This window comes from Kogia breviceps, chromosome 10 (assembly GCF_026419965.1).
Source record: "Kogia breviceps isolate mKogBre1 chromosome 10, mKogBre1 haplotype 1, whole genome shotgun sequence".
NCBI classification, from domain to species: domain Eukaryota; kingdom Metazoa; phylum Chordata; class Mammalia; order Artiodactyla; family Physeteridae; genus Kogia; species Kogia breviceps.
This window is the reverse complement of record NC_081319.1, coordinates 71,323,872-71,468,050: the sequence shown is the minus strand read 5'-3', so window position 1 is coordinate 71,468,050 and position 144,179 is coordinate 71,323,872. Positions and strand designations below refer to the sequence as shown.

Below are 144,179 nucleotides of genomic sequence, written 5' to 3'. Positions count from 1 at the left end.
GGGAACTAGAATCAGCTGGGGTTCTGGATGGACACAGCTCCTCCCAGCCAACCTCTCTGCACTGCATGGTCTCCTCTTGGCCAGTAACTGCTTCTCTCTGCTCTGCACCCCGCTCTCTGACAGATTCCTCCGCCTACTCGTGACTTCCCTCCCCAAAACTTTAGCTTCTCCAGCCCCTTCTGTTTCAGTGCAAAGCCCTACTGTAGCTAAAGCTAAGGGGTGGGATCATGGGTCCAGACAGCACAAAGGCAGCAGGGGCTGAGGGTGGGGACAGTATCCCTTTCAAGGGTCCATGCAGAGGTCAGGTGAGGGCACCTGAAGCTGGGGCAAAGTAATGGGATAGAATTTACCCAGATGTGGGCAAATGCATAATGAAATAGGGTGTATTCATGCATTTGGAAGAGGGTAATTTAGTGCAAAATTGACATAAAAACTCTCCGGAGTTTTATAGGCTGACAGCTTGGGACCAGTGTCTCTCTGTCCTGCCTTCTACACACCTCTGGGACAGACTCAAACCATGGCTACCTAGTATGAAGGGCATTCTGGGGGATGCAGTGGGTGCTATTGGTGCACCCAGATTGTTTTTATCAGGCCAGTGCATCCAGCCCCAGCTGCTAAGGGCACACAGCTGTCCCCTCCCCTTTTCAGGAGAATTACTCTCAGCCAATAGATCCACCTGGCCCAGATATCTGATGTTTACTCCCCGCCCCACCCTGGGCTGCCAATGACTGCCTGCTTGGGGGCAGGGAGGAGGTGATAAAAAGCTGATCCCGGGACTGCCCTGGTGGTTCCGTGGTTGAGACTCCGTGCTTCTAGTGTAGGGGGTGCAGGTTTGACTCCTCATGGGGAACTAGGATCCCACATGCCACATGGCACAGCCAGAAAATAATAGTAATAATAAAATAAAAATCTGATCCCTTGCCCAGGGGCCAGCTCCGCGGTGCTGTTCGTGCTCCAGAGTCTCCTGTGGGTTAGACCTCATCCTGACCTGGCTTTTTCTCCTGACCTTGGCTTCACCTGCTCTCCTACTCCCACAGTAAGTCACCCACAAAGAATTCCTATCTTAGGCTCCACTTGCAGGGAGACATTAGACAAGACATCTAAGGCCCATCCACTCTGAGATTCAGGGGCCAGGAGTTCTCCATCGCAGAGAGCTCCCCAGGGGTGAGAAAAGTGAGCAGGAACCCTGTCTCGTCCATCTTCCTCCTTCTCCAGTCGCCGCGCAGAGATTCTCGGAGCACCCTGCCTGTGCTATACATGCTGCTGGGCTCTGCAAGAAGAGGCACAAGACAGGGCCTCTGATTTCAAAGGGTTTAAATTCTAATCACCGAGGCAGGAAATGCCTGTTAAAAGGGAAATGGTCATAGTGAACAGCATACGCCAAAGCCCAACGGTTGGCCTCAGCAGACAAGAGTCCAGCAGGTGTGCAGAGAAGAGAGATCAAGCTGCAGTCAGGGAGGGCTCCCTGGAGAAGACGCCAGTCTGATTAAAACTTCCAGAAGCAGGAAGGAGGCCGGAGGAATGAGCTAGGGCTCAGGTGATCCGAGGCATAGGCCATCTGGCAAAGTGGAAGTCTCTGCAGTGAAACAAGAGAGGTAAGATGGGAGGGGCAGTTTGCTGCGCCGGGGGTGGGGGGGTGGGGGGGGTGGGGGGTGGGGGGGGTGGGCTGTAAGAGGGATAGGATGGAGGATGTGGCCAAGGTTCAGAGCTGGAGGGATTGGGAGGAGGAGGCTTAAATAAGGAAGTCCCCTTGTCTTGGTCATTGTCATCCCCACTTCCTCCCCCATAATGCTTAGCACAGTGCTGGGCACAGAGCCAGTGGGCTGTAAGTGTTCACTGAGCTGGGTCCTACACATGGAGGCCCCTCCTCCTCACCCTCTTCCTGGGATCCATGCTTCTCGGAGCAGGAGCGAGGGCTGTGGGATGGGAGAGGGGAATGCTGGTAGCGGGTGGAGACTTCTAGGTCAGTATAACCTGGTCCCCAGAGAATCGGGGAGAGGGAAAGCCCCCCCCCCTTCCATCCCAGCAGGAAGTTAATTAGGAGAGCTAATTAGTGGACCGGGAGTGAGAGATGGAGGCACTGGCGCCTGTGTGTGCGCTGAGGATTAACTTCACGCTGGTCTTCAGAGGGGAAGAGGCTGCTGTGTTCAGACAAGAGCCAGGGCTCCTGCGCTGGACTGGCTCCATCCCCCTCCACCAGTGACAGGCCCCACGGTTGTGCGCGTGCACACACACACACTAATGCACACACATTCACACCAGCGTCACATACTTACACACCCACGCACATACACTCACATACATATTCACACACACATACACGCATGCATGCACAGGTGCAGGAGGTGCAGTTCTGACCTCCATGGCTCCACACCCAACTCTTAACTGTGCTAGAATGTCCTCAGCTGTGCTCCAGGGCCATTGGCAGAGCTGGCACCCTGCACCAAACACACTCCAGCCCTCTGCCCTCATACCCAGGCCCTCCACAAGCTCCTCCCCCTCTGCTTGGCTTTTTGAAAGGAAAAGAAACTTCTCAAAGCAGATGCCACAGCCTCCCTTGCTTCCACATCCTGCACGTCCCAGTGTGAGGAACTTCTTCCTCCTAGCTAGCATCAATCCTCTGCAAAATCAGGCAGGCCAGTTCCCATGGACCAAGAATGTTCCCATCTGACGGTACAGCTCAGGTCGCAGGAGGGCCCTAGCCACACTCCAGAGCCATATTACACAAATGGCTCTGAGGGTCTGGGCTGTGAGGGTTCTAACCCAGCTGTGAGTGATCTTGGGTAAATTACTAAACCTCTCCAAGCCTCAGTCTCGTTGTCTATAAATGATGGCAACTATGGTTCTAGGTTGTGTGCGAAATGAGTGAAATTATATGTGTAACATGCTTAGCAGAGAGTATGGCACATAGTATGTGCTCAATAAATTTAACACTTATCATTGGGGCCCAACCCAGCACTCCTGGCTTCCCGCTCCCCAAAAAGGATTTACTTTTGCCCTCTGAGCCTGGCTTCTTCTTGTTTTCTTTCTCTGTCTCAGAATAAGCAGACAGGTTATTAGTACAAATTTGATCAAAATGACACATGGATTAGCATGTATGCTGCAAAGTCTAATTCTGTTTACTGTTCTAGGAGAGCATGCAATTATTACAGGAGCTAGGACAGAGTGTTTTTAATAACATTTCTTGTTAAGATTTAATTACAGGAAATTGTATTTTCTTAATCACTGAAAACTCAACTGGCTAGGAAAAGAATCGTGATAATTTTGTTTGCAGTTTATTAAATCCTTAGGATATTCTCTCTCTTACATTTGCTTTTATTATGTGCTGCTGCTAAGTGCTTTTTAACCCTTGGAGCTGTGAGGAGGGAGGCCCACAGGAGGTCATCCCCTGCACCTCTCATCCCCAGGCCCTCCACTCCTGGCAAATTTGGATGCCAAGAACCCCATAAACTAAAGCAACTTAGGGAGCTGAGGTGTTCAGTTTCCCACCGGGTAAAAAGAACAGGTACATTCTCCTCCCTGTCTGAAGTTGGTGGGCTGAGAAATCATCCTCAGGATATCTGGCCCTCACACCAGCCTCCCCTGGAAACCCAGCTCTGGGGTATCTCCTTACCAAGAACCCCTGAGGAAGATTACAGAAGTGATAGTATCACCCATTCTTCACTCACAAGGTATTCCTGACCACCTCAGGAGGTCCAGGGCCTGGAGAAGTGCCCTGAGGGTCAGCTGGCTGCTAGAAAACTCTGGGGGAAATTTCAGTCCTATAACTGGCCTTGAGTGAGTTTCCAGCCAAAGTTGAGCTAAGAACAGAAGATACAGAAATGAATGTGACAGAGCTCAGCTGAAGGTGTGCACAGGGCCCTCCTGCTTCCCTTTCTGCAATTTCTGTGTGTGCGTGAGGGGGAACAGGGAGGCAAGGGGCGGTGGAGGAAACAGGGCATGTGAAAACCAGAGGCGCAAAGGAGCCGCAGTCTACCAGTTCCTCCAGGAAACCACGCTCAAGGGAAAAGATGCAATATTACCAACAACATGAGGAGTGATGTTCATAAAACCAATGTGAGACACTGGCCCCACAGGGATTTGTGCTGCTGTGATTAAGTCATAATTCCTCACCCAAAGGAAAGCACCTCCTCCTGCAAAATCCTGTGACCCCAGAAGTGTGGGGTGGGGGTGAGGCCCTCTTGGCCTCGGTCACAGCTCCATCTCCACCTGACTCCATGACTCACCAAGCCTGGACCGTCTCCATTCAGCCTTGCCTCCAGAGAGCTCCATCCACCCTTTCAGTAGCAAGTACCACCTATGTCTAGCCTAGGTCTCTCCTACTGTAAATCAAACCCATGTCCTTTTGATCTTTTGGGAGGTAGGAGAGAGTGATAGAGAGACAATGAACAGAATTCCCAGCAGAACAGCCTCATCCGATGCATATCCACTTCTTTCCACTCCCCTCTAAACTCTGAGCCCCCGGCTCTCTTAACCACCTCCCAGTGGCCTCTCTGTTCCCTCCACGTCCCCTTGTTCTCTGGGGCTGGAGAAAACAGGTCTGACAATGTTAACCCCTGATGGTGGAACGCATGACATCAAAGAGGTGGCAAGAGAGGTGATGGATAATAGATGGCTGGAAGCATGAATGATGCATATGCAGATAAATGATGGATAATGGGGCCCACATCATGTATAGGCAGACGCCCAAGTAATAGATGTGTAGACACATATAGATTGACGGAGAGAGACAGTTTCAGAGACAACACAGGGGAGGATGGAAGGATCCAGGGTCTGTGATAGATGCCTTGACCCTAGATAGGCAGGGAAATAAGAGGAAGGATCGGTACCTAGTGAGACAAGGCAGACGGATAGACACAGGGAAGGGCTTCCTGAACAGAGGGGACTAAAGAAAAGACAATGGGCAGAGCCTTACACCCGCAGATGCTGTTGCTGCCCAGGTATCCATGGTGGATCACAGGATACAGGGGGTGGGCTGAAGGAGCCTGGACACATGGACGGGTGATGAATGTGCCAAGAGATGAACAAATGGGCAGGCCCATAGGTCAAGACGCTCATCGCTTCTCCCCTTGGCCTCCCTTGGCCCGGAGCTGGGCTCCCAGGCCCCTGGGTGCAGCCCCCGCGTGGCAAGGTGTTGAACCGCTGGTGGCCGCGCTGGGGCGCCCACAGCCGTGGTGATCGCGAGAAGGGGAGGGGAGGGGCTGCAGGCGGCAGTGGGTCCGGCACCGAGGAGTTCTTTTTCCATGACGGCTCGGCCCACGGGACCCACCTTCCCCGTCTCCTTGCCTTCATAGATGCTGTCCCTGGTTGAAAACTTCTCCCCAAGGAAGGGCAAGAGGCCAATTTCTCCAGAATGGGAGCAAGTCTTTGAAGGTCAGGGTCTCTGCCTTGCGGAGCTGCCCAAGTTTCCAGCTCCTCTCTGGAGCCAGCTGGTACAGAGTGGAAAGAGAGAGTGAGAAAAGCTATTGTTTTGGAAAGGGCAAGGCAAACTCCTAGGAGAACGGGGGGCCTGAGGGGTGGCTGAAGCAGATAAGACCCTCTATCAGCTGACGCTGGAATGAAACCTAGCTGGGGTAGGGGCCTGTCACAGCCTGAGTAGGCAGCCCCTCCCTGGCCCTGCCCTCCCAGACACACAGACGGGGAGCTGATGCATCCAGGATGGACAGCTGTGGAAGGCCCTCCCTCAGCCCTGGCTCAGATCTGTCTGCAGCTTGGATGGTAGAAAACTGCAGAGGAGGAGATAGCAGGAGCATAAGCCGAGATAGCAGTGCCTTCAGGGAGGGTTAGGGTCCTGGAGGTGGAGCTGTCACTGCTGGAACCAAAGACCTCTTGCCTAAACCTCTGGTTCGTTGTGTCCACTGGAAGCTGGAAGCCGGAAGCACAGCCTCACGCCCTCCAGAGGAGGGAGACTCTGCGGCCTCCAACACGTGCCTTCACGGTTCTTTTCAGCGACTGCCTATTACCCTACCCCAGGGTCCCTGGAAACAGAGAACCATGGAGAACCTTCTGCAGAGAGGCCAACTTGGGAGGCACAGAGAGGTTAAGTGACTGGCTCAGTGCAGTACAGCCTGGAAGCTGCAGGGTTGTAGCCACCATCAAACCCAGGGAATTCTCAGTCCTGAAACGTTACAGAAAGCATCAGGGAAGGAAAAATGCAGAGGAAGTGGTCAAAATGTGGGATATTTTTCTTGTACTGGTTCCCCCCTCCTACCTCCTGACCAAGTCTTCCTCCCTGCTTCACATACCCGCATCCAGTTCATTGCCATCGAGATTTTTTTTAAATCTGGCTAATCTGCCTCTACCTGAGGTGACACCAAAACAGTCTTTAACAAGCAGGGGGCGTTGTCCAGCATTGGCCAGATTCGGGGGGCAGGGAGGGGGGTGGGCAGAGAGGGAATTGCAGGCAGAAGGGACAGCATAGCAAAGGCAGAAAGGCATGGAGGGTGGAGGGAGTAGAGGCAACTCTGTATTCCTGGGGTGAAGTTTCGGCAGGAGCAGAAAGAGATTTGAGGAGAAAGAGGCAGGGTTCAGATCATAGAGGTCTTGTTCTCCATCTAGGAGGCTCACAGTAGGGAACCACTGAAGGGTTTTGAGCCAAGGAAGTAACAAGTGTCGGTTTGTAATGTGGAGTGGATTGGAGGCAGGGGGTATGGATAGAGACCAAGAGGCCAGTTAGGAGGCTACCGCGGCAGTCCAGGGGAAACGATGGGGAGCCTCGTCAGGGTCATAAGAACTGTATTGGGGAGAAGGGAGAGTCAAGAAATATTTTGGAGGTCAAAGCATCAGGACCTATGAGAATGACTACAGAGCGAACAAAATTGAAGTCAAGGCTGATTCCTGGGTGTCTGGCCTGGGTGTGGGTGTACAGTCTGGCCACCCTCTGAAGGGTGAGGTGGGAGAAAGAACAGGCTTAGGGGAAGATGCCCAGTTTGGAACATGTTGAGTTTGAGTTACCTGAGGGTACCTAGACTGACTATCTGGGGGTAGTTGGATATTCTGGCCTGAGCCCCATGGACAAAGGCTAGACCAGCAATGTTTTTGGTGGCTGAAATCCCAAGGGGGAGTAGAGGCGACTGCCCAGGAGAGAGAGCAGAGCAAGGGTGAAGGTCAGAAGGGGCCAAGAAGGAACTGTCAGAGAGAAGGAAGTTGATAGAGTGCTGTGTTGGTGAAGGAGGGGAGGAGAGGGGAGCTGGGGAGGGAGGGAGGGAATGGTGCCAGGTCAGGTGCAGCAGAGAGGCCCAGTGAGAAAAACACTGAGTGTTCCCTGTGGACTTGGCACTGGGCATCTTATTCATTTTTAAAATTTTTAATTGAAGTATAGTTGATTTACAGTGTTGTGTTAATTTCTGCTGTACAGCAAAGTGATTCAGTCATACATATATATATTCTTTTTCAGATTCTTTTCCATTATGGTTTATCACAGGATATTGAATATAGTTCCCTGTGCTATACAGTAGGACCTTGTTGTTTATCCATCCTATATATACTAGTTTGCATCTGCTAATCCCAAACTCTCAATCCTTCCCTCCCCTGCCCGCCCCAAGTCTGTTCTGCATATGTGTGAGTCTGTTTCTGTTTCATAGATATGTTCATTTGTGTCATATTTTAGATTCCACATATAAGTGATATCGTATGGTATTTATATTTCTCTTTCTGACTTACTTCGCTTAGTATGATAATCTCCAGGTCCATCCATGTTGCGACAAATGGCATTATTTCATTCTTTTTTATGGCTGAGTAGTATTCCATTGTGTGTGTGTGTGTGTGTGTGTATAAATATGTATATATGTGTGTATGTGTGTGTATATAAAACACATCTTCTTTATCCATTCGTCTGTCGATGGACATTCACGTTGTTTCCACGTCTTGGCTATTGTAAATAGTGCTGCTATGAACATAGGGGTGCATGTATCTTTTCGAATTATAGTTTTGTCTGAATATATGGGCATCTTATTCATAATCAGAGTCTAGCTGGAAACTGAGAGGACTTTCCAACTGAGTAATTCAGAGAGAGTTTTAAAAAGGTGTGGGCAAGGTACAAAGATGTGGGGAGGGTCTAGGAAAGTGAGCAGGGGTTGCTGAGGCTCCAGGGCTGGTAACGTGACCAGCTGGATATGAGTGGTATCCATTGCACGGGTCAGACACTGAGCTCGGGGCTGGGACCCAGTGAAGGTGTCGGGATAGAAGTAAGAGAGTTGCAGAGCAGAGGAAACCAACACATCTGATCAGGTCACTCCTTCTCTTAACTCCCTTCAGTGGCCCCCACCGCCTTCAGAAAAAGGTCCAGACTCCTTAGCAGGGCTGGCAAGACCTTCCCACCCTGTCCCCCTCTTCCTCCCCCATCTACTCCCCTCTAGCCATTCCTCTGCCTCAGACTCAATGCTCGGTGCTGTGTCCTCCACCTGGAACACCCTCCCCGCTGCTCTCTCTCTCCACCTGCCCGACTCCCAGCCAGCCTTCAGGCAGGACTTAGTTCCAGCCTCCTTCCATGGGGGAAGCTTTGGCTGAGCCTGGCGCCCTCCTCAATGAAACTGGCCACTCCCACCCCTGTGGGCCTCACAGCACAGGTGCCCAGGAACACTTCACTGCCCTCGGCTGCTTGGGAGCCCGTCTCCTGGACGGAGTCCTTGAGAGCAGGTCTGAGCTAGTCAGAATTCCCAGGTGAATGACCCACCCGTGGTCATGGAGCTGATTAGAGGTTGAGATCTTGGTCCAGAGGGGCTATTCCAGCTCTTCCTCTCCAACACCATCTCAGGGTAATCGGAGCTGAACCCCAGTTTGTAGGGAGAAGAGACTGGAAACCAGAGTCTGGGAGGTTAGCCTAAGAAATCCTTCCAGCCTTTCGTTTTGTGGCATCTGTGAAAACAAGCTGGGTCACCAGCAGCTCTACTGGAGAAACTTTGGCCAAAGTTCTCACTGTTGCCACAACTGCACAAACCAGCATAGTCTGATCTGGAAATACAGCCTCAATATGTGCCAGGGTTTCCGGCTGTATGCAAAGGAGGCAGGCATCATTAAGCTGGACGAAGTGATCCATTCAGTTCTTCATACATAAAATTGTTAAAACGTTAAAAACATTTTTTTTTTGAGGACGTGAATACAGGTCAGAAATCAGAAGAAAGGGCAGGTCATGGTTTGGCAGTAGGGGTCGGGGCTCCCAGCTGGGAGGGCTGTGACCTCAGGGGTGTGCTGAGGTAATTGAGGCAGGGACCTGGTGAGGAGGTCGGGGAGGGAAAATGCTGCCCACCAGCCGTCAGGTGTGGATAACTCAGGGCAGAGTCCCGGGTGGGCCAGCATGAAAGTCTGCCTAATCCTAGGAAAGTGAATCTGCCACAGACAGATTTTTTTTTTTTTTTTTATCCAATTTGCCTTCATCTCCTCCAGGACTGCATGTGTTACCAGGGCAAAGGCCAAGAAAAAAAGCCTGTCCCCCCAGGAGGTAACCTCTCTGAGACTCTTGCTGTGCTTCTGTTTCAAGGAAGACGTGGGCATCGGTGCCACAGCATCCCCTTGGGAGGACCTGGGGATGGGAAGTGGGGCACAGAGATGAAAAGTCAGGCAGAGGTGGGGAGAGGTCAGGAGAAGCAAGGCAGGGGCTAAGTGAGCCTGGGGAAGAAGGAAGTATCGCAGAAGATGGTGAAAATTCATGAGGCTCCCAGCCCACTATCACTGGTAGGCAGCAGGAGGAGGGTCCATGGAGGGCCTGCCCCTGAAAGATGGAAAGCTGGGAGAGAGAGGATTTGGAGGCCAAGGCTAACTGCTGCAATGGCTGTGTTGGTTCCTCTCTCCCTGAGCACTATGTGGAGAAGGGAGGTTTCTGAAATCCAGCGTGGTTTGGGTCTCCATAAACCAGTTCCCAGAGGACCACACAACTAAGCAAGAGCCCTAGATGGCCAGACCACCCCATCAGCATCTACTGAGGCGGGGACTGCACTTTGGTACCTGGAAAGAAGGTCCCACTCTGCCCTGCGCCTGACAGCCAAGACAGCTGCCTTCAGCCCCATGTTGGACAGCAAGGCAAGCAGGCCCAAAGTGGGAGGCGGAAAGAGGGTCAGGGGGCCTGAATGGAACTGCCTGGCCTAGAGGGCTGTGGCAGCCTCACTTCCAGGCAGAAAGATTAACAGGAATAGAGAGAAGCCAGGGGGTGGGGTGAGTAGAGGAAAAAAGAAGAGGCAATGGAAGCTGCTGTAACAGGCGAGCACCCACATCTCAGTGGCCTGACCTATAAAAGTTCACTTCTCCCTCAGTCACAGTCTAATGCAAGTGTTGCTGTTGGGGTGGCCTGCTGCGTGACCAGCTGGGGCCCAGCCTCTGTCCCTCTTGTGGCTCTGCCTTCCTTTAAGATCTCTGACTCCTCCCTGATCAGCCAACAGACAGGATAGACACTCAGGAAGGTGCACCCAGTCTTTGATCTCTGCCTGGAAGGGGCCCTGCACATGTTCCACTGGCGAGAACTAGAAACACTGCCCGCCCGAACACAAAAGGCGTCTGAAAAATGGGGTAACTGGCTGGGTAGCTGCTCCTCAGCCAAAAACCCCACACCATGGAAAGGGGGTCCTGAATTGTGCAGGATTGCAGGTCAGCTCTTCCTCCAGTACTAGTATTTCTTGGACAACTGTTTTGGGCCAGGCCTTTTATAAAATGTGATTTATTCTGTTCTTTATAACAACCCTTGAAAAGTAAAGACTGTTAGACCCGTTGTAAGCCAGGAGAGATGGAAGCTCATAGAAGTTAAAAGGCTTAGCCCAAGGGGGTGAGATCTGGATTTTAACCCAGGTACTTGCAGGTCAGGGTCCACGCAAGACATTTCCTTTTGCTGCTCACCAAGCCAGTTCTCTAGAAAATGACAGAGATGGAGACAGACAAAAAGGAAGTTGGTGGGGGGGTGGGGTGAAGACTAAAGGGAGGGAGGACAAGAAAGAGGGAGGTACAGATAAAAGGAGAAAACTGAGATTCCCACAGAGGAGGCGGAAGTAGGGAAGGTGGAGATGAGAAAGAACTGGAAGGAGATCCAGGAAGGCCAGGCCCCTCCCCTCTTCATACCTCATCTGGCTTCCGGACCACTCAAGGCCACCTGCTCTGTGAGCTTTCTCTGCAAGGGTCTGCCGTCCCCCACGGACCCGCATTCGAATCCTGCCTCTGAGTGTTCTGGCACTAGATCTTGAATGGTTGAGCGCTCAGTGAAGATGCAGTGCATGAAAGTGCTTTATAAACACTGACAGAAATGGTCCGGGGGGCGGGGGGGCATTTTGCCCGAAGGAGCAACAGGGTTGGGAGAGGCCTGGGTACTGAGCAGCAGCACAGAGCCCAGCTGGAAGGGAAGGGAGGGTGGAAATAAGACATCTAAGGGCCGCAGTGTCTCCCTGTTGCCCTGTCAGGAGCAGCTTTCCCGACAGGGAGGGTGACTCTTGAAATGAAAAGTGAATGGATTGCTAAACTGCTTTACTTCCCTGGCTGTGTCATCGTGGTTGGCATGGGGCTCTAATGAGGGACCATGCATCACTTGACCCTCTCACCCCAGCAGATGATAGAGGGTGACTGCTCCCCACTTGCAGGCCCTGGAACAACCCGCTGCTGCACGCCGCACAGCTTGTAAATTGTTATGGCCCATTGAAGAGCTCGCCCTTAAATGTCACTTACCCAGGAATTAAGGTGAAGACAGGCAGAGAAGGACCTGCCATTGGCACAGCCCGAGGTGGGGGCTGATGTGGGGTGGGGGGTCAGCCTTTTCGGGAAGGACAGTTGGACACAAGGTCTGGGGTTAATAAAAAAATGCCCCCATCCGCCAGGGGATCATTATCTCTAATAATTATCCCTGTTCCTGGGGCAGGGAGCAGGGACAGACTTGGAAGGCTATATCATCTGAGTGGACTGGCTAAGAATACAGACCTGAACTGAGTTCCCGGGGTCCCCATCCCCACCTGCCTCCTCTCTCTGTCTCTCTCTCCTCCCTCTCCCTCCTCCCTTTCCCCATCCCTCCCTCTCCTCCACCTCTTTCTTCCAATTAGCTCCCTCACTCCAAGTGTCTGCACGGCTCAGGGGTTTCTCTTTGTCCCCCTGGACCCTGAAGGCAGAATTGAGGAGGATCTTAATGAGTCTGACCCAGGCCAGAAGGCCCTGGTTGAGGACACCACTCCAGAGGGATGGGCCAGCTTCACTTTCTAGCTTCACTTTCTAACTTTGGGGGCAAGGAGAGGTCAGCTTCCTGCTTCTCCCTGGAGGCCCTTCTCTGGAAGAAGGTAGACCATGAGACCTGAGACCGTGGTACCTCCCAGTGATGACCCTTCACACCTCTTCTCTCTCCTGTCATCATTTTCTTTTCATTACAAAACAAATCCACATCCAGAAAAGGTCATGAGACAAATGTTCCATTTAACCAATTATTTTAAAGCAAACTCAAGGTAGCCATGGCCTCAGCCAAGGGCCAGAATATGGCCAGCACCCAGCGACCCCATGGACCCTTCCCCATCCACCTTCCCCTTCCCTCTTGTCCCCCCGGCAATCATTTCCTGTTTCTCTTTATAGTGTGTGAGCTCCTTCAACAATACGGTGTAGTTAGGCGCGTTTCTGAACTTTACATAAATAGAATCATATGTTATGTATTCTCTGCGTCTGGCTTCTCCCAGCCGACCTGGTGGTGTTGGTGCGTCTCTTCCGCGTGGTTGGTGTGGTCACAGTTCATTCATTCTCACTGTCATGGAGAGATTGTCGTTGGCTGTGTGCCCCAGCCCAGGTCTCCCCAGCTGCAGCACCTTATTGCTTTGGGGACAAGGTTCTGACAATCCTCACAGCAGCCTGAGGCCTGGTCACAGAGGGTCCTCTGCAGACAGATTGCATAGTGAGGAGTGCTGGGGCTGAACTGAACCCTAGCCTCCGGGCCACGCACCCAAGCTCTCACAACCTGCTGGGGGTGCTGCGTGCTAACAGGGAGCTTAGGGAGACTTTGGCCCCCACAGAGAGAAGTTCTAATGGCATCCCAGGCATTGGCACCAGTAGCTGGCGAGAGAACTTGAAATAGCGTTTGGTGCCCAATTGTTGCCTGGTAGATATTTGCTGAGTGAGTGAATGGCCACCCTCCTGGGATCCCTCAAACCAGGCTGTTAGGTGGCCAGCCCTTTTTGCCTTCCTCTCAGCTGCCAAGCAGCCAGCTCTTGGCACTTGAATCTCTTTCTGAGACTCTGCAGGCCAGCAGACCCCTCCCAGACTCATAACCTCCCTCCTGCCTTCCCTCTGGGTGAGATTAACTGCTCTACACTTACTAACTGCCTGCTCCCAGAGCCAGGAAGGAACTATATGGATGCCACCTGTCACCTGTTGCTGTCTCCCACCCCCTCCTGCCTGCAAGTTCCCCTTAGGTCTAATCTCCATCCCCACACCCGACTTTGCTGCTTTGCTGGCTCTGATGAAGTTGAGGGAGAGGAGAGGTACAGCAAAAATAACACAGCAGTTGAGTTTGCAAGGCAGTTTTCAAGGTAAAAAGCATTTCCCAAGACACTAATTGAGTGTGGATGGCTATTATCATCCTGTTCTAAGTATTTTATATTTTTAACTCATTTGACCCTCAGAACCACCCCTGCATTAGGTACTGTTATTGTCCCCACATTATAGAGATGGGAGCTGAGAAGTTAAGGAGCTTGTCCAAGGTAGAGACGCCAGATAAAATACAGAATAAGCAGTTAAATTTGAATTTCAGATAAATAAGGAATGTTTAAAAGTATAAATATGTCCTGAATGTTGCATATTAAATTCAAATGGGCATCTTGTATTTTTGACTTGCTAAATCTGGCACCCCTAGTCCAAGGTCACTGAGCAAGTGACGGTGGAGTCAGGATTCAAACCCCAGCTTGCCATTGCCCTCTGCTCCGATGGGATCTGCACTAAGGCCTGGCAGCTGGCAAGAGAAGCAGGTGGATTTGAGGCTATTTAGTAAATCAAACCAGCAGGGCTAGGAAACAGATTTGCTATGGAGGCTTAAAAAAGCCTAGTTTCTGGCTTCTGTAGAGTCAGAGAGGAGGCTTCTTGCCGGGGAATCACTCCAGCAACAGGAGGCAGAGCCTCCAGAGGCCAAGGCCAGGGTCCATGGGGGGGTCCAGGTCACCTGGCGGGGTGCCGATGGTCACACCTTCTAATCCCTGTTCTCCACCTAATCACCAAGGGGGTGGCCCAGCCTGGCTCACACCCAGGCACCTCAGTCCTCCCAGCTCTCCAGTGGCCCCCATTTCCAGCCTTAAAACCGATATACAAACCACTTCATCTGACTGCCAGGATGTCACCAGGGCCTGCCCTCGGCCCTCTGCCTTCCATCCTGCCCTCCCCCTCCCCCAGGGCTAATCGCCTCATTTAGATGTAACGTAGCCCCAAGACTCCCCAACTGTAAAAATTGCAAAAATGAATGTGATGGTGTCTGAGGCTGCAGATGCGGATATAGGCTTTTATTTTGCACCAAATAACACATTTAATTACTTCTTGGAGGGGAAACCTGTTTGGCAGATAGTGAAGGCAATGCTAATAATAGCACTTTGCACGGAGGGCCTCAAACACAGAGGAAGAGCCATGAAAGAGTCCCGTTTCTGTTCCAGACAACTTGAAAGCTCCACGAACACTCATGCCTCCTCAAGAGCAGAGGGAATTGTGAAGAAAATGCTGTGGGTTTTTGCTTTTAACTCACTGTTTTTTTGATCCTTTCCAGCCATCAGAACGTAGGAGCCCTGGAGAGACTGGGGTGGGAGTCGTCGTCTGGTGGAAAGAGAGGGGAGGTGGGGGCACACTCCCTCTTCTCCGTCCTTCTACCCCATCTCAAAGGGCAGGGCCAGAGGGAGTCCCCCAAGATAATGCCTACCCTGGCTGGGGCACAATTTTGTGCGAAGAGCATAGAATAGTGAATCAGGAAAATCTGTTTTGCCAGTTTGGGCAAATTGCGCTCCATGTCCAGGCTTCGGTCCTGCTGTGGGGTGTTGGGCCTCGTGTTCCTCACCTGTTAAATGGGACCTTATGATGCCTACAGTACAGGGATGTTGTGAAGGTTAAGTCTAGGGTCCCATCTACCATTAAAAATCTCCATGATTTGGGCGGCAGGATGCTCCCCTGAGCACCTGGGGCGCCACCACCCACAGGGCACGTTCCTGGTGTGCCCGGCTTCTCAGCTGCTCAGGGCTATTCCCCGGGCAGGCTGCAGTCAGTCCTGGCCTGTCTGAGGTGTGCTGGGCCACCGTGCCTGCAGGCCTCACTGCAGCCAACAGGCCCAAGTGGGGTTGCCTCCCTCCCTGGCAAGGGGGTCAGCTGGAGCTTGAGAAGATGCTGGTCCCCAGGAAAATGCCCATTAGCATCCTGGAGAGCTGGCTGACAGCCCGCTACCTCCTGCCCAGACTGAATACTGGGGCCCCAGGGACTGTGTTTCCAGCCCAATTCTATGAGTATTTGCCTAGCCAGTGGGGGAACGGGCTGAGCAGAGGGTCAAGGGTGTCTCAGATTCTGTGCAAAAACTTACTAAACATGCACTGGCAGAATAATCACACACACACACACACACACACACACACATACACGCATACACACACACAATCTCTATGATTTAGATCTAGCTTCTACCACTCAAACATAGAACTAGAAGTTGTCTTAGGGCCCATCAGATTTGACTAACTCTCTAACCCATTGTATAGATGAGGAAACTGAGGCCCAGAGAAGGGGAGTGCCTTGTGAGTTGTATCAGTGCTGGGACCCAAATTGGGCTGTCTGTCACCCATGCAGGGCACTTTCTCACATGTCTCCTGGCTTGCTACTGTGTGCTCTTGGGGAAGTCGCTACACCTCTCCAGGCTCCGTTTTTGCCTTCGCTATAGAATGAAGGCCTGGGATTAGATGCCAAAACACTGTAGGGGAATGAGCCAGAGAGGCCTGGACATAAATCCTGTCTGTGTGACCTGGGAGAGTAATGTCAGCCCCCCAGCCTCAAACACCGTCACCCTCACCAGCACTGTCACCCCAGCTAGGGCTTGCTGTGTGGAGATCCTATTTATTCTAAGTTGCTTTTCTTGGACAAACTCATTTATTCCTGACAACAACCCGGGGAAGTGAGTCCTATTATTATCACCAATTTATAGATGAGGCAACCGAGGCCCACAGGGGTTAAGTAAGTTGCCCAAGGTCATGCACCTCTTAGGGGTGTCACTGGCAAGGATTCGACGTCCATTGTGTACACAGTGGCCGACACATAGTGGGCCAGGCACACGGTAAGCATCAGTGCCCCAACCCCACCTCCAATCTAGTCAGTACCTTCTAGGAGTCTGTCATTACAGCCAAGACTCAGAAGAGTCAGGAGACCTTTTACACACCATATGGCTATGGAATTAATAAAGTGTGTAATCAAAGATTGGAAAAGAGATTAGGGTACTCAGCTCCTGGAGTGGAACTATTAAAAAAGAAAGAAGCCCCTCAGCTCTGCATTGGAGGAGTGGGAATGGGGCCCAGGCCTCCTCTTAGATGCTGGGCAAACACCAGGCAAGGGAGCATCCCTAACCAGCTCAGCGTGTCTGCTATCTGCCGTAAAGACGCAGATTATTGGCGCTGTGGTGATGGGAGAACTGAGGAGTAACAAAAGGACCTCTTTGGGGTGGGGGGAAGGAGGCAGGTTTATTACCCTCAGCAAAGAGGGATACTTGGAGCCGGAATACCCACCCTGAAGACAGATGACAGAGCCCATCTTACCAGGCCTCAGGGCTGTGACCCTCCACCAACCTTTGGTCACAGGTGGGAGGATGAATTAGACTCAGCAGGGCCTTTGCTCCTCATCCTTGTCCTCCTGAGGACACGTCTACCACCCCCGTCACAACAGCAGAGGTCGGAATGGACTTCCTGACCTGCATCCTCACCTATCCAGGCAGAACTGTTCCCACCTTCCTCTGTCTTTCCTGATGCAAGAGTTGACTACCTGGGTTCAAATCCCATTTCTGCCTCTTGCTGGCTATGTGATCTTAGGCAAGTTACTTCACCTCTCTGGGCTTCAATGTCATCATCTGTGAAATGGGTATAATGACAGAAACCACCTCATGGGATTGGTGTGGGGATTATACGAGGCTTGTAAAGTGCTTAGTCCAGTGTGTGACACTGAGTAAGACCTCAATAAATGTTGCTTTTTATTATTATTAAGACCAGTTTGGTTCTTACCATATTATAATTTGATCATGAGTCTGTCTTCCCAACTAGACCTTGGGCTCTGGACCTCTCATGTCCTCCTAACAACCTCATAACATAGTTATTATTGTCACCATTTCAAAGATGATGACACAAGCTCGGAGATATTAACCAATCACACAACTGGTACCAGCCAGCGGGCAGATCTCAAAGTGGACTTTATGGCCCTTACACTTTGCTCCCAGGGCCTCAGCCTGGTGACCTCCAGGGGCTCCCAGTTCTGCTGTCTTAGCCTGTGGCTTTGTGCTGGCCTGCTAGGCAATAAATAATTAAAGATGCCACCCCGGACTTTAGGCAGGAAATAGTTAAAGGAAAGTAACCTCAGCTCCGGAGGGCACAGAGGCCAGAAGCTGGGTTTACTGGGCTCTGGGATGTGGGGTGCCAGGAAGCTGAGATGATCTGACTTGTGGAGGGCAGCTGCCACCACTCAGACAGGAACACCAGCCCAAGGCCCTTCATCACCAGAAACATGCTGCTGCTGAGAGAGCTTGTGCACACACGGATCCAGAGACACACACAGACACACAGGCACACAGACACACAGAGTGATACACACACAGACACATGGGCACACACACACACTCTCACACATGCCCACTGACTCCCATAAAGCTGTGTCAGAGGGAACCACTGTGTCTACTTTCTAAGGAGAGAGACTCAGTATTGTGATGGAGATGCCTGGGGGCTCCTTGTCATATAGGAGGGATTTAGGTGATCATGGAAAATACACCTCGAAGACTGGCGCTACAGTGAGGGGAGGTGGGGTCCCTAGAATTTTCCTCAGCAGGAGCACAATGTGAAAGGGTGAGGGGTCAGAGAATCTTAGGGTTAGCAGATCTGATCTCCCCTGACCGACGTCCATCCAAACAAGTCTATGTCCCCACCCTTCCCCTCCACCTGCAGAGGCTTCAGGTTTTAGTGGACATCAGATCCACCTGGAGGATTAACTTTAAAATTCAGATTCCTGGGCCACCCCACCAGAGATGATCATCCCCACTTAGCAGGTGTGGCAACTGAGGCCCAGAGAAGCTAGATAACTTGCCCAGGACCATGCAGCAGAGCCAGAACTGATCCAGGAGCCAAGCTATGAACCACCATGCTAGGCTCTGTCTCAGGTACCTGTAGACCCAGGTGTGGGCATCGTCTAATCCCTGCAATGAATCCCTTGCGGGAGCAAGATGGGGAACAAGGGGCCAAGCTGAGCAAAAAGGGTCAGGACCCCAGGCTCAGAGGCAGGAGTTCCAGGCAGGGCTCTGTTTCCACTGGGGGCTGCAGACTCAGAGAAGAAAGTGAGGCGCAGGTGCAGCTGTGTGGGCTGACTCGACCAGGCTGCAAGACAAGTACCTGGTAGTCGAGGACACTGGCTCTGCCGTTCGCAGGGACTGTGTGACATTGGGCAAGCGACTTGGCCTCTCTGAACCTATAGAAAAACTGGGATAACGGCGATCCCCACCACACAGGGCTGATATGAGGATTAAGTGAGCCAATGCACATATCCCAGCACCAGGGAGGGCTTGTTTCAATGGCAGTTTAGCCTCCTACAGACTCAGCCACGGGTGACCCCTCTGGCAGGGGCTGGGTGCACAGCCTAGAAGCTGCCTCCTGGCCCACCCTGGGTCACCTTGAAGCCAGCATGACTCACCTTCCTCTCCAGGAGGAGAGAAGAAAGGAGGCCAACCCTGGCTCCAGATGCAGCCAATCCAGAGCTGCTAATAGAGCTTCTTGCCCCCGCCCTGGGCTGCCATCTGTGCAGGGCTGGATGGACCTGCCAGTCTCAGAGGGTGGTTAATTTATAACCCTCCCTGCTCCTCCTCTACACCAAGCCAGAGGGGCCTCAAGCCCCAAACCTCAGCCTCTCAGCAGGAGAACCAGGGGAAACAGAATCTAAAGAAGTTCCAGTTTGAATTCCTTCCTTCCCAGGGACAGTTGGCCAAAGGGACATGGAGGTGAGGCCTGCTTCCTTTGACTCCATCTACCAAAGCCTTGGCCTCACATCTATACCTCATTAATCCACACATGCCAGGAGACAGAAGGGCAAGCCAGCAAGGGCAGGGGCAGCCTGGGTCCAACCTCTGGTGCTTACAAGCTATGCAACCTTGGACAACTTGCTTACCCTCTCTGTGCCTCTGTTTCCTCATCTATAAACTGGAGATAATAGAAACCACCTCCAATGCTGTTGTAAGCATTAAATAATAATAGACAAAGATTTCAAACAATCCCAGGCACATGGTAAATGTCAATTGTCATTATCAGCTGCTGGTCCTTCTGGTGTCCTTGTGGGCCCTGGAGGGTCTAGATATAAATAGTGAGGCAGAGGACCACACAGTGGTGAAGGGGGAGGGGCAGAGGGTGTCTGGAAGGAGCTGCGACAGAAGTGGTGGGAGGTGGGTATTCCTTTAAGGTCTCTGTCTCCTGGATGGGTTGGCCTAGGACTTCATCGGGAAGGGGTGGTCGCCGCTGTTGGGGAAACTGGAGTGTGGAGTGGCAACCAGAAGGTTCTGTTGACTTCAGGAGTAGCCGGCAGGAGCCCCGATCAGAGGGCGTCTCGTCCTAACTCTACATGGCGGGGAGGCTCCTTCACAAGTGGTGGGTGTCTCCCCACTCAAACTTCCAGCTCTCTGAAGAAATGGTCACTCTTCTCTCCCCTCATTCGGGGGTTCCCTGAGGCCGAGGCTGTGTCTCCCCTCAGTCTCCTTCGCGGGTGTCACCTCACTTATCTCCTGGAACAAGACTTTGGCCTCATGGCTGTTCTAGGGAGGGCATGATGGTGTTCCATTTACTCAAAACTTGCTTTCATCCTGTCTGGGTAGGTGGGCAGCAAGCAGCAAGATAGAGAATTAAAGTCCTGGCAGGAAGTGGAGAGACCTAGTGAGAGCCACAGAGTCTGTGTTTCGGTGGTGAGGGCTGATGGAGGTCATGTCCAGGCCATACCCTCTTTTCTGGTCCTGCCCCAGGCTCAGCCAGCAGCTTTCACAGACCTGTCCCTGGCTTCAGGAGCAAGGAGGAGTGTAGATGGCTCCCCTACTCCCAGCCCAATCCCAAGTCCCAGAGGGAAGCTCCTGTGCCGTGGGGGCCAGAAGGTCCATCTCTGCACGTGAACTACACTGCTTGCTTGAGTTTGAGTTTCTGCCCAGCTAGTGTTTGTTGAATGAATAATCGCAAACATGCCGGCCAGTTATTCCCCAGCCTAGATGGCTCACCTCTACTGGCCTCCATCTTTCCATGTCCTCCAAAGTCAGCCCACATTCCCAACCTGCTCAGCCGCAAATTCTCTCTACCTTCTCTGACCCCCTGTGGCACACAAGCGTGGCCCTTGAGCCCAGTCCCCAACCTTGGCACTTGTTAGACTCACTAGAGGAGTTTTCTAAAACACTACTGCCTGGGGTCCACCACCAGGGATTCTAATTTAGTTGGCTGGGGGTGGGGCGGCAGGACATTGATTCTGTTTAATTCCCCAGGTGGTTCTGATGTGCTGCCATTGTTGAGAACCAAAGGACAAGGCTGTGTTCGCCATGGTTGAGAACAAAGGGACCAGGCTGTGGTCTCCTCCATAGAAAGGAGGAGCTGATTTTAACACTAAATCTCAGTGCCTAGCACTGCGCCTGGCTCATAGTAGGTGCTCTATAAATGTTTGTTAATAAACGATTTCGTGACAGGTGAGCCAGTTCCCTTTCTGGAGGTGTCTGAAGGTTAACAGGACTGGAGTCGGTCTTCCTCTCCAGAAGGTGAGGCAGTGATTAAGAGTTTATCTCTGTTGATTGATAGACTGAAAATTCTATCAGTCAACACAGGTGGCCAAATTCTGCCACCTCAGTTTCCTCATCTGTAACTGGGGCTAATAACACCCTCTACCTCACAGAGCTCTTTTGAGGAGGACGGAGAGCATATCTGTAAAGGCTAAGCTCAGGCTCTTTGTGCTCATCGGGGTCCTGGCAGGAAACAGATGGTTTATTCAAACCACTGAGGAGAGTTTACCAAAGCAGGTGTTTGCAGAGATATGCATAGCATTGAGGAAGGCAGCAAGGGGGTGGTGCGGAACCCCAGGGCTGGCAACACTAGGGCAGTGTTAGCACCCCTAGGCCTAGACGGGTACAGAGAGGAAGCAGGAACCCAGAGACAGAGCTACACTATAGGAGAGGGGCCAAGACAGGTGCCATGAGCACTGAAGGAGTGGCCCCTGCATCCTGAAATACCTACCTCAACCCCACTCTCTCCCCACTTCATCTCCCAGTGGTGCCTCCCACTGGGCAATGCCAATAAGAGGAGTTCACTTCACAGGAATCCTGGGGGATGCAATCTACAGAGGTAGCCTCCCAGGGCACAGGGCAGGGTGGCAGAGGGCAGAGAGTGGATTTGGAGGAGCAGACAAGATATCCAGCACCCTGACATATGGGAAACGCTGATGAAATCTTATTACTATTGTTACTGTTCACATGGCTCACGTGGACTATGGCATCCAGCCTTGCTATTTAACAGTATTGAAGGTATGTGTCGGGTCTCCTGAGCATAGCAGATGGTCCAGGGGCCAGGCCCAGCCCCATCTGCACACAGCAGGTGCCCTGTACACACTGGAGGGAGGAAGGACCGAAGGAAGGAGTGACAGCACATCTCCATGTTCAGCCATGGGCTTCAGCTTGTTTGACAAGCCATAAAAATGGTTTTGCGATAGCAAGCTTCATTAAAATGGAATCACGGCGCTCTAGTATGCAGATGGGGCCACTTTATTACTCTTTAATCTGTTTACAGAAAGCCCATATTTGGTGTACACCATTTTGCAAATAGTTACAAATGGGCGTGTTTGCTGCCTCCAAAGCTGTGGAGTCCCTGGGTAAATAGGCTGAAACCGTGTCTGAACACTGCACTTGTTTACTCTTAATAGAATCTGACATGCTCCTCAAAATGTGTGGGAGGCTTGGAGGGAGGACCCAAAGTGTGATGTGTGTGTGTCTTTGGGTGACTCATACCCTCTCTGGACTCAGTTTCTTGATCTACACAATAAGTGACCTGGGCCAGATGGTCTCCACAGCATTTGCAGGTTTATGCCTATGCCACGGCTTTGTGATTTCTCTACCACCCTAGAAACTACAAACCTCTCTGAACCACCAGCTTTCCAATTAATTCCCAAGGGAAGCCCTCTTCACTAAATGAAATAAAACCTACGAATTACCAAATGCATTTTGAAAATGGGTCAAATCGAATGAAGAATACTTAATGGAGTGTAACTATTCCAGTGACAGTTCAAATAACTACACTGTAGCCCCCCAAAGCAGCAATATTGATAAACCCATCAGGACTCTCAAATCCCCATTTCACCTGTTATTAGCTGTGAGATATTGGGAAAGTTACTTAACCTCTGTGTCTCAATTTCCTCATCTGTAAAGAGGGGATAACAATACCCTCCTCGTGGGGCTGTTGAAGGGATGAGATGATTCTTGCAAACCATTCAGGACAGGATGTTGCACCAGCAACCAGGGAATCGAACCCGGCCCACAGCAGTGAAAGCGCCAAGTCCTAACCATTAGGCCTCCAGGGAATTCCTGCCAGCTCACCCATTGTTAACTACTGTCATTCTTATTATGCACGGTAGTGTATTTCTATTAAAGAGAAAGAATTTAGGACAATCTCTGTTACACAAAGCGGCCCATGCAGCAGAATCTGTCCTGTCCTGAGGAAGTGACCTAGGCCCCAAGTCACTCTCCATCACGTCCACCTGGCTTACTTATCTCACAGCACTCATCACAACCTAAACGTCCCTTCTCTCTCTCTCTCTCTCTCTTTTTTTTTTTTTTTGGCCACACCACGCGGCATGCGGGATCTTAGTTGCCCCAGCAGGGATGGAACGTGTGCCCCCTGCACTGGAAGCACAGAGTCTTAACCACCAGGTGGCTAGATGGCCAGGGAAGCCCCAAACTGCCCTTCTTATTTATCTCTCTGTTTATTATCTGTCTCTCCCCACCTAGGTGTGGGGTCCATGAGGGCACAGACCTTGTCAGTCTTTTCCATGGTTGTCTCCCCAATGCCTAGAACAGCATCTGACTGATTCTCCATAAATTCTTCTTCAATGAATGAACAACTACATCGGCAAAGCATGTGGTGTTGGCCAGATGTGAGGGTGAACTCTGGAAACCTTGGTCAAGGTCGGGTCCCAGGGCAATGCCACATACATGCATCACGTGTTTTAACACACATATCCAACCTCTAAAGTCTCAGTTCATGGAACTGTCCATTAACTGGATTTTTATTTTGACTTTAGGATAAAGCAAGATCAGAAAAGAACACAAAAAAGGAACAAAACAACATCCTGTTCCTTGGGGTAAAGTCCCAGGCCCAGCACCCTTTAGGCCATCTCCTGGGCCTCCCCTGGAAGGCCTGGGGTGGAGTGACTTCTTGCCTTGGAAATGGGCTCCCAGGGAGCAGAATCTCTCTGGTGAAGATGAGGCACCCTTTGGGGGGCCCAGGGCTTTAGAGTTTACAAAGTTCTCTTGGAGCCCTCATCCCACCTGATCTCTCCTTGTGAGAAGGGAAAGCCCCAACTCCCGCCAGGTCTCATCCTTCCCCCTGCCGCACCCCATTTTACAGATGCAGAAGCCAGGGGTGGAGGCAGGACAGATCTTGCCAGCCTCCCCACAGCCTAGCCGGGGCTCTTTCCAATAATACCTCAAGGCCTCCACAGAAAGGAATATTAATCACCTTGCTGACTAAAGCAAGGAAACGGGTTTGTGCATTTCAAATAAATTTTCAACTACAAAGGGAATGAAACTAAAAGGAATGGACTAACTCTCTGTTAACCAGACTATTCTATTAACCAGGAACACACATCCCACCCCCAACACTCTAGCTGGAAGCATAGATGGATGACCTTAAAGATCATCCTGTTCGGGCCTTCTCAGGATTTTAGAAGTTATGTTTCTAATTGTTCATCTAGCAAAGATTCAGGACCCAGCATGATAAAAACAAAGAGCCCACATTTCCTAAGAAGTGTTTAAAGGCATTCTGTTATTACAGTAATAATACCCAACATCTATCAGGTATGCATTTATTGTGCTCCAGACACTGTTCTAAGCCCTTCAGATCACAAACTTATGATATATCATGTTCTCCACTTTATAGATGAGACACAGAGAGGTTAAGGAACACATTGAAGGTCACACAGCTGGCAAGTGGCAGTCAAGATTCACAGCCAAGTTGTCAGGCTCCTGAGCTCACACTCTTCACCGTTACATCTTACTGTCTCTCCAAGGGGAAAAACATCTTAGTAAATGTTAAAGTAAAAAAGATACAACAATATTGGTAGGAATCAATTTTATTGACAAAGTTTTAAATCACAAAGATAATAGTGAAAAATCATGATTATCCCATTGGGTGTAAAACTTTCCTTTTACGTGATCTGTGTGACACTGCAGCAAACAGCACATCACTTTGGCTGGTGGACATGGCAGAAAGTGTGTTTGGGTCACTGTGTGATCCACTGTGATTACTTCTGCATCCCAGGAATGCCACATTCATCTTGCCAATGTTTTCCTTTTATATATTAAAAAAAAAAAAAAGAAGAAGAAGAAGTCCAGAAAGGTTAGGTGACTTGCCAGAGGTCACACAGCAAACTCGCAGGAGAACCTAAACTATTCAGTTCAATGAACATTTGTATAACATCTGCCACATGATTGAGTTACGTTCTTTGTACCAGAAGCCAGAGAGGAAGCCCAAGGCCAGATCATGGTGGGTCGACTTGTTAGCCAGTCGAGGGCTAGAACCAGCTCCTTCCATCACTCCAGCCACAGCCGGAGTCTATTTTCTGCCTAAGTGCAGCTGCCACTGTGGGGTAGTCACTCAAGGGTTTTAGCCCTTGGTTCTCCTCAGGAGAGGAAAAAGGAAAGGGCAGATGCCTACTGATCCTTTAATTTGGGGCCAATGAATCCCTTTCACTTCTCAGAAACTTCCAAATAGCCCTCTCCCTTCCAGTAGTTCTAGGAGAATGAAAATTGACTTCCACCTGCTTCTCCTACCACCATTCAAGCAAATCACTCAGGCAGAGACCAGGGATAGCTTCTTTGTGTGCCTGTGGCCTCCTCCTCCTCACAGGCCCCGGGGATATTGATAATCCCCATTTTGGTGACGTAGATGTCCCAGGACTGGGTGGGGAGGAGGCCAACTGTCCTGCAGGGGATCTTGAAGACGAGGTCTCCAGATAGGTGGCCAGGAAGTGAAGAGAACAGAGGAAGGGGGCCAGGAGCCCCTCTGAGGGTCTGCGGTGGAGTCTTTCGAGTGAGGCAGTAGCAGTTATTACAGCTAATTTCCTTCCCCTTGCTAGAACTGCAAATCCACAGGGTTTTCACAGCATATTTGTGTATCTGGAGCTCTCAGCTTGCCTCCCCTCGGGGACCATAAGAGACGCCAAGGAAAAAAACAACATGATCCTCCGTAATCTCAAAGCCAGTTCCAGAGTTAATAATAAATTAAGAGCTGCAGGCGGGTGGAGGAGGAGTCTATAGGGAGGACCCACTCCGTGCTGGGGCAGAACAGCCCCTCCAGGAACATCTAGGAATCAAGAGAAATAATGGAACACTGTGGTCTCAGATGCTGAGGCGGCTTCTCCAAGGCCACAGGCCCACTGACCCTAGTTCTTTGTGGCACCAAAGCCAGTGGGTCCCCATCCCCCGATGATGGCTGGGTGGGGGAGGAGAGAATTGAAGAGCATTCTCTCCCACGGCTCCGGCTCCTTTTTCCCTCTCCGTGGAGGATGGGGGCACTGAAACAGACCCTCTTGGAGAAAGGCAGGCGGCTGTTTTACTTATTTTTAAATTTATTTATTTATTTCTGCATCTGGTCTTTGTTGCTGCGCTCAGGCTTCTCATTGTGGTGGCCTCTCCCACAGCGGGGCACAGGCTCCAGGCACGCAGCCCTCAGTAAGCCGCGGCACGTTGGCTCAGTAGTTGTGGTGCACGGACTTAGCTGCTCCACGGCATGTGGGATCCTCCCGGACCAGGGCTCGAACCCGCGTCCCCTGCATTGGCAGGCAGACTCTCAACCACTGCGCCACCAGGGAAGCCCTGAGACAGCTGTTTTAGAATTGGAAAATTCCTCTCTCTGGCCGACTTGACGTACTCACCTCTGAGAAAGTTTCTAGGCCAGCAGCCATGCCAGTTGGAAATCCAACCATCCCAAATACCTGTGCCATTTTATTATTCATTGTTTGGGTCATAGGAAGACTATCTCCCAGATTGGAAGCTCCCTGAAGACCAGGGGCTCTGCCATCAGACTGGAAGCGTAATCAGTTCTTGTCAGAGCTAAGATCGTAAGGGGACTCGGAAGCAGCAGTGTGAAGAGGCCAGGCGGGTTTAGCCCCAAGAACATAGGGTGGAAAAAAAAAAAAAAAAAAAAAAAAAAAAAAGAACATAGGGTGGGGTATGGACAAGATGACTGCCCTGAAGTATCAGAAGGGCTGTCCTGTGAATCCTGTAGAATCCACTCGTTGTATGTGCTGTTCCCAAGAAGAAGAGCTAGAATTAAGGGGAGATGATTAGGGGACTGGACTTTGGTTCCAGAAGAGGATGGACTTTCTAAGAGAGTGGATTGGTGAGAGATAGTGAGCCTCCTACTAGGAAAAGTAAAGCTTCTGAGGAGGGGCCCGGAGCACCAGGTGGCCGCTGGACCAGGCAGCCTTTAAGATCCTTTCCAAACCCAAGAGGCAGTCAGTGATGGTGGATGTTCTAGTCTCCCCCACCTCCACAGTAGGGCTGCTCCTCCTGATAACCCCAGGGAAGGACCAGAGGCCAATGAGCCGGAGGACACAGGGACCCAGCTCCAGCCAGGGAGGCCACTAAATCAATCAGTCAGGCAAACAGCTGCCACAGAGAAGGGTGAGCACAGTAATGGCTGCTGCAGGCCTGCAAGACAGCCCCGATGCCTGCAGCTGAACAGACAAATAAGTAGAGAAGTAAGTCTTCCTTGCTGACCAGGGTAGTGTTCTGTCCTCACTGCAGCAGGGGCTCGAGGCCTCAGCTCACCCAGCGCACAGCAGGGGACCCAGCCACTCTTCACAGGGGAACCTGGCTCGGGACAGGGAGCGTGACTCGCTCACAGTCACACGGCTAGTGAGGTGCAGGGCCCGGCAGAGCCCTAGGGCTCCTCGCTGGCAAGCCAGCGCTCTCCCTCCCGCTCCTGGCGGGCCTCACAGCACCATTTCCTCCTGCAGCGGCTAGGATTCCCTTTAAAAACATGTTCATCTTAGGCAGGTCCCAAAGTGGACAGAGGTGATGTGTATGTTCTCTGCTGGCCCAGGAAGAGCAGGCAGAATATGAGCACCTGGCATTTCTGGGATCTATCCCAGTCTTCATGTTTCCTCTCACAGCCACATCCTCTCCCAAGCAATTGGGGAAGTATGGGCATCTGTCATCCTTCGCCTCTCTGTGCCCCTGTGCTTCCTTCCAGGAGCCCCTCCACACCGAGTTCCTCTAGCTGCACGGGAAGGACTGATAAGCTCCTCTGCTAGAAGACAGTGGATATTCAAAGTATTGCCCCTTCCAGGAGAATCTGCATTTTAAGTCAGGCTCTGCAAGAGTGGAGAGGTGGGGCTTAATCTGGAATCTAGACATGGACATTAAGGACTTTCAGGATGCTGGGGAGAGATGTGGGGCTTGGAGATGCCTTTCCAGGGCTCCTCAGCTACTCTTTGATGGGAAAGGAAGCTGGAAGTGAGAGGTTACGATCCAGGAGGGGAAGCAGATAACAAGGACCCTAGGCACACTTCACAGGGTTGGGGGCAGCCCCCTCCAACAGGTATGTCCTGAACCAGGCATGTCCTGCAGGGGATGATTACCTCTCCCTGTTTGTTAGTAAATCCTAGAGAACAGGATCTGGACAGATCAACCACCATGACCCACTGCAGACTATCCTCCACCCCACAAAACAGACACCCCCCAGCTCACCAGTTTTGGTCTCCTTCTCCGGTTCATTAACCAAACACTGTCCGGATTCCAGAGACTGGATGCACTGACCTCTGGGGGTCCCTACAGAAGGTTTCTGGCTCCACCAATCCCAAGAAGCTGGAAAGGCAGAGCAGATTCTCTGCAGGGGACTCCTACAGACACCAACAAACCAGAGCTCATTCACAGGCTCCTGAGCAGGACGGTGAGCGGGGCTCCCAGCTCCTGTCCCCTCCCCGCCAACACACACACCCCTGGCCCAGGTCAATTTCCCCAGAAGTGCACTCACGCTGCACCCTGTCAGCCTCGGCGCCAATTGACTGGATTTCAATCAGAAATCCATCTCCCTTAAGGATCGCTTTGGATAAAAGCAGAAGTAACCTGCAATCTAGATGCTGATGCCAAGCCATAACAGGGGAGCCGGAAGGAGGCCAGCTGCCCGAGCCCGCCCCCGGCCCCCAGCGAGGATGAAAGTGGGCCTCGGCTGCAGCAGACTCCGTTTCCAGGGACCTAGGGAAGGGGCGTAACCTGATCTCCCTCCCTCCCCAACACTGGCCGAGGATTAACGGACTGCTGCAGTTATCCAGCCTCCCAGAGCCAGCTGTGCGCTCTGGACGCGCCCTCCGTGCGGTTCCCAGGACGCACCCGACAAGGGCTCCTAGGATGGCTAAGAGGGACCATGGGTGTCCTTCGGAGCAGGAGGAGCCGCGGGCTCAGCACTTCTCCCCACCCACCCCCAACCTCATCGCCAGCTGCCATTTCTGTCACTATACTGCGGTCAGAAAATCGTCATTCGGAGAGAGGGTGGCTGCTCCATTCCTCTCCCCACCCGAGACCCTGCACCGTGCGAGCGGGGGCGGGGCTGCAGGGACAGGAAAGACCCCGTGGAGCGCTGGCAGCCTCCCTGGTAAATAATGCACGCCTCCCAGTACCGATTGCAGCAGGTAGTGTATCGAAGTAATACCGCGCCGCGAATTGCAGTGTAATCGCCGTAATTTAGGGCCCCGTGGGTGAGCCCGTTTCGGAAAGGCTGCGCGCCCGGACGGGCAAGGTGACTGGAGCGTCTGCGCCGGCTTTGACCTCTGGATTTCCTCCAAGCTAAGTGAGGCCATAAAAAATTCAGAAGCCCAGGCTGTCTCCTAGCAAATGGGGTGTAGGCAGAGAGATTGTATTATCTATCTAGACCCAGCGAGACGGATGCACCAGCCGGGAATAAAGCGATGTCGCCGTTCGCGCCTAGGTAGGCCGGCTGGGTGTCCGCGCGCAGCGCCCATCCTCTCCCAGGTGGCCGAGCGAGGACCGGGCAGTGTGTTGGAGGCGCCCGGCCCAGAGCGAGGAGACGTTTTCATTAGGACTTGGGCGGCTCCTGCCGCGAGCCCGCGGATCCGTCCCTGCCCTGGCTGCTCAGCAACCAGATCCTCCCAGGACCAGATGAGCCGCCGTCGCTCCTCCCCGCTGAGCTAGGAAGTTGTTCGGGCATTAATATTCCTGCCCAGGTCCTGCTGAGGGGCCTGCTGCCCGCCTCCCCTCCCCCAGTCCCGCCAGGGAAAGTCGTTCTGGGGTGGAGAGATGATAACAGGAAATGCATTTGCAGGCTCCCTTCTAACTTCTTGATGGGAGCCAGCTGGAAGCGCGAGAGTTGTGCTGTCTCTGCGCTCCGCTCCCGGTGACCTGGGAGGTGATAATCATGAGCTTCTCTCAGGAAAGACAAAGAAATGGAAAAACCTATCGGGCCCTGAAGCCCTGTCACATTGCATTAGCAGAGAGCCTTGTGTCTGTGTCCCCAACTCGGTGCCAGAGGGGCTGTTTTCTGTATCTTCAGAAGCTCTCCATCCCACGCCTTATTCTTGGGACCCTAGAGTTTTGTTTCCTCCTCACCCTTCTCCGAATCATTTGCATCTCTTAGTGAAGAGATGTGACTCTTGCCGGGGCAGTGAACTTGGGAGCCAGTAGGGCCCTAGAAACCAGCAGTTCTGGTTAAACAAGCCATGGTGCATCCTGACAGCAGAACATTCTACAGCTGGCAAGAAGATTTGTGTGTGTGGAAAGATGTCCAGGATATATGGTTAAACAAAAAAAGCAAGTTGCAGAATAACATGTAGAGAAAGATCTCATTTGTGTTACATTTTAAATAAAGGCTATATATATTCACATGCTTGCATATGCAGAGAAAATGTCTGAGAAGATAAAAAAGAGACTGTTAATGGTTATCCCACGGGATAAGGAGGAGAAAGGGACTTTAACCTCCCACTCTTAAATTTTGTTCTGTTAAATTTTTTTTTCAAAAACAATTGCATTACTTTCATAATTTCAACATAAATCTTTTCCCAAAAAAAGAAGAAAAGAGAGAAAAGAAAAAGAAAAAGAGATCTCCAGTCTAATCACTTCATTTGAAACAGGGCCCAGTGAGGGAAAGGGACTTTCCCAGGTTGCACCATGCTCACAGCCTGGCCTCAGGCCCTGTCCTACATGTCCCTATACCAGGGTCCTTCCCAGGCACACAGCCCTGCCAGCCAGGCTTAACAGGCCCACAAGGGAATCATGGACCCCCTTCTCAGAGCAAGAAGGACCTCTGACAGGAGTGTGACCTGATCTGAGGGAGCAGTCTTTGATTCCAAAGACAGGAGTTGGAGGCAGATTTGGACACCTGGCTGGGTAGCACTTGTCCATGACCCTGCCCTCCTCCACGCCCCACAGGCCCAGTCTTCTGATACAGGTAGCTTCTCTTGGTCAGGCCTTAGGAGGGGTGGGGATTGAAGGGCCATGCCTGGGATGACCAACCATTGTGATTTGTCCAGAACTGAGAAGAGTTCCCAGGATATGGCACTTTCCATGCTAAAATTAGGACAACCCCAGGCAAATTGGGACACGGTCACCCTTGCTGTGCCAGCCATGTCTGCAGCAACCAACGGACAGTTTGGCAAGGACACTCAAGGGTGAAGATTCTAGAAGGTTGTTTCAGGCAAGGACAGCTAGTCCCTGCTCTGACTTTTCTGAAAAGTATGAAGCTGCAAGCTTGTCAGTTATGATTCCCCCTCAGTCCAAGCACGCACACACGCACACACACCACACACCTCCTTAACTCTCTTAGTCTGTCTAAAGGCACGTCAGCCAGGGCCCAGCAATACCCCCCTGTGTCTCTTTGAGCAACATAATCTTCAAGAAATTCTAGAGCCTTTAATTACACACAGGGCTCATCGCAATTTCTCATTTCTCCCTCCCCACCTCAGGAGACAAAAAGGAAATTTCACACCCTAGTGAGCCCAGCTCATCTTTTCCTCTTTGATGCCAGCCTGGGGTTAAAAGTCAGGGACAAGCGACACACGTCTCCTCTGAGTTCTGATTCCTTCGCTGATTTTGAGATTCCAAGCATGCATCTTAAAGATCTAATCTGATTCTGCCATGCCCGCCTTACCAGCCGATTAATGGCCCTGTGGCTTCCGCACTGCAGCACCCAGTATTCTGCAGAATGCCACCTTCCACACCCCTCCCACCTGCCTCTGCCCCTCCCCCCGACACTGGTAGCCCAAAGGAGAAAGGGCTAAGGTTGAGAAGATGGGGGTTGGGGGGAGTGTCAGAGAAGGAACAAGAGATCCGAATTCAAGTTTTTGTTCTGTCACTAGCTAGCTGTGTGACTTTGGACAGATTGCTTCTCCTCTCTGGTTTCCTTATCCATAAAATGAAGGCATTGACCTAAGTGGTCTCTAAGGTCCCTTTAGACCTAATAAACCAGACTTCCTCAGCTTAAATCCTGGCTCCCCCTTCTAGCTGGGTGAACCTAGGCAAGTTACTTAACATTTCCATGCCCTGGTATCTTCACCTACCTCGCTGAGTTGTAGTAAAGGATTAAATGAGTTAATATTTGTAAAGTGCTTAAAATAGTGCCAAGCATGTGCTAAACCACTTGTGACAGCGTCATTGGTGCCCCTGCCACATGCCCTCAGTACTCACTAGTCCCTTGCGAAGCACTTGGACTTGCTCCAGCTCCAAGCACGGGTGTTTCTCTGCCTGACAGCTTTCTCCACCCACACACCCACTCCCAGCCTGCTTGCCCTGAGCTCCAGGCAGGCTGGAAGTGCAAATTGTTTAAGTACCCAGAGCAGCCTTCAACCGGTGATGGTAGGGAGTTGGCATATAAATACCCCAGCAAGCTTGTCCCTGTTGGACTTCTGGGAGACTGTGTAGAATAACTGAGGCTTCTTCTACACAGTCTCCCAGAGGTCCAGCAGGACTGAGCCTGGGACCCAGGGTGGTAACTGCTCTTCAACACACCCATTATTGGATTTCCTCCTTCCCTGTCTCCCTTGCCCAGTGCTTCCCAAGATCACCCTCCAAATAAACTACTTGCACTCAAATCCTGGCCTTAGTTATGACTCTGTGCTAGTGCACCTCAAAGACGTTACCTTCACTCCTAGCAGCAACCTTGTGAAGTGAGTGTGATCATTCCACGTCACAGATATGGAAACTGAGGCCCACGGAGGCCAAGTGCCCTGTCCATGATCGCACAGTAGGCAAATGGCCCAGCTGGGATTTGAACCCAAGTGTTTAACTCAGGTTGACTCCATGGGCTCTACATCTCCATCCGCCTCCCACTTCTCCCTCTGAGAGGCTGAATCCTGCTTCAGGATGGACACCTCATTTGTTCAGAGCTACAGGCGCAACTCCTTTGCTGCAGGCAGGGAAAAGGGGTGCAGAACCAGTCCGTCTGTGAAATTGCCTCCCTGGCAGACCTGAGAGGCCACCCAAGGACTCCTCTTCCAATCACATGGGCACCCACTGAGCCCTTGGGTGGCGTGGTCCTGGGCAGAGCAATCAGGCTCTTGGTACCACAGCCTCAGTTTAAAAGCAAACATATGGGGACCCTTGGGGGAAAGTGGTCTCCCCAAGGTGCTGGGGATGTACCGAGACGTTGCCTGCCCTGAGGGGGCATCATGCTCTGGGTCCCCAGCTGAGGCCCACCTCTAGGCCTCCAGACGTGTGCGGTGCCAGCAAGAGCAAGGGGCCATATGCCTGAGACAGGGGGAGCTAAGCCTCACAGTCACCCCCAGAGGAGGATCTCACTTCAGACTTGGGCTCATTACGGTTCCTGATGTTTTAAGTTAGGTTTTATACTTATCAATAGCTTTTATAGGCACATGGTTCCACATTCACAAAAGCCTTCCTCCCTTCTCTGCACCATTCATCCCCTCCCTGGAGAGAACAGCCACTGTCACTGATTTACTGTGGATCCTTCCAGAGATATTCTACGGATAGACATGCACACAAATATAGCCGTTACAGCACACTATTCTTTTTTTTCTCCAGAGCAATGTGTCTTGGAGATCCTTCTATAGGAGTATGTAAAAAACTTCCTGGTTCCTTTTTACAGCTGTCTCGTATTCCAGTGCATTTATGTCCTATAATTGATTTAACCAATTCCCACTGGATGGCTATTTTGAGTTATCCACAATCTTTTGCTAATACAAACCTTGTACATGTGTTATTTTGCACACTTGGAAGTATATCTATAGGAAAAAATAGCTAGATATGGAATTGCTGGGACAAGGGGTATGTGCACTTATAATTTTGAAAATGCTGCCCAACTGACCTCCAAAGATAGTGAATCACTTAAACTTCCACCAGTTGTGTGCCCTGCAGAGAGCTAACTGTGCCAGGCATGTACATACATTGCTGACTTTGACCTCCTGACAGCCTGGGGAGAGTCTTGCTTGATGAGAAAATTGAGAAAGATTCAATTTTGCTCAAGATGACCCAATAGACCTTTTATTGAACATTAATTACTTACCAGGCTCTGTGCTAAGTGCTTTACATTTGTTATCTTATTTAACCCTCCCAATAACACTATGGGGTGGTTACTCTTACCATGATCATTCATTTTACAGACAAACCGAGTGTTGGAGCTCAGAGAGGCTGAGAAGTTTTCCCAGCATCACACAGCCAGTAGATGGCAGAGCCAGATTCGAAATTTCTCAGTGTGGCTCCAGAGCCTGGGCTGTGGCTGCTCCTGGGAGGCTCTCATGGATTCCCTGTTTACTGCCTTATCAAGTGCCCCCAACTCCTCTAGTCGCTGTGGGGACGGAGCACAAGCAGAGTCCTCTCGAGGCATTAGACCCATCATGGAGGAGCCAGAGACTGATAGAAGGTCAGAGCTCGAAAGGACTACAAAAATGTTTTTCAAAAGGGGGTCTCTGCGCTGGGGCAGGAAGGGAGAGGTTGGAAATGTGAGGGGTGGTTCTGGTTGCTTCGATGCTCAGGGGCGGAGGCAGGCACTACTGGGATGCTAAACTGTCCCTCCCTGAGTGGGAGGGTCTCACAAAGAATAGACCCCCCTGAAAATGCCCACAGCGCCTTCATTGAAAAACTCTGGGACCTTTCATTCTTCAGATGAGGAAATAAAGGGAAGATCCGCTTGGGGCAGAAAAAGAAGTAAGGTCAGTCTGCTCGGAGGCAAAGTCAGGACTAGAAACTGCTCTTCTGACCCCCAGGCCAGGGCTCGGCACTCTGAATGCTGCATGGCGCTTCCCCCTGCACACACTTAAACAAAGAGAAGCTGATCAAGCAATTTAGTGTGGGGGTGGGAGGGAGGGGTGGCCTCATTTATTAAGCACATGCTGCATACACATAATCATTAAGTTCTATGATAACCCTGTCATCTTGCAGTCCCCAGCTGGAGGGGAGTGCTGGGAGTTGGAGAGCATGAGGGTGAGTGGAGGCAGATTTGGGAGAAGCATGGACCGCAGTGAGCTAACAGGGCTGACGATCAGATTTGAACCAGGACATAACTTGACCAAATTTGTGTTTTAGGATACTAACTCTGGTGGCAGTGCTTTGCACATGCTGTTCCCCTTGCTGGAATGTCTTTCCCAGGCTTGCAAACTCTCTGTGATGCATTCCCTGACCCCTGGGAGTTTGACCAGGTGCATCCACACTCCTTTGTTGGATGGGACATGCCCAAAGGCAGTGGCTGAATCTTTTTTTTTTTTTAATTAATTTACGTATTTATTTATTTTTGGCTGCGTTGGGTCTTCGTTGCTGTGCGCGGGCTTTTCTCTAGTTGCAGTGCGCGGGCTTCTCACTGCGGTGGCTTCTCTTCTTGTGGAGCACAGGCTCTAGGCGCGCGGGCTTCACTAGTTGTGGCGCACGGGCTTAGTTGCTCCGCAGCAGGCGGGATCTTCCCGGACCAGGGATCAAACCTGTGTCCCCTGCACTGGCAGGAAGATTCTTAACCACTGCGCCACAGGGAAGCCCCCAGTGGCTGGGTCTTATCTTTGCATCCCCAGGCTCTGGTCCAGTGTCAGGTACATAGTGGGAGCTCCATAAATGCTTATGGAATGAATGAATGAATGAATGAATGAATGGAGTGATGAAGGCCTGACTGAGATAGTGACAGCAGGCAGAAAAAGGAAATATGAAGGCAAATTGAAGGAAGACAGACAGGGCCTCTTGACTGGTTAGATATAAGAACAGCTTACATTTATATAGCACTTACTGTACAACAGGCACCATAAGGGAGGCACTATCTTTTATCCCCATTTGACAGATGAAGAAACTAAGGCTCAGTGAGATTATGCAGCCAGTAAATGCTTGAGGTCACAGCTAGTTAGTGGAGGAGCCGACCTTTAAACTCAGACAGTCTGGCGGAGGGTGCATACTCTTAACTTCTCGTCTGTTGATATTTTATACGACTTACAAAGGCTGAAACAAGTGAGTAAAGTCGAAACCATCCTTCCTGGTAAGCTAGGATAATGATGCTCAGAGACCCCAGGTCTTCTGACCTGTAATCAGTGGCATTATCCCCGCCTGTTCACCTCCCTCCCATGCATCACCTCAAACATTCCAATAGGACCCAAGCTTCAGTCCCTACAAAAGGTACAGCCTGCATGCACCTGAAACTATCACAACATTGTTAATTGGCTATACTCCAACATACAATTAAAAAAAATGCCTGGACAAAAGGGACAGAGTCCTCACCTTTTCAAGACCCAGTGTGCAGAAATGGGGGCTGGGGAGACTGCTGGAGTGCCAGCAGGAGTCAGAGCCCCCCTCTCAGCGGCTTTTTGCTGCCCCAGCAGGCTCTGGGCGGACAGCCAGTCCAGCCCGTGGTGCCGTCTCTCTGCGGCGCCTCCTTCTTCACCCAAGACACACTCCACACGCTCAGGTTCCTTTGTGGTGGGGGTTTTGATTAATTTTATTCTAATTAATTCAGTAATCTCAAGCTGTTTGCAAAATCTGCACCGAGCACTGCTCTGTGATGGATCTGCAGAAGGGGCTGCAGACAAACACGATTCATTGCTCCATTGGTGCTGTATATATCTTATGTCTGGGAGAGGGTGGGCTGGGGAAAGGAGCAGGAACGCTGCCTGCCTGCCTGCTCTCAATGTCACTTCCCAAATGCCCTCTCTCTCCCGGGCTGGGCTTGCTGACTATGGTCCCACTTCGGCCTCTTCTTTTTTTGTCAGGCCTCAGGTGGTTTGCTTAACCTCACCAACTTCAGCACCCTCACCTCAAAAATGGAGATGAAACACCTGCTCTGACTACCTCATAGGCGCTCAGAACCAGCTAGAGTATGGGGACAGGCTTGAGAAACTGTACAGAAAACTGAAGGACTGCTGACGTCATTACTGGAGAGGAGAGGGTGACAGTTAAGGTTCAAACTAGATTTCCTGCCTCGACCTCTTTCTAGCTGCATACCTTGGAGAGGTTACATCACCTCTCTGTACCTCAGTTTCCCAATCTGTAAAATGGGTGTGAAAATAGCACCCACCTCATAAGGTTCTTGTAAGGAGTAAATGAATATGGGTTTTTAGAACAGTGCTTGGCATGGAGTCAAGCACTAAACAGAATATTATTACGGTTATCGTTGTCATCTTCGTCCCTTTAAAATCTTCCCCATGCAACACAAGTGCTCAGTTATGCAAGAAGCCTTTTCTGATTAACTTGTACCCCAGTCCCAAAGAATGCATCCTTCCCTCATTTCTCTGAATGTGTTGAAGTCTTCACCTGTAATCTCTGTGTCTTCTTTAGGTGGCCCATTTTCCTTCTTGCTCAATGTAACACCCCAGGTTACAGGACCCATCTTACCCTAAGTCTATAGCTCTTACCATGGGGGGATTAAAGGGGCTTGGTCATTGGCTGTTTCAGAAGCCCCTTCCAAAGGGACTTAGATGCAGCAAGATGATTAGAAGGGAACTCACCCTAAAGCTGGGTTTGCCAAGTATACACAATGATTTTACTTTAAATCTAAATAAATATAGAAAGTTTTTTTAATTGAGGCAATGTCAATTTTCTATGTGAACGATGATTGTCTTTTATACAGAGGGACATATGGAAATGGTGGAGGAGGATCCCTCCCCATGCACCCTTGGAATCTGTACTAGTCCTGTGAAGAAGAAAACCAACCAGCAAACCAACCAACCAAAAAGGTGAGGGAATGAGAAGGGAGGTGATGCTTTAGACGGGTGGTCAGAGAAAGCCTCTCTGAAAGGATGTCATCTGAGCCAAACCCTGAGAAATGAGAGAGAGCCCATTGTGTGACCATCTGGGAAACCAGCACTCAAGATAGAGGGCACAGCTGTGTAAAATCCTTGAGGCAAGAATGAGCTTGGGGTGTTTGGAAGAATGGGATAGTGGCTGAGGGAGACAGGAAGATAAATTAGAGAGGTGAGGCCACAGGTCCAGATCAAAAGGCCTCATAGGCCAGGATAAAGGGCTAGATTTCATTCTAATGCGTTGGCAGCCCCGGGAAGGTTTTAAGCAAGAAAGTGACACAACCGTATTTATATTTTTAAAGGTCACATTAGCTGCCTTTCTAGAATTCATCTATCCATCCTTCCACCCATTCGTTAACAAGACTTACTGCACATCTACCGTGTGCCAGTCTGTGCCAGGCACTGGTGGTTCAGAGTTAAGCAGGACATTACCCTCCCCTCATGGAGCTCAGCTGATGAGAAAATGAACACAAACATGCTTTAAAGGCAGGGTGGCAAGTGCCACAGTAGAGCTGTGTACAGGGCTTGTCCCTGGAGGAATGCACTGGGGTTCTGGGATTGGGAACAGGAAAAGCTATTGGTTAGAGAAGTGGTTCTCCAAGTTACATCAGAATCCCCTCCAGGGCTTGTTGAAAACGGATTGCTACTGCATGCACCCTCCCGCCACAGATTCTGATGCATTAAGTCTGGGGTGGAGCCTGGGAATGTCCATTGCCAGCTGGTTTCCAGGTGGTGATGGTGCTGCTGGTCCAGGGACTGCACTTTGAGAACCACTGGGTAGGAGCCTTTTAGCTCCTGTGACCAAAAAATTCTATTTCCAGGAATCTGTTTCAGCACTTGGGACCTGGACAGCTCCCAGCATCTCCCTTCAGTGTGTTTATCTTCCACCCATGCCTGAGACAGGGGAACCCACTGAGAACAGCCATTTCCCCACCATCTCCCTCCACCTGCTGTCCCTTGGATTCCACTCACAACCCCTCTTTTCCCCCTCTACCTCCTTGGGAGGCACATCTTCAAAGTTTGTCCTGAAACTGAAGGAGGAATTTCACTCTCAGTTGCCTTCATTGATTCCTTTCAGGTTACAGAAGCCCTGTTACCACTGAACCCAGCTTCCAGCCAACAGCCCTCATCTCCCTCCTTCTCAAATCAGTGCCCTGGGCTGGGCAAGTCCCCCAGCCTTCATCTGCTTGTCACAGTTATTCACCTCACACCCTGGTGGTCAGAGTCTCCCCACCCCCCTTCCTCTCTTCCTGCCCCCTGCCTTTCTCTGTGCCCTGAATGTCCCCTTCTCTCCCTCACCAGCCTCCACCTGTCCTCACCCATTTGCCCATCCCCTCTGTGCTAAATTTGGTAAGCTCTCCCATGAAAACCTAAATAACCAGATTCCTATTAACCTTAGCCTTTAGTCTGTCAAATCGACAGGACTGAGGCTTCTAATATCAATCAGAGCCCCTAATTTCAAAATTTACAAAAATTCCCCAATTGGAGGTTTTCCCAACTATCCTTCAAGACCAGGACTCTCCTTGGATTTTCAGCAGTCAGCTGATCCTGCTCCCTTCTCCTGCACCAGATTGTAAACTCCCCAAGAGCGAGGAGCTTGGCTTGAATACTCAACTCTGAGAAAATGTGCTCAGCACAGTGCCCAGCACCTACTAAATGTTCAGTAAATGACCCCGTTATTATTACTATTATCATGATTGCATTGTGGTTTTTTTTAACATCTTTATTGGAGTATAGTTGCTTTACAATGGTGTGTTAGTTTCTGCTTTACAACAAAGTGAATCAGTTATACATATACATATGTTCCCATATCTCTTCCCTCTTGTGTCTCCCTCCTTCCCACCCTCCCTATCCCACCCCTCTAGGTGGTCACAAAGCACAGAGGTGATCTCCCTGTGCTATGCGGCTGCTTCCCTCTAGCTATCTATTTTACTGTTGTTGTTATTGTCACCTACTCTCCTTGTGCCTTGCTCAATGCCCGGCACACAGGGTCTCAAAGTCTTCCAGGTAAACACAACAGAATGCAGTTGTCATTCTCACCTCGCCGGTCTCACCTCCTAGTGCCTCATTTGCCTGTAACAGCTCCTCCCTCATTTGCCTTTTTTATTTTTCTTACTGCCTCTGTGTTCTGAGCCAGAATATTTGAATGATTTTTGTGCCATAACTCACCACCCCTAATGCCCAGATCTTGGAGGCCTGGAAAATTAGTGTCAGGAGATTTGGTGGGTAATGGGTCTGGGCAGTAGAAAATGGCCCCCTTTACGGAGATACAATTATACAGGTTACACTTCCTTGGCTTCAGACATAGCCATAGACCTCGGGGAACCTGGCATCAGCATGGATGGTGCATAGGGCCACATTATATAGAATATTCTCCACTTGCTGTAAACAAGCTGTTGACAAATATATAAGAAATGAGATGGTTTTCTTTTCCTTCTTTTTTTTCCCCCACTTTAGCCAAACACTGCAGGCCCTCGTGAGTCACAAAAGTTTTGAGATATTACTCAGGAATGTAGGAGGAAAACCCCATATTTTCCCCTGTCAAAGGTTTGGTTTTCTTTTTTATTTACTAGCGTGCCACTGGGTAAATTGAACCCTGAAAAACATTAAAAGGAAATAAACATATCTCTCAGCTGCTCAGGGACCTAGCACTCGCCAGGGAGCTGGATTATCAACAAGCCTCCCCAGCCAGGGATAAACTTGCAGACTGGAGGTGGGGGTGGGGTTCTGGGGGCCTGCAAAGCAGGGAACATTCAGGTCCTCCCTCCAGGCATGTTGGAGCTCCCTTCCCATCCACTGGCCTGCAAGACCCATGAAAAACACTTGCATTCAGTGTCCATAGTAGCTCCTGGGAAGACAGAACGATTCCCTTTTATCCCCACCTTTCTAGTCCCTGTGTTTCTCACCAACCCACTACACACACACACACACACACACACACACACACACACACACACACCAGCAATGACAAACAAACCAGAACCACAGGAGGAATGTCATCTCAGAGTCATATCTGCATGGTTGAAATCAGAGTGTGGGTTGCCTGAGAGCATTCTTATGGCCTGTTTACAGTCACTAAGAATCAATACTTACTTTTGGGAAAGAAAAAAAACATATATATATATATATACACATACACACATATATATATCTGTGGTGGATGGAAGGATCTCTCTCACTCTGAAAACCATGACAGATGAGTTTTGTTCGGCCCTTTATGCATTTTAAAGGTGCATTTAAACTCATTAAATTAGAATCTGGATCAGTGGTGGCACCCATCTAGCCCTGGCTTGGATGCCTTTCTTTCTCAGCAGGGGGGCAGCCAACCAGGGAGGGCCTTGTTCAGAATTCAACCTTTCTTGAGTGGTGTGACTGCTTCTTTCTCTCTCTGCTCAGTTTCCATGATGAGAAAAACTGGGTCCTCTCCCCAGGGGAGCAACCTGAGTGAGGTGGGTTTATAGGGGTGAAGGCAGAGGCTCCACTGCCCTGTGGTCTTCAGAGGCCACAGCCCCACCAAAGTTGTGACTCAAGGCTGATTGGGATCATGGCAAGCAGCCCACACAGGCTCCAGGAATACAAAATATATTCTGACACTCATTTTCCGGCTCAAGAACATGCAGTGGCTCCCATTTACCCACAACAACTAAGTAAGCAGGGACTGCTTGGAGCTTTGGGTTGAAAAGGACTCTAAGGCCCCTGTGTGGCTCAGCAGGGAGAGTGAAGTGATTGACTAGTGATGTCTGCCATGAGTAGAGGAAGGAGATTGGAGGCATCCATGCTGAAGAGCTATCTTCCCTGGCTTACAGAATTAAGTTCAAATACCGCTGCTGCTCTTCCAGACCTCTTCATCACTGTCAGGCTTCTCAGTTCCTCTGCAGGGTCATTGCCTACTCCTCTCCAACAAGGCCACTCTAGTCAAACCAGGCCTCACATTGTACTTGGCATGTGCCACCTCAGTCCAGCCTCTGTGCCTCAAGCTTGTACCCCTACCCTCCTGCCATCTCTCCATCCTTTGTGTATGAGTTTAATTCCTACTACTTCTTAAGGTCCAGCTCAAATCCTCTTCTCCCATTGAGCTTTCTTAACTGCTTTGGTCCATACTGGCTCTCAAGGGCATTACCATATACTGAAATGTTTGAGTGTTAGATGTGTTTCCTCTTTTCAAGAGTTCATCTCCCCAACCCAATTGGAACCACCCTTACCCCAACCACCATTGCCTTCAAATAAGAATCACATCTTAATTTCTTTTGCATTCCTCACAGCACTTCATGCGATGCTTGCCAGGACTCAGCCTGGCCACAAGCACTTGCTGATTACGAGGCCTTCCACAATTTTAACTAGGTGATTTGAGATCTCTGGGATCCTAGAAACCAAACCTATGGGGCCAATGATGGAGTCAAATGGGCCTGCCTTGGACCGGTTGTCCCCAAGATCCAAGTTCTATACCTGACTCACTGTGTAATCTGTGGCTTGGGCATAGCTTAACTAAATTTCTGGGTCTTGATGTGCCCATCTGCAAAATGGGCAGCCACTTTCTGCTCACCAGTCAAGGCGCAGTGTTTCACCCTCCATCCTGCCACCAACTAGCCGGTGACACAGGGTCAGGGACCAGGTCTCCTTGAGCCCCAGTGTCCTCTCCTGTAAAATAATATTCTCAATGGGGAGTAGGTGTCCAGGAAGGGTTTGTTCCTTTCTATTTGGTCCCTGAAGCACAGTAGAAGAAAGAGGTGAAGAAGGAGGAGATGGGGGAGATGCAAGCCCCAGCATCTTATCTTTGGTACCACTCCCCTTCCTCCAGAGCTCTTTTACTTTCTCCCCCCTTCCCCCAGACTAGGAAAGGTTTTGGGAGACAGACATGCTTTACAGAGCCCACAGGATGGGGGTTGGGGGAGCCCTTAGGCCCCCACTGGCTGAGGGGGGCAGATGACTCTGAGGCCTGAAAGTCAGTCATAGGACAAGCCAAGGGACATGAGGGAAGGCTCAAGGCCCAGCAGACTGCCTGAGGAGTAGAAAGGGGCTGAGAAGACAGCCCCTGTCTGGACCATCAAAGAGGGATAGAGAGTAAAGATCACCCAAGTCAGCGGGGCCCTAGGCCTGTTGGTCACAGGCCCCTCCCAGTCAGATGCACACAGAGCCTCCTGACTCCTCACAGTGACCACAACCCCCTTCTCTCCCTCCATGCACACACACCACAGCGGCTCTGCCCTGCCCTCCCCCATGTGACCACCACAAATGGTGATTACAAAAATTATGGGAAGATATCTGTGACACACTTCAGGGCAGAAAGCAGGACATGGCACAACATGTGCAGTAAGAGCAGCATAGTGTAAGAAAAGCTGAGAGGCTATAGCCAGTAGAGGCTGAGGGGACAGGCTCTGAAGCCAGACCACCTGGGTTTAAATCCCAGCTCCGTCTCTTCTAACCTGTATGACTTAGACAAGTCATGTGACCTTTCCATGCCTCAGTTTCCTCATCTGTAAAATAGAGATGATTAATATGGGTACCCCTTCGAGTGAGTTCATCTTCAGAAAGCATTTAGCACAGTGCTTCATATCACTACAGAAGCCACTGGGATGTAAGCTCAAAAGGGTGCAGACTTTTGCGTCTTTTATTCACTGCTTTAGCCTGGCGCCTAGAATAACACCCAGCACATAGGAGGCATCAACAAACATGTGTGAATGAATGAATGGGGGTGGGGGAACAACACACAGATCAATCAGAGGCTGCCACACACCCACTCTGCTGGGGGAGGCAAACACACACTGTGACTGTCTGCATGAGTCTGTCTTTCCATAAACGCTGAGCATTCGCTGAGCACACAGGGATGAAGGAGGGCCTATGGCAGAGACTGCTAGTTATCTTCCTTCCATTCTCCCCTTCCTTCCTAGTCCTGGAACTTTTGGCTGTTCACACAGCCAAACAGAATAAAGACTACATTTCCTAGCCTCTGTTGCAGCTAGACAGTCATGTGATTAAGTTCTGACCAATAGTGTAAAGGGAGGTGTCAAATGATAGCTTCCTCCTTGACAGCTGACACACACTCTTCCCCCAGTTGACTGGAAAGTGGATGTAATGGCTGGAATTGGAGCAGCCATGTTAGACTGCAAGAGGACCTTGGTCATGAAAGTCGCCCATCATAGAGCAACAAGATAGTAGAAGCCCGGGTCCCAGAGGACTGTATGGAGCAGAGCCACCTTATCAGCCCTGGACTCCAGACTTTCAAGAGAGAAAGAAATAAAACTTCTAAATTGCATAAACCAATATTTGGGGATTTACTATCACCTGCAGACCATCTCAGTCCTAATTGATACTGACCCCCTCACTGGAAGCTCAGTCAGCTGGGAGAAGCACAGAAGGAAACAGACCAACTCTGCCGAGTGTGGCGGTAATGGATATGCACAGGGTACTGTAGGAAGAAGTTCAGAAGAGGGAGGATCAGGCCACAACTGCGAGGGGCATTTGGGGATCCAAGAAGGCTTCCTGGAGGGAATGATGCCTACATCGAGTTCCAAAGAATGAGTAGGAATTTTCAAGATGGTGAGATGTAGGGGGAGAGGGGTGAATGTGCTATAACTGAGACATAGCACATTCTCAGCATATATGCTGAGAGCTTGGGGAACTCTGGAGAGAGAGAGAAATTTTGTCCTGAGAGACCAAGAAAGGTTTTCCAGAGTGAGCAGAGCCAGACTCCGGTGAGAAGGACTTGGACAGGCCAAAGCTGGGAGGAAGGGCATTCCTGGCTGAGGAACAGGGCAAAGAGACCATGACTGAAGGACAGGGATGGTCTGGTGTAGGTTGAGCACGGTGTGCACAGGAATGGGGTAGGAATAGTGGAAGCTGAGTTGTGAGTGTTTTAAACCCATATGGGGTAAGACTTGGAAACTCTGTACAGATGCCTAGTGTGTAACATGTATAAACTTGCTTAACCTCACAACAGCCCTATGAGACAAGTACTCTTACAATCTCCTTTTGCAAATGCAGAAACCAGGCAAAGGTAGATTAAACTTCTTGCTCCAGGCTTCACAGCTGGGATTGGAGTCTGGGCAGTAGACTTCTCAGTCTGATGCTCCCCTGAGACCCTATGAACTCTCACAGGGCTGTGGCTTCACAGAAGCTACTCTCAGCCCTTTCCCTCTATCCACCCTGACGCCCCCTTCCCTCCCCATCTGGTATCGTCTGCAGGCAATATTAGTGGCCTGGCTGGCTTACAGCAGTACCAGGAGATTTTGGTCTTGGTCCTGAGGGAAAGCGAAGAGAAGGGGCTCCAGGGAAGCCCAGGTAAGTCCAGAGCAGCCAAAGAGAAAGGCACATCTGAAAAGCAGACCCCAGATTCATTCAGACAGGGTCCTCCTTTCTTTTTGGGGTAAGATTTCCATCAGGAAACATCAAGTGTCTAATCCTGCATATACGATAGGAAGATAACAAACATCCATATATTACTGTGTTTCTTATGTTGTCTTATTTATACCTCCCATCAATTCCATGAGGTTGACACGCTCACCCTCATTTTACAGAAGAGACAAAGCACAGAGATGGTAAGTAACTTGCCTGGGTTTGCCCAGCTCATAAATGACGGAGCCGAGGATTGCGCCAGGTCTGTGTGACCCCCAAGCCCACACTCAGAGTCGCCTGGCTCTTACAAATTCTCTGTCAGGGGTCTTTATATCCATGACAGAATTCTGTTCAGCCACTGCTGCCTCTTCCCTCACCACCCTCCCCTCCCCCTCCCATCCTGCTACCACAATCTGTAGTCAACATAGATCTTGAAAAGGCGACAAAGCCACAGACCTCCTCAGAGTTTTTTTTAAAATGTAGTATTATTATGCAAGAGCTGAGAGAATTGTTGCTAGAAACACCACTTGCTTTACTCAGTCCTGGCACGTTCAGAAAGCCCGTCCTAAGACATGAATCTGAGCGACTTCGGGCACCAAAGACCTTGGACTGGTTCTCCTCCATCCCCTGCCTCTGGGAAGGACGCCTCTTAAATACTGCTGAGCAGGAGAAGGGCCACTCCCCGAGATGGAGATGTGCGCTTCCCTCCCTTTGGCCACGAGTCTATAATAACCTCTCCATAGGCAGAGGCCCAAAGCCGGAGTGCCATGTTGCACAACTCCAGGGGGCGCCATTCCCACAGAGAGCAGCGTGCCTCGGTCTCTGGGGCTGCTGCGTCAGCCCATCTCCTCACGGACTGGCCTCGGCCTTCCAATGCCCTACTGTCCATCCCCTCAATCCTTCCAGGACTTTGTGCTGGTCTGAGGCCCGCCCACTCCAAGCTGTGCGGCATCTTTTTTTTTTTTTTTTAACATCTTTATTGGAGTATAATTGCTTTACAATGGTGTGTTAGTTTCTGCTTTATAACAAAGTGAATCATCTATACATATACATATATCCCCATATCTCCTCCCTCTTGCATCTCCCTATCCCACCCCCTTGTGGCATCTTAAGCCCAAACTTGATTCTGACTGATGGCTGGATGCTGGGCAGCCCACACGTCTGGAGTTCTTCCCAGGAGAAGCCCCAAGTACAGCCCAGTAAATCAATAAACAAATTAATAAGCAAATACTGCTGTCTACTGAGCAGGACTGGGACTCCGGGCGAAAAGATTTCAAATCAACGACAGACGGCCACAGGGCATGCCGGGAACCAGGGCACCATTTCTCGGAATTTTCAAAGCCCCCGTTGCTCCCGGGACTAGAAACAAGGTTGGGGGCAGAGGCCAGCAGGGAGCAGCAGGGGGACAGAGCCTGTTGTCAACAGAAATGCCTTTCCATCCTCAGCTTCATCTTTCATCCTCACTTGCTCCAGTTCACTGTTTCCTGCCGAGAGCAGGGCTCGGTGCACAGCTGGCAGGAGCTTTGATCTGGGTACCAGGAATGATGTTGTGGGTGACAAAGGAGCCACGAATCACACGAGGCGCCAATTAAGGGCGTTGGCCCTTTATCGCTGACTCTCAAGTACGCGGCAGTAGCAGCATGGCTGCCTCTGTTCACTTCTCTGCTGGTCTGGCAAGTGGAGGGAGGCCAGGTGGATGCAGGTGCCTGTGGTAGGGAACTGACCCCTGTGGATGTCACCCCCATCACCCCATTCGTGAGAGAGTGGGCAAGTAGAGTGCCCAGGGACTCAGATCGGGGCAGCCAGCAGCGGGTTCTCTAGGCAGGGAGGTCCTAGAAGAAATCTCCATGCCAGCCCCCTCCCCCCAGGTATGCAGAGGCCTAGGGGCCAGGGTCAGATATGAACAGAAATGCCTGGACAGCTGAAAATAGACTCAACCGGACCCCAGGAGAACCTCCAGCCAGGAAGCCTGTGGCACCCTTTTCTGAGTCTCCTGAATGACCTCGTCATCTCTTTTGTGTTCACAAATGCCACCCAGTCGCAGCCCACTGCAGCTGCTGAATAATAAGGCAGAGAGAGTGTCTTGCCTGGGGCCCTGGCCTCTGGGCTGCCTGCCAGGGCTGTCAGACCGCCCAGACTTCAATACCAACAGAGTTAAGGGACAAGAAGACAGCTCTGGTAAAGGCTTGGAAGCTGGGGAGGGAAGTGACCTGTCTTGTGAGGCACCAGAGTTCAGGTGCCCAGGGCTTTCTGACGCGAGGCTGTCGTGAGGCCCATGCAGGCGGGCTCCCCCGCACGCTGGGCACGAATGGTGCCTGTAGTCAGGAGAGCCAGCCTCGTGGCGCTGCCCTGTCTGGCTGCCCACGGCTCGTGCTGCTGAGGAGACTGGGCCCACCATTTCCTTTGCGGTCAGCGGGGAGGGGTCTCCCCGAGCTGCCTCAGCTCTTGGCAAACGCTCTTCAGAAAGGGGGGAAGATGTCCCCCCTAAACGCTCCGGGACCCTTGGAGAATTCTGATCATGAAATGCACGTGCCAAAAAACCTCTGATGACCCATCGATGGCCCAAAACAACGTCAGAAGTCACGAGCAGCACTACGTTCCTTTGCTGATTCCAGCAAACCCTGGGTGCCTGCTCTGTCTGTTCCAAGAACCTTTGAGGAAGGTGTCCAGGTGGTGTCAGTAAGCAAGACAGATGTGGTTCCTACCCTCTCTGAGCTGGCAGTGAGGAGGGGGGCCTGGCTCTGAGATTCAAAAAGCAAGCTAGGGTGGGCGGTGGGGGAGGGGGGTGGGGGAGGGCGGATACTCCCTAGAGGGATGGTGGGACCTCAACTGAGCCTGGAAGGCCAGCTGGGCTGGGGGCAGGAGTGCATTGCAGAGGGTGGGGAGGGGGCTGGCTGAAGGCAGAGGTCAGGAGGAGCCAGTCAGCCAGGGAGGGAGAAAAGGAGGCCAGCCTGCTAGAGGGAGAAGGTGTAGGGCAGACATGCACCTCTCCCTCTTCCGGGTTGGGTGAAAGCACAGAGGCCCAGCCCCATGCCCTGACTGCGGCCTCCCAGGCTACTTGCCCTCAGGTGCTGCTAGTTTGTCACCCCCTCCCACCCATACCAATCACCAGGTGAGAGGAAACTAGAGAAAGTGAGAGAGAAAAAGAGATCAGCTTCGAGGGGACAGGCTAAGTCTGCTTCCTTCTTGGCCCCAGGGAAGCCAAGAGAAACCACACAGCTTTGGGTTAGAGCACAGACCCTGGGGCTGATTCCTGGCTCTGCGCCTTACTAGCCGTGTGGCCTTGGGTGAGTCACTTCCCCTCTTTGTGCCTCTTGTGTTTCTCCATTTGGAAAAAAGAGATAAAACTAGTACCAGTGTTCAGAGGGTTGTTGTGGGGATTAAATGAGTTAGCGCATATTAAGTGCCTGGAGCAGCTCCCAGCTCCTGGCAAGAGCCCTGTAAGTGTGACTCATTTATTACCCAGAGAGAACAAGGTGTCAGCCTCCTCCAGAGGGAGGTGCCCTGGGCTGGGCCACTTCAGCTGGTACAGGCACCAGGAGACACGAGTGAGAGGAGGAGAAAGGGAGAGAAGTAGCCCAGGAACAACAGGCTGCTCCAACCTCCTGAGCGAACAATGGAGAAAAGTGGGAACCCACGGGGTCCAGACGTACAAGTGCATGTGTGTGTGTGTGTGTGATTTACACACAGGCAAATGCACTCATCTCAAGTGTCCAGCTTGATCGGTTTTTACACACTTTCTATCACATCAGAATGTTCCTTCAGGGACATTGGTCCTCAACACAGTGTTCGTCAAAGCAGGGACCCCACACCTCCAAGGGGACAGGAAATAATCTATCGGGGCACAACTTCTATCTCTTCTATCTTGTCCTTTTCAATTTCCCTCCTTGTATGTACTTTATAATGTACACAATATATTAGCACAGTTGTGCATATTTAGAATTTATTAATAGATAAACATACATTTGCTAGGGATATGAGCTTACTCTTTCCTGCTTGTCGCTTCAGCCCTCCTCAGCCCAGCCCATAGGCTCCCTGCCCTGCAGAGTCAGGTGGGATTTGATTAATGGGAGGGCTAATGGGAAGAGGAAAGTGCAGTTGGGGAATTTATTCCAATGGCTCCTTCCCTGCAGGGCCACTTCAGGTGGCTGTGTCCCTTACTGGGAAGCTCCTCGCAGGTTGGCTGTCTCCCTCCAAATCTGGGTGTACCACTCTCTCCCCTCCCCTGTGGACCGAGGGGTGGTCACAGCTCTGCTTACTGCACTACCCGTCATGGTGCCTCTACACTCACACCTGTATAAAGAATCTGTTGTAAATAAACTTGCTTGAATTACCCTAACATAAACAGGACATCTGTTTCTTTTTTAAAAAATTTATTTATTTACTTTTGGCTGCATTTGGTCTTCGCTGCTGCACGCGGGCTTTCTCTAGTTGCGGTGAGCGGAGGCTACTCTTCGTTGCAGTGCGTGGGCTTCTCATTGCGGTGGCTTCTCTTGTTGAGGAGTGTGGGCTCTAGGCGAGTGGGCTGCAGTAGTTGTGGCGTGAGGGCTCAGTAGCTGTGGCTCATGGGTGCTAGAGCGCAGGCTCAGTAGTTGTGGCGCACGGGCTTAGTTGCTCCGCGGCATGTGGGATCTTCCTGGACCAGGGCTTGAACCCATGTCCCCTGCATTGGCAGGCGGATTCTTAACCACTGCGCCACCAGGGAAGCCCAGGACATCTGTTTCTTGCTGAGACCCTGACTGATATACGGGCACGTCCTCAAATACGTTTTACCCACAGGGATGTGTGATCAAAATATTTGGAGATTATCTTTTACTGCACAGTATGGTGCCCATTTGTGGATCAGGACCCATCAGGGCAGTCTTCCTCTTCCTGGGGGAGAAGCAAGGGCAGCAGTTTTCAGGGTTTGCTCTCTCCTCCAAGTTTGGAAGCAGCAGGCATTTAGATAGTCTGCTTTACAGGGTGGAGTTGACTGGACTCCCACTTGTGGCTTACCAGGGGTTCTTCCCTCTGGGAGACTGATGGCCAGGGGGTGGTGACAGCACCCTCCTGCTCAATGAGGCTGTCTCTCTGGGTCCCATTTCCTGTTGGGGATTCAGCTGACTCTCAGCTGGCTGGTACTTGATTAGTTCGGGGTCTTGTGAGCAATGAGATGACAGCCTCACCCTGGATGACATGAGGCGAGTTTAATAAAGAGCTTGTTTGCAAAGGTGCAGGTAGGATTTAGGGAAACTGGCAAGGGTGCTGCAGCACCCAGGGCTGGCAAGAGTGGGGAGCCCCTGACAGAGCAGCAGTGTGGGGAGGGCTGCCTGATGGTGGGTAATCATGGGTAGAGGGACATGGCCAACCAGTGGTGACCTTGTAGGGAGGGAGCTGGGGTAATAAATTCCCTGTCCTCACTCCCCTCCCTTCCTTAAGCCCAACTGGAAGCCAGAGGGCAAGGGAGCCCTTGGATGCGTCCAGAGAGGCAGTCGTCCAGGCCTGGGAGCAAGGCACTGAAAACTCACATCCCAGGGAGCATGGGAATGTCAGAGGAAGACGTCTGCGCTTCCCCCCAGGCAGAGCAGGGTAGGCAGCTAAGCAGTGATCCTCCGGCTAACTCCAGGCCCCGAGCCACCAAAGGGAATCCAGGCAGGAGGCAGGAGGAGGGGTGCTCGCTCTCTCTGATTCCTTACAACCTCAAAGAGAGGAGGCGAGGGAGACAGGAGGCCATATCTAAAAACACTGGTGCCTCCAGCAAGCCGTTTAGGAAGAGCTCCAAACCTTGTTCAGTGCAAAACACACCGATCAGGTTCTCGCTTCCTCCAGAGCAGGGGAGACCTGAATGAGAGGTGGAGCGAGGGGGGAGGGGGTGGGGGAAAGTCGGGGAAGGGGTTCTCTCTGCCTCCTCCCTGGGAAAACTCAGAACCCTCAGACCCGGCTCTGCATCTGTCTGAGTAGCTCTGAGCAGGATCCTGCGTTTCTCTGGGCCGCAGTGTCCTCCTCTGGAAAGTGGCAATAATAACACCCACTTCCTGGGGTTCTTGGAGAAGTGAATGTGACACACGTGTGAAAGCATATGTTCCTCCCCAGAAGAAACGGAGGATGGTGGGCAAGTGCCATTTTTTTTTTTTTTTTTTTTGCGGTATGCGGGCCTCTCACTGTTGTGGCCTCTCCCGTTGCGGAGCACAGGCTCCGGACGCACAGGCTCAGCGGCCATGGCTCACGGGCTTAGTTGCTCCGCGGCATGTGGGATCTTCCCGGACCAGGGCACGAACCCGTGTCTCCTGCATCCGCAGGCGGATTCTCAACCACTGCGCCACCAGGGAAGCCCGGCAAGTGCCATTTGATGGAATACCCAAAAGGAATACTCATCTCTAAATGTGTCTTGTTGAAATAAGAGGACCTTTCCCTCACCCCCTAAGGGTTTTCTGAACGTCTTCATGGGCACCCCGCCTTGTGGGCTCCTGGAGCACAGGAGGGGCTGGAGGCTGGACGTTGGGTTGGAGAGCAAACACAGACATGAAACAACATGACAACTCTGGGAAGGACAGGCAGGGTTTCAGGGTAGTATGGGAATTCCAAGAAGGGGGAAATAGGGCCAGGGGAGCCAGCATGGAAAAGGTCAGAATTCCAGGTGAGAGGAGTCACCATGTAAAAGCAAGAGTCTGGAACAGGCAGGGCAGTGAGCTCTCTGTGCTGGGCAAGCTGGTGGGAAGGGCCAGATACGGGTCCTGGAGTCCCTGCTCTCAAACACCACACCATTCACTCATTCAACAAATATTTATTGGGCTTCTCTGGTGGCGCAGTGGTTAAGAATCTGCCTGCCAGTGCAGGGGACATGGGTTCAAGCCCTGATCTGTGAAAATCCCACACGCCACAGAGCAACTAAGCCCGTGCACCACAACTACTGAGCCTGCACTCTAGAGCCCGTGAGCCACAACTACTGAGACCACGAGCCACAACTACTGAAGCCCACGTGCCTAGAGTCCGTGCACCGCAACAAGAGAAGCCACTGCAATGAGAAGCCCACACACCACAATGAAGACCCAACGCAGCCAAAAATAAATAAATATATTTATTTATTTATTTAAAAAATATATATGTATTTATTGAACATCTATTTATATCCACTATTCTAGGCCCTGGGGGATACATCAGTGAATTCTGACCTTTCCAGCGCTGCCTCCCCCCACCCAATTTCCCAATTTTATGTTCTAGTGTAGAGAGACAATAAACAAAACAAGCAAAATACATAGTAAGTACTATGGAGGAAAGGGAAAGAGACTTGGGAGGGGATTCGATTTAAAGAGAACAGCCAGAGAGGATCTCACCGAGAAGGTGACTTCTGAGTAAAGACCTAGAGGAGGTGAGAGGGAGCCACATAGTCACCTGGAGGGAGAGCATTCCAGACAGTGGGAATAGCAGGTACAAAGACCGTGAGGTGGGAGAGTGCCTGGCATGTTTGAGCAATAGCGAAAGGCCACTGTGGCTGGGTTGACTGAGCGAGTGAGAGTAATAAGACGTGGGGGGGACCCCCAGTTGTGGAGGTCCTTGTAGGCTATCCTAAGATCCTCTTTCTCAGCTGAGCCCTCGACACCGTATTTGGTTTCCCTCTTTCAAGCCACACTGCAATTATTTCAAAATTTCAAATCCCCTATACTGATTAGGGTGTAATTGGCCACAAGTAATAGAAAAACTAACTGGCAGTGGCTCAAAACATAAGGACATATATTATGTAGTGGACAAGTATCTGAAGGTAGCGGGTCCCAAAACTAGTTTAGCAGTTCACAGATGTCATCAAGGACCCAGAGGCTCTTCCTAGTTTTTCATTCTGCTATCCTCAATGTGTCTTCTCAATGTGACAAGATGGCTGCTGCAGTTCCAAGCCTCACACCCCTTCCCAACAGCTTCCCAAGTAGAAATGAAGGAGTCAGGCAGAGAAAAATGTATGTGTAGAATGAGAAGACAGGAAGACTTTCTTCACACATATGTCTCTTATCATGGAAGGAAACAATTTCCTAGAAGTCCCAGCATATTATTCCTTATGTCTCATTTTCAGAATGAGGTCACATGTCTACTCCTAAGCCAATTACTAGAAGAGAGAAATAGATGTTCAGCTTTGATTTGTACCAATCATGATTAATCTGGGGGCTGGACACATTGGCTCCTGGAGAAAACTGGGCTCTCCTAGCAAAGGAGGAAGAATGCTGGGGGGTAGGTGATGGACAGTATCTGCCATGCCCATCCCAATTCCCACGGCTCTCCTCCTGGAGCACAAAGAAAACAAAGAACTTCAGGGTCCTTCAACCACCTGCCTGCCCTCCCACTCCATCTATCATCCCTCCAGCTACATCCTGGATCCCCACTCCGTTGAACTCACCACTGTTCTTCCAAAATCTGCCACTCTGCCTGGATTTCCTGTCCCAGCAAATGGCAACACCATCCATTTGTGTGAGGCAGAAAGGTGGGTGGCTTCCTAAACTCTCTCCCTCACTTACTCTCCACATTCCCTCTTTAATCACCTCCTTCATAGCTCTTCAGGCTCCTTCCCATCCCTCCTGTGACTGCTCTGGCTCAGGCCCTGGACCACTGCCACAGCCTCTTAACCTGGTCCCTGCCTCCAGTTTCACCCCCTTCCAGACCAGGGCTGGGAGTAAACTGAGGCAAACGAGACACCTGGGGGGCAAGATGTGTGTCAGCCCTGATCCCCACCATCCTCCATACTGCAACCAGCTGACGCTTCTAAAACACAAATCTGATTACAATGCCACTGACGCTCAGAACTGCCCAGGAACTCCTCTCTGCCTCAGTAAGGAATCAAACTCCTTAGAATGGTCCAAAGACCATCCCCCCACCCCATCTTCCCAGCCTCCTCTCCCCATGCACTTCATGCTTCAGTCATTCTAGTCTTCCTCACTCCTTCATCATTGTATCCTGGGTCCTGGGCCTAGAACACCCTTCACCCATCTTCTGTGCTCCCCTAACTCTTTTCTTTTCTTTTATGAAATATGCAAGACTTACATAAAAGGTATAAATAATAATAAAATTACTACCCTTATAGGACCAACATCACTCAGCTTAAGAGATAAAACATTACCAACACAGTAGAAACCCCCTGAGCACCTGTCCCCAGTCACATCCATCTCCCCAGTTATTGAGATAACCTCTAGCCTCCTAGTGGCATGCGGGATCTTAATTTCCAGACCAGGGATCAAACCCTCGCCCCCTGCAGTGGAAGCGCAAAGTCTTAACCACTGGACTGCCAGGGAAGTGCCTAGCCTGCTTTTGACATTTACTGTTTATACAGCATATGTTTGAGTAGTTAAGTGATATATAGTATTGTTTTGAATATTTTGCATGTTTTGAAACTTTAGGGAAATGGTATCATATGGTTTATGTTCCTCTGCAAATTGTTTTTTCAAACAACGTTAAGTTTGTGAGATTCATCCATGTTGATGTGTGTAGCTCTAGATCAGAGGTTGGCAAACTTTTCTGGAAGAGACAGATAATAAGTATTTTAAACTTTGCAGCCTCAATAATCTGTTGCAACTACTCAACTCTGCCACTATAATGTGAAAAACAGCCATAGCCAACATGTAAATGAGTGAGTGTGACTGTGTTCCAATACAAGTGTAATTGCAAAAACTGTAATTATAAAAAAAAAAAAATCCAGCAGCAAGCTGGATTGGGTGTAGTTTGCTTATCCCTTCTTTAGACCATCATTGCTGTATAATTTTTCATTGTATGACTACACTACAATTTATTGACCCATTTTTCTATTGATGGATATAGTTGATTGACTTATTGTTCCCAACTCTTTACTCCACGACTATATAGAACTATACATTTACATCCTTTGCCACGTAGAGTGGATGGAGAACATATCCCTGCTCCATTAACTTTGAGTTTGACCCAATGGAATGCTAGAGAATGTGATGCATATAGAGGTTATAAATGGTTTAGTTTGGCCTCCTGCCATTTGCCATGAGAAGAGCATGCTCCCAGCAAACTGTTATCCCTTCAGCCTGAGTCTCCAAATGAGAGATACATGGAGCAGATGCAAACCTAAGCAGAATCACCCCAGCTGAAATCCTGTGAGCAAGAAGTAAATGTTTGTTGTTGTAAATCAGAGATATTTTTAGGATTATTTGTTACACAGTATTATTGCAGCAGTAGCTGACTAATACGACGGACTTGTAAGTTGTTTCCAGTTCTTTGCTATTGCAACAATGTACATGATTGTAGTATGTCAACTGGTGCACCAGTGCATCTTTAACTTTTCTAGTTAATGCTGATTTGTTTTCCAAAGTTTTGTACCAATTTACACTCCACCAGCAATGTATCAGAGTTTCCATGGCTCCACATCCTTGTCAACACTTGGTTTTGTCAGATGTCTGCAGATCTGATGGGTGTGAAATTGCATTGCCTAACTCTTACTCATCTTTCCTTTTCTCTGAGCATCCTTCCTTAACTCCCCAGTCTGAGCTAGGCCCACATTCTCAACGCATTCATAGCTCCTTATGTTTGCCTCTCTCACAGTGCTGGGAACATGGTATTGTATTTATCTTTTAGTCTGTCACCACACAGAGAGCCCCTGTCCCCCAACCCCAGTATAGAGCTCAGAACATAGTAGGCACTTAATAAATAATTGTTGAATGAAGGTTTGATGAGAAACTTTAATCAGGCTCTTGCCCTAAGGGAGTGTACTAGCTGAGACAACTAACTCATCACAGGCACAACACACACATCAATGTGTGTAAAAGGTCAGAGACTGATTGCTTTTCATGTGTGTATCTGACTTGGGCTTTGAATGCTACTTGTTTTTATGCTAAAAATGTGATCAGACCAAGGTGGATCTCAGGGGACTAGCAGTAGCTAGAGAAGTGAGTGAAAGCAAAACCCTAAGGGTCTGGGAATGTTTTGTAAGCAAATGCAATCTAAAAAAGCAGGCTGCTTGCATAGTAAATAGCTAGCATTTGTTGTACACTATTCCAAGCACTTCATACATATATGGAGCCTTACCACAACCCCATGGGGGTAAATATCAGAGGAGGAAACTGAGAAAATGGACTTGCCCAAGGTACACAGCTAATGAATGGAGGACCTGGAGTGATTTGAACTCAGGCAGTCTGGCTTCAGGGCCTGAACTTTAAATCACCATCCTCTCCTGCTGTTCTGGAAACCATCACACACACACCGAAAGCAATTGCTCTAGAGATCAAGGGACCTGGCATCTCCCAGAGACCCCTTCTCTGAACGCTGAGAACCCCTTTGGATGGCATGGTTTCGTTTGGCAAATCCAAAGGCCAGAGTTCTGAGAGATCCTAGGGAAGGCATCTCTGCTGCTATTTGGCGTGATGGAAAGAACACAAGTCTGGGACCCAGGAGGCTTAGGTTTTAATCAAAGTTTGAACACAGTCTTAGTTTAGTTTATTTATTTTTTTGTTGCAAGAAGAAAAAGAAACATTCAAAACTCCCAAAATGAAAAGGAAAGATATAAGGGATGGGTGGTACTGGTAGAACACCCAACGGGAGATAGACAGACTATTGATAGGACCATGCATTCATTCTGTTCCTTTCTCTCTGGGCTGAGATCAGCATCTCATACCAGGGTCAAATTCCTGGGAGATGAAATCTGGTCAGCTTAGCTTCAGTCAGGTGTTCCCCCCCGCCCCGGTCCAATCAGCTATGACAAGAAAGGTGAGATCACAGGAGACCAAAATTTGGATTCCAGAAAAGCAGAACTTCAGGGTTCCCTCAGAAACAAAAACAAACTCAGTCTACAAACTATATGAATTCAGAAATCTCTAGGCTGTTAAGTGAGAGAAACCCAGCTCAAACTAGCTTACTCAAAAAAGGGGATGTATTGGCCTCCATCCTGGGAGGAGCAAGGGTAAGGTGCCTGGAACCTCAGCTCCAAACATCCGCAAGTCACTCTCTCTCACCACCTCTCACAGCTGCTGCTTTATTCATGCTGCCAGCCTCCCCTTATACTCCTCAGGAGCCTCTTTTCATGGAAGGGAGCACAGCTATCAGAAGTTCCAGGATCACATCTCAACAGCTCTGCAACCAGAGCTGAAATGAGGTTTCATTTCCCTGCTAGAGATTAAAAATCTCAGTGAAGAACTCCTATTGGCCCAGCTTGGGTCATGTGTTCTCCTGTCTGAACAAATCACTATGGCCAGGAGCATGTGGTTCTATGACTGGCTACCCTGCTTGAGTTATATGCCACCCATGTGACAGGTGGGAGTGGGTTTGTTATCAAAAGGCAGGAGGCGGTAGAAATGGCAACACAGATATGGACTCTGGAAGAAGCCAATGGTCACCCCAATTTGTGTCCTCTCCACGGTTGACCTCCAACCCTTCCCCCTACTCAATCTGCATCTCTAGAAAAAGGTCACCTAATGGGCTGTTTCATATTCCTGTCTCCTTCCTTCAGAGGGGTTCAGGTGATCTTCTGTACAGATGGAAGAGTGGGTTTGTTCTCTTCTGCAAACCATTTTATTCATGGATGTACCTCAGCTTCCTTGTCTGCAAAATGAGGGTGACTGAGCCTGCCTAACTTTCCTTACAGCGCTATGTGAGGACCCACAGAGCTAATGGATGTGAACATTTGCCTTAGAAAGAACAAAGTGCCATATTTACAAACATAGGATGTATTTATTGATTTATTTATGCTCCTTTGTGTTCTAAAAAAGGATTTGAGGTAGTTTATCAAAATGCACACAATACAGTGGGATAAAAATAAAGTGACAGAGCAAAGTGAAAACAAGGGTAGAAAAAGAAAATAAAGCCAGGGAGAATGCTAGTACGTGGAAACCTCTGCTCAAAATCCTTGAACAGTTTCAGATCTGAGCTTCGTCATGAGCAAAAAAAGTGTGAAGCATGATCAGTTACAAAAGGTAGAGTAGCCATGAGGTAAAAACCTGTTAGCATGCCAGAAAGAGCCACATAGCTTTTCTTGGTGCTAATATCTGATAGAAATTTCTTCTTATCAAGAAAATATTATGGGATGGAGTGATCTGCATATTCAACAATATTTAGATTTCTGTCCTTTTATTTTCACGATGTTCCCTGACATCTACTTCAGGGTGTCATGTGGGTTCATCTATTTATGATTTGATTTAATTTAGCTTAAATTACTGGATACCAACTAAATAGGAAGCAAAAACATTATTTTCATCTATTTTGCTTTTTAATTCTATTTATGGGAAAATGAGGTTGGGTGCAGGAGTGGTACATGAGTTCCCCAGTGAAGTATGGGACAAAAAGTTCGAGCATCTTGGCTTAGCTGAAACATATAAAAACCACTAAGACATAAAACTGATCCAAGCAGGCCATAAAGACACGGCTGCCTTTGCCTCAGAACCTGGGCTATAATCTGCTGTCCTGGAACAAAATTCAAACATAAATCAGCCTCCACTGTATTTTTAACCACCTACGAAATTCTTCATTTCCTGCCTGAAATGCTTCTGACAGTGTGATTCCATTCTCCCCCACTCCTGCTCTGAGAAGGTGCCCTCGGGGCAGTGGTAGGGGTCCAGGTCTGGGACCCATGGGTCAGGCAAGCCTAAGATGGGACAAGGGATGGAAACATTGACCTAAGGGTCTCCATGACAAATAAGCCAGGGCTGTGGCTAGCCTATACAGTGTTTTCGTGCAGAGTTGAAAAGGGTGCCTCCTGTAGGCACAAGAAGCCCTTGGGCTCCCCTCTGGAGTGTCCTCTCCCCATCTTCACCTGACCCAATCTCTTCTATCCTCCAGGACCCATAGCCTCCACAAAGCCACCACCAATACTCACAGCATTCTTTTTTCCCCCTGAGCTCCTAATGCATCAACAGTAGGTACCAGACAGCTGGCTTTTAATTATATGTTGTCTGGCATTCACTATTTCATATTGTCAGTCTGTCTCTCTAACTAGACTGAAGATATCTTTAGGGTAATGATTGGTTCTTATTTTATATGTCTACCTTACAGCCAGTGATGGTGCCTTACATCTGGGCACGTTACAAACAACAAGGCCATTAAAAATAGAATCCTAGGGTATCTAAGCTGTCTAGTTTTCCCACTGTGCCCATTTCACCGACAAGGAAATTGAGGGCCAAAGAGAAGGCTTGACCTGACCAAGGTCATGCAGTGAGAACCTGGCCTAGCCAGGAATTAACCCATTTCTCCTGTCTGCCAGTGCAGTGCTCAATTTTCCTTAAAAACCTAGCTCTAAAACTCCCAGATAGACAGTTCAGGACCACAGCTCACTGGAGAACAAAGACAGACAGACAGACAGCTGGCTCACAGTAACCCATCTGCATGTGGGCAGAATTTACAGCACGAAGCCAGGCCAAGCTGCGTTAGGCAAACAGCCCCCATGGGAATCACAGCTGGTCTTTTATGTATCGGGGGATGAAAGGAATGCGGTGGGTTACCTGGGGCTCTTTCAGCCTCCCCAACACCATGGGGATCACCACCATCTGTAGTGTCTGGGCACATGAAACCCCAAATCGATGGTCTCAGTAGGAAGGATGAGTAGAGAGGTGAAGAGGGCATCTCCTCTCTGTGGAGAGACACTTGTGTATGTTAGTGGCTGCCTTTGCAGTAAACTACACATCCTTGATAGCAGGAAACAATCCAAGTATTTGACCCAAACTTCTAACGACAGATCGTTTGCAATAATGTCAAAGCTAATAGAAACTGATATCAAAACAATAACAAATGGCAACAACTGCTAAGCGAAACCCTGTAATGAAAAGCTGGCAGCAGGTGCGTCAGTTCTGCTGAGTCTCTCCTGGTCACTCACAAGCCACAGTACCAACCACTTAGTAATTCTCACAATGACCCTATAAGTCTGACACAATGAGCTTGTTTTAGTCATGGAAACTAAGGTTCAGCAAGTTTAAGTATGTTGCCCCAAATCACACCACTGCTAAGTGGCAGAGCTGGGACTGGAATCCAGGTCGGCCTCACTCCAACCCACGTAGGCTCTCATTCCAGCCCCACTTCAAGTATTTTGTCCCATTAGCAGAACCGTGGGACAAGGTTTGGCTTGGAGAATCCAAGGCTCTTTGGGGAGAAGGATGACAGCTCATGCATCATTTCACAGGGAATGGGGAAGAGAGACAAGGGACTGACATGAGATGTACCCAGATCTACGTGGCTTTTTCTTGGTGCCAAACAAATGCAGAAGGAACCACTTTTAAAAGAACATAGTGTTTTTCCTCCCCTTCTCACCTTCCCTGGCCTGTCCCTGTGACAATTTGGAAGTACAGACTCTGGTTTTTCTGGATCAGAACCAATGCTATGAAGAGTGTTCTGGGGCTTCTCTGGTGGCGCAGCGGTTGAGAGTCCGCCTGCCGATGCAGGGGACGCGGGTTCGTGCCCCAGTCTGGGAGGATCCCACGTGCTGTGGAGCAGCTGGGCCCGTGAGCCATGGCCACTGGGCCTGCGCATCTGGAGCCTGTGCTCCACAATGGGAGAGGCCGCGACGGTGAGAGGCCCGCGTACCACAAAAAAAAAAAAAAAAAAAAAAAAGGGTGTTCTGACAATAAATGCTGTTGATTGACAGTTGATGGACAATGTTCTTGAGTAAGTTTTTTCTTGGGCTGGGTGTTAAGCTAAGAACTGCACTAAACAACTTCTGAGCAGTCTGCTTCCTGTTCAGACAGAATTTACTACACTTTCCCTCTGTGGCCTCAGTCAGGTGGCCAGGCGAGATGGTATCTCAGGTCCCCTCCTGCTCCATCATTCAATGATTCTATCAAGAAGAGAAAACAGATCTGAAAACACTTTTTTTTCACCCAAACACTGCATCAGTGTTATTCTTCACACACAGAAACACAGACTCCAACAGAGAGATAACTGGTCAGAAAATAAGGAGCTTCGATTCCAGTCTCATAGTCTTTGACCCCGTAATTCCACTTATGCGAATTTATCTTAAAGAAATAATTCAGATGGTTATCTGGCTGAAATAGGGGTAGGAAGCTGATGTGTAGTATTGCATGAATGGGTGAGGATGGAAGAAGGTAAGGGGTTAACCAAAAGGTAAAAAATAAAGATAGAAACTGTACTGAAAAAAATCTCAAAATGAAGAATATATTATTTATATACTAATATTTATGTGCGTGATATATAATAGGCAAAGAGATTACATCTATGGACTAACAGTGTATACATAATAAATGACAGTATAAAAGGCAAAAAAATAATAATAGTTCAGAAGGACAGAGCTACATACACAAAGTTGTTTGCTTTAGCATTATTTGGAGGTAACGTCCAATAAAATAATGTCCAATATAAAATGGGATGTATTCACTTGGTGGCATATACAGCCTTCACAAATGATGATTTCAAAACATGGGAAAATGTTTATTCCAAATTGCAGTTCAATATCCATTAATGAGTCATGAAATAAAATTAATAGGTCTCCTGCCACCAAGTTTTTTTTAAATGAAATAGACTAGATTAGAAAATATTTGAGTGCATCAAAGGTGGTAAAGGTGTTTATCAGGAAAATTTGGTTTCAGTTATATGGGTAACTGGGTCATGATACAAAATTGTATTTTTTAATCATTGGATCACAGTCAAACCATTTCAAAGGACATAGGTCTGTCTACAGCATACTGTACAGTAGGATTACAACAGTATAAAATACAATGTCTGAGACCAAGCCTGGGTCGGAATATACAGAAACAAATATAGGAAATGTATTAAGAACAGTAGGATAAAGGATGCTGCTTTACACTTAAAAGTTTTCTGTGACGTTTGTAGGCTGTTTCTGTTCTGGCCTCAAACTGGGCAGGGTGGTCACAAAAAGGAAGAAGGGTACATAAGACGACGGAGTGAAGAAACAGCCTCTCTGTGCTGTAAAGTGCCTTTGAATTCGTAAGGAAAGGGCCAGCTCCACCTCTGGGTGGGCCATCGTTCCTCCCTGGCCAATCTAGTTATCCTCTTCCCACCACCCGCTAGGCGGAAGCCTCAAAGAACGGTTGCCCCTCATAAACATGGCCGCGCCAAGCTGGCCACGCCCCTCAATTAGATGGACACCGCCAGTAGTCCCACCTCCCTCCACCTCGGCGGCCAATGAGGGAGAATCACAGGGGTTTGCGCATGCGTGGCGCCGCCGGTGGGTGAGTCCAGTAATGACTCCGGGAGCCCGGCAAGTAACATGACTAAAAAGAAGCGGGAGAATCTGGGCGTCGCATTAGAGGTGAGGGGGAGAAATGGGGAGTGGGCCACGTCGTGAACTGCCTTCTCCCCGTGGCGGGGTAGTGGGTCGGCCCGGCTGCAGTTTGGAGGAGGGAGTGAGGGGAGGAAGTGAGGGCGACGTGGGTTTGGGACAAGGCCCGCTGGGGGAACGGAAGGTTGGAGAGCCCGAGGGGCCACGAGAGCTGGGAACAGAAGGCCAGGGGACCTCCAGAGAGGAAGAGACAGGCAGGTAAGGGGAACACCAAAAAGGGCGTGACACCGAAATCTTGAGGCCAAGGGGAGACGTTTAAGTGAAGGGGACCCAAAAGGGTTGGTTACTCGCAGGTGAGGGGAATCTCAAAGGGTTAGAGACCTGTAGATGAGGGCACCCTCAAAAGTGAGGGACCCCATACTGTTTAATGTATTACTGGTGGCTTAACTGTCCCTTGAGATGGGGAATTTTTCCTCCGGGGTACTAAGCATGAAGCTTGAAAATTACTTTGGGAACCTGTGGGAATTTGTAGAGAATTCTGGAATGGTGATGTTCGCAAAGAGCTTACAAATAATTGACTGCATATGGAAGGAAAGAAAATTGATGCATATTGAGCAGTTGCTATTTGTTACTTTATTTGCGCTCACTACAAGCCTGTGAGATTTTTACAGATGGGGAACCTGAAGTTTCAAGTAGAGCCCAACCGTTGAAACAGTTGAGGCGCCGAGAATCAAGCACAGGTGATTTGCCTTCTGGTGCATCTTGTTTTTCCTGTTTTACTGTTCCCTTAGATCACCCTCCCTGGAGTTGCAAGAAAGATACTGGGTAATTGTCTTATTGAGCTTACTACCAGTTGAGTGGTTCTCAATCTTAAGAACGCATTAAGAATCACCTGTCTTAAAAATGGAGAGTTGAATCTCCCCCACCCCGAGTAATTAAGTAGGACTTGGGTGTGTATTTTTAACAAGCTACACCAGTAGCTTGTTAACAAGCTACACCAGGAGGTTTTAGTACCACCCCTTGAGAAATATTGGCCAACTTGGTAGGAAAAAAAACGATGGAAATGTGAATCTCCTTGTAAGAGAGACTATAGATGCTAAAATGAGATGGCACTCTGAAATGGGACTAGCCTAGACTTTATAGCCTGTATTAGAACATGATAAGCTGCTATAACAGAGAAACCCCAAAATTCAGTGGCTTCAAGAACAAGAAAGTTGGGCTTCCCTGGTGGCGCAGTGGTTGAGAGTCCGCCTGTGGATGCAGGGGACACGGGTTCGTGCCCTGGTCCGGGAAGATCCCATATGCCGTGGAGCGGCTGGGCCCCTGAGCCATGGCCACTGAGCCTGTGCGTCCGGAGCCTGTGGTCCGCAAAGGGAGAGGCCACAACAGTGAGAGGCCGCATACCGAAAAAAACAAAAAAACAAGAAAGTTGTTTGTTTTTTTTCTAACAGGTTAGAGCAGGGATCGGCAGATGTTGTCTATAAAGGATCAGAGAGTAAATATTTTAGGCCTTGTGGGCCATATGGTCTCTGTTGCAAATACAGTTGTTCCTCATTGTTCACAGATTCCATATTTGTGCATTTGTCTACTTGCTAAAATGCACTTGTAACCCCCAAATCAGTCCTCGAAATGCTTTTGTAGTTAACAGGCTGACTCAAAGCATCAAGATTCATTCACCTGAGGCCCATGTGTCTAGTTAAGGTGGAACAAGGCAATGCTGTGTCTTATTTTTTCAGCTCTTCTGTGTGCTGTAAACAAGTGTCCTTTTTCTGGTCTATTTAATGCCAAGTTTCTTGCATTTTTGTGCTTTTCTTGGTGATTTTGCTGTTTAAAATGGCCCTCGAGTGTAGTGCTGAAGTGCTGTTTAGTCTTCCAAAGTACAAGAAGGCTGTGACATGCCTTATGGAGAAAATATGTGTGTTAGATAAGCTTTCGCAGGCATGAGTTATAGTCCTGTTGGATGTGAGTTCAGTGTTAATTAATCAATATGTATTAAATAAACAGAAACACACACAAAACAAGGTTTTGTATTGATCAGCTGGTAAAAAATGTTGTGACCAGAGGCTCACCAGAACCTAACCTGGTTCAGTATTTGCTAATTCATTGTTGGCAACCTTATAGAACATAACTGCCACAAATAACAAGACTCAGCTGTACTCAGATAGGATGTCTTAGCACAAAAGCAGCCATAGGCAGTATATAAATTAATGAGAGTGTTCCAATAAAGCTTTATTTACAAAAACAAGTCATGGACCGTATTTGGCCCACAGACCATTGTTTGTCAACTCCTGTCTAGAGTACCAGGACAGTGTTGGTTCTGCCATATTTCTTCCATCTTGTGGCTCTGCTGGGGGCTAGGGCCTATTGTCACCTCATGAATGAAACTAGGTTGCACTCCATTGAGGTATCCACTGGTGGGAAAGAGAGTGGAGAAAGCACACCCACTGTCTTAAGAATTCTGGGCCCAGAGTGCCCACTTTCCATTGGCAAAGATGCAGCTAAGATGCAGAGCCTGCAAGGGGTAGCTGGGAAATGCATTCATCAGCTAGAAGGCCACGTGCCCAACTACAGCTCCATTGCTGTGGAAGAAGAGTGTATTTTAGTGGACAGCGCAATTCTCCTCAGCAGACTCCATCTTACCTCACAGTGTAGTTTTGAGGATTAAATAAGACAATATTTGTAAAGTGCCTAGCACGTGCGGCACAGGGTGGATAATCATCAAACAGTGCTTTCTTATCAGTAGCCTTCGTAGTTCTTTCGCATCCTTCCATCGTGGCTAAGTCAGCCCCCTTGTTTGGACTTTAGTTTTCCTCATCTGTAACATGAAGGACTTGAATTTCACCAGGGGTTACAGATACAGACTCGCTGTGGTCCACATATAGATCATAGATGATCATAGATGTCTTTTGTTTGGCTGACACGGGTTTTAAAAGTGTTTTGAATTTGGTGGGGTACATGCTCTCCTAGTGCCGTATACCAGTCACCTTCACCCTTTTATTTTTTTAACCTATCAGTACCAATATAGATATTTACATTGGCCATCTTGATGTCTAGGTTACCTTTTGCTTGGATATTCTAAGATTTGAGCTCTGCCACAGTGCACCTGAGAAAAAACTTGGCATCTTGCCATCTCCTCACATTGTTCCTCCTTTGCCCCTTGCGGATCTGAGTATTGAATGTGTGCTGGTGCTCAGTAGCAGTAGATATTGTCCTGTTATTAAAAGTCGTGTGCTTAAAGCCAGTGAAGTGGTGATTTAATCAAAAATGTTTGTTAATCTGAGGAGTGCAATAAAACTCCCACAAGTGAGTGATCTCAGCACCTGCAAACAGCCTCCACTTGTAATGAAGCAATTACTGAGCACTCCCCCTGAGGGTTGGCTGGGGCCAGCTGTACTGGGCAGTCACCTCCCAGGATAACAAGGCACCTCCCAGCCTTCCCAATTTGTGGCTCCTTTCAAGACCTTTTTATCCAACTCATTTGCCACCTTGTGAGATCTCAGATTTGGGAAAAACTGGCTATGAGTTTTATTCTGAATAACAGAGAATTATAATTCAGGTGAGAAATCACCAGCTCTGGTACTGGTTTTCAAGTTGTGTGGGAGGAGGGAAAGGCTGTATTTCAGTCTAAACTGGTAGGAGGATTCTGGCTGAGGGAAAGGATGCATTTCAGTCTAAACTGATAGGATTTTGGCTGATGTAAAACCTGTTTTTTAATTTCTGATAGTAATGAGCTGTTACTTGGTCATTGTACTTTTTTTCCTCCACAGCTGGACCATTCTTAGTGTCTTAAATGTTTCAACAGCCAGTTGGTCTTTAGTTAACAGATGTGCAGTGTCTTAGTTGACATCTTTAAGGGGATAACTTGGTTGGATCTGGGCCCTAGTACAAAAATCTGTCCGTTTGGAAAGGTTTTAGCTACAGGTTACAGAAAACTGACCTCAGTGACCTAATCAAACAAGAATATACTTTTTTTCCCATCACAAGAAATTTGGAGGGAGGTGGCTACTGGCATTGGTTCAAAGGCTCAGCGATGTCAGGGCTGTAGTTTCTGCATTCTCTTAGCTGTTTCCTCTAAGTCACAAGATAGCTGCCACAGCTCCAGTCATCATATTCAACTTTAAGTCAGGGAAAAAAGAAAAACGACTATAACAATCTTTGTCCTTTTTATCAGCAAAGCATAAGCGCTCTCAGTCATCTCCCAGCCGACTTCTGGAACATCTCATTGGCCAGAACTGGGTCATGACCACCTCTGGCTGCAGTAAGGCTGGGAAAGCATCTCTTGAGCTTTTCTTCTATGGTGGAGGCAGGCAAAGGAGGAGGGGTTGGGAATCAATGTTGTGTTGGCCAACTAATAGTATCTGCTAGAGGGAATAAAAGTTAATGGGAGTCATTTAAAATTCACTGGAATTCTTATCAGAAAAAGGGGCCAGGATCAGTGACGATGAAGGGTAGGTGGTAGGTTGAGTGGAGAAAATGGCCGAAGCAGGATGAGCACCAGGAGGAGAGAAGCGTGGACACTTGTGATTGTGCAGTGTCAGCCACCACTGTGAGCTCCCTGGGGGCAGGGAGGAGCACTAAGTGTGGATGAAGACAGTCTCAGTTCTGGAACAGGCTGTTACAAGGCTGACAGGAACCTACCAATGTTCTGAGACAAGGGATAGAAGCAGCCTAGTGGACTATCAATAAATACTTTCTGAATTGGTTTTGAGAGGCTAGAGGAGGCACTTGAACCCTCACCCCTGACTTCTGGGCCCAGTTGAGTGATTCGTTGGTGAGAGATCAGGAGGCCACAGTGGAGCAGGCGGCTGGACACTGTCTTGCTGGCGGCTGCCCAGTCAGGGCTGGGAGAAAGGCTTGAGGCCTGCAGACACAGTTCAAGGGCGGCTGACCATTAAATGAGCCTCACCTGCTGCCAGGTGCAAGCGACAGGTCGCCATTGGGCAGGTGATTTTTCTCAGCAGCATGCGTCTGGCTCCACTCCATCTGATGGGGGTCAGGAGACTAAAACCTCATTACCTAACACGGCTGGATATCAGCATGTGTGGAGTGGCTGTTTGCCAGCATCTTAATTAATGAATTCATAAGGCACGGGGGTGGATGCCAATTCTTGAAAAGTGCTTTGAGCCTTTCAGTGATGAAGAAGCTTTTGCTACTTTATCAAAAAATATATATTGGGGGAAAGAAGAGAAAAGAAACCCCAGACAACGTTCTGGCCCAAGGACAGCTGAAGGCTTCAGGTGAGGACTGACGTGGCTCCGCTGGCAGAGCCTCTCAGAGGCCAGAAGGCCTCGGAGCTTGCGCGGGCCTCAGGAGGACCTCCACGTTCCTGACCTGGGGCGGGAGGTGACTCTCCAGAGAAATGACAAGTCCCTTGGCTCTCTGCTTTTCCTGAAAGTTGTTCATTGATTAAAAACTGGGAAGGTTTACTGTCTTCATCTGCCCAGCCTGGGAGAGAAACTTCTGATGATTTGGTAGCCATGGCGGAGGTTTTTGTTTTCTGCCCTCACAGAGCCTCCTCCACAGAAGAACATCCCTTAAGCGGTATCAGGGTAATCGGTCCTTTGGGGTTTGAGGATAGTCACCTGGAAAATCAAGGCCCGTGACCCCCATGTCACTTGGCTGTGTGGCCTCAAGGCCCCAGATGGGAAGCCCCTGCTCCCCTGCCAGAGACCATCTGGGCAGGCAGTCCGGCTTCTCTACCCATTATAATAAACATTCTGGGGCTTCCCTGACATGTGAAAATGAGTGGATTTCCAGAAATCCAGTTCCCAGACTGCTGGGGCTGGAGCTGGAGCTGAAACAGCTGACACCACTCTCCAGGCTGTGAGTTATTAGCAAGTGAGAAGAAAGACTTTGGGGAAAGGAGGGTTCATCAGGCCCAACTAGCCCACCTTTTCCCTTCTCAAACCCGGGTCTGTTTTGTGTGTTTTGGAGGGTGCTTTGGCAGCGTAGGCGGTTTGGGGGAGGTTGTCTGGGATGTCCGTGAAGCCCAGAGTTAGAGCGTAATTGCCTTCAATGTGAGGACAGACGCTGGGCTTGGAGACGCTCACTGTCTCCAAGCAAACAGATTTCAATCAGGTTCTCCCCTCACAGTGAGTATCTGTTATGTGGACAGAAAGCAAGCAAAGCCCTTATACAAGATTATTCAGAGTAGAGAATCTGTTAAAGCCAGATCAACAAGCTTAGATGGGTTTCGACTGGGATGTGGAATGATTTTGTTCCACAGAACCCTTCTTTGTCGTGAATGTTTTCATGAGGGATTTTGGAGAAAGAGCTTGAAGAGGTGGAAAGAGCATAAGCTCTGAAGCAGAAAAACCCAGATTCAGACCCCAATTCTGCCACTTCCCAGTGACACGACCTAGGGCAGGTTGCTTAAATTCTCCGTGTGGGAGTTTGCTCCTCTGTAAAAGGGAGACTGTAAAAAGTCCCTCCTTGCAGAGTTGATGCAGACATTGCGGAGCATTCGGGAAGCTGCCCACAAACCGCATGGCCCAGGGTGTAAGGAGCGGAGTTTACTCCCAGGAGCTAAGAGTGGCTCCGGGCTGGTGCCTCTGAGCTTCCCCCATGTGTGCTGGTAGCTCACAGCACCGACTCTCACCGCCCACTCCCCCGGGTACTAGCTGCGTGACCCTAGACAAGTTACTGCATCCCCACAGCCCAAGTTTCCTCATCCATAGGGTGTGGATACTGATGCTACTCCTCTCCCGCCAGGGTTATTGTGAGTGTCCTGTGAGGGAGTCATGTGAGGTGCTTAGAGCAGTGCCTGGCACATATGCCTGCTACCGTAGCATTGGCTGCTGCTGGTATTATTGTGGACTTTGGGCTTCCAGAGGCTGTTCTGACTTGTGCTGTGCCATCCAGACATGTGAAAGTCCATGATTTGAGTTGGGCTCTGGTACCTTGACACCGTGCTCTTTATTAGGTCTTGGTGCCCAGCAAGGACCCGGCCAGGCAGGTGCAGGATATGCCCCATGACTGCTGCTTGACTCCTAAGGTTAACTCATTCCCAGCCACTTCTTGTCACTCACAGCCCAGAATCTCCCAAGAGCAAGGCCAGCAAGACCGGAAACAACTTCCTAAACCAGAAAGCACAGTGGCTTGCCTGGCAGTGCCAAGCCCCAAGGGTGCCTCTGCCCTTTCCCAGAAGAAAATCTGGCCCTAGACAGTGGCTCCTTAGGGAGTGGGCAGGGAGCCACCTCCCAGGCTGTCAAGATGCTTGTGGGAGCACCATTCAGCCACCTTCAGTAGTGCTTGTCGGCAGAATAAAAGCTGCTGGGAGGCCTTGGCAGCAGCCAGACCTGGAGCTGGCCCCCCGCGGGCCTGGCCTGACCTGGGTACTGGGCACTTACCCGTGTGCAAGATGGCACTCACCTTCCCTGCTCCCAAAGAGGCCTCATTCTGGGCTTCCATACTGGGAGGCTCCACATTCTTGAAAAAATGCCACCCAGGGATTCTCGGAGAATTTTACAGTTTCTCTTAACACAGTGGCTTTATGGCATATAGGACTCCAAGGAGACTTCCCTAAAGCTCTGAGAATAGGGTGTTGTTCCCCAAGTCGGGTGGCAGAGGCGATTTTGCTTAGCTGGCTCAGGGCTACGGAACTGCCAGCCGAGCGCTCCAAGCTGCTTTTGAGGGAGGGGTCCTGGAGGAAGGCCGCAGGAAGAGACCCCGGCTCTGATGACCGCCAGCAGGAGCAGTGGCCCCACTTGGCTGGGGTTGGGGCCTCCGCTGACCTTGACTGTCTGACTTCAGAACTTCAAGTTCTTCCGCAGGAAACATCTCCCCCTCTGTGGAGAATCCTTGGTCTTATACTTCACCTCACTGAGCCTGCTCCTTTACCCACTCTTGAAGCCACCCACCAGGCTCCCATCCCCCAGTCAGTGCCTGGTTAAGAAAGGCAGCGGTTCCCATCCTGACTGTGGAGGAATGCCTTGTGGGCCTTTCCTGTTAAAGTGCAAACTTCCTGGATCCTGTCTCCAGGACCTCCCCTGGGGCCCTAAACTCCCTCCTACTTGAGGGTTGCTCCTTCCCACTCCCTGCCCCATATATCTTTTCTCCCTCCCTTTCTTCTCCTCCCTTCTTCCGTGCCAAGGCTCAGACCAGCAGTCTCCATGGGCAGGTTTTAGCTACTTCTGGTCTTGGGGTCAAGAGTAGACTTTCCCACCAGGACACCCTGCATATTCACCATCTATTTCCCAGTCCCTTGCACTGCTTGCACACAGGTTTACACAACACCTACCAGGTCCTCAGCTCTATGTGACGTGCCAGAAGGCACAGTTGGCTGTTATGGAGCTCACACCACTGCCTTACTGATTCCTCAGGTCCCTTTGCAGCCATTTCACCTACTGACTGTCATCTCAATGACTTAGACACACTGTTCTTTTTTCCTGTATAAAAATGGACACTTGGGGCTTCCCTGGTGGCGCAGTGGTTGAGAGCCCGCCTGGCGATGCAGGGGATACGGGTTCGTGCCCCGGTCCGGGAAGATCCCACATGCCGCGGAGCGGCTGGGCCCGTGAGCCATGGCCGCTGAGCCTGCGCGTCCGGAGCCTGTGCTCCGCAACGGGAGAGGCCACAACAGTGAGAGGCCCATGTACCGCAAAAAAAAAAAAAAAAAAAAAAAAAAAAAAAAAAAAAAAAAAAAAAAAAACTTAAAAAAATGGACACTTGGTCTTCTGAGTATAAATGTAATGCACGGACACTCCTTGTGTCCATGTTATTGTACATCAGGGGCATCCACTCTCTGCCCTGACTCTGTCCCTGAATGAGTGCCAGTCTCAGTCCCTACCTTGGCTATTACTTTACCTGTGACAGTCACAGCCAGCAGTGCTGCCCCCTGCAGCTCCAGGGAAGTCCCAGAACTGAACCAGTTGGGTCAGCCGTGCCCTTCCTGCCAACTGACCTACTATCCAGCCTGTTGGGCAGGAGTCCTGGGAGCCTCCCTGGCCTCCGGAGTGTAACCTCCTCTTCCCATTGGAGTTGGTCGGATCTCTTTGATGGGGCCTCTTTCTGCCTTAGTCCTGGGGCTTTGCATTCCTGCTCCCAGCTTAGCTGGGCACCAGGCACTGTAGAGCCATGGCATCGGTGAACCTGTGCTCCAGCTGCTAGGCTCCACCCGCTCTTCCACGTCTCCTCAGATGCCCACCAGGGCTCAGATCACACCTGAGTCTGTTCTGCCCTTAGCCGCTGTCCTAGACCTCTCATCCTCAGCTTCCAGCAGGCCGAGCCTCTACAACTTGGCACCACCTCCAGACGCCACCCCAGCTTCAACCCCCGGCAGGATCATGAGGTTCCCAGCATGCCGTGTCCCGAGCCAGCTGGAGAGGCTGGCCTGTAGAGGCATTGCTATTGTGATGGGTCTATCCTGCAGGCCCCACCCCTGCTGAACCCCTCCATAGAATCAGGATGGCCATATCTGAGCCAGAGGGGCTCCCCTCCGTGCTGCTGCCAGCCAGTGACCAATGGACAGTACTCTCCATCACACACCGCTGCTTCTATTTCCTCTTATTCTTGCCACATATTAACTCAATTTTCTTTTTATTCCCTACAGATCTAATGAAAACCATTCTCTGATAATAATGCTAGCAAACACTTGTTATACCATCACTGTGTGTTAGGCACTGTTCTAAGTATCTTACACGTATTGCCTCATATCATCCTCACAATTCTTTGAAATAGGAAACATTATTATCTTTGTTTTACACATGAGTAAACTGAGGCACCAAATTAAGGAAGTCACCTAGACACATGGCAAGTGAACGGCCAGCAGAGGCATCTGATTACAGCCCACACTCCTTATTACCACACTTTTCAGTAACTACAATTTCAGGCTTCTGAGCACTTGGGCTCCCAAATGCTTGCCCAGTTCTGACCCTTATGCTTCCAGAATCTTCTTGACATTTGTCTCCTTATTCTGGTCCTAACCTGTGTTTTTTCTCCTGGTCCTGGCTATCTTGTCCTCTGTTGCCTTCAGCCTGGTGGCAGAGAGGAAGCTAATCAAGGACTATAGATTTGTTTTGGGGAATCTGCGAAGTGCATTATCTATGTGCATGTCGTTAAGAGTTGACTGAAAAGCCAACTAGGGGCTTCTTTTAAGGCCCACTTCCTGGGTCCTCTCCCCTATTTCTGGGTCCATCTTGCTGGGCTAGCTTTGCTCTGTAGTCACCACTCCCGACCCCAGCCACAATTAAAAGATGCATCCTGACCCTCCCTCCCTGCCTTATCTGCGGCCAGTAGGTCACTAGAATGTTTGCGCCCATTATTATAGCTGCTTGAGAGCTGGCTTCTGCATCAACAAATGCTGCAGGGTGTTTAACTGCCCGTGGGGTCACCTTCTGAGGATGGGTCTGTGGCCTACTGAAGAGCCTCCTGACAGTCCCAGACTCCCCCTCACTCAGCCCATATCAAGCAGCTGGGTTATAAAGGAGGAGAACTTGATATTTAGAAGGGAATCAGAGAGAGCTGCAGCAGGACATAAATATTCATAGAGGGAGGTTAGAACTTGAGTCCCTAAAACCTTGATTTGTGTTAGTCTGTTTAAGCTCATTAAAAAGTGGTAAGTGAAAGTGGGGTATTCATGGAACTGCAGATAGATTGGGCTTGTTCAGATAAAGGCCTCTAGCTGCCAGCTCCACAGGCCCTGCCCAGAGCATGACAGCAGACCAGCTTGGCCACTTGTGGTTTGCCAACCTCAATTGAAAGGTTTGCTGAGTGTGAGTTCTTGGCCTCGCTCTGGCCCAGTTATCCCGTTTGGGCCCCTGGTAGCCTTGTAGAGGTGTTTAGGGATGCAAGTCCCCCAACTTCCTCTCCAGAATGACATGCAAACCAGGGGCTAGCCGAAGGTGGGGCAGGGAGAAATCTAACCTAGGACTAATACTGGCACTGGATAATCCAACAAAGTACATAATCTATGTGCACATACAGCTTCTTCTAGCTTCTTCCAGCTTCTGTGGGCATGAGGGGAGGATTTTAGACTCCCGGTGCCACATGAGGCCCAGCCTCTGGGCCCCACCCACAGCCAACCCTACTCATTCCTCCATGGCTACAAACAAAAGGAATGCAGTGGGCCAGGCCTTCTCGGACAGGAGCTACAACGTCAGGCATTCTAAGAGGCCAGGCAGTCACATACACAAGTGGCATGGGCCGATCTGGGCTAGACTTGACCACTGGGCTGCAGGTTTACATCATCTGCCCTAGGGGCTCCCAGAGTTTGGCAAGATGAGGTTTGGACACATGTAGCTGGATGACACAATATGCGCTCAGCTTCATGAGATAAGGCTTGGTTAATCAGCCAGGGGAAGGAGGCAGTACCTCTCCAGCCAAGGGCCGTAGAGAAGGCTTCACAGAGGAGATAGAGCATCAAGAATCAAGCTTTGTGTGGGACCCAGCATGGAATTTGGTGCTCTGTTTGTGGTTTCTACACCGGGAAGTGGAAACAGCAAGTCTTAGGGTACTGAGGGGCTGGCTGTGTGTGTTGGGGGCACTGCTATGAAGGGCAGGCTTTGTGGTGGCCTGAAGCACCTGCTCCTCCCGGCTCCGTCTCCACTAACCTTCCCATCAGGCTGTTGCTGTACCCTGAGCCTGGCTTCCCAGTGCTTATTTCCCTACAGCACAGGTTTCAGCATGGCCTTTGGCCTCCTAGGCACAGGCCCCATCTCCTGGCTGGGGCTGTTTCCCAGGACAGCCCTCCCTTTGGTGCCCATTAGCAGAGAAGTGACACAATTAACCAAGCAGTTAACTCAAGGCTCTGCAGTTGCTCCCTCCCACCAGGCCCTGCTTCTAGAGCTGGAGTTGGCAGCAGGCTGGGGCTGCAGGGAAGGGGATAGATGGTGTGTCCTTTGGGCTGGGCGTTGAGACGAAGGAAAGTAGCTGACCCAGAATGGCTGGGATGGGTACTGGCCAGGGGAAGGGGTAGAAGACCCAGAGTCTTCAAGGGTGACTCTGACACTGGCCAGGGATGCTGGGATTTGTAGTTGCGGGCGTTGATTACCGTCTGTCCAGGGGCCACTCCAGAAAGGATTGGAGTGGAGAACTGACTGAGACCAATAAGGAAAGGAGTGTTCCACTCTGACTCCTCAGAAAAGTCATTCCATTTGGAGGACCCATTCTCCCATTTGTGAAACAGAGCTTGTATCAGTATTTGCTATCCCTCCCAGGGATGTGGTGAGAATGAGTGAAGTCATATGGAAAATCAAGCATTAGCTGGACCCAAAGCACTATTCAGTCAGCTGCTATGAGGGACACAGGGCCCTCTGAACTCCCACCCACTGAAATCTAAGCTCCCACCAGCAGGGCAGAGGTTCAAGAAGAACAGGCCCAGGCCTAAAGAGGTGGCTGATTAGACAGACACCTGGAGACAGATGGACACAGATGAACTTTCAAAGCCAAATGCATGATACCAGGACTTCGGATGATCCAGTCCAGTATTTCATAAAACATTTCCCCATAACTCAAATTATTTCCCCAAGAACACATCTCTGAAACTATAATCAAAACAAATGGGAGAACTGGTACCTTTGGCATGCAGCCTTTCAGGAGCTTAGCTATTTTGCCCCACAAGTTACAGCTATCTTGATGATGGTCAATGCTTTTGCACAAGAACCGAGTCAGAAATTAACAGAAGTGGTTTTGAGCTGTACTGTCAGTAACTTTTATTGAATCTCATGGAAAAATGTATATTGTTACAGCTTAGGTTACTTTAAGATGAAGTGTACCGACGAGAAAACATGCCTCTGCTTTTTGGCCCCTAGATGTCTAATCACGTATGGAATGCTTTCGAAAGGCAGAGGCTTCCTGCATCGTCTCGTTTCATTCTAAGAGCCGCCTGTGCCTGCCACATTCAGGGCTCTGGTTGCTCCTGCCGTGGGGCCCAATTGGGGCCTGTGCTGGGGAGACAGCTGCCTGGGGGGACTGCTCCTATCTGCCCCAACCCATGCTTGGCCCAGTGGGTCAGGGCAGCTTGGAGACCCTGAGCAACACTCAAAGCTGTTTCTAGCTGGGCTCAGCCTGCACCACGTGGAGGTAGAGGACAGCAAAACATAGTTGCTAGTTCAAAGACTCCTAGAGGCTCCCTCCTCCCGATCCCAGGATCCCAGCTGTCTTGAAAATTGAAAGGCTCTGCCACCCATCTCTACCTGCTGGGTGTGCTGTGTCTTTCAGATAGATGGGCTGGAGAAGAAGCTGTCACGATGCTGGAGAGACCTGGAGGCTGTGAACTCTAGGCTCTATGGGGCAGAGCTGAGCTCAGAGGCCAGGTAATGCTCCTCCTGACCTCCCCCAGTCCTTCCTATCTGTCCCGGGGCCCCAGCCCTCAACTGCCACCCCTCCCATCCCCCTGCCACCAGAGACCTGAGCCCATGTTCCTCTTGTCTCCCTTGCTCTGGTGTGCCAGCTGCCCCTCAGGTGGGAAAAAGAAAAAGGGCCTGAGCCATTTTGACCCCTTCCCCCTCACAGGAGTTCTCTGGAGAAGGAGAAAAGCAGCCTGATGAACAAAGCCTCCAACTATGGTAAGAAAGCTCCCTGCCATTACCAGCCCCACCCTCACGTCCCAGGATCAGGAAGGGTCAGACAGCCCAGGGAGCCCACAGAGTGATGGGGGTCAAGGGCATTCTTTGGGAGAGAGCCAGCCCCCAGAGGGTTGCAGGAACCAACTGAAGGCCAAGCATCCTGAAAGAGCAAGTTTGTTCCTTTGTTCCAAGGGAGATAGAGAGTCCTGTGGGTCTTCTTCTCCTGTGGGATGAAGGGGTATGGGTGTGGCCAGGTGGAGAAGAGATTCTCACATCCACCCTGACTTGGGAGGTCTGTCCTCCCTGCCCCCTCCTCCCAGACCTCCACTCTCTCCCAGGAAAACCCTGCAATGGAGTGATGGGAATAGGGTCTTTGGGGTCCAGGGTGGAGGATGAACCTCCCACTTGGGTGCTATGAAGGGCTACTGTGAGTGGAGCAATGCTGCCACCTTCTGGGTGCTGGGCGCAGAGCCAGGTAGAGCCCAGACAGGGCACGGAGCTAGAGGGTGGCTGCTGGGCGCTGCCCCCAGCAGCCCGGGAGGAAATGGTTCTGCAGAGGCTCCTCAGGCTCGTCTGTTCTATTCACCCTGAGGGGCCAGACCTGGCCAAGAATCAGCCCTAGAATGGTCCATATGGCAGGGAGCCTCCTGTAGGAACCAGGTTGAATCAACACTGTAAGCACAGTGCCTGTCACATACCCCTACCCAGGTCTCATCTGGCCTGCCCAGAGCTGGTTTGCAGGTATCTCCCTGCTTCCTCACTCAGGGAGGGATGGGACATCAGTTCCCTCTCAAACCTAGTAATTTTCACACAAAATTGTAGCATTTACCACTCAAGTCAGCCTTCACAGAATACCAACCACCTGCGTATCATATGAATGGATACAGTGTGGCTGTAGACTAGCAGGGCTGGCTTCCTCTAGAGGCAGCCTGACTGCCTTGTGTGCACAAACTACCTCGTCTTAGCATCCCTCGTTCCTGCTGAGCTGAGCATCCAGCAGGGCAGGACTAGAAGCACTGGTGGTGTGGGCCCACCTTGTCCCTACTCCAGTGTCAGGCCCAAGGAGGTCCCAGCTGCCCTCAGTCTCTAGCTGACCAGATGAGACACCCTGGAAGGAGGAGCACCCCATGGGGGCACCCAATGACGGGCCAGAGGGCTCACCTGGTGAGGCCACACCACCACCTAGCTTGTCTTTTAGGTGTGGCCTTTTTGTGACTCCCTCACATATTCCATTTTCAACTGCATTTGGAAAGAAATGGTTGAGCAGCATTGGGGGTTGGGGCTTTTTTGGGCCAGGATCTGTAGCCAAATCTGGGCAGATTGAGGAGGACAGTCATTTTTTTTTTCTTTTTGTATAATTGTTTTACAAGTGTGTTAGTTTTTCCTTTACAACAAACTGAATCAGTTATACATATACATATGTTCCCATATCTCTTCCCTCTTGCATCACCCTCTCTCCCACCCTCCCTATCCCACCCCTCTAGGTGGTCACAAAGCACAGAGGTGATCTCCCTGTGCTATGCAGCAGCTTCCCACTAGCTATCTAATTTACATTTGATAGTGTATATATGTCCCTGCCACTCTCTCACTTCGTCACAGCCCACCCTTCCCCCTCCCCATATCTTCAAGTCCATGCTCGAGTAAGTCTGTGTTTTATTCCCGTCCTACCACTAATCTCTTCATGACATTTTTTTCCCTTAGAGTCCATATATATGTGTTAGCATACGGTATTTGTTTTTCTCCTTCTGACTTACTTCACTCTGTATGACAGACTCCAGAGGACAGTCATTTTTATGGATAAGGAGGCAGCTGGGAGGGAACACCTCTGTGCTCAGCAGTGTGTACCCATTGGTGGGATAGGCGGAGGCAGATGAGAGTAGCAGATGGGCCCAGACCACCTGTCCACCACCCTTTTTCCTCCCAGAGAAGGAGCTGGAGTTGCTTCGGCAGGAGAACCGGAAGAACATGCTGCTGTCTGTGGCCATCTTCCTCCTTCTGACGCTTATCTACGCCTACTGGACACTGTGAGCCTGAGATTTCTCCAGTCAGCACAGGCTTCCCCTCAGCTCCATGGTCACGGCCAACCAGGCCCTTCAAACCTCAAGAGGACCAAGGTACAAGGGCCATTTCTCCCTGACCCAGACATCGGAGCAGGGCTTCCTGTCAGCCCAGCCCCTCTCGCCTCCCATTCCTGCTGTGGGGCTTGAGTCTCCAGAAGGACTTTGTGTTGGCTTAGCCCAAGGGAAAGGCAGTAAAGACCACCCTGGCTGCTTCTGTGTGCTGAGTAAATGTCATGATCTGGTGGCAGCTGGGGGCAGTGGGGTGGCATTCAGGATGCAAGGGAGGAGAGGGGCCTGAAGGTAAGCCCCCAGGCTTAGGTTGGAAGTAAGGTGTTAGCAAAGTGCTTCCTAAGGCAAACCATGGTGGGTGCCATCTCGAGGACTTGGGCACTGCTGGGGCTGAGAGGCAGACCTTGCACCACTTATCCACCCCCCCCCCCCCCACCAAACCCTGTCTTGCCCTCCAGTCGGTGCCACTACCTGTGATTATGGCAGAAAAAATGCAGCCTGTGCAGCAAAGGGCAACATGGGGACTTGAGGTGGTTGTGTGGTGGCCCACGGGAGTGTGGAGTTAATCCATCTTCAAGAGTCTCCAAGTCTGGCGAGGTGTGGCAGAGCCAGTGGGCAGCCGGAGCCACGGTAATGACCAGACAGACTTATGGTGAGTGGCCAGTAAATCAGACGGGGTTTGTAGGAACGACAAACACAGACATTTCCCACCCCCACCACCCCCGAGCCCAGCTCTCTACTCCCAGCACAGGGGCCAGGAGGGCTGGAGTAAGGCTACTGAAAGGATGAAGGGGCTTGGGAGCCGAGCTCTCACCAAGTAAGTTAGTAAAAGCAAGGAAAGGAGTTGCCCTGGGAGCTAAACTAAGGTTGTGAAACATTAAGGAAGGAATCTGGGGGCCCAAGTGAAGGAGCTAAGCAATGTGTAGGCAGCGGGCTCTAAGGGAGAACCTGCACCGGTGATGAGACTGGTGGAGTAACGCTAGCCTAGAGCAGAGAGGGAGAGGCGCCACCAGCACGCACACAGCCTCCAGTGCAGACGCAGAACAGGGGAGGTTGGCAGGGTCAGCGAAACCATCTCCCCCTCCCTCTCTTCCCCCTGTCTAGTGGCACTAATTGGTCTGACGCCTCTGATCCTGGATTGTCACACTGCCCTGCTGGGCTGTAGGTTCATTCATTCTCTAATCCCTGCTTCTCACAGGAGCCACGTAATTTTGACTCTTCCTTGGGCCCCTCTTTGGCAGCAAACAGCAGCCCTGAGCTTGGACAAGGCTCTGATTAGTACAGATTCCTCCCCTTCACCTTCAGCCCAAGCAGAGCCACACAGGCATTAAAAATATGTTTATCTTTAATGATCCAAGATTCTGCAAGACACACTGATACCCAGAATTGGATGGAAATACAGCATCTCAGCGGTGCTGCTGACAGCCTGGGGGATGCTGGCCTGAGACCCCTGAGGTGGAGTCAATTCCAACCTCATGGGGAGCCTCAGTGCCCTCTATCTCCATGGAAACCAGTCTAGCACTGGGCTGAGACCCTAGGGAGCCCACAGGAGCATCTCTGAGAGGTATTTCCCATTAAAAACAACACAGGTCCCCTCCCCCACCCAAAGCTACTGCCCAGCTTCCCCCTCTACCCGCCAAGATAGAGGAAATGGAGTGACCACAAAAGGACAAACAAAAGCAACTGTGCCTCCTGCTGGGGATGAAAAAACAAAGGAGGGGGGAGGGTGGCAAGGTGGCTGGGAGAAACGGGAGTGCCATGATTGCCAGAGGACTGGGTGCGACCCAACAGGACCTCTGTTACAGTGGGGCCACTACTGTTTGGCGCATAGAAAATGGCAGGTCTTCAAGGCTGCTTCCTCCCCTTCTAGAGCTGCCCGAGGTTTGGATCAAAAGAGGTGAGGCCCAGGAAGGCTCTACAACCCCAGGAAGCAGTCACACCCACCACCAGACAGTGCTACCTGCATCCTGACATGGTGTCAGAGATGTGGGGTCCACATGCCTCCCCTCCCGGCCTGCGGGACGGTCAGAGGTTTGGGCTGGGAAGAACTCCAGGGAAGACCAGGAGAGGGTAGGGAGAGGAGACGAGAAAATCTCCAACTTGGCATCAAAACAGCAAGTTCAAAGAAACAAAACCTTGATTTATATAGCAGCTGCTCCTGGCCAGCTCACAACAGTGGGCTTCCTGCCTCTCAGGGTCGGCCCAATAAAAAGTTGGGCAAAGCAGGGGCATGGCCACCCTCAGGGCACTGCGTGGAACTCAAAAAAGTGAGTCTACAGGATACAGGAAGGAATGGCAGAGCCGAAGCCCTGCTGCCCTCTGACACATCCTCCACTGGCCCCATGTGCCCCGGCCCCTGACCTCAAACATGCTGTAGGAGCTGCATCCTTCAGGCTGAGTCCCGGCAGGGGAGACAGTCTCCAGGCAGGGCTCCGGGGAGGAAATTCCAAAAAGTGTCCCAGAAGGCCCCAACTGAGCTCTTCTGAGGAGGCCACCAACCTCACGGCCAGGCCCAGGGAACGACAGGGCATTCGGCAGGGGTGGGCATCTTCAGGCACTGTGCGTCTGGACGAAGGAGAGGACGTCCTCCTTGGACAGCTTGTCTGGGTCCTGGGGCTTCTGGGAGTCATGCACACGGATGCCATCCCCCCACTCCCAGAAGAGCCGGCCGTAGTAGCAGATGCTGGGGAGGAGAAGGGAAGTCAGGGCTGTACCCACGTGGAGCAGGACCAAGAGCTCACCACCCATCCTGGCACCCGTGACTTCGGGGATGGGTGTTCTTAAGTGTGTGTGTGTGCTGGGGGTGGGGTGGGGAGGGGGCAGGTCTCACTAATGACTCCAATTGAGAGTCCTCCCTCTGGCAGCCAAATGTACCTAGTAGGCCCTGCTCCTCCCTGCCTTCCAGAACCAGCTTTTCTCAAAACAGAGCTTCTGCTGCTGCTAATTGCATCCTACTAGATCTTTTAATTACTGATATTCCTGGTTTATCTGTCTCTGCTGCTCTAGTAGAGCAGTATTAGTGTGGTGACACACTGGTGTCAGTGGCTAAGTTACAGGCACATCAGGGCTACTGGCTGCTGTCGAAACCTATGACCAGCAATCCGGCAACACACTGGATCCGAAGGCAAGACTGTGGACCTCGGCATTAGCCCATGCCAGGGTCAGGCCCTTCACACCCAGGACTCCCAACCATCACAGCCATACCCTCGTGGGAAGCCCCTGCACGGGCAGCAGTCAGTCTCAGGACTGGGGTGTGTCCCAAGAGGTCAGGCTGGCATTCTAGCAGGAGTACTTGGGGCTGCAGGGGGCAGGCCTGGAAGAAGGCTACTTACTGAAATGGAGCAATGGCGTCTGAAGGGAGGTCAAAGGTAGAGTTCTTGGTTTTCTTGTTGTAGAAGAACTTCCTCTTGAAGCTTTTGCTGAATCCCATAGTCCATGGCTCTGACAGGAGGAAAGGGGGAAGAAGGCCAGAAAGGACACAAAATACCCATGGGGGACAGGTCAGGCCAATGAAGGGCATGCCTTCCTTCACACCCATTCCTCCACTCCCCTCCCCACCAAACAGCAGTGGAGAAGAGCCTTCATCACCCGCCCAAAGGGGCTCCAGGAAGACGACTAAGATAATTCTCAACAACCCTCCCCAGTCCCACCAACCTGCTACCAGGAGTCTGTTAGCCAGAGGGCACTAAGGAAAAAGGATTCTACAGGTGATACGAATGGCCAAGCTTGCCTTTCTGGATCTGCTGTTGCCCACTGGGAAGGCCCTTCTCTTGCCATGAGGACACCACACGTGCATATACAAGTTAGGCTCCCCTCTCTCCTGCCCCAGCCCAACCCCCAGGATCCACCAAAGAACAGAAGAGGCTCAGGGAACACAGTTCCCCTCAACATACACCTCAAAGAAATGCCCACCTCAGTAGGGAGCCCTTAGCTCCGGCTCAAGTAGGGTTTAGGCCAGTTGCCCTGGCTGAGGGAGTGGGGTTAGGGAACAGTGGCTCATCACCCACCATTCACTGTCCTGACGATGTAGAGGCCAGTGGGCACAAAGTGCCGGTCATCCCTCCCTGTATAGCTGAGCTTTGGTGTGCCACTGGAGCCCTTGATGATCTTCATTTCTAACCTTGATTTTCCAGAGTAGGCATGCAAACATGAAGCATGTGTATGTGAAAGAGAGAGAGAAAGCCCTAACGTTAGTCTCTGGCTAATGTCAAAATCATCCAACCAACCATAGTACTTTACCTCAGTTCAACATGAGAAACTGAGGCAGAGACTTGAGTTGCTCCAGGCCACACAGCAAGTGAGTGAGTGCGGTGCTGGGTTTAGAACTCAGGCTCTGAACTCCCAACTAAGCAATGGAGGCAGGGAAGTGACACATGCCCCTGCTATGTTGCTGCTTTTTGCGGGGTGTCAGGGTGACACCGGTAAGCGTAAGATCTGAGACTACGAGTGCCACTGGGTCTTCAGTTCACCACCCATGGCATCAGTGTGGCTACTAAAGAGTTAATTCGGGAGCACTGTGACCCAGCCAAGCTCCAGTGGCCACAGGGGCACACCCAGGATGAGACCCTCAGATCTGAGCACCCTGCACACCGCTAAGATTATGAGGAAGCAGTTATGCCCCCTCTACCCCTCCAGGCTCAATCTCTGTCAGCACCAGGAGCTGGGATTTATAGTGTTTCAAGCAGCTTACTGCTCTGCCCCTAGCAGGGACAATCGTAACTGTTACAGCATCAGCGAGCCCACTGGTATTTCTGCCTGATGCACACACCCCTCGTAACTGTTACAGCATCAGCGAGCCCATGTTTCTGCTTGACACACACCCGCCCTGCTCCCCTCCTGACAGTGCTGAATCAGTTCTCAGCTGGGGGGCCCTTGGCTGCAGCTGAGCCACGCAGGCAAAGGAGGTGCGGGGGGATAGAGGCAGCCACCAGGGCAACTCACCGCCACACCCCTAACCCACCTCTACAGAAAAAGAGAACAAATCCTGGACACTGCCATGCCCCCCACCCCAACTCCTCTCAAATCCTGAGCTACCCTGGCTGAGTCACTCACCTGACAAAAATTTTCTCCATCTCCTCCAGCCTGTATACCTCCTTCACCCTGTGGACAGACAGAGAGAGAGCTGACAAAGGACTCCTGGTGGGACACTTGTCTGGGCAGCAGCTGGTAGGCAGGAGACTGTGCCTATCCTCACGTTCTGCCTCAGGCCCTGCACCACCCAACCCACCAAGAATGAGGACCCCTAGCCTGTCACTGCCATCCTCCACAGACAAGCCCTAGGTTTCAGAGCTGCCAAGCACCCCCTGGAGCCTGCCCCAGGGCACCTGGGGAGTGCAGCTATGGGAAAGAGGAAGGTCTGGCAGACGAAGATGCCCCTGTCAGCATTCCCACCCTGGGTCACCGTCACCATCTCTAGAGGCGAGAACACCAAGGGCCAGGCTCTTGCCCAGGTCTGTCTACTTGGATTTTAGGCCTTCCTGTAACAGAGTTGCTTCCAAATCGTCCTAATAGGCCTATTACCATTAGGGGTGAGGAGACCCCCCCTATCCAGGATGCAGGGCTCCTGTTTGATGCCCAGCCCTCCACCTCTGGGGGCCCCTGAACACGCCTTTGGAACTGCTACTGAGTAAGGTGCCCAGAAGCCAAGCAACCACACCGTCACAAGCAACAGAGGCAGGACCCCTGGAAGCTGCTTCTCAGGACCTGGCAGACGGACATTTTAAAGGGCAAGAAGAAATTACTTTTAGACTTTCAGAAGACTTCTAAAAGTGCATTCCCGCTATTGGATTTAATCCTATGTAAATCTATATTAAAAAGAATAATGAAAATGATTTTGATAAAATGTAAATAGATACCTCAGTCGCTAGTCACATGAAGCCTCAAAGATAATAACCTCAGACCTCAGCCCAGACTGGAAAAGTCTGTTCCATCTGTCTGCTCCCTGACTGTTACCCTCTCAAGGCCTAGAAATTTTACATTACCTAACATGGCAACAAACCATGGCCTTCTTTCCATGCACCAAGGATCCCATTACCTCAAACCAACCTTTTCATGTTCAAAAACTCCCATTCCCTCAGCACCCTTTTCTTACCTGAAAAAAATGAAAAGGCCGGCCGGGATTGATATGCTAATGTTACTCAAGCATGAATGTGTGGCTCACAAGGTGTGTTAGTGCTCTCAGAAGCACGTGCGTCTTAAATGAGGATGCCTTGACCCTGAGGAACGAACCTCTCCTGTGGAGCTTGGCCCACTGTGACAGGCTGGATGGGGGACACTCTGGGGCAGAGTCACCTACCCAGCACCCCCAAGCAAATCACTCAATGGCAGTCTGATCTCTAATGCCAGCCTGTCCTGGTCTCCACTGAGCCTTCCCACCCATCACAGGACAGGGAGGCAGGCACTGGCCAGAAAGAAGCAATGGGAGAGGAGGATTGGCAGGGAGAGATGATCTGCTCACCTGATGGGATTCATGTCAGGCCGACTAGGCTTGGAAACAGCTTTCACAAATTTCTCAGCAAGCTGAATTCTACAATCCAAACAGAGTCTCTCAGAGGCAAGTAAGGGTATCTTTACCAGCACCCGCACCCCCAGGGCATTGTCATGGCACCAGTGGGAGTACACTCCTGAATCTGCAGCAAAACTGCTCCAAGAGGCAGCACTCATGTCTCCCAGGAAGCCCACCCTTGCCCTTCTCCAGTGATGTCATGAACGCCCTCTCCCCCGCTCTGGATTCTGACCTCTACTTTCAATACATCTTGGTTGGTTTTCCTGAAGTATAACTTCGGCTGTGCTCAGTCACCACCAGAACTTCAAGCATCATCTTTATTCTGTGCTGCTTCACCCCAAACCACAGATACCACAGTACACCCACTCGAACCAACTTAGGAGTGACTTCAGCACCATGGCGGTGTAAGATGTCTCTTTTTGTACCCCCCTTTAAAATGACTGATTAGGCATCTATCCGGAACAAAAGTACCTCTGTGGGAGTTGTGGGATCCAGATAAACTGACTTAAGTGGGACCACCAAGAACAGAACACATTCTTCAGAGGAGAAGACCCTCCCTCTTCCCCACAAGGTCACCCTCTTGCTCAACCTTAAAACAAACATCACCTCTGATCTGAACAGCTGAGGCAAAATGGAGTGTGCTAGTATGTATGAAATCAAGGCCCAAGTCCTGGTAACCAGAAGTGCCAACAACAATTTCTCACCCTGCTCTTGGAACCAGCTAGCGGGTAGAAGAGGGAAACTCTAAGGATGCTCTTAAGCAGAGAAAGCCTGAGTGAGGCCCAAGCCACAGAGGCTGCTGCCATAGAGCTGCCCTGGCCCACCCCGGCCCACCTCGGCCCACCCCGGCCCACCTTCCCTCCCCCAGGGCCCAGGTCAGACCGTTGGTTAAAGTGCTGCTCCCGCACGTCGCTGCCATTCAGCACAAGGACATCGAGGATGTGGATGGCACTAATCTTCCGCTGGGCCTTCCCCTAGAAGGACAAGTACACTGCCCACCCTGCCAGGCATTGGCCTAGGGCTCACTCTGCCCACTGTGGCACGCTGGCCTCCATTTTACATATAGCCGGGGGAAGGGAAGGGCTCTAGACACAGGATATTTCTCTCACCTCCCTCCCAGTTGATTCTCAGCACCAGACTGGCTCATGCTTCTGAGCAGACAGAGGCCTGAGGTGATGGGTGATGAGCCCCCTTGAATCTCAAACCCAGTGAGGCTGCCGCCATGGTGCTCCAGCAGGACCTGGCTTCCCACTCTGGCCAACTGTTCCCACTGACTGTTCTGAAAGTTATCTGTATGGCTGTAATACCCAAAGCTCATGGGAAATAACAAGTTGCTTCTTTCCCAAGGAATCCTTGGTCAATTACAGTCAGCAGCTAAAAAATATGCAGGTTCACTGGGGACTTTGCTACACAGAGATGATCAAGATCTCCTAAACATAAGGAGACTGTGGTCCTTCCTACCTGAATATGCCATGGCTTAGAGCAACTACTCGAGGAAGAGGAACAATTACAAAGCATTCGCCAGGCCCTGGGCCCTATCAGGCACCACATACACGTAACCCAGTTAACTCGGGGCATGGGGGCGAAGGGACAGACCCAGCTATTCCCCAGATGGCAGAGCCATACACGTGAGCAGAACCACCTCTAACCTCCCCTTTCAGCTCATGGACAATCTCCACAGAGAGCAGAGTGTCCCGGGGTAGCTCTGTCTTCAGGTCCAGCTTGACCCAGCGGTCTGACTGGCGGCCATCCCATGTGTAGATCTGAGACTTCTATGGGCAGAGAGAAAGGGCCAGGTCAGGCAGACAAAGACATTGAGCAGTGAGAAGCTCAGCTCTCAAAAGGGCTTTTAGTTGGTGGCTACAAGCTGATGGGGCTGGGAAATGCCAGAAGAAAAGGTCTCGGAGACATTAGTCAGTTATACTTCATACACTATGATGACAGTGTTGTCCTCCACTGCCTCAGTGGAAAAAGAGAGCTCTGACTCTGTCCCACTGGGAGGGAACAGGCTCAGGGCACCATTCAAGAGGCCTGAGTTCATGATCAGAGCCCTCAAGAAAGATCCAGCTTGGTGTATGTCTGAAGTGGGTTTGGTGAAGGGTCCGGAGAGCAGAGAGAAAGTAAAAAGAGAAAAAAGTAGTGTGTGAGAGGACACAGAGAAAGTAAGTGAGGAAGAAGAGATAAAACTATAAAGACAACTCAGAGTGGAAAGAAAGAGCAATGAGGACTTTACCCAATTAAGATACAGAACTCCCAAGGTTTTCCCCCACCTCATTTTAGACTCCAAAGACGGGATGACATGGGATGGTGGTGGTGTTGCAAAGAAATAACTGCATGGGCTCAAGCCAGCTTAGCCTACTGACCATCCCGCTAGCTTAGGAAGCTCCACATCACAAGAAAGGAGGCAGTGTTCCCTTTAGCGATGCATGGAGGTGAATATGCAAATACATGGATAAATGAAAGATAGAAAGAATGAATGAATGATATTTGGCTAACTCAGAGGAAGAAAGGAAGTGAAGTTTCAAGAAATACCTTCCCTGCGGTCAAAGCTCCAGCTCGTTGGTGCCAAGAGAACGTGCACCAAGTGTGGCAGGCAGCTGTCCAGATTCCCACAGACAGACAGCAAGCTTCCACCACCCAAGCTGGGTAGGAAGCCAGCCGCAGACTTACCCCGAGGCCGATGAGGAACTTCTGCTCACTGCCAGACACCATGCAGCGGTAGTCGAGCACTGGGCGGATCTTCTCCAGGGTTTTGGAAGTAAGCAGCGTGGGCTTATAGCTGAAGATGTCGATCTCAGTGCCCTGCAGCCCCGGGTCAGAGAAAACACGGCTGGGTTGGGGGAAGGGACAGGCGCTCAGTACGGGTGCCTGGGGGGTGGGGCAGGGAGTTAGGGCAGGCCGGGGGAGGGGAGGGACAGGAAGCACTTGCTGTCTGAAACATGCCCCCTGCTCTACCTACCCATGCACTAACTGGGATCTAATTCTGTCTGCTTGGAGTGTTCCTTTAGGACCTATTAGGAGAGCCTGGGAAAGGAAAGAACACCAAGTCCCCGAGTACAGATCGATTTACCAGAGCTATAAGGAAATGTCACCAGAATGTAAAAGCCTCCCCTTCACTAAAACTAGAAGGCAAAGACTTGCAAGCAGTTGGTCTGAAAGCAGTTAAGTAATCTCTCTACCCATTCAGAAAAATTTACACGTGCTATTTTTTTTTTTTTTTGAGGCCATCTTGAACTTCATTCTCCAGTCCCTAACCCTACAAAACCATCACAGTGGCCCATGATCTGGGCCAGATTTAAATAAAGCCCAGGGAAAAGCTGGAAGTCAGGTGGTAGGAAAACATAGGGCAGAAGAATTCTGAGGACCACTCACCAGAAACAGAACAGGAAGCCTAAGTTATGTCTCCCCTGCAGGCACACTCACAGGACCCTAAACTTGCCAGGGAGTGAGAGCCAGCACCACCCTTTGGGCAGCAGGAATGTTGACCAGAACACATCTCGGGCCAAGAATCTTCAGGCAGCCTGATGGGCTCCCAGGGAACTCAACACCCTACCCCAAAAGTTCCCATCTGTGGTGGCCTCAGCCCAGCCCCTGGGAACCCATGTGGTACCTGCACAAGCCCTCTGGAAGCCAGGCATCCGGGGGTCTCAGTGATACTACATCGAATTAGGCCTCTCTAACTTTTTATTTTCACCAGATACCAAGCTTACCTGGATTAGCTCGAAGAACTTAGATTTGGGGTCTGTGGAAGAAGGAGCAACTCTAGCCTGGTCTGGGATCTAAAACAAGACAGCAAAGAGCTTTGGTTTTCCAACGCACTTTTGACCAAGGCTGTGTGTGAGTCTACGCGGGCAAGGGCACAGGCTCAGGCTGGGCAAGAGGAAGTGGCACACTAACAAAGGAAGCTGTGGGGGGTGGGGAGTGGAGGTGGCTAATTCAGTCACTGCTCCCTTTCAGGCCCTGTGGTAGCACACCCCAAAGGCCACTTACCTTTCTCTGGGGCTCTCTGTGGTGAGTGTTGCTACCCAGGGCCACCAGCAGGAAAATGAGGCCTGTTTACCCACCACCCTTGTCCATGCTAACCAGCCTGCAGGGCTAAACGAGCAGTGAAAGGGCCAAGGAGATTACTCCCAACAATGCTGAGACATCCAACTCTGGAGTGCTGTGAGGGTAGGCAGACCTCTTCATTGGGGTGGGGGTGGGGGTTGGGAACCCTCAGGTGACTGGGTCGGGAGTCAGTCCCATTCTTCTTTAAAGTTTCCCTGCCCTGGAGCAAAAACAGGCTGGGGAGACACTCACCCCCCAAAGCCGGAGGCACTCTTTCCGGATCTCTGCCTGCCGAGGCTCACTCAGTGTCCTGGGAAAATGAAGCCAGTAAATGACTAAAACCTCAAAGACATACAAGGATGTGCCTCCTGCACACCTATCAGAACCCCAGAGAGAGGACGTCCATGTGAATGAATGTGTACATGCACATACGAGGCCAAGTTGCCATTACCCAGGGTGCTTATAAGACTCCCATGCCTCTGCCTCTTGGAGATGGGAGCTCAGATGTACACAAAATGAGATGACAGGAGGAGACCACCCTCCTGACCACCCTGGATGTCAGGGTCCCCACACACCCTTCTTCCAATTACCCATCGGCACATGCTGGCTCCTCTGACAAAGGCCACATTGAGTCCATCCCGGTGGATGTCACCACGTCCCAGAAAGCTGAATTAGCTTATGCTCACCCCCTACCAGAGGTTTTCCTTGACCAGTCCTACATCTCGTCTCTTGATCACTCTTTACTCTGTGTCCCCTGAACATTAGATATTCTACATGTGCTATGCCACTCTACATCCTCTGATGCACTGTTAACAACTCTCCTGCATCCTTTTCCTGGGTTACTCTTGTCTGTCCAAAGACAACATAATCTTTGAGGGCAAGGTTCATGCTATATGCTTCTTTGGCATCCTTCACAGACTACAGCAAAGTATGAGATTAAAAAAAGTAGGTATTTTTTAAATGTTTGTGTAAATGAAATAAAGAGCTCAGGAGGAGGAACAAAACATAAAGATCTTCCCTAGAAATAGGTGAATTCTGGAAAGGGGCAACACTCACGTGTCTTGAACAAAGGCATGGATTTTGGCCAGAGCTTTGATCTGCAGACTACAATGGCTAGAAGAAAAAAAAATGATTTTATCTCAGAAGGATTACCGAAAAAGACAGCCAATAGACATCAGGACAGAGAAGTTTAGGCAGAGCAGTGGCCATCTATGTTTGAGGGAGGGGCTAGAGAGTCAAAAGAGAAACCCCTCGACCATATCCTTAAGGTACCTGATGGAGGCTTAGGGTAAAGCAGAAGAATTGAGTCAAACTCTGCAGACATTCAGATCCCAAGTCCAGCTAAAAGGAAGGTTCTGACAGCATCCTTAAAAATTTGAAAGCAGTAGTGAATTGATTCTTTTTTTTTTTTTTTTTTTTTAAAGAATCTTAGTTTTCCAGGATCTTAGTTCCCCAACCAGGGATGGAAACTGTGCCCCCTGAAGTGAAAGCGTGGAATCCTAACCACTGGACCACCAGGGAATTCTCTGAACTGATTCTAAATAAAGCAACAACAGAGCACAGACCCAGTTAAACTACACACTAAACTGACTTAGCTGCACTAACAGCCGCCCTTTCTACTTTAGGCTCCATGACTCTTTTAGACACAACGTCTGGCTTTTAATTTTAAAAGTGAGACGTGATAAAGCAAGAAAATGTGACCCACTGACAAGATGGAAAACAGTCCAACAGAATAAGACCCAGAGGTGATCCAAGTGTTGGAATTATCAGACAAGACCTTTAAAATAACTGTGAAAAACACATTAAAGGATCTAGTGGAAAAGGTATAACATGCATAAAAGATGGAGAATACTGGCAGAGATATAAAAACTGTATCTTGGGGACTTCCCTAATGGTGCAGTGGTTAAGACTCCATGCTCCAAATGCAGGGGGCCTGGGTTCGATCCCTCGCCAAGGAACTAGATCCCACATGCATGCGCAACTAAGAGTTTGCATGCCACAACTCAGGAGCCCGCATGCCGCAACTAAGGAGCCCATGTGCCACAACTAAGGAGCCCACCTGCTGCAACCAAAGGATCCCACATGCCACAACTAAGGAGGCCATGAGCTGCAACTAAGACCCGGCACAACCAAATAAATAAATAAATAAATAAATAAAATAATTAAAACTTTTTAAAAAGCAAAATGAAAAATATATTAGCAATAAATGTTTTTTTACTTATTTAATATACTGATGTATAGTTGATTTACAATATTATGTTAGTTGCAGGCATACAACATAGTGATTCAAAATTTTAATATATTACACTATTTAAAGTTATAAAATATTGGCTATATATCCTTGTAGCTTATATATTTTACACATAGTAGTTTGTACCTGTTAATCTCCCACCCCTATCTTGCCCCTCCCCTCCTCCCTCTCCCCACTGGCAACCACTAGTTTGTTCTCTAAATCTGTGAGTCTGTTTCTGTTTTATTATTCATTCATTTATTTTTTAGATTCCACATATAAGTGATAACATACAGTATTTGTCTTTCTCTGTCTGACTGATTTCACTAAGGTCCATCACTCTAGGTCCATCTAATTGTTGCAAATGGCAGAATTTCATTCTTTTTATGACTGAGTAATAAATATTCCACTGTGTGTGTGTGTGTGTGTATCTCACATCTTCTTTATCCATTCAGCTGTTGATGGACACAGGTTGCTTCCATATCTTGGCTGTTATAAATAATGCTGCTATGAACAGTGGGATGCAATCTTTTCAAATTAGTGTTTGTTTTCTGCATATAAACACCCAGGAAAGGAATTGCTGGATCACATGCTGGATCAGGTTTTTGAGGAACCTCCACACTGTTTTCCACAGTAGCTGCACCAATTTACATTCTCACCAACAGTGTAGTAGGGTTTCCTTTTCTCCACATCCCCACCAACATTTGTTGTTTGATGATGGCCATTCTGATAAGTACAAGGTGATCTCATTTGATTTGCATTTCTCTGATTATTAGTGATACTGAGCACCTTTTCATATGTCTGTTGGCCATCTGTATGTCTTCCTTGGGAAAATGTCTATTCAGGTCTTCTGCCCATATTTTTAATTGGATGGTTTGTTTTTATTGATGTTTGAATTATATGAACTGTTTCCATATTTTGGATATTAACCTTTTATCAGTCATATCATTTGCAAATATTTTCTCCCATTCAGTAGGTTGTCTTTTCATTTTGTTGGTTTCCTTTGCTGTGCAAAAGCTTTTAAGTTTAATTAGGTGGAATTTATTTTTGTTTCCTTTGCCTTAGGACCTGATTCCCCCCCCCCCCAAATTTCTATACTTTATGTCAGAGTGTTCTGCCCTTGTTTTCTTCTAGTTTTATGGTTTCTGGTCTTACATGGGTCTTTAATCCATTTTGAGTTTATTTTTGTACATGGTGTGAGAAAATATTCTAATTTCATTCTCTTACATGTAGCTGACCAGTTTTCCTAGCAACACTTATTGAAGAGACTGTCTTTTCTCCATTGTATATTCTTGCTTTGCCATAGATTAACTGACAAAATATAAAGGGAAAATCTAGAAAGCAGAGAAAAAAGGACATATGACATACAGAGAAACAATGATAAGAATAATGGCTGACTTCTCATCAAGAACAAGAAAGGCAGAGAATAGTGGAACAATATCTTTAAAGTGCTGAAAGAAAAATGCCTCAAATTCTAAATTCAATGAAAGTATCCTTTGAAAGAGAAATAACTGTATTTTCAAAAGACAAAAGCTGAAGGAATTACTCTCCAACAGACTTGCACTAAAAAAGTAATTCTAAAAGAAATTCTTTAGGCTTAAGGGAAATATTCCATTTATGAATATACCACATTTTCTTTATCCATTCATCTGTCAATGGACATTTAGGTTGTTTCCAAATTTTGGTTATTGTGAGTAATGCTGCAGTGAATGTTGGGGCGGGGGGGCTCATATCTTTTTGTGATCCTAATTTCAGTTCTTTTGGATAAATACTCAGAAGTAGAATTGCTGGATCATATGGTAGTTCTGGTTTTTTCTTTATTGTACTGACTAGTTCCTCCAGTATAATATTGAATTGAAGTGGTGAAAACAGACATCTTTGCTTTATTCTTGATTTTAAGTATAAAGTATGATGTTAGCTATAGGTAGGTTTTTTGTAGATGTCCTTTACCAGATTGACAAAGTTTTCTTCTATTCCTAGTCTGCTGAGAGTTTTTAATCATGAATGGATGTTTAATTTTGTCAAATAGTCTTCCTGTATCTATAAAAATTATTATATTATTTTTCTTCTTTATTCCTTTAATACAGTGAAGTACAATGAATGATTTTCAAAAGGTATACAGATCTTGCATTTTTAGATAAACTCCAGTTGGTCACGTGTATCACTCATATATATTGCTAAATTTGATTTACTAACATTTTATTAAGGATTTTTATGTCTATGTTCATGAGGGATATTAATCTATAAATCTGTAGTCTTTTGAAGTTTTTGTATTGTTTAAATATCTATATATTTAAATGCTATAAATTTTCCTTTATTCCTTTAAATATATATATAAAGGAATATATATATATTTATCTAGTCATCTGTCAATGGACATTAAAAGGCATATAAATTGGAAAGGAAAGCATAAAATTATTTATTTGCAGAAGACATGGTTATCTATGTAAAAAATCTTAATGAATCTACCAAACTACTAGAACTAATAAGCATTCACACAAAGTACGTAGTCAATTTACAAAAATCAATTGTATTTCCATATACTAGCAATGAACAATTAGAAAAGGAAATTTTTAAAACACCATTTACAATAGTATCCAAACCCATAAAATTCTTAGAAATAAATTTAACAAAAGATGTATAACACCTCTATACTGAAAACTATAAAACTGCTGAGAAACATTAAAGACCTAAATAAATGGTCATTTTTTGGTTCATGTATGGGGAGAGTCAATATTGTTAAGATGTCAATTCTCCCCCAGATTAAGCTATAAATTTAATGTAATCTCCATCAAAAATCCAGCAGGCCTACTGTAGAAATTGAAAAGCTGATTCTAAAATTTATATGGAAATGCAAAACAAAACAAAAAAAACACCTGGACTAGCTAATACAATCTTGAAAAAGAAGAACAAAGATTGAGAACATATACTACTGATATCAAGGTGACTTTTTTCAAGGTATAGTCATCAAGAAAACATAACAAAGGACAGACAAACAGATTAATGGAAACAAAACAGAGTGCCCTGGATAAAATCACACATATACAGTCAAATAATTTTCAACAAGAGTGCCAAAGCAATTAAATGGTCAAAGTATTTTCAACAAATGGTGCTAGAACTGGACATCTGTAAGGAAAAAAAGAACTTCTACCACTACATCGTACCATATACAAAAATTAATTTCAGATGGATTATGGACCTAAACATATAAGCTAAAACTATAAAACTTCTAGATGAAAGCAGAATATTTTCATGACTTTAGTATAAGTAAAAATTTTTAGACAGAAAACAAATATCACCAACAAAAAGAAAAAACTGATAAACTGGATTTCAGCAGCAAAATTTAAAACTTCTAGGCAATTGAATTGAAAAGGAAGAAGTAAAATTATCTCAGTTCGCAGATGACAGACCTTTCATGCAAAAAACCCTGAAGATTCCACAATAAACTGTTATATAACCAAATTTCAGCCAACTTGAAGGATACAAAATCAACAGACAAAAATCAGTCACATCTCTATACACTAACAGTGAACAATCTGAAAATGAAATTAACAACTCTATCTACAATAGCATCAAAAACAATAAAATACTGAGGAATAAATTAAATAAAGGAAGTGAAAGACTTGTACACTGAAAGCTACGTAACAGGGCTTCCCTGGAGGCGCAGTGGTTGAGAGTCCGCCTGCCGATGCAGGGGACGCGGGTTCGTGCCCCGGTCCAGGAAGATCCCACATGCCACAGAGTGGCCAGGCCCGTGAGCCATGGCCGCTGAGCCTGTGCTCCGCAACGGGAGAGGCCACAGCAGTGAGAGGCCCGCGTACTGCAAAAAAAAAAAAGCTACATAACGCTGCTGAAAAGAGACATAAATAAATGGAAGGGCATGCTGTGTTCATGGATTGGAAGACTTAATATTGTTAACATCACAATACTACCCGAAGCAATCTACAGATTCAGTACAATCCCTACCAAAATCCCAATGGCAGTTTCTGCAGAAATAGAAAAATACATCCTAGAAATCATATGGAAACTCAGAGGACCCCAAATAGCCAAAACAATATTGCAAATGAAGAACAAAGCTGGGGACCTCATATATCCTGAATTCAAAAAAACTAACTACAACACTGCAGTAAAACAGTGTGGTACTGGTATCAAGACCAATGGAACATGGGCTTCCCTGGTGGCACAGTGGTTGAGAATCCGCCTGCCAATGCAGGGGACATGGGTTCGTGCCCCGGTCCAGGAAGATCCCACATGCCGTGGAGCGGCTGGGCCCGTGAGCCATGGCCACTGAGCCTGCGCGTCCGGAGCCTGTACTCCGCAATGGGAGAGGGGTCACAACAGTGAGAGGCCCACGTACCACAAAAAAAAAAAAAAAAAAAGGAACAGAATAGAGAGCTCAGAAATAAACCCTCACATATATGATCAAATGGTTTTCAATAAGAGTGCCAAGGCATTCCATGGGGAATGGATAGTCTTTTCAACAAATGGTGCTGGGAAAACTGGATATCCACATGCAAAAGAATAAAGTTAGACTCTTACTTTACACCATCTATAAAAATCAATTCAAAATGGATCAAAGACCTAAACATAAGAGCTAAAACTATGAAACTCTCAGAAGAAAACACAGGGAAAAGCTTCATGACACTGGATTTAGGAATGGACTTGAAGCATAGGCAATAAAAGAAACAGATAAAATGGACTACATCAAAATTTAAAACTTCTGTGCATCAAAGGACACAACCAATACAGTAAAAAAACAACCCACAGAATGTGAGAAAATATTTTCAAATCATATATCTATTAACGGATTAATACCCAGAACGTATAAAGAACTATAACTCAACAACAAAAATCAAACAAACCAATTTAAAAATGGGCAGGGCTTCCCTGGTGGCGCAGTGGTTAAGAATCGCCTGCCGATGCACGGAACACAGGTTCGATCCCTGGCCTGGGAAGATCCCACATGCCGCAGAGCAACTAAGCCTGTGCACCGCAACTCCTGAGACCATGTGCCACAACTACTAAAGCCCACACACCTAGAGTCCGTGCTCTGCAACAAGAGAAACGACGACAATGAGAAGCCCGCACACAGCAATGAAAAGTAGCCCCCACTCGCTGCAACTAGAGAAAGCCCGTGCATAGCAATGAAGACCCAACACAGCCAAAAATAAAAACAAATAAATTTATTTTTAAAAAATGTTTTTCATTAAAGAATCTTCCTGCCAATGCAGGCGACATGGGTTTGAGCCCTGGTCTAGGAAGATCCCACATACTGCAGAGCAACTAAGCCCATGAGCCACAACTACTGAAGCCCACACACCTAGAGCCCGTGCTCCACAGCAAGAGAAGCCACTGCAATGAGAAGCCCATGCACCACAACGAAGAGTAACCCCTGCTCACCACAGCTAGAGAAAGCCCCCACACAGCAACAAAGACCCAATGCAGCCAAAAATAAATACAATAAATTTATTAAAAAAGAAAAAAAAATGGGCAAAGGGAGGCGTGGCCACAATGGCAGAGTAGGAAGACCCTGAGCTCACCTCTTCACATGGGACACCAAAATTACAATTATTTAGAGAGCAACTGGCTACGAGAAAAACCTGAAGACTACCAGAAGAGATTTTCTAGATATAAAGAAGAAACCACAATGAGATAGGTAGGAGGGGTGGAGATGTGGTATAGTCAAGACCCACACCGCTGGGTAGGTAACTCACAAATGGAAGAATAATCACAACTGCCCAGGTTCTCCCCAGGGACTGAGCCATCTGAACCCTGGATTGGATTCCCCAGGCCAGGGGCTTTGCACCAGGAAGATGAGCCCCATAATGTGTGGCTTTGAAGGCCAGTGGGGCTTACTTACAAGAGAGCTGGAGGGCTGTAGGAGACAGAGACTCCACTCTTAAAGGGCACATGCAAATTCTCACATACTCCCAAGTCCCAGCACTCAGGCAGTAATTGTAAAGGAGCCTGAGTGAGACCCACTTGGTGATCTTGGAGAGTCTCCCAGAGAGACAGGAGGCCACTGGGACTCCTCCTGGGGACACAGATGCTGGCAACAGCCATTTTGGGGGAGCTTATTCTACCATGAGGACAGTGGTGTGTGCAAGTGCCATTTTGGTGTCCTCCCTATACCTATTAGTGCTGGGGGCTTGCCTGCCCACCAATGGGCTAGCACCAGTCCTGAGACCCCCCAGCCCCTTTTGACAGCTGTCCTAGGACTCGGCCCCAACCACAAGCAGCCAGCATCAGCCCCTGGTCTCCCAGGGCCCCACAGCCACCACCCCAGGATCAGGCCCCACCCACCAGAGGGTCAGCACCAGCCCCAGGACCCTCCTGGGACAGGCAGCAGCCACAATGGGACCCAGACTCACCCACTAGCGAGCTGGTAACAACCACACAGGGTAGGGCCTGGCAGCCAACCGGGTCAGGGGTCAGCCCCACCTAACAGCACACCCACAATAGTCAACCCTGCCACAACCGAAGGGCCCATGCAGCCCATAGCCCTAGAGCCCATACCTCTGGTAACCAGAGAGGAGTGTGTTGCTGGGTCCCATATGACATCTCCTATATAGGGCCACTTCTCCAAGGCTGGGAAACATAACCAACCTATCTAATACACAGAAATAAACAGAGAATCAGGCAAAGTGAGGAATATATCCCGAATGAAGACATAAGACAAAACCCCAGAAGAATTAAGCAAGGTGGAGATAAGCAATCTACCCAATGAAGGGTTCAAGGTAATAATCATAAGGAAGCTTAATGAACTCGGTGAATGGATGAACATAGTAAGAAGTTTAACAAAGAGTTAAAAAATATAAAGATGAATCAAACGGAGCTGAAGAATATAATAAATTAAAAACACACTAGAAGGAATCAGCAGTGGATTAGATGATACAGAGAACAGATAAGTGAACTGGAAGACAGAATAGTATAAATCACCTAAGCTGAAAAGAAAAAGAAAAAAGAATGTTAAAAACTGAGGACAGTTTAAGAGAACTCTGGGACAACATCAATCATACTAAAATTTGCATTATGGAGGTCCCAGAAGGAAAAAAGAGAGAAACGGGGGCAGAGAACTTATTTGAGGAGAAAATAGCTGAAAACTTCCCTAACCTAGGAAAGAAAACAGACATCCAGGAAACACAGAAGTCTAGGCAACACAGACAGTCCCAAACAAGATGAACCCAAAGAAGTCAACACCAAGACACACTATAAATGGCAAAAATTAAAAAATAAAGACAGAATCTTAAAAGCTGCAAGAGAAGGGCAACTAGTTACATACATGGGAACTCCCATAAGACTGTCAGCTGACTTTTCAACAGAAAATTTGCAGACCAGAAAGGAGTGGCATAATATATTCAAAGTGATGAAAGGGAAAAAAAAATCTACAACCAAGAATACTCTACCTTCCAAGAATATCATTCAGATTTGAAGGAGAGATAAAGATTTTTATAAACAAGCAAAAGTTGAGAGAGTTCAGCAACACTAAACCAGCTTTACAATAAATGTTTAATAAAGGGACTTCTCAAAGCAGAAAAGGCCACAACTATAAATACAAAAATTTAAAAATGAAAAATCCCATTGATAAAGGCAGATATACAGTGAAGTTAGCAAATCAGCCACTTATAAAGCTATTAGGAAGGGTTAAAGTCAAAAATAGTAAAATAATTTATATCCACAATAAGTAGTTAAGGGACACACAAACAGAAGTACATAAAATATGATGTCAAAAATGTTAAATGTGGGAGGGGGAAGAGGGAAGTACCAATGCAAGGTTTCTAGAACGCATTCAAACTTAAGAGATCATCAACTTAATAATCGTGTGTATATATATATATATATAGATAGATAGATAGATAGATAGATAGATAGATAGATTGTTATGCATTAACCTCACAGTAACCACAAACCAAAACCTTTTATAAATACACACACAAATGAGAAAGGAATCCAAACATAACACTAAAGACAGTCATCAAATCACAAGGTAAGAGAGCAAAAGAAAAAGAAAGGAACTAAAAAACGACAAAAACAATCAGAAAACAGTGAACAAAATGACAATAAGTACATACCTATCAATAATTACTTTAAATGCAAATGAACTAAATGCTCCAATCAAAAGACATGCAGTGGCTGAATGGATAAAAAAACGAGACACACATATATGCTTCCTGTAAGACTCACTTCAGATCTAAAGACACACAGAGACTGAACGTGAGGGGATGGAAAAGATACTCCATGCAAATGGAAACTAAAAGAAAGCTGGGGTAGCTATACCCGTATCAGACAAAATAGACTCTAAAACTGTAACAAGAGACAGAGAAGGACATTATACGATGATAAAGGGATCAATCCAACAAGAAGATATAACAATTGTAAATATATATGCATACAACACAGAAGCACCTAAATACATATAGCAAATATTAACAAACATAAAGGGAGATATTGACAGTAACACAATACTAGTAGGGGACTTTAGCACCCCACTTACATCAATGGACAGATCATCCAGAAAGAAAATCAATAAGGAAACACTGGCCTTATATAACACATTAGACCAGATTGACTCAATAGATATATACATAGAACATTCCATCCAAAAGCAGTAGAATACACATTATTCTCAAATACATGTGAAACATTCTCAGGATGGATCACACGCTAGGCCACAAACCAAGTCTCAATAAATTTATAAAGACTGAAATCATACCAAGCATTGTTTCCAACCACAAGGTATGAAACTGGAAATCAACTACAAGAAAAAAACTGCAAAAAACAAACATGTGGAGGCTAAACAGTATGCTACTAAACAACTAATAGGTCACTGAAGAAATCAAAGAGGAAATTAAAAAATACCTAAAGACAAATGAAAATGGAAACACAATGATCCAAAAACCTATGGGACACAGCAAAAGCAGTTCTAAGAGGGAAATTTATAGCAATACAAGCCTACCTCAGGAAATAAGAAAAATATCAAACAATCTAACTGTACACCTCCTTTACGAACTAGAGAAAGAAGAAACAAAACCCAAAGTTAGTAGAAGGAAAGAAATAAAAATCAGAGCAGAAAGAAATGAAATAGAGGCTGAAGAAAACAATAGAAAAGATCAATGAAACTGAAAGCTGGTTCTTTGAAAAGATAAACAAAATTGATAAACTTTTAGCCAAATTCATCAAGAAAAAAAGAGAGGGCCCAGATAAATAAAATCAGAAATGAAAGAGAAGTCACAACCAACACCACAGAAATACAAAGGAAATTTTAAAATTACTACAATTTGGGCTTCCCTGGTGGCGCAGTGGTTGAGAATCTGCCTGCCAATGCAGGGGACATGGGTTCGAGCCCTGGTCTGGGAAGATCCCACATGCTGCGGAGCAACTGGGCCTGTGAGCCACAACTACTGAGCCTGCGCGTCTGGAGCCTATGCTCCGCAACAAGAGAGGCCATGACAGTGAGAGGCCCATGCACCGCGATGAAGAGTGGCCCCCGCTTGCCACAACTAGAGAAAGCCCTCGCACAGAAACGAAGACCCAACACAACCAAAAATAAATAAATAAATTTATTTTTTAAAAAAATTACTACAATTATATTGACAACCTAGGAAAAATGGATAAATTCCTAGAAATATACAGTCTCTTAAGACTGAATTAAGAAGAAATAGAATCCATTGAATAAATGGATAAAGAAGATGTGATATATATATATATAAATGGAATATTACTCGGCCATTAAAAAGAATGAAATAATGCCATTTGCAGCAACACAGATGGACCTAGAGATTATCATACTAAGTGAAGTAAGTCAGAAAGAGAAAGACAAATGCCATATGATATTACTTATACGTGGAATCTAAAATATGACACAAATGAACATATTTATGAAACAAAAACTGACTCACAGACTTGTGGTTGCCGGGGGGGGGGTAGTGCGGAGGGAGAGAGAAGGACTGGGAGTTTGCGATTAGCAGGTGCAAACTATTATATATAGGATGGATAAACAACAAGGTTCTACTGTATAGCACAGGGAAATATATTAAATATCCTATGATAAACCATAATGGAAAAGAATATGAAAAAGCATGTAACTGAGTCACTTTATAGCAGAAATTAAACACAACACTAAATCAACTATACTTCAAAAAAATTTTTTACAAAAGAATAGAAAATATGAACAGAGTGATTACCAATGATAAAACTGAATCAGTAAAAACAAACAAACAAAAAACCTCCCAACAAACAAAAGTCCAGGACCAGACAGCTTCACAGGTGAATTCTAACAAACATTTAAAGAAGAGTTAATACCTATCTTTCTCAAACTACTCTAAAAAACTGAAGAGAAAGGAATGCTTCCGAACTCATTCTACTAGGCCAGCATTACCCTGCTACCAAAACCAAAGACACCACAAAAAAAGAAAATTACAGGCTAAATATCACTTATAAACACAGATGTAAAAATCCTCAACAAAATATTAGCAAACTGAACTCAACAATACTTTAAAAAGATTATGACCATGATCAAATGGAATTTATCCCAGGGGTGCATGGATGGTTCAATAGCTGCAAATCAATCAACATAATATACCACATCAACAAATTGAATAAAAATGGTATGATCATCTCCATAGATATAGAAAATGTTTTTGACAAAATTCAACATCCATTTATGATGAAAAAAATTCTCAACAAAGTTGGTAGAGAGAACATATCTCAACATAATAAAGGCCATAGATGACAAACCTACAGCCGACATCATACCCAACAGTGAAAAGCTGTAAATCTTTCCTCTAAGATCAGGAACAAGAGTGCCCACTCTCGCCACTTTTACTCAACATCATCGTACTGGAAGTCCTAGCCACAGCAATCACACAAGAAAAAGAAATAAAAGGTATCCAAATTGGACAGGAAGAAGTAAAATTGTTACTGTTTGCAGATGACATGATACTATATACAGAAAATCCTACAGATGCCACCAAAATGTTATTAGAATAAATGAACTCAGTAAAGTTGTAGGATACAAAATTAATACACTGAAATCTGTTGCATTTCTATATACTAACAACAAACTATCACAAAGAGAAATTAAGAAAACAATACCATTTACAACTGCATCAAAAAGATAAAATACCTACAAATAAATCTAACTAAGGAGGTAAAAAGACGTGTACTCAGAAAACTATAAGACATTGATTCATTCAAGAAACTGAAGATAACAAAACCAAATGGAAAGAAATACTTTCCATTTGGATGGAAGAATATTGGATTGGAAGAATGGATTCCAATGGGTTGGAAGAATATTGTTAAAATGACCATACTACCCAAGGCAATCTACAGAGTCAGTGCAATCCCTATCAAAATACCAATGGCATTTTTCACAGAACTAGAATAACTCTAAAATTTGTGTGAAACCGTAAAAGACCACAAATATCCAAAACAACCTTCAGAAGAAGAACAGAGCTGGAAGTGTCACACTCCCTAATTTCAAACTAGGGAAATAGGGTCAATTAATCTATGACAATGGAGGCAAGAATATACAAGGGGGAAAAAAACAGCCTCTTCAATAAACGGTGTTGGGAAAACTGGATAGCTACATGCCATAGAATCAAACTGGCCTACTTTCTCACTCCATACACAAAAATAAACTCAAAATAGATTAAAGACTTAAATATAAGTAAGACTTGAAACCATAAAACTTCCAGAAGAAAACACAGGCAGTATGCTCTTTAACATCTTAACAATTTTTTTTTGATATGTCTCCTTAGGCAAGGGAAACAAAAACAAAAATAAACAAATGGCACTACATCAAAAGCTAAAAGGCGGGCTTCCCTGGTGGCGCAGTGGTTGGGAGTCCGCCTGCCGATGCAGGGGACACGGGTTCGTGCCCCAGTCCAGGAAGATCCCACATGCCGAGGAGCGGCTGGGCCCGTGAGCCGTGGCCACTGAGCCTGCGCGTCCGGAGCCTGAGCTCCGCAACAGGAGGGGCCACGACAGTGAGAGGCCCGCGTATGGAAAAAAAAAAAAAAAAAAAAAGCTAAAAGGCTTTTGCACAGCAATGGGAGGGAGATATTTGCAAACAATATAACCGATAAGGGATTATAATCCAAAATATACAAAGAACTCATACAACTCAACATCAAAAAAAAAAAAACCAAACACCTAGATGAATGGATAAAGAAGATGTGGTGTGTATATATATACATAATGGAATATACTCAACTATAAAAAAAGAATGCCATTTTCAGCAACACGGATGGACCTAGAGATTATCATACTAAGTAAGTCAAAGACAAATATCATACTATATCACTTATATGTGGAATCTAAAAAAATTATGCATACGTACTTGTTTACAAAACAGACTAACAGAAATAAACTCACAGACAATGAAAACAAATTTATGGTTACCCAAGAGGGAAGAGGAGGAGAGTGATAAATTAGGAGTTTGGGATTATCAAATATTAACTATATAAAATAAGTTTTATAAAGTTACTGTATAACACAGGGAACTATATTCAATATCTTGTAATAAACTATAATGGAAAAGAATCTGAAAAATAACACACTTTTATATATATAAAAAACTGAATCACTTTGCTGTACACTAGAAACTAACACATTGTAAATCAACTATACTTCAATTAAAAAAAAAACCTGATTAAAAAATGGGCAGAGGATCTGAATAGACATTTTTCTGTGGAAGACATACAGATGGACAAAAGACACATGAAAAGATCATCACTAATCATCAAGAAAATGCAAATCAAAACCACAATGAGATATCACCTCCCCATCAGAACAGCTGTTATCAAAAAGACAACAAATAACAAGTGTTGGTTAGGATATGGAGAAAAAGGAACATTCGTGCACTATTGGTAGGAATGTAAATTGGTACAGCCACTATGGAAAGCAGTATGGAGGCTCCTCAAAAAATTAAAAATAGAACTACTATATGATCTAGCAATTCCACTTCTGCCTATTTTTCTGAAGAAAACATAAACGCTAATTCAAAAAGATATATGCACCCCTATGTTCACTGCAGCATTATTTACAATAGCCAATATAAGGAAGCAACCTAAGTGTCCATCAACAGATGAATAAAGAAGATGTGGTGTATATATATATATATATATATATATATAGAATAAAGAAGATGTGGTATATATATATATATATACACACACACACACACAAAGGAATATTACTCATCCATAAAAAAGAATGAAATCTTGCCATCTGCAACAATATGGATGGACCTAGAGAGTATTATGTTAAGTAAAATAAGTCAGAGAAAGATAAATACTGTATGACTTCACTTCCGTGGAATCTAAAAAACAAAACAAATGAACAAACAGAACAGAACAGAAATAGACTCACAGATACAGAGAACAAACTGGTGGTTGCCAGAGGGGAGGGGAGTGGGGGGGGATGAGTGAAATCAGAGAGGGAGATTAAGAGGTACAAACTTCCAGTTATAAAATAAGTCACAAGATGCAATGTAGAGCATAGAGAATATAGTCAATAATATAATAACTTTTTATGGTGACAGATGGTAACTAGACTTTGGTGAACATTTTGTAATGTATAAAAATATCAAATCACTATGTTGTACACCTAAAACTAATATGATATTGTACGTCAATTATACTTCAAGAAAAAATAAAATTTTAAAAATAAAAATGGGCAAAGGACTTGAATAGACATTTCTCCAAATAAGATATACAAACAGCCAATTTGCATATGAAAACATATTCAACATCATTACTCATTAGGGAAATGCAAACCAAAACTACAATGACCAGTTCAGACCCATTAGGATGGCTGAAGTATTGGTGAAGATGTGAAGAAACTGGAACCCTGGTGCTTTGCTGGTGAGAATGTAAAATGGTGCAGCAATCCCACTTCCAGAGGTATACCCAGACAAACTGAAAGCAGGGACACAAACAGTTACTTTGCACACCAATATTCATGGCAGTATTACTCTCAATAGCTAAAATGTGGGAAAACCCAAATGTCCATCAACAGCTGAATGGTTAAACAAAATGTGGTATGTACATATAATGAATTATTAATTAGCCTCTAAAAAGGAATGAAATCCTGATACATGCTACATGATCAATCTTGAAAACATTATGCTAAGTGAAATAGCCAGACACAAAAGGACAATTATTGTATGAATGCACTTATATGAGGTACCTGCAATAAGCAAATTCATAGAGATAGAAAATAACAGAGGGTACTAATGGCTGGGGATAAGGGGAATGGGAGTCACTGTTTCATAGGTAGAGAGTTTCTGCTTTGGATGGTTAAAAAGTTCTGGAAATGCATCATGGTGATGGTTGCACAACAATGTGAATATACTTAATGCCACTGAATTATACATTTTAAAAAGGGTTAAAATGATAAATTTTATGTTATGTATATGTATGTATGTATGTATGTATTTATTTATTTTTGGCTGTGTTGGGTCTTCATTGCTGTGCGCGGGCTTTCTCTAGTTGCGGTGAGCAGCGGCTACTCTTCATTGCAGTGCACAGGGTTCTCATTGTTGTGTCTTCTCTTGTTGCAGAGCATGGGCTCTAGGCATGCAGGCTTCAGTAGTTGTGGCACGTGGGCTCAGTAGTTGTGGGTTGCGGGTGCTAGAGCTCAGGCTCAGTAGTTGTGGTGCATGGGCTTAGTTGTTCTGCGGCATGTGGGATCTTCCCAGGGCAGGGCTTGAACCTGTGTCCCCTGCATTGGCAGGCAGATTCTTAACCACTGTGACACCAGGGAAGCCCCCTGTTATGTGTATTTTACAATTAAAATGAGGACTCAAAAAAATTTTTAACTTCAGCTTATCAAAAGAAACCATTAAGAAAATGAATAGGCAAACCACAGATTGGGGAAAGATATTCACAATACACCAGACTTGCATTCAGAATATATAAATAATTCCTACAACTTAATAAAAATGCAAATCAATTTACAGGTTGCTTAAACACTCTGTGCAGTTGGGAGCATTGAGAAGTCCAGTTTTGCCATGCATCCACACACACCTGTATCAGATGGCAGCATGGCTCAACAAAAAGAAGTCCAATTATTCAGTATAGTTTTGGAAGATTTAGCCAGGGCAATCAGAGAAGAAAAAGAAATAAAAGGAATCCAAATTGGAAAAGAAGAAGTAAAGCTGTCACTGTTTGCAGATGACATGATACTATACATAGAGAATCCTAAAGATGCTACCAGAAAACTACTAGAGCTAATCAATAAATTTGGTAAAGTAGCAGGATACAAAATTAATGCACAGAAATTTCTTGCATTCCTATACACTAATGATGAAAAATCTGAAAGAGAGATCAAGGAAACACTCCCATTTACCACTGCAACAAAAATAAAATACCTAGGAATAAAACTACCTAAGGAGACAAAAGACCTGTATGCAGAAAACTATAAGACACTGATGAAAGAAATTAAAGATGATACAAACAGATGGAGAGATATACCATGTTCTTGGTTTTTTTTTTTTTTTTTTTTTTGTGGTATGCGGGCCTCTCACTGTTGTGACTTCTCCCGTTGTGGAGCACAGGCTCCGGACGCGCAGGCTCAGCGGCCATGGCTCATGGGCCCAGCCGCTCCGTGGCATGTGGGATCTTCCCGGACCGGGGCACGAACCCGTGTCCCTTGCATCGGCAGGCGGATTCTCAACCACTGCGCCACCAGGGAAGCCCTATACCATGTTCTTGGATTGGAAGAATCAACATTGTGAAAATGACTATACTACCCAAAGCAATCTACAGATTCAGTGCAATCCCTATCAAACTACCACTGGCATTTTCCACAGAACTAGAACAAAAAGTTTCACAATTCGTATGGAAACACAACAGACCCCGAATAGCCAAAGCAATCTTGAGAAAGAAAAACGGAGCTGGAGGAATCAGGCTCTCGGACTTCAGACTGTACTACAAAGCTACAGTAATCAAGACAGTATGGGACTTCCCTGGTGGAGCAGTGGTTAAGAATCCGTCTCCCAACGCAGGGGACACGGGTTTGAGCCCTGGTCCAGGAAGATCCCACATGCTGTGGAGCAACTAAGCCCATGTGCCACAACTACTGAGCCTGTGCTCTAGAGCCCACAAGCCACAACTACTGAAGCCCGCGTGCCTAGAGCCCGTGCTCCACAACAAGGGAAGCCACCGCAATGAGAAGCCCGCGCATGGCAATGAAGAGTAGCCCCCGCTCGCCGCAACCAGAGAAAGCCTGCGCACAGCAACGAAGACCCAACACAGCCAAAAACAAATTATTTAAAAAAACAAAAAAAAGACAGTATGGTACTGGCACAAAAACAGAAATATAGATCAATGGAACAGGCTAGAAAGCCCAGAGATAAACCCACGCACATATGGTCACCTTATTTTTGATGCGGGAGGCAAGAATATACAATGGAGAAAAGACAGCCTCTTCAACAAGTGGTGCTGGGAAAACTGGACACTTACATGTAAAAAAATGAAATTAGAACACTCTCTAACACCATACACAAAAATAAACTCAAAATGGGTTAAAGACCTAAATGTAAGGCGACATTATCAAACTCTTAGAGGAAAACATAGGCAGAACACTCTATGACATAAATCACAGCAAGGTCCTTTTTGACCCACCCCCTAGAGAAATGGAAATAAGAACAAAAATAAACAAATGGGACCTAATGAAACTTAAAAGTTTCTGCGCAGCAAAGGAAACCATAAACAAGATGAAAAGACAACCCTCAGAATGGGAGAAAATATTTGCAAATGAAGCAACTGACAAAGGATTAATCTCCAAAATTTACAAGCAGCTCATGCAGCTCAATATCAAAAAAACAAACAATCCAATCCAAAAATGGGCAAAAGACCTAAATAGACATTTCTCCAAAGAAGATATACAGATTGCCAACAAACACATAAGGATGCTCAACATCACTAATCATTAGAGAAATGCAAATCAAAACTACAATGAGGTATCACCTCACACCAGTCAGAATGTCCATAATCAAAAAATCTACAAACAATAAATGCTGGAGAGGGTGTGGAGAAAAGGGAACCCTCTTGCGCTGTTGGTGGGAATGTAAATTGATACAGCCACTATGGAGAATAGTATGGAGGTTCCTTTAAAAACTAAAAATAGAACTATCATATGACCCAGCAATCCCACTACTGGGCATATACCCTGAGAAAACCATAATTTAAAAAGAATCATGTACCACAATGTTCACTGCAGCTCTATTTACGATAGCCAGGACATGGAAGGAACTTCTCTGGGAGACTTGGGATTGTACTCTTAGAAATGACCTCTACAACACCTGTTTGGCCGCCCTAAGAAAGCACTTCTATTGATTCATTGCCACTATACAACTCTCCAACCTATCTAGGAAACTGTTCAATAAGGCTTGCCCACTTAGCAAACTGAGCCAACTGTCACAACTTTAAATTATCACCACTAATGGGGAAGAGGGAAAACAATTAATGAAGGTTAAAAAAAAAAACAAAAACCAGCATTCACATGGCCTATTTGGGGAACTCATGGACTGGCAAAAGCTTTGGTAACAGAAATTTCAAAAGCATGTAATATACTCGCTTTCCAGCCATCTCTTGCTTCCAACCAGGGGACTTCACAGGGCAACAAACTATGATGGCCTTTTAAAATGGAAGCAATTAAAGGGAAATTACTCCTTCCTCTGAGGACACAGAACAAGTCTGCTCTCTGTCAGGTTTCACTATCATGCTCAGGCTCCCATGGGCAGGGGTATGCCAGCCAGGCTCCCACTGGCCACCCTTGTGACAGGGCATGGAGGCAGGATGAAAGTCCTCAAGGTACCCAAAGTCCCAGGGAGCCCTGGAATGAGCAGACCAATCCCAGTTACCAATTTTTCAAAATCAACAAAGTGATACCAAGAGCCGGTCATTCAGTCCTTCATTCTCTGGTCTTTCTTGATAGCCCAGTGGTACCAGCAAAAAAAAAGAAACAAAGAAAAAAACACATTGGTTTGCTTACCTTTCATTGGACCGTATCACGTAGTCAGTAAATTCATGGTCTCCCTTGATCACCTCCAAGGGGACCACAAGATTGACGTCGGAATCGGTGTTCCGCAGCTGGTTGAGTTTAATATTGACTGAGAAGAGGTAATCCCGCACGTCATCGATGCCCACCTTCAGGCCCTTGCACACCACATACCTGGCAGGAGATACCCTGTCACTCCGCTGAGCAAGGGCTTCCCTCACTTTTCCCTTCCCCAATCCCCTTGCTGAGTCATGAAGCTCTTGTCTATGCACAAAGAACAGCACAGTCTGTGTGTTGCAAAGTTCACCTCAAATCCTTTCTTTTTATGTTGGGCTGTATTTCTACTCTCTATGGCTGTGGTTCCCAACTGCCCTGTGCCAGGTTGGCTGCATCACTGTCACCTGGGAAGTCTGTTAAGTTAAAGACAATCGGACTCTCCAGGGACAGGGCCCAGAAATCTGTGTTTTTAACAAGCCACTTAGAAATTCGGATTGGCCACATCTTCTCTCACATCGTGTATACACTGTGTCCCACCTGGGATGCCAACAGTGACTCTGGTTAGTGGCCCACTTAGTTATCCCTCCAGGTGACAGTTCTATTGGTCTCCTTCTCTCTCCCGGGCCAAGCCAAGGGTTGCCCAGGTAAGTGTGGTGAATAGGGTTTGTGGAAAAGGAAACAGAGACTGATGGGTACATCGAAGAACCATTAAAATCCAAATCCTGACTCCTCTTGGTTCCAATCACTTTTTTTAAGTCAAAGTTTTTAATGTAGCTTGAGTGGTCATACCACAGATGCACCAGGATTTGCTGTTCTAACATTTAGCCAACTAGTCTGATTAAAATGAAGAAGAAAGCCTCACCTCTCTGAGTTGGCAGGACGGCTGGTGATCGGCTTAAAGAGACATACTCGTTCAAAGCAGCAGTACAGCAGGTAGATGAGCCCCACACTGAAAGGTGTGAAGAGGTCAAAGGTTTTACAGATGAAGTGGCCTCCTAGATGAGAGAGAAAACACCGGTATCAGTCAGCAGCTTCCATTCCACAAGGTGGGCAAGGTAGTCTCAGGGAGTATGACGAAGTCAGGGACCCAGCAGCTGGGTCCATTAAAGTCACAGGCAATATAAGGGAACGACTCAGTTTTAGAGGGGACTTTGGGGATTCTATGGCACTTTTTTCCCTAAATTCCTCATTCAGCCACCTGTCACCTAATAGAAGCAGATTGTTTTTTAACTTCCAAGCCAACCCCTGTACATGCTCTTGTCCAACAGGGCCTCTAAGAGGTGGGTCCGGGTGGGGAGACAGCAGAGGAAGTGTCACCTGTCCGGACAACGGACAGCGCCATGAGGAACTGACAGAGCAGCAGCTGTTTGCTGAGGATCTCCTGCAGGTTCTCCTGTCCCTCCACTGAGAAACCCTGAAATGAGAGCACAAGCATCAGGGTAGAAAACAGAAGTGATAAGCACTGAAAAGAGCACCCCTACCTCATCTTCCGTGAGATTTCTTTAAGTTGTTTTCATTGATCTCCACCATCTGACTGACAAAGATACAGCTTGGTGTTTAGATTCTTTGGTGTGGTCACATGGCTCACTGTGGTGAAGACAGCACCTGGGACCCAGGCCTGACTACTGAGCCAGTGCTGTTTTCCTGCTCTATCACTCCCGGGGATGGAACCAAGTTCTGCTCCTCCAAGGAGATGGTCCAGAAAATTTTAAAACTCACGTGGGAATCCAAGGGAAGAGTACGGAAGAACAGAGGCAAAATATGCTAGTCACAGGCCAACTACAAGATAGGAGACTGAATGCTCCGGTGAATCCAATGAGACCCAGGGAGTATATGTGGCCTGAAACTCTGCATGGGCTCGTTCCGTCGTGGGCTGACCACCAAACAGGCCCCAATCTGGTTACAGGAGAAAAGTTAGCATAACTCTGACAGTCACAGTAATCTCTCTTTCTCTGCGGACCAAGGATTTATTCACAAAACCCCCTTTCCTGTCCCAAGATCATGAAGCCTCTCCCTCCAGCTGGCAGTGTCTCTGGCCAGGGTGTTTGTTCAAAGAATGTACATTGCTATTCTTGGAGTGATCTCCCTCTCTGTGAGATCCCAGGAGGGAGCAGACAGCCATGCTCACACAGAAGTGAAGGAGGCCAGGGGCTGTGATAGGAAGAGAGGGCAGTTGTTGTTTAATGGGTACAGAGTTTCAATTTTGCAAAATGAAAAAGTTTTGGAGATCTGTCTCACAATAGTGTGAATATATTTAACACTACTGAACTGTAAACTTAAAAATGGTTGCAATGGTAAATTTTACATTATGTGTTTTTTATCACAATAATTAAGAAAAGTAAAGAGGCTGGCCTCCATTAAGCTGGGCCCAGCCTGGCCAGGTCTCCAGAATCAAAAATGTTTAGCAACATCTTCCAGATTTACAGATGCTTCTTAAAATGCATGCCTGCTTATAGGGGAAACAGACAAACAAATAAATCACCCACACAGGTCACCAGTCTAAGCTGCCTAAGCCAGAAGGACAATCCTTGAGTTTGCCACTCTAGCTGACAAACTGCAAGGCTGCCTACCTCCCAAGCACTATCAGATCCCTTAAGCACAGGTGAAGCAGCCCCTCCCTCCCCTCCACCCAAGCCTGTCTATCTCTTGTCCCCTGCTGTGCACAAAGCTTTGGTGAGCGAGGTGCATGTTCAGATCCTGTGCTGATATCCTAAACATTTCTTCACCTCTCCATAGGGCTACTGCTTGAAAGGCTACCCAAGGGGCTCCAGAGGCTCTTCTCAACTCTGGCCATGTGACCCTGGAGCAACTGCAACGATGTTCTCTGACCCTCCTCTACACTAATTTGTGGCTCATTCCAGAAAAGACTACCTACAGCATCAGATTACTAGGTGAGAAAGCTGCAGGGGACTTGCCTCTATACAACAAATACCTGCCCAAGAAACAGGCGACTTGAATATTCACTTTAGCCCAGCGATTGACCGAGCCTCCTGTGGAGTCCCGGAGGGATCCTTTGAGCTGCTGCCTTTGGTTATGTGGTCACCTATTAGCCCATCCAGAGGCTCAGGAGTGGCCATGTGTAGACAGCCTCTACCAGGAGCAGCACCCAGGTGACAAATGACGGGAATGTTCTTCCTGGTCAGCTCTGCCTAGCTCATCTTAGTCATGGCCCCCCTCTCACCATGTCTCATAGCCAACCAAGGTCCTTTGAAGAAGTGAGCTGAGAATGTCCACTTGCTCCAAGCAAAGATGCCCACAACATCATAGCCTTACAAAGTTACCACTGAAAAGATGCACAAAAAGAATAAAAACATACATCATACATCCCTACTATCTGCCCTTCCAGGGCAGCTAAAGGACCAAACCAAAACAAACAAAACCAACTCTCAAGCCTCTAACATGATAAATCCCTAAAGCACCACCCTATGAAGAGCAGGTCACCTACCCCATCGGCCATCAGAAAGTGGACACCCCTACGATCTGTGTTATCCAGGACAAAATTCCGAAAAGCAGTGATGTTCTCTGGGCGGGTGATGTCTCCATCTCCATCGATCCCACCCTCACCTGACAAGACACAAGATTCACATTTAGCTCATCTGCCCTGTGCATCCCTGGAGCTGGGACACAAGCTCTCTGGGGCTGTGAACACAGGTACCAGGTGGACCTCAAGGCCCAGGAGAAAAGCCCCTGTGAGGAGCAACTCACTGAAGGACCCATCATACAAGGCTGCCTTGCAGTGATGGACAGGAGGCAAAAACAGTGCCCTGCTATAATAAAGCAGAGTTCAGAAGGAGCTGACCAGCCAAGAGTCATCAACTGAAACAGAAGGTCTTCATATTCAAGATCAAAGTTGTGTTTAAAGCACCTACATTTAGGAACCAATAACAATTTCTTAATAAGAACTGTTAGCAAAGGACTCAGGATTTGCTGCCAAATCACAAAAAGTGAGCCAGAGTGGAGGGAACTGCTGGAGGGTTGCTGAGCTGGCTGGAGATGGGTGTGGGTTTGTATGTGTTAATAACCTGCCAATTCTCAGCCAGAGATCAGGCAGTTTCATTATCTCCTGTAACCACAAGAGAAGAAAGGAGGAATTAATATGGCTCTGATGAGAGTTTGCCTAGTGGAGTATTTAACCTGTACCCACAGGCCTGGGGTAAAAAGGGACAGTCTAGAGGGAACTGAGACCTTCATGACATTGGCTGGGAACCCCAGACTCAGAGACCTGGGAAAGAAAACAAGGCAAGTGGATAATAACTACTTCTGACCTTAAGTCTCCAAAGAGAACTCTCATAGCCCCTGGTACCCTCCACCACGTCCCTACCATAGTAGGGTTCGAAGAGCTCACTGGAGGCCGAGTAGAAGTCTTCCAGCTTAAAATCATTAGGACCCTTCAGAGTCATTCCAAAGCCCTTTGCGTGCCACTTCTTCCTCCACAGCACATACTCTGAGAAGCCACCTGGGCCTGCACAGACGTCAGCAAAGTATAGAAGCTCAGCTTCCCGGTCCTTCACCAGTGGTTTCTGCAAAGGCAAGTGGAAGTCAGGGGAGGAAGGGAAAAATGATGGCTAAATGGGGAGCAGGAAAGAGAAGGCAGGGGGAGTAAAATAAGCCTTTCAGCAAGCACAATGCAGAGTTCCTGTGGCCAGAGCCACAAGCGCCCAGAAATGTGTCCTCTGTGATCACTGCCCTCCAAAGTTTTTGCCCATTCCCACCTCAAAACACCCCTGATGCCTTTCAACCCACCAGGCCTAGCTTAATAAAAACATCTTAATGGGCACCTAAGTGTGCATTTTTAATTTCTCACCATCTTTTCCTCACCATATCCTGCCTTACAAGAGTCCCACCGAGCAGAATAGATGTTCTAACTCCACATTACAGATAGGGAAAGAGACCCAAAGACACAAAGTGACTTGTTCAGATAGTCCGCAGCAAAGCTAAATCAGAATCCCATCAGCCTGACCATTAGATGCAGGCCTTCCTGTCCAACCAAAGTCTGAGGGGCTCTCACATCACCCCTCCCAGCCACAGAGCCTATCTTTCCAGATCATAGCCTCTGCTTCCCTTCTCCCCTTCCTCTGAGGCGCTCCCTTTTTTTTCCAATTAACTTTTTATAATGGAATAACTTTAGATTTATAGATAAGTTGCAAGAATAAAGTTTGCATATACCCTTCACCCAGTTTTATTAACATCTTACAGTGTCATTTGTCAAAACTAAGAAACTGACACAGGTACATTACTATTAACTAAAGTCCAGACTTGATTCAGATCTCACTAGAGCCCTGATTCTGTTCCATGACCCCATCCAAGATACCACAGTGCATTGAGTCTCCTCCTTTTTTAGCACCCCCTCCCTTCTCCTGCCTTTGCTCCTCTGTTAGCCAGGGCCTGGGTGGTGCACAGCTGGGAGCTGACATGGTAGAGAGAACAGGAGACAATGCAGCTTCCAGGGAGCTTTCAGAGCACCCACCCACCTAAGGAATAACTAAATTACAATAATCATTTGTATTTTTATTGGATTATAGTTTTGCACTTGAGTGGCTTTAACTCTTAATCTAAAATCTTGGGAGTTCCCTAGTGGCCTAGTGGTTAGGATTCCTGGTTTTCACTGCTGTGGCCCAGGTTCGATCCCTGGTCGGGGAACTTAATCCTGCAAGCCATGCAGCATGGCCAAATAAATAAATAAAATAAAATGTATGCTGAATGCAGACCTAGATTGTGTGTTTACACTTCTCTTCTACACACCTGGGCCCTAGATAATGAATTCTACTTGTCCCAACCATCCACAGCAGAAAGGGTAAACCATTTGCACTGGTGACAAGAGGTTGACTTCTAGAGGGGGTGACTGCAGGGAACCCTCATGAACATCCAGCAGAAAGGGGCTAAGGCAGCTCAGCCTTCTCTCTCTACAGGTTTGGCATGGCTGGGTGCTTGTCCAGAGCTCTGTTAACTGCTAGATAAAGATCAGAAAGCTTCAGGGGAAACAGTTATAAGAAAGAAATGGAAATACTGATGCTCATGATCCAGTCACTTTATAGGTGACAAGGGCCTTGCCTCTGATGATGGTTATCTACCTTTATCAAAACAGTGAAAAAGTCTCAGGAGAAAGTGACTTTAGCTAAAGATAAACTTCATCATCCTGTGACAAGCCCATTCAGCATGCTAGGATATATCAGTTCTTTCTCCCCTACCCCTGCCACTCCACCCTAGCATACTTTTGTTCCTGAGCCATCAGTTTTCATATTTTTGGATTATATTCATTTGCACACACACAAAAAGACCTAATGGCATTTGCTGAGAATATTACGTGGCACTTCCCAGGCTACAAAGTGGTAGTGAGGCAGGGGTCACAATTTTAAGGCCTGCACATGCTAGAAAGAGTGAAAACATTGTTCCTCACCACTGGCCATGTCCTAGCCCCACGCTCCAGCCTCTCTGGGTGAGCAGATGGCCCAAAGGAAGACTGGGAGAAGGAAAGGGAATGAATCAATGAAAGCATGTCACCTCCAAGAAGAGGGCATAAATATGATCTGTTCTGTGATTTCAAGATAGATGTGTCACACCCTCACAGGCCACAGCCAGAAGGTCCTTTCATAGAAAGGACATCTGGGATTCTCACATCTGCCATTTACTGGCTGTGCAGTCAAAGGCAAGTCCATAATTTATGTCTTTAAGCTCGAGCTTCCTCATCTGTAAACTGGGACTAATGCAGGTTATTTTTTAAGGCTATTAGAGGATTACATGAAGTACCATATGTCAAAGACCTTTAGAAACTGTACAATACTAAACAAACGTAAGATAACATTATATTTAACTAGACCAATTTCCTTAGAGTCAAAACTCTGGTCCCTTCCATCCTTTCATCTTTGCAATGCCTAGCACTGTGCTCCACATGCAGCAGGCACTTTGTAAGTGCTGTCTAATTTCTTCTGAGACAGCACTGAAACTTGAAGATCTACATTCAGTTTTTGTCTCCTGTTACGCTTCACAGCCAATGTTTTCTTACCTCAACAATAACCCCAATCACACAAGTCCCTCACATAACGTTTTGGTTTATAATATGCTTCCATATACCCAAAGAATCTAAATTCCCTTCTTTCCCTTGTCCCTTCCAATTCTTGTTTATGATTTCTTTATTTCCCTACCCTAGCGTCTTTTCTCCTTTTTCCACAACCTGCAGAAGCAGAAACACACTAAAAAAACCATAGAGACCCTCCCTCTGGCTTCCCACCTCCAACCTCCTCACACTTTCCCAAGCTTCAAGTTCTCCACACTCTTATTCTATAATTCGCCTGATCCAAGAGCCACTGAGACCCTGGCAAACCTGGGCATGTGCCTGGGGCTTCCACCACTCCCAGCAGAGCTGGGAGTGCTCTAGAGTGTCTCGCCTGAGAAACACACCAAGCCTGCCGGGCTCGGCTGTCACTCTGGTCCTTGGGGAAAAACAGAGGTGAAAAGAGAGAATAAAACACTAGGAGATGAAGAGAAATCACTTTTTATAGTGGAGTGCAGAAGAACATCTCTGAAAGGGCAATTCTCCATGGCCACTATCAATCAATTCAAGTCAAGAAGCTGCCTGAAGCATCACAAACACGGCTGCCTTTTCCTATGTAACTAATATCTCCACCCTCGAACTGAATGGGACAATCCTGATGCCTACTTCATTTTCCTGACAGTGAAAGACAATAACCAGATACCAGCTGCTGGAGGCGTTTAACATTCAAAAGCCCAAAGTGATGCTGTGACTTCTCAGCAGCTTGACAGAGTTCCTTTGCCAGGCAGGGGTTTAAAAGGAATCATTTGGAGCTCAAAAAATTAAATCAACATTATATCAACCTAATTTTCTCAAGATGCTAATTCCAAGAGGCCTTTTGTGCAGCTTGCTGCTACTGTAAAATGGGGAGGGAGACCAGGGAGAGAAAAATAACTAAAGACTAGAGGGGTCCACCTGCCAGTTTCACCAGCACTGAAGAAGCAGTCAGGTGGGTGAAGCCGAAACATTAAAGAACTTGGAAAACAAGTTTCTTTAAGCAGTGGATAATCAGGGCCTAGTAGAAGGAGGGTGAGTGAAGCAGAAACAGGTTCGGGAACAGCTGCCTCCTGGCCCCTTCACTGTCAGAGAGAACTAACTTTCTAGGACTGGGTAAAAATGCTTTGAAACCCTGAAGGGAATGTTAGAATGAAATTTCCTTTTTTCTTTCTCTATCATTATGGAGGGTCTGTGATCAGAAAAATGACATGTAGCAAAGTAGAAAATCATTTTGCTCTACCACTTCTTGAGAAGGGCCAAAGACTGGTAATTATGATCCCACACAAAGCTTGTTCAGAGAGGCAGAAAGGGAAAGGGGCCATGTTTGAAAACACAGATTTTAGAGCTGGAACAAATCTTAAAAGAGTCTTTTGGTCCTACCCCGGCCCTCTGGCAGGTTAGTAGGGCTAATTTCAGAGATGAGGCAGCTGAGACCCAAAGAAGGTATGAACCTAAGTGACACCACCTGCGACTAAGTGCTGCACTCTATGCCCGCCCTCAAGCCTCACTGAACACAGCCTAGATCTTCAGACACAATACGGATTTTAAATAGACCAGTGAAAGAACCCAGATGCCCACATTTCATTCAACACTCAAACATTTCCCAGAGTACTGCCCTCTCATACCAGAAAAAGCAACCAAATCAGATGATGTCACAAGTTTCAACTTGGAACACTCACCGTAAGGACTGTATACAGTCATCCCTCAGTATCTGCAGGGGATTGGTTTCAGGACCCCTGCAGCCACCAAAATCTGTAGATGCTCAAGTCCTTTATATAAAATGGCAGTGTACAGTCGGCCCTCTGTATCCGTGGATGCAGAACCTACAGACACGGAGGGCTGACAGTACTCAGACTCTACCTCATCCATGGTAGGAAGAAGGCAGGGGAAAGCTCCCTGGTGACAACTGGACTCCACACATCAATGAGCACAGAAAGCCTTTACAAACCCCCAACTCTGTACCCTTATCAGCTCTCAAGTCCACCAGAATTTCCAGAACACAAGCACCATGGGGAAAGGGGTCACATCTATCTCCTTCAAAATTATATTCCTGGTACTGTGCCTGGCACAAAGTAGGGGTTTTGATAAATACATGTTTAATGAATGCAGGAGGGAGGCCTGTTTTCTAACTCATGGCCTCATCTCCCTGCTCCCTAGGCCTACAGATGCACAGCTGCTGACTTTGTCAGGAATGCCCCTTCTCCACCCCTGCAAGCCCTGCTGCCTCCACTAGAGTGAGCAGCAGGATCTGCAGAGTTGGGGGGTGGGACTCAGGGCCTGAAGCCCTAGAGACAACTGCTTACTGCGGCACTCCTGGGACCACAGGAAGCACTGTGCAACCCTACCTGAAGAGCTCAAAGCAAAATATATCTCTTTCACAAAATACATCTCTATCACCTAGCAGGAATACTCTCCCAGCACTGCACAAATGGCAATTTCTGAACCACTGAAGCTCAAGCTCATTTGGCACTATGAATTCAGAAGCAAAATCTTGTTCTCACCCCATAAGAGTCCCTTGGATTTGTAAACATGCGATCGAACACAAAATCCATGTTAGCCATCTTCATTGCCGCCCTGCAACAAAGCAAGACAGAAAAGTGTGCCTCAGTACCAGACATATGGAGAGCTAAGGATCAAATGAAAAGGTAGAACAGTGTACATCGGGGTTGGGGGGGAAGGAAATGTCAGCAAACCTGTTTAGGAAAAAGACTCCTCGGATCATCTCGTAGGGATTGGCCCGGGTCCGAGCTCGCCGCATCTCCTCCCCATCCAGGACATCAAACACATTCTGCCCAGAGAGAATCAGAACCTGAAGGTGAGCATCACCCTTTGGGATGAAACAGGTGTCTTAACGAGCTCGAGGGGCCTGATTCACAGCCCTCTGAAGAGATAGGCTCCTGCCATATCCCTGTTCTAAAATGACCAGATGTGTAACCCTAGACAAGTCACTCAATCACTGACCCTCAACTACCTCACCTGTAAAGTGGTACAAAATAAAAGGGAAGTAAGCACGTGCCTGGCACATGGTAAGTGGTTAATAAATGGTACAGAGTCACCTCCTGGCACTGGTAATCCTCATAACAAACCTGCTTCTCCACTCCAGCAGCAACTTCCCAAGGGACCAGAATTCTGATATGAAGGGTACCCAGAGAGAGGGTAGACAAACCAAGACCAGAGTTTTCTGAGGGCGCCTACCACACAGGAGGGAACCCTTCTCCGTTCTCTAATATTCTCTCTGAAAAAAGAAAGCCTCACTTTACCTGAGTTCCAGTCACCTTAAGGATATTCCCAACACTCTGCCTGCCAGAACAATAAGCTCTGTGAAGCTAGTCTGAGGCGTTGCTTCTTCTCCAACCCATTTCCTCCTCAGAGTTTCCTTGGCTCATTCTGCCCCAGGCAATGCACTTCCTGACCCAAAGACAGGCCAAAAGACACTAAGGGGAGGGTAACACCAACTACTTCTTTTAATTTTTACAACAACATTGGGAAGTGAGTATTTTCTCCCCAATTTATAAATGAGGAAACTCAAACTCAGAGAAGCTAAAGCAAGTGGCCCAAGGTCACACAGGAAAAATAAAAAGCTGCTAAACTAGGATTTGAATTCAGCTCTATCTGATGCTACAGAATGATTCCGAACCTTTCACCATGCCAGGCCCCCTTCAGAATTACAATGAACCGACCCACTGAAATTAAGTGGTTCCTTTCCTGGCTACAGATCACAGGGATAGCACAACACTACAGGGCAGAAGAGCCACTAGGAAAAAGGACACCTCACAGAAATGTACCAAGCTACCTATCTGATCTCAAGGAAAAATTTTAGCTAAACTTCAGCATCCCCACAACTGACTCAAAAGAACAAGAAAAGCCCAGCACAACCCCTCACACAAAATCTTCAACTCCAGCTCTAGCCACGAGTCCTTACCTTACATTGCAACACACTGTGAAGCAGCTCTTCCCCACAAAACTCTGTTTCATCTTCAATAATCATCTTTCTCTACAGGGAGAAGAAAACAATCAATAATGACCACGTGCAACTGTATTTGGAGGGATGGATGGAGAAACTAGGGTTCTGAGTGAGTAGAGCAAAAGGGGCCAAAGAACATCGATCCCTGAGGGGCAGAAAAAAGAAAATCCTAAATCCCTCTGGCTCTAGTCCAGATGTGTGAGATGAAGCAGCCCCCTGGGTACTCTGACTAGAGCACCATATGGCTACAAGACTCATGAATGCTGAGGTTGAGAAAAGCAAACAGGAAGGAGACATCCAAGCTGTCTGTCCCTAGGCTGTGGAGGCAGAAGGATGGGGAATGCCCCAAATGACACAAGCCTTTCCCTCAACCAGGAAGCCTCTTGCTCTGTGATGAGTACGAAGGCAGGATACCAGGCACTGACCTGGTAGTGTCACAGAAAACAAGGGTGAGGGAACCTCATGCGGATGTCAAATCCAACTTCATGTCTGAGTGAGGCTACCTATAAATCAGTGATGCTCAAACTTGGCGTTCTCAGGTTTACACACTTCAAGATCACTGAGGACCCCCCAAGAGCTTTTGTTTATGTAAGAGATACATATATATATATATATTAGAAGTTAAAACTGAGAAAATGTTTAAATATTTACTAATTTAGTTTAAAAGAAGATGGTATATTAACATAAATAACATTTTAATGAGAAAAAACTATATTTCCAAAAAAAAATTTATTGAGAAGAGTGGCCCTGTTTTCCATTTTGCAAATCTCTCAATATCTGGCTTAATATACACAACAGCTAGGTTCTCCTGTCCACATTTGCATTCAATTGGTTGTGATATCACATGTCATGGTCACTGGAAAACTCCACTGGACACTTGTGAGAGAATGAGAATGAAAAAGGCAAATAACTTTTCAGTATCATTATTAAAATAACTTTGACCTGGTAGACCCCATGAAAGGGTCATGGAGATCCCTGGAGGTCCCTACACTTTGAGAACTGCTCTCCAGACCATGCTGACTTGGTATAGCTATCTACTTTATTCTTATAATTTTCCAGAAGGAAATTAAACAAATTTCCTCCTTAACAACTCCCTCAATACTTTCTGAGGACAGGGATAGTGCCTTTTTATCTACCTGAAACAGTGCCCAGCAGTGACCAGAATACACAGATGTATAATAAGCTACTCTAAAAAGCAACCAAGAGGAAGACAGGGCTTCCTTGGTGGTGCAGTGGCTGAGTCTGCCTGCCGTTGCAGGGGACACGGGTTCGTGCCCCAGTCTGGGAAGATCCCACATGCCACGGAGCGGCTAGGCCCGTGAGCCATGGCCGCTGAGCCTGCGTGTCCGGAGCCTGTGCTCCGCAATGGGAGAGGCCACAACAGTGAGAGGCCCGCGTACCGCAAAAAAAAAAAAAAAACCCTGTCTGCCTCATCTGCCAGGGGCATATCCGTAAAGCCCCTGACACACCCTCTTGATGAAGAATGATCAGATTCACATTTTTCTTAAACTGTGAGTACACAGATGTACACAACTGACTTGAGGAGGAGAGAAGTCAGGAGATAAGCACCAAGAATTCAGGGTACATTTTCCTGAAATCCTACCTTTCCCACAACCATCCAATCGCTCATTTCCTGAGTGTCAGGAATTTCAGTGGTACATTCTGGGAACCATGACACCTGCTCACAGGCACTGGGCTACAAACAAAAGAGAGGGAAGTAAGTCAGGTAAGATAGACTCTCAGGGCTATGCCCCAACTCACCAGGGCTTCCCCAAAACAATCAAGAGGAACTCAGACTGAAAAGGGTCCAGGAAGCTGAGGCCATTAGCAGTGTCAGACATTAGAACTAAGAGCCAGAATTCTGAAGTTTAACTTCTGAAGGCCAGGTCCAATTCTGGTTTGAATCCTAAGAAACCCCCAACTTATGAAGTTTCTTTCATTTGTTCCAATATTATTTGAGAAATACCTACTGTGGGCTAAGAGCTCAGAATGCAGAGTTAAAAAGATATGGTCCTTGGGACTTCCCTGGCAGTCCAGGGGTTAGGACTCCGTGTTTCCACTGGAGGGGGCACAGGTTTGATCTCTGGTTTGGAAACTAAGACCCTGCATGCTGTGCAACGTGGCCAAAAAAAAAAAAAAAAAAAAAAAGACATGGTCCTTAACTCAAGAGGCCTATAATCAGAGCAGTGGGGACACAGAGAAGTACATGTAGGATATAAGTCCATGATAAGGTAATTACATCAGGAAGCCTCAGTGCAATGAGTCTCACCTCCTGATACCTTTCATTCCAAGACAGAGCAGAAACTGGCACCTCTAATGCTACTTCTGCTTAATTTTTCAATTATTTTCCTTATCAAGCTAAAACAGTGGTTTTCATCCTGGCTATACATTAGGATCATCTGCAGACCTTTTAAAAAGTACTGATGCCTGGGCCCCACCCTCAGAGTATATGATTCTATTGGTCTGAGGTGGGGACTGGGTATAAGTATGTTTTTAGAAGTCTCCAGGTGGGTGATTCTAACATGCAGCCAGAACTAAGTTCACTGGGCTAGAAAGACATGGATTATAAAACCTAAACAGGTGGCTAACCTGCATTGGCAGCTCCACACATTCCCTCCAAGCAAGTGTGGAGAAGAGATTCACCACTGTGAATTGAAGCAATGAGATTAAAAGGCAATATTACATGCTCTGGAAGGCATAAAATGGTATCACAATGCAAGGTCTTGAGGGCAAGCCAACCACCCTTAACAGAGAAAAAGTTTAAAAGAAAAATTACAGGGCTTCCCTTGTGGTGCAGTCGTTGAGAATCCGCCTGCCAATGCAGGGGACACGGGTTTGTGCCCCGGTCCAGGAAGATCCCACACGCCGCAGAGCAGCTAGGCCCGTGAGCCATGGAGGCTGCGCCTGCGCGTCCGGAGCCTGTGCTCCACAATGGGAGAGGCCACAACAGTGAGAGGCCCGTGTACGGCAAAAAAAAAAAAAAAAAAAGAAAAATTACTGAAAACTTTGTCAGTGAATCTGGCAGTGAATCATGGTTTCTCTCCCTGGTCAAATCCACCCCCGTTACGCATAAATAGCTGTGAATTATAACCTCTAAAAAGAAACTCATATACACTTTGGATGCCCCTTTGGAGAGGAAAAGCAGACTCAATCTCCCCATGGAAGTCTGAACATTAAGGCTACCCACAAAGTGGACTTTGAAGCTTCACACCTTGCACTCCATATTCCTGGGCTGCAGTGGCCACTGAGCACTCTCCATGTGGTGACTCCAGGAACTGGACATTCACCTCAGGCTGCCCAGATTCATCTACCTTAAAAAAGTGGCCACCAACTAATAGTTGAGCCAAATTCTTAACCAAAAGACAGGACATCTTTTTTAAGAGAAAAAGTAAATTACGGTAAATGATAATTAGGACAGCTTTGCCTCAAAAAAAATTTTTCATGGAATTCCCTGGTGGTCCAGTGGTTAGTACTCAGCGCTTTCACTGCCATGGCCCAGGTTCAATCTCTGGTCAGGGGAACTAAGATCCTGCAAGCCATGCGACATGGCCAAAAAAAAAAAAATTCTTTTTTCCCAATAGCCTGTCTACACTAAAAACAGAGATTTTATGAGCAAATTTCAGATTCTAAGTTTAGCAAAGTTAGTTCTAATTCTGCCCCATTAAGAGGATAGGGACTCTTCACTTGTTTTCACACAAATGAGGACATGGAAAGCACCAAGTATTTCTGAAGTAAAAACCTACGTCTAGCCCCAGTTACAAATATTTGCCCTATTCTGCCTGTTTCGTCTCCTCATAACTACAAGGCAGCACAGGACCACCCCCAGAACCCATTAGGTCCTGGCTTGTCAGCATCTTACTCTGACACCTTATTAGGCTTTTATCATGCACAGGTTCACAGGACTTCTTTCCTGAACTGGAACATCAGTTCAAGAGACAAATAAAATATCAATTTTCCAGAATTCAGACCCACATCTGAAGCTCAACTACAGCAACTATGTGGAAGGCTATATATCTGTGCTCTATTTTCAACTCTATAATGGTAATATTTTACCATTATTTTTAGGTGCTTTCATTATACCTACTTCAAATCCTCTGTGGAATAAGGTAGGGCATAAATAAATAAAAATAACATCTCAACATTACCTGTGCCATGAAAAGGGACAGAGACTCCTTTGGTATTCAGGGTTAAAACAAACTCATACCCAAGGAGATAAGCAGACTAAATCCACAACAGAAAAGTTATATGGCATAAACAAACACCTATTTAATACCGAGATGTCATAAACCTGTAGAGGTGCAAGGACCTTGGAGGGCACCTAATCCAGTCATCCACACAATGGGAGAGTAGGTCCTCATTTGGCCCCATTTGAATCCTTCCAGCAAAGGGAGCTCACCTCATTAGGCACCTTTGTCACTGGTGGAAAGCTGTATCTAGTTATTAAAGTTCTCTGTGGAGACATACTCTGACTTCTTGCATCTTATACCCACTGGTCTGAGACAGTCCTATATGAAGCAAGAGGAAACAAATCCACATCCCACCATATCTCCCCCAGACTCCTGTTTTCCATTTTGGACACCCCCAGTGTCTTCCACAAAAGAAACTAGTTCCAATCTCCACTAACCACCCTGATCACACTGTCTCTAGAGACTTCTAGTTTGTTAATGTTAATATGGCTTCATAAAGCCATAAATGGCTTTCCTGTCTCCTCCTCTCCATATCAGTTACCTCTGGCTCAGCTCGCCAGTCCACATTCAGCTCTTGGTCAAAGCCTTGCAGTGTCAGACCCAAGCCTCGTCGACCTTTCTGATTAGAGGCCTCAACGATGTCTTTCCGACCCTGGCTGTATTTACCCAATCCTTCACCTTCCTTGAAGCCCATCTTGGCCTGAAAGAGAGAAGTAATGGTGCATTTATATAAATAAACAGACATTTATTTAGCCCTTATCATGTGTCAGACGTGTTAAACCCTGAGAAATATAAACAAGTAAGGCCTAAGGTTTTCCTTCTAGCCTAATGAAAAGAAGCATAAATAAAGAACTGCAGTTTAACTGTGGGCCCAGTGGCTGTCTATTCTGGAGATGAAACTCTAGGGCAACTATAAGTTGGATAAAAGAGAAGGGACCTCATAGCTGTAATTAAAGGCACCAAGAGTATATAATGAATCTCATTGGACATTTGCACAACTACCCTTCCAGCTAATTTGTCTGATTAAGTGAGAAGTAGATCCAGAGTAAAGGTGATAAAGAGAACATAATTTAAAATGGAACCGCTTCAAGCGGCAACTTCTAAACCTTACCCTTTAACCAGTCAAACGGCCTTACTAGGCAAGGACAATGAGGGCTTGTAGGAGACCACTTAATCAAGATTAACTGAAAAATCACTTCATGTAAAACTGAAGTATGGGAAATACTGTAAGACTCTGGACAGAAACATTTTTTAAAATGTCACAACTAACTAAAAAGCTTACATTAAACTCTAGAGTCACTGAGCCCAGTTACATACCCCCAAAACCAGAGACCTGAATCCCAAAACCCACACACCCTTGTCTAATAAAAGGACTCCAATCCTAAGATCTGATTTACCCTAGAAGGTCTATATTCCATATGGAAGGGGCATTACCAGCTCAGGAGCTGGATGAAATTCCTATAGTAGCCACAAATCCTTCCCCAGGTCAAAGAGTCTGACTCAGTCACAAACTTCCCCATCTTCCACTTCCCCAAAATTTTTGGCCCCAACCCAGAATCCTGACTATGACTTCAAGAGTGGCAGTTCTCATTCTTAAATGAATCCAACAGAAAATGGAGAGATCAACTATAATATTCTTGAAGCTAGACAGAAGACAAACTTGGATTTCCCTAACCTTTGCACATACACTAAAGTCTCATAAGGAAAGTAGCAGATCTTCCTTTTCACCTTCCTTCTTGTGGTATACCAATGGGGTACTGAAGTTAGGAAGGAAAACTAGGCCCTCTTTTGGAAGTAATACAGAAGACTACTACTCCCATTTATTTTAGGTACCTAGGAGTGGGCAGGATTTTAGTCAGGATTTTAGTCATTTCTTTTGAGACCACTCACTACAGCAAAAAATCTCAGCACAAAGCCTCTTTATCCACAGACACACATTCATGTGTTCACATATGCTCATAAGAACTCAGTTCTGGACAGGACAGGAGAAGCAGGTCTGAGCAGCCACTTCCCATGGATGATTCAAATGTGATACTTCTATCAAGAAGGGGTCACACTCTCTCTACTGAACTATAGCAGCTCTCAACTAAACTAAAGCAGAGGAAAAACTCATGCCCTCATCTTGCTTCTTCTCATACCAATATAAGTTCCCTTCTCTCACTCTGCTAGTAGAGCTTCCAAAACCCAACACAACCCAACCCAAGCCCTGACATACCATAAGCTTCTGGGACACACTGTTATACATGGAATAGCGAGAAGAAGTTCCCTCCACAAGAGAGTCTGCTTTGAATGCATCATCAAAAGAGTCTGAGCTGTGTTGCTTCCCCTCAGTCTCACTGTCAGACCCACTTAGGCTTGTAGCAGATGCTGGAAAAGAAAAAAGGAAGATGTTTTGGTGCGTTTATGGCACAATATAGCCTCTAGAAGTCCAAGCTTCATTTATTCAACTAGTATTCAGTATATGCACTACACACATAAAGTTCATTAAATGACCCAGGTCAAATGTATTCTCTACCTCTTACAAACTGTGTAATCTTGGGCAAGTCACTGAAGTTCCTAATGGTACTTGACACACAACAGGAGTTCAGAATATCAGTTTTCCTTTCCCATCCCTTACAAAACTGGGATGGTAATACCTTCTTCATAGGGTTGTTTGAAGATTAAGTGAAAAAATGTATTTGAAAGTACACTGTCAGATATAAAATGTATTTATTAATGATATGATTGTTATTTCTGCTGCTGCCATTTATTATTTGAAAATCAATTTCCAAACACTGATACCTGGTTTCATTTTCAACAATTCTATCACAGGACTAACAGTTTCTGACTGTTTAACCTCCTAGTTTCCTGTTTTCACAGTCCTTCGAACTTGTAGGTGAGATGGTGGGTCTACAGCACAGCCCCAGAGAAGGGCCGGCTCACAGGGGGAAAGTGGGGAAGAGAAAGAGAGAAGTGAAGGGGGAGGGGAAGACAGGAAAGGAAGGAAAAAGAGAAGAAAAGAGAAGACAGTGAAGATGGGGTGCTCGGGCAGCAACACCAACAGAGGCGGAGAGTAGAGGAGCTGCACTTAAAGGTTCCAGGAGGGAGCTAACAGCCTGAGTGAGCCAAGCCACTATCTTCATTGTCAGCAACCTTGTTGCCAAAGGATTCCAAATAAGACCCACCTTAGCAGCTGCCGGAAGTGGTGGGTTACCTGTCTCCTGGTCAAAAGTGGGATAATCCACAGTCTAGATAGTCACTGTAACTGGGACTTTCGCTATCTTTTGTAGATACGTGAATCTCTTAACTTAAAAGATATTTCAGGACTTCCCTGGTGGCGCAGTGGTTAAGAATCTGCCTGCCAATGCAGGGGACATGGGTTCTAGCCCTGGTCCAGAAAGATCCCACATGCCACGGAGCAACTAAGCCCGTGTGTCACAACTACTGAGCCTGTGCTCTAAAACCCGCACTACTGAGCCCACATGCCACAGCTACTGAAGTCCGCACTCCTAGAGCCTGTGCTCCACAACAAGAGAAGCCACCGCAATGAGAAGCCCGTGCACTGCAACTAAGAATAGCCCCTGCTCGCCACAACTAGAGAAAGCCTACGCACAGCAATGAAGACCCAATGCAGCCAAAAATTAATTAATTAATTTTTTTATTTTTAAAAAGATATTTCAGGGAATTCTCTGGCATCCCAGTGGTTAGGACTCGGTGTTTCCACTGCTGGAGCCCAGGTTAGATCCCTGGTTGGGGAACCAAGATCCAGCAAGCTGCGCGGCATGGCCAAAAAAAGAGATATTTCAACCCAATATAATTTTATTCAGGTAGTTTCTTAAGGAAAACCCATCCAAATTTGGAAATAGATTGTATCTCAAAAATCTGGTAAACAGGGGACTTCCCTGGCCATTCAATGGTTAAGAGTCCACACTTCCACTGCAGGGGGCGAGGGTTCGATCCCTAGTCAGGGAACTAAGATCCCGAATGCAACTCTGCGTGGCAAAAAAAAAAAAAAAAAATCTGGTAAACAATTTCTGCATATTCCCATTGAAAATGGTACTAAACTGCAAGCCAGGAGGAATGTGGAACAGGAAATAAGGGTTGTAGTATCCAATCTGATCCCAAGGTTTGAGAAGGTGTATAGTGCTCAACAGTATACAAATCTCATTAATAAGTAATTGTGCTTATTTAAGAATAAAATTTTTAATTCTTCAATTTATGAATATTATTCTTACAAACATCTATCAGTTGTTAGGATATAAATGCTTGTTATTTAGACCTAAATACTTAATAAACTAAACTGTTAGGTATTTCTTTTGGTATTTTTAGGGCATGGTAAAAAAAGTTAAGGCAGCACTAAGAGTGCCAAAAACCAAGAAAATTTGGGAACCTCCCTCTGTATTGAAATGGTGAGATCACTGAGACACACTGTCAACTGAATAATAGAAGACCTAGACCATATTCATGAACATGGCATCCTAACTCTTGTGTACTAAAGAGGGACAATAAAAATATAAATTTTTATTTCTGGTAATTGCAAAAAGAGCTTTTGGAAGGAAAGATATGCAAGACCAATAAATGTGATTATCCACACATGTGGGGTTGAGGCATGGAAAAAGAATACCAAAATGATTACTTGGAACGAGTGAAAGTTGAAGAAGTGAAACTTGATTTACATTTTTATATCAGTAGAGTTTATATTGGTTATCATTTTATATTTTGATTTATGAACCATGTGAATATATTATCTTAATTAAAAGATAATATTAATTATCTTAATTAAAATTTTAAATAAATGTAAAAAAAAAAAAACTAACTTAGCAATGTAGCACAATTCCTTTAAGGAAGAAAGGAAGTCCCTGAGAAGAGATGTTGACTCAAAGTTTGGCTGCTTGTGGGAGGTATTTGTGGAAAGGCACAAAGGGCAGCCATGTAAAAAAACTATTTATGTATACCCCAAATGGGCATTATACAGGTATTCATAACTTGAGGATTACATCCTAATTCTAAAGACTGTCTGCACTGATCCATCCATTTCCCAGTGAGAACACAAACTAAGGGTTGACATTCAGAGAACAGCGAAGTCTTCCCCAGCACCCCAGGCCTGACTCTCCCTTCCACGGTGCTCTAGTAGCACCAGTATTCACACCATCAGCACAGCACTCATCACACTTCCTGAGAGCTAGTTGTCACATGCCACTCCACTGGACAGGGTCACTCCTAGAGAGCAAGGACTCTGCCACAACCAACATTCTATCTCCAACACTTGGACTAAGGCTTTGCATTTAACAGAAATTAACTAACTGCTCACTGTAGTGAATTTGAAGAACTGTCACCCAGCTGTCATCTTTGCTAAGCACCTACTAAGTGTACCTCAGGATATTTCCTCTTACAACACCTCATACATGCAGTGCAAGACATTCAGCCCTCAAAAATATAATTAAGGGTACATGTCATTATATATTTGCCCAAACCCATGGAGTGTACAACATCAAGAGTGAACCATCATATAAACTATGAACTCTGATTGATAATGTTGTGTCAGCACAGGTTCATCAACGTAACAAATGCAGCACTCTGGTAAGAGAAGGTGCTAATGGGAGAGGCTGTGCATATAGGGGCAGGGTGTATAGGAGATACCTTTGTACTTTCAATTTTGCTGTGAACCTTAAACTGCTCTAGAAAAAGAAAGAAGTCTTTAAAAAATAGTTTTTTTAAAGGTTCAACAACAAAAAATTTAAGCATGAGGATGGCATACCTATATCCTAGCAGAGAACTGAGTACCCCTTGGACTATCACTTAGCACCCTGCACCCCAGTAGGCTGAAAAAGGACATCTGATATTGTTTAACAGATCAGACAACAACTTTGGTTCAGGACCTGTTTTATAAACGGTCCATGCTATATACAATGGAGTACTATCCAAAAGTAACAATCTTACCCCCAGACAGCTTAAAAATCCAATAGCTAAAATAAATATTCATTTTTAAGGATATAACATTTTGCAAAAGAAAGGCAGGTGAACATGTGTGAAAAAATTAGAATAAACTTAAAACCAAAATTCTGGCTCCTAAGGAGGAATTCTGGTTGAGAATATCCCTGAATGAGAGGCACCAAATCTGCCTTCATCCTCTTAAAAAGGTGGCTGTTCAATTCCCTCAATAAGGAGCTGACTTGCTTACATGGACCAATGCAGCACATGTCACAGAGTGCCAGAGAGTGCCACTCAGAAGGAAAGACCCAGAACATTAACAATGAGTAACCATGGAAACTGAGAAGTGTGGTGATATTTATTTTGTTTTGCCTTTTCTGCATTTTCTGTGTGAGAAATAAGAATATATTAGTTTGAAAATAAGGGTTTAAAAAAAAGCTATAAAGAAATAAAGTATCATTCTAAGCCTTGTGCAGAATTTGGTTCCTTTCCAGAGAAATCTTCAGAGGACAGCAGATATGAGGGGAAAAACCACCTGAGTAGCTTAAAACTAAGCCTGGGCCTCTCATCTCTCATTGCCCACGTGAAGGAGAAATGTGCTCTGCAACAGAGCTCCCATATGTTAAAGAACTGTGCTTCCAAAGGTGCAGAGTCTCTTCACTCAGTTGCTTCCATGCCTCCAACCTGTACCACTTAGTGCAGGAATGGGGGCAGCTCCCTGAGCACTGCCTTAAATTTTCCCTGGGCAGCGAAACCAGAGACTAACCTAGAAGCTACAATGTTAAATCAGCTGTTATTTCTTTCACCAGCTATCTGGAGATTCACAGGTCTATCTATATAAAGGTTAGGAAAACCTGATATCCTCCTCAAAGGAGAGTGTGCCCTTGGTCCTGCTCTAGGGAGTTGCCAGGCTGTTAGGTTTGCTTAAGGATCCATCACTGGGCACCTATCAATGGTATGAATATCATTCCTGGGCATGCAGGGCCCCTGCTACCCTCAGATCTCAGAGAGAGATCTTTTGTTTTCTTTGTCCTCATGCCATTTTTGGACCAAAATGACAGGAAGAACCAAATTTGGGTGCAAGGCTCATTGGGCAAATCCTTGGTGGCTCTGGTGCAATATTCCAGCACCAGACTCTGGCACAAAGATCTTTCCACTCCATTCCTCTTCCTTAGGTGTTACCTAATGTACAGATAGCTGTCCTGTCCAGGTTCTGAGAATGAGGTTGATGAGAGCTAAAATATCATCCTACTAGGCTTTTCTTTTGAGATCAAAAAGTGTGCTGGATAAGCAGATAAGCCTTACTTCTCTTTTATTTCATGTGCTATTTAAAGCCAATTCTCAGCCTGACCTGATTTAAGACAAAGTTCCCTAGATTAGTCCTGATGTCCACAGACTGCCATAGCCACTACTCATTTTCACTCCTGGGCCTTTGGGGCCACTCTTTTCAGATGAAAAGAAGACAACTGTCTTGGCTGCAGCAGGAACTAAAGAGGAAGTTCAACCTCCCAAGACTGATAAGAATTTAGCAAACATTGAGCAATCTTGTGATGAGGATATAAATTAACAGGAGTAATAAGGTCAGTCTATTAAAATCATGAGTTTCATTAAGAACTTGCCAAAATTGGGTGGCATTCCCATTTACCTCCCCAGGAGCTCCCCTTCTAAAACCTACCAGAGAGCCTAAGACATTATTTAGAGCTTTCATTTAAGATTTCTTCTCTGCCTGATAGAAATCATTACTCTTAAGTCAGTTTAAATAAAACAGGTTCATTTTATAGAAGAATCAGAGATTTCCCAGCTACTGACAAAATTTTCCGTAACAGAACAGTAGGTCAAACATGCCAAAATTAAAAATGACAGTGACAACACACAAGGAGGGACAGCTCTAACCACTACTGGCCAAGGTGAGCAGCACACAGATGCAGAAGAATAAATTACAGACTTTAATAAACATCACATCCTGCCTAACAACTGCTGTGGAATACACTCATTCCTGGTTAAAGACTCAATTTCTCCTTCATGCCAGACAAATGGTAACTCATTAAAGCAAGTTAAACAGACACCAATAAAGGAAGTTTTTGATTAAGGTCATGAATCTGGGCTGACAGGAAAACTATGGTGTTTCAGGGAAAATGGCCTATTTAGCAAAGAATTAAACCTGACGGAGGGGAAGGCACTTTCAGTGTGGTGCCAGTGAAGGAGCCCAGCCACTTCCAAAGCAACACGCTGTGGGAGGGCCATGAGCCCACATTAGATGCACAGTTGAAGAGAAAAGGAAATTGTCTTGGGGTCTAGACCACAGTTTCCCTGTGACAAACACCAAAAAGAAAAAAATGACCACCATCTGCCTCTCCTTGCTTCAAAACGTTATTTAATAGCAAACTTCCAAGAGTTTATTTAGGCTTGAAAATGCCTTCAAACTCCTCTTAAAATACTCTAAAAAGTATATGATGCCCCAGTAGCCATGACAACAACATCCCTTTTCTTCTTTAGTCTGGTCAGATGTTAGACTCTGACCGGCAATGCAGCTACCCTGTCAATAATGTAAAATAAAAACCGATTAAACTAAATAGATCTAATTTAACTAATGAGTCATCACATTGATCTAGCAGAGAAAGCACAAACAAGGCCCAGACAGATAGAAATAGCAACTACCTTTTTTTTTTTTCTATTTGTACTCCCTAAAGAGCATTTTTCAATCATCTCTTCAACAGTATGTCCGGGTAGAAGGGGTTGGAGCAAAAGGAAACACACCTGCTTTAATGCAATGACTTGAATAGGAAAGCCGCATATAGATCTCAGGGGATATGTAGTTTCTGGCGAGACAGTTAACTACCAGGGCACACTGTCCAGGGGATGCCTAAGAGAAGCCAACACAGAACAGAGATGATATAAATGCCAAGTACTTAATGAAATGATCCTCTGCAGATTGGAGGAGGCATAGGCAAAATGAATGAGGCAAAGCATTTTAAGCTTCTTGGAAAAGATACTACTGTTGCCTTCCATAGGTTCTATTCAGTAAATATTTACTGAGCATTTAGTCCACACCAGGCATGGGGTTGCAGGGGGAGGGGCACAGAGAGCAGTCTTGCTGATGAAGACACCAGACTCTAGCCCTCAGAGTTTTTTTGTCAATGTGGAGCTGCCCTTCCTAAAATTAGCTGACCCAGGGAAATCTAACAATGTTTGTTTGCCTCTGCCTCCTGCCTCATTTTTCTGCAAATGAAAGGGACCAAATGGCCTACTGCCAGACACACACAAGGTACAGGCCACCTCTAGATTTCCATTCTGTACAAACAACAGAAACAGTCAATCCTGAGTCATATGGTGCTACTTCTAGAAAAGGTTAAAGACATTTGGTAAATTAAAGGGAGTTCGTGGGAGGGTGGGAGGGATGAGGATAATCTCAATTCACAGTCACCTTTTCAAAAGCTTGAAATTTAAATTAGACTGGTTCCCTTGAAAGATCCTTAACTGTATACCTTCCTCTACCTGGGAGCCATTCTCTTGAGAGCAGACGTCACCCAAGATCTGCTTAGAACCAGATACCTCCACCACCTAAGTATCATTTATTCCCCCAGGCACGCTCTCCCTTTCTTGCAGGCCATTTCTCCCACTACCCCAGAGCCCTGCCCAAGGAGACTACCTTCATCAAGTTGCTCAAATCCCAGGTGATAAGCAAAACTACCTTTCCTCAACAGGCCCTAGAACCTATACGCCCAATATATTTTTGCCCTCCCATTTAGTAACCTCAATTACATACAGCCTTTCTCACCTAACCTGGAATACACTGTGACAACTTTAAAGGCACACGTATCTCCACACACAAGGTTATATAAGAGAGTCTCTTGATCCAGCCAGGATCATAGCTGCCCCAAAGGCTTCATTAGCTATATGTAAGGTCTGTCAAGCTTCTCCTTTCTGGACCAGCTACTCAGTACAGCTGATGAGTAACTGCCCTTCAACTAGCCAACCAGTTGAGAATAAACTGTATTTTCTATCACCCTCAAAGGATTCTTCACACTCTTTCAGTCATCAATCTGTCACCAAATTTCATTCCAATTTACCAGTGACCCAGCAGAGGATACAAAATGCAAGACTGCTGGTGTACTGGGTTAAATAGTGCCCAAAAGGTCATGTCCACCCACCACCTGGGAACATGGCATTTGGAAATAGGGTCTTTGAAGATGTAATCAAATTAAGATGAAGTAATACTGGATTAGGGTGGGCCCTCATCCAATAACTGATATCCTCATAAGAAGAGGGAAATTTGAACACCGACACACACAGAGGCAGAGACTGGAATTATGCTGCTACAAGCCAAGGAACACCAAGGATCACCAGCAACCACCAGAAACTAGAAAAGGCAAGGAAGGATTCTTCCCTAGAGCCTTGGGAGGGAGCATGGCCCTACTGGCACATTGATTTTAGACTTCTAGCCTCCAGAAGTGTGGAGAATAAATTTCTATTATTTTAAGCTACCCAGTTTGTGGTACTTTGTTAGGAAATTAATACAGCTAGCAAGTAAAGATAAATGCAAATGGAGATACTTCTAATTGCTTGGTATTTCAGGCAAGCTCTGAGACGCTTCACAATTTCTCATAGAAAGCACCTGTGGAAACTGTGAACATCTGTAACCCTAAAAACAGGCAAAGCAAAATGCTAGTTTCAACCAGATCAGTGAAATCCTTAGAGCTTAAAGTAAACAGTGAACACAGGGATGCTCCAATTCATTTGGGTGTTTCTGATCATAACTGCTGAGGGAATTGAGGAAACAGAATGCAAAAACCTGAGGGGAATTAGGCCAGATCACTGCAGCAAAGAGCCCAGCCCTGTGAAAGAGCCCCAAGATCATTAACAGCTGACAGAACAGGGCACTCAATGCTCACCACTACTTCCACCTGGTTTAAGGCAGCAAAAGAGTGCCACCTACTGAAGGACCACAACAGAACTAAGGCACACCTGTAAAAATTCCAATTGTTTAGTTAAAACAAGTTCCCAACTCCCAGGAGGAGAATGGCAAAAGAGAAGAGAGTCTACAACCAGTATCCCTCTGTAGAATTTGCCTAATTTTCCTCAAGAGGCACTGAACTGTATTCTGCTCAACTCAGGCATCAGCGATTCAAATAACCAGATGGTCAGTGGCCTCTGACCACACAGGTAGGCAAGCTTACCTTTTGCTGCATGATTGACAGAGGAGGGAGGTTCATCGTCAGATGTAGAGCTGAGGTTCAGGGCAAGCTCTGCAACTCTTTTCTTCTGTTTCTTGAGAGGGGCAGTGCATTCTGAATCATTTCTCCTCCTCATTGTTACTGCAACCACAAATCCAGATAGTCAGCTGCCCTTGTCAGAGACACTAGGATCACAGCAGGAATTCCAAAGAATGGGAATGAACCATTAATGCAATGAAAGTTGGCAACTCTAATCAGCTTCCACTGCCAGCACTTGAATAGCTTCTTCCTCAGAATGAGGTCCAGGAAGGATGCTAGCCAAGCTCTGGTTTTCAATAACAGCTGTTAGTTTTACTGGAAAATGTGGTGCTCACAGTACCAGCGGCCTCTGGGCCATTGGTGTCAGATACCAAAAAGTCATGGATCAACTCCACGAGCCACAGGAGGAAAAAGACCTTGCATACTTGTTATTCTATATTTTTGATGCAACACTGGCCATGTGTGACAACAATGTACACTAGAAATTAATTATGAAACCTGATGAATATCAACAAATATTTCCAAGGTGAAAAAATCATCCCAGAATGATTGCTACATCACCATTATTATTTCACCAGGACAATTAAGAGATTATACAATATGATACAAATGCTGGTTTTTGGTTTACTTCAGGATGTTTGAAAACATGGGAGAATTGGGCAAGTTTTTAAACGGAGTAAGGAATGGAAGCAGTGGTTGACTTAGGACTGAGAAAACAGAAAAGTGGGAAAGTTAGCAGGACCGGAGGTAGCCATATCATAGGACTCAGGTACAAAAACAATTTTAAGAACAAGAACCCACCTCCACAAAAAAGAATGGAAACAGGCAAGGCACCATGTCACCATCATCCATGCCCATGGGTAAGCATGAGAGGCAAGCATGAGGGGGAAAAAATGAGATGGAATGAAGTGATTATGAGATTCCTGAAATCTTAAGGAATGATCAAATTAAAGAACAATTAAGAGTAGATGTGAATACAGTGTGGTTTACACACAACCGTTGGCTATAAGAGGTCTCAGAAAAGAGTACTCAAAAATAGGAGCAAACAGGTGGGTGCTCAGCTGGGCTGCAATTCCTTAGGAAAGGGGAGTTGCAGGTGCACAAGAACAGGCTTACAGTATAGGTCACAGCAGCAAGAGAGTGATGAAATTCAAAGATACCACTGATCCCCTCGCGATTCAAACATGAATCACGTTTCACTTCTCTCCAGCTCAAGGATGAGGCAGCCTCCCCAACACATAATCTCATCCTTCCTAAGGAGGCAGCCTCTTACTAGGCACAGGCAGGGGCTATCCTGAGGAAGTAGGAAGAACAGGAGACGTTGAACAAACAGAAAGCAAAACCAGGCTGAGCCACATTTCACTTTAAACTACGGTGTTAAATACCCCCTCACCCCGAAAGCCCATAACGTAAGCAAAAAGGGCCCTCTGATTCCTAGCGACTCCGGGGGAGACTGGAAGCACAGGAAACTCAAGAACCGTGTTGAGGTAGGTGCCAACAAAGGAGAGGAAATAGCGTCCGAAACGCAGGAGATACCGATGCTCCTCCCCAAACCACCTTAGATTTGGGCCTTCCAAATCACCTCATTCAACCCTCTCCTTTTCCACTGAAAGAAACTGAGGCCCGAGAAGGGAAGGCCACACAGCTAACCAGTGCCCAGCTCAAGTGACCTACACGTCCAAAAGAATGTGCCCTGGCAGAGAACTTCTAAGTGGAAGGCAGAAGGCCTGGTTCTACCTGCTGCTCCCCCAGGGAAGGGGTCCAAATCCCCTTTCCAGTCTTCTCTACCTGGGCTTCGGTTTCGCACTACCACCCCTATTCACAGAGGGAAGAGATGAGCTCACATCTCCCCGGGCCAGTCTTTTCATTTGTAGGTAACGTGAGTGTGTGAATGTGTGCACAGAGACGTTTGGCAGTGGCAGCTGGTGGAGTGGGGATGGGGCGCGGGGAAGAAGGGCATAAAGGAGGAAGGGAGAGAGAAAGGGCGGTGAGGGTCACGACCGCCCGTGGGGGGCCGAGGGGAAGATACTGAGCCCGCGGGCCCGCCCGCTCGCTCCCCCCGGGCCGCGCGTCGGCACTCACGCTGAGGGAAGAGGGCGAGCTGCCAAGGAGCGGAGAGGGGGGAATCAGGCCGCCGATGCCGCCGCCACCAGGCCTGGCCCTGCCGCTGCCAGAGCCGCCTCCTCCTCCCCCAGTTTCGCTTCCCCACAAGCCCACCCCGGTCCGCTGGCCGCGTAGTCGCGCTCGGGTCCCGCCCCGCGGGCCGCGCAGCTTGATGACGTCAGGGCATCCAGCTCCCTCCACCCTCCCGGGCCCTGGCCCCAAGGCAGACCGCTCTAGTTCTGGTCCGCCCCACCCCCTGACCCCGAGCAGCCCAGAGCGCCTGCGCAGAAGACCCAACTGGGAAAGGATACAAAAGCAAAAGTAACCAGGTATCTTCCGGCTTTGGGTACGAGAAACAAATATTAAAAACAAAAAAGGCCAGGTGCCATCACATCAACTCATCTCTCTTAATCTCATTATTATCTTAATTTTACAGATTAAGAACAAGTTTAGAGAGGGAATTCCCTGGCGGTCCAGTGGTTAGGACTCCACGCTTCCATTACTGGGGCACAGGTTCTATCCCTGGTTAGGGAACTAAGATCCCACAAGGCCCCGCGCGGCCAAAAAAAAAAAAAAAGGAACAAGTTTAGAGAGGTAAACAGAAAACTGTTTGAGGGCAGAAACCCAGTCTTCTTGTTCACTGCTGTATCCCCAACACGCAGCATACAGTACGTTCTCTACAGATATTGAAGAAGGTCCAGAGGAGAGAAAGAAGGCCGCCTGTGGCATTTTACCATTTGGACACAGATGGCTTCCTTTGCCAAACCCCTCTTCTGATCTTCAGACCAGTATGGCCAAAAGTCTGAGGAACATCCCCACTCAGTCACTTCACACCCATAGATTCAAGTCTGACCTTATATTCTCCCATAAGCCTGCTCTTTTTCCAGTGAATTACACCACCATTGGTCCAACCAGAAATCTTCTCATTCCCCAGAGCCTCCAGTATATACTTTGTTGCGTTTACCTACAAATTATCCCAAATCTGTCCATTCTCCATCCACATTGCCACTAACCATGCACTCACCTTCTCTCATCACGATTTCTCCAATAATCTCCAAATCATTGTCCCTGTCTCCAGTTGGGATCCCTCTAGCGCATTCTCCACAAATCAAAGTGATTTTTTTAAAAAAACTAATTTGATCCTGTTACAAACCATCAATGATGAAAGCCCATCAATGGCTTCTCACTTCTCTTAGGATGAAGCCAATGTCCTTTGGATGGCATACAAGACCCTCCCATCTGACCCCTTCGCAGTCATACTTTGAGCTACTGGTCCCTTAGTTCTCCCCATCGCGGTTTTCTCTTGGTTTCTCAACCATGCCATGCCTCTCGAAAGAGTTCATCCCCTTTCCTGGATTGCTCTTCTCCCTCTCTTTGCTTGGATATTGTCCACTTTTAGTGTTCTTATCTCTGGTAATCTTTCCTGACCCCACAAGTCTGAGTAGGGAGTCCCCCTAAGCTTCCATAGCCTTCTGTCCTTCACTATCAAAGCACTCACCAATCTTGTATAATGACCCACTGACTCATCTGCCTCCCCACTCAGTTGTAAACTTTGTACAGGAAAGGTTAGGTCTGTCTGTATTAAATCCATAAGATTTAATATTGTGGCTGGTAGTAGGTATGCAATAGACATTTATTGAATATGTGGAAGTATGGAAAATGAATGAAGGTTCAGTGATGTGCCCCAGGTCACAGAGCTAGGAAGCAACAAATGAGCATTTAAACCCAGGTTTCTTTGGTTTTAAAGCTGTGTCTTTCCACCTCACCAGGGGTTCTTAACATGGATTAAGACATTATTCTTAACATGTATTGAATACCTTTGGTAATCTTGTAAAGCTTGTGAACCATTCTCAAAATAATAATTTGAAGGGCATAATATTCAATGTATAGGATTACAAAGGAAATCAATTATGTGAAATAGTTACTTTTAAATTGTGATTTGTTTACTTTTAATGTAAAGCATTAAATAATGAGAATGCATTTAAAACATAGGAAGATTAATGATAAATTTACTTATATATATATATATATATATATATATATATATATATATGAGTAAATCCAGTGAATAATGCTGGAACAACCAGATAAATATATAGGGGAAAGATGAATCTTGATTCCTACCTTACACCATATGTAAAATTAAATCAAAATGGATCAGACCTAAACAAAGAGCAAAAATGGAAAAGAATAAAAAGCTTAGAAAACATAGGTGACTATAGTTAGCAATAACGTATTGTATATTTGAAAGTTATAACCATGTGAGGTGCTGGATGTTAACTTACTGTGGTAATCATTTTCCAATATATACATATATCAAATTATTGTGTTGTACACCTTGAACATACAATGTTATATCAATTATATCTCAATAAAACAGGGGAAAACAGAAATTTTAAAAAAGAAAACATAGAAAAATATCTTTGCAGACTTGGAGTAGACAGATATATATATATATATATATATATATATTTTTTTTTTTTTTTTTTTTTTCTTTTGCGGTCCGCAGGCCTCCCACTGCTGTGGCCTCTCCCGTTGCGGAGCACAGACTCCAGACGCGCAGGCTCAGCGGCCATGGCTCACGGGCCCAGCCGCTCCGCGGCATGCAGGATCCTCCCGGACCGGGGCACAAACCCGTGTCCCCTGCACCGGCAGGTGGACTCTCAACCACTGCGCCACCAGGGAAGCCCTGACAAAGATATTTTTTTACAAAGGACCCAGAGAGCATTAATCAGAAGAAAAAAATGAGAAAAATAGACTTCACGAAATAAAAAGGCTTCTGCTCATCAAAAGACACCGTTAAGAAATTGAATAGGCAAGCCACGGACTGAAAAAAACATTCACAGTACAAATATTTGACAAATGACTTATTTCCAAAAATATATATAATACCCAACAACAAAAAGAAAAACAAGTTTCCAATTCCTGTCAAAATGGAGAAAACACATTCCATCCCATTTCTTCCACTGAATGCAATTTATAACCTAGGCAGAATGCATGCAACACCTATCTGAGGATTATGAAAAGTAAATGGTAGCAGAATTCTTCTTTTTTAAAAAATAAATTTATTTATTTTATTTATTTATCCTTGGCTGCGCTGGGTCTTTGTTGCTGCGTGCAGGCTTTCTCTAGTTGTGGCAAGCGGGGGCTACTCTTCATTGCAGTGCACGGGCTTCTCATTGCGGTGGCTTCTCTTGTTGCAGAGCATGGGCTCTAGAATGCAGGATCAGTAGTTGTGGCATATGGGCTTAGCTGCTCCACAGCATGTGGGATCTTCCTGGACCAGGGATCAAACCTGTGTCCCCTGCACTGGCAGACAGATTCCTAACCACTGCACCACCAGGGAAGTCCCAGTTGATTTCTTTTTAACACTGAAAAATATTCCATTGTCTGGATATATCCCAGTTTATTTATCCATTCACATACTGAAGGACATCTTGGTTACTTCCAAATTTGGGACATTACAAATAAAGTTTCTATAAACATTCATATGCAGGTTTTTCTGTGGACATAATTTTTCAATACATTTGGGTAAATACCAAGGGGCACAATTACTGGAGCATATGTTAAGAGTACGTTTAGTTTTATAAGAACCTGCCAAACTGTCTTCCAAAGTGGCTGTATCATTTTGCATTCCCACCAGCAATGTATGAGACTTCCCACTTTTCCACATCCACACCAGCACTTAAGGTTGTCAATATTCCAAATTTTGGCCACTATAGTATGGGTGTAGTGGTATCTCGTTCTAATTTGCATTTCCCTGATGACCTATGATGTGGAACATCTCTTCATATACTTATTTATTATGTGTGTATCTTTGGTGAGGTCTGTTAAGGTCTTTGTCCCATTTTTAAATTAGGTTGTTATCTTATTATTAATTTTTTTTTGATGCATCGGGTCTTAGTTGCGGCACGCGGGATCTTTCATTGTGGTGCAAGGGCTCCAGAGTACATGGGCTCAGTAGTTGCAGCACTCAGGCTCTCTAGTTGTGGCACACTGGCTTAGTTGCCCCGCAGCATGTGGGATCTTAGTTCCCTGACCAGGGATAGAACCGGCATCCCTTGCGTTACAAGATGGATTCTTAACCACTGGACCACCAGGGAAGTCCCTTGTTATCTTATTATTAAGTTCTAAGAGTTTTAAGAGTGAATGTCCAGTTGTTCTGTTATCATTTTTTTTTCACTCTCTAGTACCATTTTTTAAAAGACTATCTTTGCTCCATTGTACTGCCATTTTTCCTTTGTCAAAGATCAGTTGGCTATATATATGCAGGTCTATTTCTGGGCTCTATATTCTGCCCATTAATCTATTTGTCTATTATTTTGCTATATCTTGATCATTATGGCCTTATAGTAAGTCTTGAAGTTGAGTAATGTCAGTCCTCCAACTTTGTTCTTCTCCTTCAGTGATGTGTTGGCTATTCTGGATCTTTTGCCTATCCACAGAAAATTTATTTTTTTAAATATTATTGCAAATATATTTTGGGGTTTTTTTATAGGGGTAAAATATACATAAAATTTTCCATTTTCATCATTTTGTGTACAATTCAATGGCATTAAGTGCATTCACACTGTTGTGCATTCAACTACATTTTTTCCCCATATACATGTATCTATTCTTTTTCAAATTCTTTTCTCATTTAAGTTTTTACAGAATATCAAGCAGAGTTCCCTGTGCTATACAGTAGGTCCTTGTTGGTTATCTATTTTTAATACAGAAGTGTGTACATGTCACTCCCAAACTCCCACACTCTATCCATCCCCCCAACCCTTCCCCCCAGTAACCATAAGTTCATTCTCTAAGTCTGTGAGTCTGTTTCTGTTTTGTAAATAAGTTCATTTGTATTTTTTTTTAGATTCCACATAAGTAATATCATATTATATTTGTCTTTCTCTGACTTACTTCACTTAGTATGATAATCTCCAGGTCCATCCATGTTGCTGCAAATAGCATTATTTCATTCTTTTTGTGTGTGTGTGTGTGTGTGTGTGTGGTACATGGGCCTCTCACTGCTGTGGCCTCTCCCATTGCGGAGCACAGGCTCCGGACGTGCAGGCTCAGTGGCCACGGCTCATGGGCCCTGCTGCTCAGCGGCATGTGGGATCTTCCCAGACCAGGGCACAAACCCGTGTCCCCTGCATCGGCAGGCAGACTCTCAACCACTGTGCCACCAGGGAAGCCCTATTTCATTCTTTTTAATGGCTGAGTAAAATTCTATTATATATATGTATCACATCTTCTTTATCCATTCATCTGTTGATGGACATTTAGGTTGTTTCTATGTCTTGGCTATTGTAAACAGTGCTGCAATGAACACTGGGTTGGATGTATCTTTTTGAACCATGTTTTTCTATAGATATATGCCCAGGAGTGGGATTGCTGGATCATATGGTAGCTCTATTTTTAGTTTTTTAAGGTACCTCCATACTGTTCTCCATAGTAGTTGTACCAATTTACATTCCCACCAACAATGCGGGAGGGTTCCCCTTTCTCCACACCCTCTCCAGCATTTATTATTTGTATATTTTTTTTCATGGCCATTCTGCCTGGTGTGAGGTGATATCTCATTGTAGTTTTGATTTGCATTTCTCTAATAATTAGTGATGTTGAGCATCTTTTCATGTGCTTCTTGGCCATCTGTATGTCTTCTTTGGTGAAATGTCGATGTAGGTCTTCTGCCCATTTTTTGATTGGGTTGTTTGGTTTTTTGATATTGAGCCGCATGAGCTGTTTGCAAATTTTGGAGACTAATCCCTTGTCAGTCGCATCATTTGCAAATATTTTCTCCCATTCTCTGGGTTGTTTTTTTGTTTTATCAATGGTTTCCTTTGCTGTGCAAAAGCTCTTGCATTTACTTAGGTCCCATTTGTTTATTTTTGTTTTTATTTCCATTACTCTAGAAGACGGCTCAAAAAAGATATTGCTGCTATTTATGTCAAAAGAGTGTTCTGCCTATGTTTTCCTCTAAGAGTTTTATAGTATCTGGTCTTACATTTAGGTCTTTAATCCATTTTGAGTTTATTTTTGTGTATGGTGTTAAAGAATGTTCTAATTTAACTTTTTTACATGTAGCTGATCACTTTTCCCAGCATCATTTATTGAAGAGACTGTCTTTCCTCCATTGTATAGTCTTGCCTCCTTTGTCGTACATTAATTGACCATAGGTGGGTGGGTTTATTTCTGGGCTTTCTCTCCTGTTCCATTGATCTATATTTCTGTTTTTGTGCCAGTACCATACTGTTTTGATGACTGTAGCTTTGTAGTACAGTAAGTCCCCTACATACGAACGACTTCTGTTCTGAGAGTGTGTTTGTAAGTCCAATTTGTTCGTAAGTCCAACAAAGTTAGCCTAGGTACCCAACTAACACAATCAGCTATATACCCCTGCTTTTACCCTTGCTTCCAGACATCCTGGGCTTGAAATAAAGATACTGTACTACTGTACTCTATACAGTACTGTACAACCACTTGTAGAGGATGCACACGTGTGACAATGCATGCCAGACACATGAACTTATGTGATTGGACATGCAAACACACGTTTATATCTTTGAAAGTTCACAACTTGAAGGTTCATGTGTAGGGGACTTACTGTACAGTTTGAAGTCAGGGAGCCTAATTCCTCCAGCTCCATTTTTCTTTCTCAAGATTGCTTTGGCAAAAGACCCCAATTGCTTCGGGGTCTTTCGTGTCTCCATACAAATTTTAAGATTTTTTGCTCTAGTTCTGTGAAAAATGCCATTGGTAATTTGATAGGGATCGCATTGAATCTGTAGATTGCCTTGGGTGGTAGAGTCATTTTGACAATATTGATTCTTCCATCCAAGAACATGGTATATTTTTCCATCTGTTTGTGTCATCTTCGATTTCTTTCATAAGCATCTTATAGTTTTCAGAGTACAGGTCTTTTGTCTCCCTAGGTAGGTTTATTCCTAGGTATTTTATTCTTTTTGATGCAATGGTAAATGGGATTGTTTCTTTAATTTCTCTTTCTTATCTTTCATCGTTAGTGTATAGAAGTGCAAGAGATTTCTGTGTATCAATTTTGTATCCTGCAACTTTACCGAGTTCATTGATGAGCTCTAGTAATTTTCTGGTAGCATCTTTAGGATTTTCTATGTATAGTATCATGTCATCTGCAAACAGTGACAGTTTTACTTCTTCTTTCCCTGTTTGGATTCCTTTTATTTCTTTTTCTTCTCTGATTGCCATGGCTAGGACTTGCAAAACTATGTTGAATAAAAGTGGCGAGAGTGGGCATCTTTGTCTTGTTCCTCATCTTAGAGGAAATGCTTTCAGCTTTTCACCACTGAGTATAATGTTAGCTGTAGGT

The 144,179-nt window shown here is 47.0% G+C and overlaps 2 protein-coding genes across 6 annotated transcripts; one reads left to right on the top strand and one right to left on the bottom strand.

Annotated features, from left to right (window-relative positions):
• Positions 1–62,017: 62,017 nt before the first annotated feature.
• CCDC167 (coiled-coil domain containing 167) lies at positions 62,018–114,148 on the top strand. 4 transcript variants are annotated; one of them, XR_010835086.1, is made up of 6 exons: positions 62,028–62,113; positions 75,242–75,336; positions 75,536–75,588; positions 77,513–77,702; positions 78,116–78,309; positions 82,739–83,468. XR_010835086.1 is itself a non-coding variant. In XM_059076481.2 (4 exons), the coding sequence occupies exons 1-4, from the start codon at positions 62,072–62,074 to the stop codon at positions 77,614–77,616; spliced, it is 294 nt and encodes a 97-aa protein (XP_058932464.1). In that variant the 5' UTR covers positions 62,028–62,071; the 3' UTR covers positions 77,617–77,864. The 4 variants fall into 4 exon arrangements, 1 of the variants encoding a protein (XP_058932464.1); XR_010835085.1 differs by lacking the exons at positions 78,116–78,309; positions 82,739–83,468 and adding an exon at positions 111,179–114,148 and having other exon boundaries at positions 62,018–62,113; XR_010835084.1 differs by lacking the exon at positions 78,116–78,309 and having other exon boundaries at positions 62,020–62,113; positions 82,739–86,616.
• CMTR1 (cap methyltransferase 1) lies at positions 78,985–137,087 on the bottom strand. 2 transcript variants are annotated; one of them, XM_067006125.1, is made up of 25 exons: positions 136,826–137,006; positions 134,708–134,845; positions 132,288–132,393; positions 125,836–125,987; positions 124,162–124,320; positions 121,037–121,129; positions 119,392–119,463; positions 118,163–118,257; positions 117,971–118,043; positions 112,764–112,962; positions 111,888–112,006; positions 109,760–109,856; positions 109,305–109,437; positions 108,440–108,619; positions 89,266–89,322; positions 88,462–88,519; positions 87,873–87,941; positions 86,833–86,964; positions 85,812–85,934; positions 85,045–85,136; positions 84,115–84,183; positions 82,710–82,757; positions 81,665–81,777; positions 80,990–81,098; positions 78,985–80,340 (listed from the first exon to the last, which is right to left on the bottom strand). In XM_067006125.1, exons 2-25 carry the CDS (start codon positions 134,741–134,743, stop codon positions 80,208–80,210), a joined length of 2,517 nt encoding a protein of 838 aa, XP_066862226.1. In that variant the 5' UTR covers positions 134,744–134,845; positions 136,826–137,006; the 3' UTR covers positions 78,985–80,207. The 2 variants fall into 2 exon arrangements, with proteins under 2 accessions (XP_066862226.1, XP_058932335.1); XM_059076352.2 differs by lacking the exon at positions 132,288–132,393 and having other exon boundaries at positions 136,826–137,087.
• Between the last annotated feature and the right edge of the window lie 7,092 nt (positions 137,088–144,179).

Excerpts from the sequence above, each read along its gene's own strand:
- CCDC167 (XM_059076481.2), top strand. The coding sequence starts at position 62,072 with ATGACTAAAAAGAAGCGGGAGAATCTGGGCGTCGCATTAGAG. Across the intron at positions 62,114-75,241 it reads ATCTGGGCGTCGCATTAGAG|ATAGATGGGCTGGAGAAGAA; the intron begins GTGAGGGGGAGA and ends TGTGTCTTTCAG. Across the intron at positions 75,589-77,512 it reads GAACAAAGCCTCCAACTATG|AGAAGGAGCTGGAGTTGCTT; the intron begins GTAAGAAAGCTC and ends TTTTCCTCCCAG.
- CMTR1 (XM_067006125.1), bottom strand. The coding sequence starts at position 134,743 with ATGAACCTCCCTCCTCTGTCAATCATGCAGCAAAAG. Across the intron at positions 124,321-125,835 it reads GTGTGTCCCAGAAGCTTATG|GCCAAGATGGGCTTCAAGGA; the intron begins GTATGTCAGGGC and ends TCTCTCTTTCAG. Across the intron at positions 109,438-109,759 it reads GCTGTCCGTTGTCCGGACAG|GAGGCCACTTCATCTGTAAA; the intron begins GTGACACTTCCT and ends TCTCTCATCTAG.